The following is a 121,896-nucleotide window of genomic DNA, read 5'->3' as shown; positions in this document are numbered from 1 at the left end:
CGCTGTGAGTGTCACTGAGTGATTAGTGATAGCGCTGTGTCACTGAGTGATTAGTGATAGCGCTGTGAGTGTCACTGTGTGATTAGTGATAGCGCTGTGAGTGTCACTGTGTGATTAGTGACAGCGCTGTGAGTGTCACCGAGTGATTAGTGACAGCGCTGTGAGTGTCACTGTGTGATTAGTGATAGCGCTGTGTCACTGTGTGATTAGTGACAGCGCTGTGAGTGTCACTGAGTGATTAGCGCTAGCGCGGTTACTACACCCACCCCAGCAGGAGTGAGGAGGGCGGCCACTGGGATTCAGAGAACCTCTGCAACGAGCGGCGAACGTGGCACACAAACAAATCAACAGCACCCGCGTCGTCAAAAGCGGAGTCTTTATTTTAAAATATCAACGTGATTCCTCTGCCGACGTTGATCTTTGGGAATTTGGCTCATTGATCAGTCACCGCAGGGTGGTGGCTTGCAGGTTACCCAGCGATTGCACGTGGCCTGTGTCCGTTTGATCCGTTCCCCACTCAAACCGGCTGCTTTTTGGCTTTACATTGTTCAACATTTTTCATAAAACACTCATTCACCAAGTAAATCAATACTGATACATATACAGATACAGGGTTTAACCAAGTTATCCAAAAAGTTACATTTTTCAATCAAGACAGTGCATTACAAACACGTTATACTGTATACGAAAACGTAAAAAAGTATATACACCACTCTATTATCCTTCAACATAAAAAAATATATATTACCCTATCTTCATTACAGTTCAAGTTTCATTTACTTAGCCACCAGGTGAGAACTCAAGAGACCAGAATGAGTCTCACTTTCACTCTGGATTACTGCGTGTATAATCCCACAGGAGTAATTTGCGGTGTTATGTTTGAATTTGGAAAATTTGGAGGTGAATGCTGGCACACAACGGCCTCCTATTGCGGATGACGTCGGGGATCTTTAACGTCCACTTGTGAGTGAAGCGGACGGCGTGTAGCGTCATCATCACGGTCAATACACCCACAGCAGCATTCATCAGGGCAGCCCAGGGATTCGAACCGCGGTGATAGCGGGGCCGCGTCACCGCCCCAATTACCCCACCGCGCTGTAAGCAGCACAGAGCAGTATTCGTCGGTTAATTGGCACACGCACATACACACAAAGATCCCCCGTAAAGCCTTAACAGACTGTTGAGGCAAGTGCTGTGAGCGAGCACCTCTGAAGGCCGGCACTGTGGCGCACGAGGGGGTGGGTGGCCAGAACCATGCCTGGCCGCCTTTGTCTCCCCAGTGGCAATGTTTACACACCGCCCCAGGTACTCATTTTAGGCTGAGTCGACCTAGGGGAGGCCCAGGACTGGTTTAGATAGTCGTCACTGGTGTTGGCCATGAGCGGGAATCGAACTCGGGTCGCTGGGTTCGTAGCGCAGTGCGTTCACCACTACACTACCGCACACACACACACACACGTGTCGGTGTGCAGGCGGTGATGCACGGCTGCGTCGCTCGCTGCACGGTGAAGTGGTGGATTTGGAAAAACCCAGAGGGAAATTCTGGGCAACTGTGCCACAAAACGCACGTCCTCTCTTCACCCACTCACTATTCAACTCCAGACCAGAAGCTCGAGAATTCCAGCCAGAAACATGAGCAGGAGCAGCAGCAGCAGCACATGACAGGCAGCTGTAACGTGCAAGTGGTGATAAAATAAGGATACAAATTCACAGCCAATATTTTGCCCAAGGAGCACTGAGATTTGCCAATATAAGGAATTGCGTTTGTGCACCACCCCACGCACACAAGGCACCCCCCTGCCCACACGCATGCTTGCCCTCCCCACACGCACGCGTCCGCTCCGAGCCGCACTGGACCCGCCACGGCCTGCACCCAGCAGTGCTCTCCGCACAGGGCATGAGCCGTGGCGGCCATTTGGTGTTCGGAAACCATGACGAACGGTTCCTAAACGACAATTGTGGGAGCTGCAAGAGGTGCGGGCTGCCTTACCACAAGCGTGCCATGCACCGTGCGAACTGCACTCATGGTACGTGTATACGTGCCTTTACCTTAAATAAATTCAATGACTCAGAATGGCACCGTATTAAACAGGCACAATGGCAGTCGCGTGTTTTGTTCACGGGAGATGGGTTCAAGGTACTTCAGCAGCAGATTGCCAGGTCACCGCGAGCAATGGCCACAGTGACACGGCAGAGAAACGCCCCGAATGAGACGCGTCGCCCCGTCTCGGCGCTGCCCGCGGCCCTCGCAGGCCGGGGGGGCACCGCTCGTCCGGGATGCGACGCGCAGTGGTTCTGTGCCCTTTGGAGCTGAATTATAAACCAATGGCAGGTGATTCGTAACCGAGCAGCACTCGAGAGGATCCCTGCGCGAGCACAGGTCCTCACACGGTCGTGCTGGGCAGGGCCTCGTCCTCGCAGCTGTCGGCGATGGCCAGGTGGCGGATTGCGGCTCCGTGTCGCGACGGCCCCGACGCCGACTTCAGCGCCGACTGGTTGTGCTGGCGGGCCAGACGGCTACCTACTTGCCTGCTTCCCTGCCCGCCGAGACGCATGCTCTGTGTCTGCCACTGCCGAGCTTGTGCAAAGGCAGCAGGAGGCTGCCAAACGGCGGACTTGGGTCGCGAGCGGGAGACGGCTGCGGCGGACGTGCGGTCGTGGGGGGGCACGGAATCGGTGGCTCCTCCGTCGTACGCGTCCCTGGCCCCGGAGTTTCCAGTGGAAGGTGCGACGCCTGTCTCTGAAAACTCCTGCGAGGAGGAACAGCACGCAGGTCAGTTTGGGGCCGCGCGCGATCAAGCGACAGCTGTTTAGCAAATGACGTTTAAAACGCGTGGCGAGCGCGGGTCATCTCACGACCCCGTGAAAATGCAATGCCGCGGACGACGTCATCATTGCACTCTCATAGCCCTCCTCCACTCCGCAAGCACAATGGGGCCGGCGGCTATGGGGAAAGGGAGACATCCCGGGTCAAGGGTCGGTAATGTACAGTATGTATGTTGAACTTCTTTTCGCAACATACGCAGCCAACAATGCTAATCGGAGGTGTGGGTAAATACAAAGGGCGTTGAGTTGAGTGGAAAGTGTTTGCCGAGCCACCAGCATGAAGAGGAAAAGGTGAGAATGAAGGCACATCACCAGGCGAGTCTTCTGTTGAGGTGCACCATGGAAAAAAAACCTGTCAGGTGAAAATCTGCAACAAAAATGTCAGCGAACAAGAGAAAGGGCAACGGAAATATGAACACATTTAGACGGCTTCTCTACTTGAGGTACCAATGTCCCCATTCTCTTCACGTGGATGCAAGGAGCAAAAATGCCTTGGGGGAGAGAAGTGAGGGAGCTGTTATCGTCCTGTACCAGCAAACAGCTGCGCCAACTGCCACTTTGTACACTTGAGGGCTGGGTCAGAGTTAGGACAGTTATACAACACCCACCATGAAGACCTTCCACACATGTTGCTCGCCCTGCCAAGGTCCGCTCTGGAATTCACTCTGAGAGAATCATCGCCACTTCTCTGGGTAAATATATTTTAATTGCGATCGTTTACTTAACTCCCCCCTGTTCAAGGCCAGGTTCTGGACTTTCCACTTCTGCGTATGACTGTCTCTTCTCTAGAAATGTAGACTCTGCTTCTGGGCCTTTAGAGATGCAGTTGTATTTAACGCCATATTAATACAACAGCGTCATTGTGCTTGGAGTTCACCCAGGAAAACCTCTCCTGAGTCTTAAGACTCTTTCTTCTTCTGGAGGGTCCTGCCAAGTGTTTGCAGTCAGTGACGTTGCTGCTCTGTGTGATCCCAGTTGAATCACTTGCCGCTAATCTTTCAGAATAGGGATGTTTTGATCAATACCGGTTATATTGTGTAACCGATACGTGTGACGAATCCAGAGGAACCCCATTCAAAACGGGGGGAGAACATACACTTTCCACACAGAAATGCGCCAAGTCGGGAATTGAACCCAGGCAGTTCTTTCTGTGTGGCACAACAGCGTTACCATCCTGTCACCAAAATTAGGGCTCGCGGTTGAATTCGTATTTTAAGCGATCTCTTACAATGCCATCTGAACTCACAGCTTTTCCTCTGCACGCCAGGAACTCCGTGTCAGGGAGCTCAGAGAGTGACAGGCGCCACATCACAGAGCTCTCGAGCAGATTCCCAACACTTTGGTGGGGACACACTACTCAGAACCATGGACATGCCTCTGTATAATTGCGTAGTCATTCAAATGTCACTCTTGTTATTCGTTTAAAAATGTGATCACATTCTACATAAAAACATTCCATCACACTGTCATGTCATCATATCAATTATACTAGAATATTTACATCTTCCACTTAATTTCCAAATTGCTATCTCTGGCTGCAGTATGGTTCCGTAGAGTTTCACAGGGGCTGAACTGTGACTTTTCATTGGCAACATCACAACCTCAAACTGTTTTGCCAACTGATTGTAAATCCACATTTTCAACCAACACCACCATCACCACCGCACTCTCGAGCTTCTTCTCCACACGTAACAGAGCTAAGAGCTGCTGTGACACTGAGATTCTTCAACTGTGGAGGCGATTGTGCACAGGCAGCACCAGGAGCAGCACTGATACGTGAATGACATTGGATAACTGTGACATCACTCCTGTTGTGAAACAAGAGTGTATTACAAACAAGCGAGCCAAATTATACAAATCACCATCGCTGTAACAACAAATACAACCAATTATATCGCACTACGACCCACTTCGAAACATTTCACTTTATTAACATAAAAACGAGTTTAACCTCTACGCTTTGTTTTATGCGGTGATTGGTCACCAGACACCGTCCACTCACCGCTGCCCCACGAGCCGCTGGATTGGCAGCCGGGAGCTGCGTCCTGGCTGCGCACGCACAGGCACTCGGCTCGCTGCCGTGACAGGGCGTCAGCACGCCGAGCCACCCCACTGCAACAACCTTCACCACCTCCACCTCTATCTCTACCACCTCCTCCACCACCACCACCTCCACCACCTCCACGCTTTGCAATTCAACATCATTTTGTGGCGAAATGTTATACATTTCAGTGGTGCGCCACTGCTAAAAGCCTGTTCATGCCAGAAAGTGAATTAGCGTAGTCCGAAAACATCAACACAAATTGCATCCCACAAGGAAGAATATTCTTCTGCCAAAACCCAGGCCGCGACGGCCGTGCGCACGGTGCACCGCATGCAAGCGTTCCCGTACAGTCCACAGCAGGGGACTCCGTGTGTGTGCATGCAGGCGTCAGCAGACAGCAGCGGCGGCTCAACGGTGAACGCAACACGTCTGCAACTCGCTGCAGGTTCCTCGCCCCCACGTGGTAGAACCAACCATTCACAACTGCATTACTGGAACTCCTCTCTATGTAAATGGTACTAATTTGTATTCACTGTTCTGGATGTGTGCAATGTTGTTTCAGATACCTGTATTCCTGCAATTGTACCTCCCCAGCTCTCCCTTGAGAAACAGAGTGAGCTTGAAATGTTTTAAATAAATCGCACCTACCCACTTACTCCTGCAATTCAACTGTATAAACGTTAACTGCCAACTGATAACGAGAAGCTTTGGGAGTCCCTCTCACAAACCCAATGGATCCTGCCCGTGGAGGCACAGCTCCGTCAACATGACAGCAAAAACAATTACATTTTCCCTCGAGAACAGAAATGAAAGTTATTTTTTAGCTGAAGGCGTTCATCAGGAGAGACAAAGGCCAGGTGTGGGGATGTTTGGTAGCTCTTGAGCACAAAGGCACATGGTGTGGACCTGGTCAGCAGGAAGTGCCCCCAACATCTACTTTTTTTTATTTTAAACATTTTTACCAGGCACGGCCCACTGAGCTATTTAGCGACCTGGCTATCATTAACTAGTAGCTCAACCAAGTGGCTTATCATGTGGAAATTTATAGCAGCAAAATACTCTAAATGCATGTTGATTCTAAATGTGGAGGGAAAAACCGGAGGACCCGCAGAAAAATCCACGCGATCACAGGGAGAGAGACGCAGACTCCAAATATACAGGCGTCAGGGTTGGGATCGAACCCATAACTTCTTGTATTCCAGGCGAGGGAGTTAACATCTCGCCACTGTGGCACATCACACTGCACCTCTCTCTACACCGGAGGTCTTCTGCCAACACTCCAAGCACTTAACTGTGCCTTCTCGTGGAGTTCTTGGCTACTGGCGGTTGGCAATTCACTGTAAAAGAGTGACCAATGCTGGCAGCTAATCTCAAGATTTAGTTTTGATGAAACATAGTTTTCCAAATTCCAACTTTAGAAGCATTTCCTATTGAATCGAGGCCATTTGCCTTTTAGGCAGTGGAGAGAAAGGGATTCTTCACATGGCGTGCTCTATGCAGGCTGTATTCACAGTGCCATGCCTACCGAGTCCTTCAATGATGGTTGTGTTGTCCTCTAATTATGGTGCTGTAAATCCACAGTGGTAGCTAGGACGTATGGATATCAGCATCAACGGCCAATGATTCAACATCTTCAAAATGTTTCGATTTAAAGCTTTCGTGACTGCAGGGATTCATCTTCTTGGTTCTTTCGGTAAAGTCACGTAGAAGGGAAGTAATAAAATAATAAAAATAAAACATAATAAAACGTCGTGAGAATTGTTTTATTATGTTTTATTTTTATTATTTTATTACTTCCCTTCTACGTGACTTTACCGAAAGAACCAAGAAGATCTTCAAAATGGTCAACGATTTTATAAAGCCTTCGGCGCCGTGTATGTATACGGCAACACTAGCTAATCCACACCAACACACTCGCTCCTACATAATCCACTACAATGGCACCAACAGGTAATTTGCTCAAGCTATTTGCGAGTATTTGGTCAAAGCAGAGAGCGGCTGATGTCGCTGGTGGTTAGGGAGACCGCCGATGTCACTGCTGCGTAACTCGGCTTCCTCGGCGCACTGCGGTTGCCCAATCTGCCCGGCAGGAAGCACCTGGGCACGCATCATTGTGGGAACATGCGCTCAACACGGGGGGAGAGGGACCACGCCATGCGTCGGTGGCACCGGTGAATGGGGTTAAGAGCTGACGACACCGTTTCAAATTACGGAGTCATTCCACGCCTCCGGAAGGTGTAAAGTGATGAGATTAGAAGTCAGTTGGTTAGTCAAGCTGTTAGCTCAATGAGAGTTGACAAGAGGGGGGGGGGGGGTCGAAGAGGTACCTGGGTAAACAAGACTTAGACAGCCGTCTGGCCTCTCTCATCTGAAAGATACGTCAAAAATCGCAATAGAGAAAATCAACAAGAGGACACCGCGACGTATAGGAGACACGTTGGAAAGCACACGACATGTAAGGAGACGAACAAGACAACGTAAACAAGGTGACAGTGCAGACCGGCTTGCAACGTTTCTCCCACAACTCTTTGGTTATTTGAGTCTGGAGGAGTTACACCGAACCACGATTTAGAATAAGTCTTGGTGCGGTTTAGGCAATTAATCGTGCTACATAGCTGTAACAGACCGTAAGTAAATGTATTTAATTTGAAACTGAAGCAATTTCCTTCATGCATTTGTAATAATCCACCACGCCCCCTATTCTCACCACACGATACCCTTCCACCACCATGAGCTCGGTACTACAGCAACGCACTGCAATAGCTGGAATCCTTCACTGCAGAGTGAAGTCATCAGGGCACTTGTGCCAGGCTTGGTGCACAGCAAGGCTATATGAAGTGGTCAGGTAGCTTTGGTGGATGGTCAACAATGTCTAGTATTTGGGCCAAATACAACCCAGACTTGTATCAAATACCTTGTTGCATTGCGGCTGACCCCTGCTGCGTTCACTGGTTCTGCTCTCTCGAGCATTGCAAAATAGCCGCCGCTATAGCGTCCCGTCACTACCGCGTGGATTAGGGGACCCGAGCTCGCACCGTCGTGGGATTGTGGCTCCCATCACTGAATGAAAATGCTGTACCTTTCAAAAATCTTCAATCTCCGAATGAACCACTACACATTCCAACCTTGACAGGCCACACCACGGAGTGCAGACTGGCCAGCCAACACCACACACGTTCACACAAGTTGGCCCATGTCTCACGAGCAGCAACTGTAGCACGACTGATTTCACAAGGAGCCAGACTTGTGTGAAGGGACGGTGCCAGACAGCGTCCACAAAGACATACAGAGGGCACAGACTCCCTGGGAAGTTCACCAATAGGAATGTAAACCAAAGAAAACTCCCAACTTAAGAGTTTCAAAATTCTGGGCTAATAACAAATGTTTATTATTTATTGTTGTTATTATAAATATAACGCTTGTTTACCCAGGAAAGCCTGAGTCTCTGCATTATTTTTCAGGAGGATTCTACCACGTTTTTGCAGTCTCGGGTGATGATTGCAATGGATATTCCATTTTAGTACATGAACTGTAATGTTTAAAATGTGGACCATGATGCTGGCACACAATGGCCTACTCTTATGAATGACATCACGTGATCTGTAACGTCCACTGTGAAGACGGCGCATAGTATTTGCACGACTAATAGACAAAACACAGCAGCACCGATAACCAGAATCAGATAGATTTACATTTCACTGTCCAACGCCAATTCTCACGGTTACAGCACCAAAACAAGAGTCTTGATTGTGTCAACTCTTTAACGTAACGATGAGACGTGAGAATTAAGTCATAGATGCTGGTGAGGAAGTTAAGGTTAGTCACTGTATTTTAAAGTCTTATCCTAAACTACGCTGGGAAAAAAACCTACATTGTGGATTTGGAAAAAAATTAAGTGAATGCAAACACAGTAGTCCTTGCAAAAAAACAACCCAGACAAAAAGTCAGTCTCTCCACGCACAAATTACTGAGTTTGTACATCAGCCAATGAATGGACGACTTCTGCAGCAATGATTCCCAGGAACATCTGTTTCAACTCCTAAACCCTCTGGACACGTTTCCACTTTCAGCACAGTCTCAACAGCATTGTCGGGTCTGTAATCGACAGCTCTTTGGTTTGCGGACATTACAGACGAGAGCCACCCCCCTCCACGTGGGCCTGCTCAATGCAAAACATGAACAATGAGTGATACACCTCCTCGTGGTGGAGGAACCGTGATTGGCACTGCCACTGCGCATGCTGGCGGGGGGGCCAGGAAGCGAGGCGGTGAGAAGAGGGGCGAGCAGCAGCAGCAGCACGAGAGCGCGCAGGAGATGGGCCGCCACTACCACCGCTGGGGCCATTGAGGGACGCGGCGGTGGAAAGGGTAAAAAGAGGCTCGTAGCGACATCAAATGACAACTCCCTCAATGCACGTGCTACAAGCTGTACAAGCCAGCACGCAGCGCCGTGAAGATGTCTACGCTCACGAATGATGGAAGTGTGGACCGGTTATTTGTCTATCGCGCAAACTTCATAAAAGCCTCAGATTGTGAAACGCACACACTTCAGGTTCAGCTGCGCCGGGAGATGAGCAGCTGCGGTTTGTGCTTGAGTCAGCTTCCCTTCAACTCAAACCCCCTCGGAATCACAACAGATCCTCTCACGTGTCTTTCCTGTCTTGCCTGTTTGTAGAAGACTCCCACTTTTTGGTAATTTGGGGAAAAAGCTGCCATCGCTACTCATCGTAATAGTATAAAAGGAAATATGAACACGTATTTTCGAGTAAACTATTCTTTTTTGAGGAAGCCAGTAAAAAAGCAAATTGGGCGATCATGAACCAAAAAAAGCGTGGTTGAAGATGGTGACAGATTGAGTCGCAAAGTTTAAGATTCTAGCTTCTGGTATGAGCTGCCAGATGGGTTCCAACTCAAGCGGAGTAAATGGGGAATTGAGGTCCTGAGCCAATGGTGAAAATTCCACATTCTCATGGCAGGGGCCAGATTATCCAAAACACAATGACTATTCATACTCTTTGGTTCTTTCAGTAAAGTCACGTAGTTAGAAATGAAATAAAACAAATCACGACGTTTCGATTGCAACACAAGCAATCATCAGGTGGGAAAACCACAGCAAAAAAAAATTGCTGAAGTGGGAGAGAGAGCTGCCGTGGCAGGAGGTTATATAGGCAAGAGGGGCAAGAGGGGGGAGAGAGGGGGGGGGTAGGGGGGCGCCATGAGTGCTAGGGGGAGAGAGGACGTGGGGCTGGGGGGGGAAGTGGGCGGGGCTAAAAGTGGGAGGCCGAGAGAGCTGGGGATGCGGGGGGGGGGAATTAACTTGGAAAAAATTAACCCGTAAAAACAAAGTTTTTCACTATAAATCCTTTATATGCGTGTTCAATGGGCCACAACCCAGCCCACATTGGTCTTTGAAATGAGCGGCTAGAGTCCTCTCGTCCTCTGGCTTGAGATGGCTGTCACCTATGGGTCAGATGATTGCCTGCCACCATTAAGCAATTGGTAATTAAATATAATTTTTTTTTTCCTAAAAAGTGTAACATTTTTGAAAAAAAATTTCACGAAAAGAAATTGTCACGCACAACGAGTCTGTGTGCAAAATGTCAGCTCCATTGGATCACGGAAAGTGGGTTAAAAAACGACCGAAAGATTTGCACGGTCGTAAGCGCGCAAGCAAGCAAGCGAACTTAATAAAACGGATTTAAAAAATAGACAAGTACCCAGCAGATTTGATAGACACGACCATAAAGCAGTTAAGGTTAGACCTGGTTAATAACATCCTTCCAATGATTGCTCAATTTGTATCCATCTTCTCGGTTGAAGTCATGTCTATGTTTATATATCCGGATGGCTTCATGAACAAACCTTTGATAGTAGGCCGAAGGTTTGCAGAGTAACTTGGTCTCGGAACAATATCATGCGAGCCCACAGCGTTATAACAATGGTCAACTACGGCAGAGGAATTGGTTCTGCCATGTTTCAGATCTGCCTTGTGTTCGCGGACACTGTCCGAGACATGTCTCTCTCCCACTTCAGCTATTTTTTTCTTGCTGTGGTTTTCCCACCTGATAATGATTGCTTCTGTTGCAATAGAAACGTCGTGATTTGTTTTATTTTATTTCTAACTATGGGACTTTACCGAAAGAACCAAAGCGTATGGATTCTTGCAGTCACGAAAGCTTCAAATCAACAATGACTATTAACTTAACATAAAATAAAATAGAATTCACTTTATTGATGAGGGTTCGTGAGCTCAGTCAATCCCCAACCAGAAACTGAACTTGCACCCTTCCTGTGTTGAGTTTGTATTCTCTCCCTCTGTTCTGCGTGGGTTTCCTCCATGTTCTCCAGTTTCCTCCCATAGTGAAACACATCCAGTGTGACTGGTTTGGGCCAAACATCCCATTACTGAAGATTTACCTTAAAATATCTCAAATGGATCACACACAGCAGCAATATCGCCTGCGACTGTGAACACTTGGCAGGACACTCTTGGAAAAAAGTATTGAGACTCATCAAAACTTTCCTGAGTAAAAAAGTGCAAGAACCATAATAATAAGATTCATAATAAACGTTTTTGGGTTACATTGCATTATTTATAAATGTGTCGTAACCCTCCACCACCCGACACAGCCAATCAGTAAAAAATGTGTCACGTTGACAAAAGACAAATAGTTCACTACCGATGATGTTGGATGTAATTACCAGCAAAATGTCGTACTTAAAAATTATAAATGTTGTGGATTTACTCTTCAACACACCGGCGGACTAAAGTTTTTGGATGACCACAGTCGCACAATGGAGAGTTTAAAATGTTCCATTTGTGCATCAGGTATCTGCATCTGCCATGGTTTGAGCGGATGCAGTTTAGGGTGGACCATGATCTTCGTGGAAGATCAAACCCAGAGATCTTCTGCGTTGGGTCTGTGCTTATGGGGTTACTTCACAAAGTTGCGGCGAGGAGATACGTAGGTGGGAAAGTGAGCAATGTGGACACGGCAAACATCGGTGACGAATATCTGAACCTGTCCTGGGCTTCCCCTAGGTCGACTCAGCCTTAAACGAGTCCGAGTGTGGTGTGTAAACATCGCCGCCGGGGAGACAAAGGCGGTCGGGCGTGGTGCTGGCCACCCACCCCCTCATAAGCAATGCCGGCCTTTATAGGTTGCTACTCGCTAACAGCACTTGCCCCAACAGTCAGGAAAGGCTATATGTGGGATATTTATCTTTGTGATGTGGGCAAGGAAGCCCAGAGAGCCGCGATCACTGAGAGCTGAGCGTGCGTACCATGGCTGCAGCTCGTGCTGGGCCCCGCTGAGCCACGATGGCTCCTGAGATGGCCTTGATCCAGTTGTGCATCTCTTCCGGACTCTCTGTCTGATCACAACACAAACCAAGCACAGGCATCAAACCGTTGAGTCGTTTTTGTCCATGTATTCATACCAGGAGAAAGACTACATCCTATACTTGTACGCACAACATCGAGAAGACACATCAGTCAAGTTTTGATTTTTAAAATACTTTTAACGGGTTACGTAACAATTTTTTTACGCGAACCAATTTTGACATGACTGTGAAGAGGAAGTTGCCCCTCCACTTAGCACGGTTGGCTACGTACAGTGCAAAAGAAGTTCAACATACATACATATGGTTCAGAATCAAAATCTGAATATTTATACTGGAGGATGTCAAGTAGGGGCGGGTCAGAACTTTACAACATCTTACATGATCTAAAAGCTGTGTAAATCTCAGAATCCCTTGGTCACGGTGTCACAAGTGCACGGCTCTGTGGGACCGGCAAGTAACGTTTTAGAAGGGGGCATAAAACTACAATGCGGCCTCACCCACAAACAAATACGGCTCGCCACAATGGCTACGCCAACCTACTATCGAAAGTCAAAGACGCATTCTCGAATCGGACCGTCGCCGCACGTCACAGTAACCGTGGGGTGGCGAGGGGGCGACTCGCTGCCTTCCCCTGGCTCGTTCGCGGCCCTCGCCACAGCTCCGTGGCCGCGGCCTGAGCGGGCGGCAATGAAGGGAGACCCAGGGGCACCGCGGCCGTGGCAGTGACGACGACGACTCACTTGGATGTAGAAAATCCTGTTGCTTGTGACGATTTCAAACAAGTTGTCTCTCCTGAGTATTTCCCTGCACCCGGGAAAACACATCATTTGGTTAGTGGTATTACTGGTATTAGTGGTATTTATAGCATTAAAGGCCAGTTATATTTAGAAAAGTTACATTTGTGTATGTAAACCTGATTTATTGTGTTTTTGATGTTTAGGTTATGCCACTTTGCACTGCTCAGCTTCCCTGCGATACCCGTTCCTAAGCCAGGTCTCCTCCTGTACCTCAGCGAGGTCTCATCGCGTCACATTTACACGACTTCATTACTTCAGAGAGTTGGGGTCGCTGTGGCACTTTGACTTTCTTGGACATTAATTGAAAGTAAAACTTAAATTAATTCACCAGAGTACAGGCCGAGTAAACCGATGTTAGAGGGGAGTGCAATGATTACAGGGAGAACAGTGAAGCAAACTGAGGGGCGGGGGGCACATTACATTAGGGGGAGGCAAAGACAAAGATCCCCCATGTAGCCCACACAGGCTGTTAGGGCAAGTGCTATTAGCGAGCACCTATGAAGGCAAGCATGGCACACGAGGAGATGGGTAGCCAGCACCATGCCCACCTTTGTCTCCTTAGTGGTGATGTTTACACATTGAACCAGGTACTAATTTGAGGCCGAGTCGACTTAAGAGAGGCCCAGGACTAGTTCGGATAATTGTCACTGGTGTTATTTGGGAGTGGGAATCGAACTCATGTCGTCGGGTCCGTAGCAAAGTGCGTTAACCGTGACACTACTGCTGCCCCCCCACACACACACGTAAACACAGATACATTACATACACGCACAAGTTAACACAGACACACATCACATCTACACACAAGTAAACAGACACACACACAAACACACAAGTAAACACAGACACATATCACTACACACACAAGTAAACAGACACACAAATAAACACAGACACACACACATAAAAACAAACACACACACCTTACCCATGGCTGTTCTCTTTTGCCTTGATTATGTCCTTTATTAGAATGGTGCGCAGAGGGTCTCTCTCCTGTGATTAAGCAGAGGGGAACCCGTAGACTTGTTTCAACAGAACCTATGTCAAATATAACATTTGTTCTTGAAAAATGTTACTTTAACATTCGACCACCTCCAAACAAAGCTGCAACCTGTATCCTTCTGGTGAATTAGTGGCTAATTGAAGTCGTCATCATTAAAGAGCTGTCAGATTCTTGCTGATAAGGAGCTGCTGCTGTTAGCCAGATGGCTACGAATGTGAGCGAGAGCAGCGTGGTCTCGAGGCAATGTGTGGGCTGTGCCAGCAAGTCGGCCACTCTGCCACATCCACACGCTTGTGTCAAAATGCAAACTGGCAGCCAAGAACCAGCAGGAAGTTTTAGCTTGCGAGAGATGGCAGGGGATAGAAGGGCAGTGCGCACACACCCCGCGTGTGCAGCGCGCGTCGCTACGACGCGGCCACCGCCAAGCAGCCCGGCGGCACGGCACTCCGCACACTCACTGCCGCCGTGAAGCCCGCCGGGCGAGCATACGGAGCCACAAGGGGACTCGCGAGGCGCCCAAGCACTCGTCGGGATGGGAGCAAGGCGGTGACCTCGAAGTCCGCTCCTCGTCAGCCATCCTGGACTCTGGACTCTAGCCAATGGAGTGAGCGTCGTACACGGATACCAACGACCGCCAATACGGCGAGGCGTCCTCAGCCGCCGCAGATGGCACCGCCACGGTAGAGACAGCCCCGCGTCACCGCCGTGACGCGGCCAGCAGAGGGCACTGCCCAGCCTTTGAGAAAGTTAATTGCAATGAGATTCGCCCTCGAAAGGGCTTAATTCTCCTGTAAATTAATTACATCTTTCCTCACAATTAAACTCGGTTCACTTTGCAACTTTCATTTATGGAGCATATGAATACTTACAAATTCAGACTTGTAGTAACTAATGGTGCATTCATTCAGTACAAAGAAGCGCCTTTTCCAGGTTTTCATCTGTAAAATATAAAAAAACGACTTCAAAACTCGTAACACAAATGTATATTTCTAAATGCTGAAAAATAAGGTACAGACAATATAATGACTCAGTGGGGAGTGTATTTCAAAGCTCCATAGCAATGAGAGATAGGCTCAGGATAGGTATGTATGTTGAACTTCTTTGTCACCCTACGTAGCCAAAACGTGCTCAGGCTGTATTTGGAGGGAGTCTCCAGTACGACCGACTAGAGAATGGAGCTCCAGATATCGTCAGCTTCCTTGTGGCTTTCCACAGGGTTCTGAGTCGGTGCGTGCGCGCGTCAGCAGTGCCAGTGAGCGCGCAGACTGCGTTGCTTTGTGAAATGAGGCCTCGATGCCGCGGCTACACCGGAGGGTTTTCCCACTCTTCATGCAGAGGACTGAGCAGGGTTGGAGCATACAATAATAATGTTACTCTTTGGTTCTTTCGGTAAAGGCACGTAGAAAGAAAATAAATTAAATAATAGAATACGACATTTCAATTGCAACACAAGCAGTCATCATCAGGTAGAACTACATTTGAGAGAGAGACAAAACAAAGACACGGAGACACCAGACAGACACATAATCAGATTGAGACAACACAGAGACACACAGAGAGAGACACACAACATAGACACACAGAGACCCAATGCCTCTGTGTTGTGGCCTTAAATAGAGAGAGACGGAGGGGGTGGGGCAGAGAGAGAGGTGGGTCTGCTGGAGCAGAGAAATTAGCATGTCAATGAGAGAGTTGTGTGGAAATCCACCCCGCGGCGGCAGGGGGAGAGAAAGAGCGAATGGACCTATGAGAGCCTGGTAAATTTTTCTGACGATTGCTTGTGTTGCAATCGAAACGTCGTATTCTATTATTTAATTTATTTTCTATCTACGTGACTTTACCGAAAGAACCAGAGAGTAAATACTGCAGCCACGAAAGCTTCAAATCAAATAATAATGTTATTCACATAAATTGCATCTCAAAACGTTGAACATTGCAAGCCACAATAACATCAGAAACACAGCACAGAGACACAACAGACCTCGGATTGCCACCCGCACCTCCGATTAGCAAGGTTGGCTACGTAAGGTGCAAAATAAGTCCAACGTACATACAACACAAACGCAACCAAGACTACGGAGGTGAACACAACATTAGGTGTGGTGACACGAAACATCCTTTAGCTCCTGACACCAGCCAAAGTCCAGAGAATAGTAATGACAATAACAGTTTCATCTTGAACAATGTTGATAAGATAATGGGTAAAAAGAGTTGTACTACACACGTGAATTATGCGTTAATAATGTCCAATATTTGGTGGAACAGGGCAGCACTAGCAGCAGTGGTAGCAGCATCAACACGCTGAGCCTGCGGTACGCACCATGCCCCCCTGCTTGACGCAGTAGCCCGTCTTCAGTGCAAACGGCTGAGTTGTCGACTCGCGGTGGACGGCGCGAGGGGACTGGCTCTGGGTGCGGCGCAGGGATCCGGGTTTCTCCTGCTCCACACTGATGGAGTGTCCACCTGCATCCACCACCTTAACACCACGTCCACCACCTCAACACTGCGTCCACCACCTCAACACCGCGTCCACCACTAAAACACCACATCCACCACCTCAAAACTGCGTCCACCACCTCAACACCGCGTTCACCACCTCATTCACGTACACCACCTCAACACCGCGTCCACCAACTCAACACCACATCCACCACCTACACTCACACTTTCGCTCACTCTCTCACACTCTCGCTCACTCTCTCACATTCACTCTCACATTCACACTCTCGCTCACTCTCTCACACTCACACTCTCGCTCACTCTCTCACACTCACACTCTCGCTCACTCTCTCACACGAGCTCACTCACACTCCTCGCACCCACCGGCTGCGAGACGGGCAGCTGCAGCACGACACCGCCGATCACCTCGGTACGGTAGGGCCCGGCGTGAGCGGCACACAGCAGCGCCACCTCCATGGCCACGGAGCTGTTCCCGCACGCCGAGGACGGGGTGCACGGCCTGGGCACCTGGGGGAGACACGACGACGATGCCAGTATGAGAGGGCATCCTCCGCATACCACCACGACGACGACAACACCGCCGCCGGCTTCATTAGCAGGGCTTCGACAACCAGCGCCCTTCGTGCTCACTAGTGACAAAGCCTGCTGTTTGAACGTCATGATCAACAACGTGCATACTCGTCCCCGTAGAACACAGTTTGTATTCGTGATGATCTCCAGCAGGGCTCGCCAACCTGCGGCTCTTTCAGGAACTGCTTTGTGACATTGTTTATTAAGGAGGACCACCATCTCGTATTCACTGCATGCATTGCGGCTCTTGAAATTTAGATTTTTTTCCGAATTTGAAATAAATGGCTCTTCTTGTTATTTTGGCGTAGTAAAAAAAACATGTTTCAAAGATGCTATTCATGATTGGCAAGAGTGTAAAACTAGATGTTTCTTCAGTTATTGAGCCAACATAACATATACGCCAGTCCTGTGACGTCCAAAATGTTGAGCCACATTCACGTTTGCAAACCTCACCCAGGTATAGTTGATGTAAACAAGCCAAAGACACAACAGAGAAACATGTACGCACAGTGCAAAAGAAGTTCAACATACATACATACATTCATGACACTCAGAAACACCTTAGTCGTGTGTGGATATTATTATTGTTGTTTATGCTTGTCTACCTGGGAAAGTCTTGCAGTGTTCCACCAGGCTTCCGAAGTAGGGGATGATGTTGCTGTATAATCCCAATTGAATAAGCTGTTGGTAATTTTATAGCTTTAGAATGTTTGGCCAATGCTGGTTAGATTGTGTGTTTTTTAAGCTATGGGAGGAAATCGGAGAACCCAGAGGGAACTCACGCTGAACAGCGCAACATACTTCACACAACAACCACGAGACGCTACTAAGTGGTGGTAAAGTCACTTCACTGTGTGCCAGGCATGGTGTACCTTGAGGCCAGGTGAAGTGTCAAAGGCTCGCTGGCAGGTCACAGAAGAGACTCAGGTGTTATGGGTTGATGTCGGCCAGATCTACCACCTGTGCTCCCCAATGTGCCAACTTGCAGCATTTTAGCTGCCCGGTGCTCCACTCATTGCTGAGCGTCACTCCTCTACCCTCTGTTTTTGTTGGAGGGCGGCTGCATCCAACTGCCCAGTAGCATCCTTCACGAGCCTCCTCCACAGACGACGATCTTGACACCGCTGGTATCCAGTCATCAATAAGTCAACTCAGCTCCACATACTTCTGTACTACATCAACCCATCTCTTCTCCAGCCCATGCCGCACCCATTTTGCTCCATCTATCTGGCCAAACAGATGCTGCTTGGGCATGCAGTGGGTGAGCATGCAGGATACATGACCCGACCAAGATAGCCTCGCCTGCCAGAGGAGCTCACTGATGGGTCTGTGTTCAGATGTTTCAAACATCTGTGAGCTGCTCATAATCCAGTCTTGCCAGGAGGCAAGCCAGCCTGAATGTTTCAAACTGACAGATGTTCATTTAAAGGGCTCCACATTTCTCAAGCAGAAAGGGAGCACAGGGCATAACTGTGGCTGAGAAGACCTGGAACTTTGTATGGCGTAATAGGTCAGGTATCTTCCAAGCAAAATTGTGAAGTTGATCAAAAATATAATGCCGCCTGACTGATTTGGAGTGAGACCTCCTCTACCAAAACAAAGCTGGTCATAAGCACACTGCCCAGGTAGACATTTCTCCACTCTCTGCACAACTGCTCTATCACTCATGACGAGTGGATGTGGTGGAGTATTTGATGATGTAAAAATACCCATGCAGGTGCTTTGTTTTGGTGGGGCTAATGGTAAGAGCCCATATCTTTGTAGCATGCTCCAGGTTTAGCAGTAGCATCTCCAACTCCTCAGAATTAGCAGTAATTACCAGATCACCGGTATACATAACATGGAGGCCATCCCTTGACTGCACAAGAGCATCGATCAGCCTCCCATGGTATCTGTAAAAACATTGAAACTCCTCCAGAACAGCCATGGAAAGCATCTAGAATTTTTGGGTATGAAAAAAATATGTTAAATAGTGTAGGGGCCAGAGAACATCCTTGTTGCACCCGAAAAATGAACAGGAAATATCTCTGACTCTGGGCAATGTAACTTTACTCATGGCTTGCCCATCAACATGAACGTCCTTAATAATTGTGAACAGTGGGTCTGGGAATCTCAAAGCATGAAGTATAACCCAGAGCCCTGGTCTATTGATGGTATCATAGGCCTTGACCAGGAAGAAAAGGCAGAGATGTAGGTCCTGTTGATATTTCCTACACCTCTGCTACTAGCAAACAGACCAAGAATATGGCATCCATGCAGGACTGCCCCTGGCCTGAAACCACATTGGGGCTCCACAAGCCTCTCCTCAGCGTGCCTGGCAAGTTAATGTTGAATAATCCTTGCCAGGACATTTCCCAGCACACTTGAAGTGAGAAATGCCACAGTAATTGTTGCAATCTATTTGGACCACCAGGGTATCCTTCAGGTCCTGTGGAACCCGTCCTGTGGACCAGCTGGTTGTAATGAATTAACATAGGGCAGTCTGTACACATGTAGTCTTGGCAGCGTACAGGATGGCCCCACATGCTTCCACGAAATTTTTGCCATTTTTCCTTATGTACAGGAGGGAGAATGAACCCCCCATGGAGGTCCAATTGGGCCTTGCCCATGCCCCTGCAGGTTACGCTGAGTTGTATGTCGGCAGCATGCGACGCGGCTAAGGTAAATACCGCCAAAGCGCAGGCGGCCAATGAAAAAAACGCGGGGCGGCATGAGCATATGTTCCATAGGCCATCGGGGACAGGGTATGGTTGCACTGCCCGCAGGTGCCCCTGGGCACGTCCCCTAAACTGCATCGGCCATGGCAGGGTCCTGTGGAAGTGGTGGAGATTGAACGGCCAGTATGTGGGTATACAGGTGGGGCGTCGCCTTTGATTTGGACATCCGTCACGTCTGAAACCATGTTCCTCCCCAAATTGACAGCTCATCTCCAAGCACTGTACGGCCGGTGTCTCATGTGTCCGACGAGTCGGGGGAATCGGCCACAGAGAGCGTGCGTCAGAAGGATTGTGTTGTGCCGCCCAAAGATTCCGAGCCTCTGAAGGCCGCGGAGTCACGGGATCCCTCTGTGTGCGATGGACCGCCAGCTGCAGCCCGGTCCACGTCTGCTCAAGAAACAGGGAAGGAACCAACCCCTTGAAGGCTTTTATGCAAGTCTTCATCGCCCGGAGAGAAGACAAAGTTCGCCCCCAAGGATGGATCGGTGTCAAGGACACAGTCGAAATATGCCATGTTCCATAAATAGGAATCTTCCTGTGTGTGGGGGTGCGTTGGGGTCGGGTTTCGAGCAACGTGCGTCGGATTGTATTTTTTTTCTCTCTCTTTTCCTTTCCGTTATTATTGATGTGAGGATTTTTTTTCTTTTTTTGTTTCGTCCTTCTCGGTTGCGGAATTGTTCAGCCCTAAAATGTTGTTATAATTGTTGTCAAGATTGTATGGGGTTCCTCGTTTGTGGAATTGTTCTCAGCAAACCTGGAAATTTGTTCCTGGGGTTCGGGGATTGGATCACTGTTCTTTCCCTTAAAAATGGTGATGGACTGGACTCAAGAGTGCACGATAACAAGTTTTCAGACTCACTGTGTGGCACTGCAGGTTACTTTTTTATTGTATTAAATATATACACACTTACATTCACACACTCACTCTGTGCAGGATATGGGGAGAAAATATAACCGCCACACAGAAAGGGGCCAGAATTGGGGAGTCGAACAAGGCTCTTCTTGCTGTGAGCCGTGAACTTTACCACTGTGTTGCCATGCCGGACGCATGGAAGGCATCGGTGTTTATCCAATGGGTTCACCACAAAACACGGTCTCCATTATCAACCAACAGAACATAGCCTAACCTTATTGATCCTGACCATAACCCCACTCAATGCAACATAAGACTGCAAGAGGATCACTACCGCATTTCTCTAATGTGTTACAGTGAGCGCAGAGGAAATTACCCCATATGTAACCGTATGCCCAAAATAGCACACGGCATCTTTCCTCGAATGTTATTTATACCACCCATTGTTTCAGCACGCAAAAATCAAACACAGTTGGCTAGGATGCTTAAATCCTTCAGAAGCAAAGGAAAAACATTTTGAGAATGCATAATCTGAAAGAATGGTTGTACTGAACTATTTATTCTGACTGTGCAGACAGCATCCCCTATTGAGCTGTGTAGACTGGAGGCACAAGTACCGCGAGGGAACACCTTTCGAGGCCCACACGGTGCACAAAGTGGGTGCTGTGGTCAGGACCACCCCTGGCCACATTTGTCTCCACCAATGTTTGCACACCAAAGTATTCATTCAGGGCTGAGATAACATAGACACAGCCCGTGATAAATTCAGATAACAACATTTCTGGGAATGTAGCATAGTTTGCTCACAACTGCAACACCACTCCACACACAGACACAGAAATGTAAGTATTTATTATGATGCTTTGCTCATCCCGAAAAGCCTCGGTGAGTCTCATGACTCTTTCAGGAGGTTGTTGCCATGTTTTCACAATGGGGGTAATTTAAAAATGTGAGGTCGCTTCTGAAACAAAGCTACAGAGCTCAGTGGGCCTTACCTGGTAAAATAAAAAGTTTAGTTTCAGTTCAATCCCAATTGAGTTATGTTGCAGGTAATTTATCGAATTTGGAAAAGTTGGACCCTGATGTCGGCACACAACGGCCTACTCTCGTGAATGGCGTCAAGGACCTTTAACCTCCACTTGTGAGTGAAGCGGATCGAGCGTAGCGTCAACATTGTCTATACACTCACAGCAGCAGTATTGATCAGGGCAGACCAGGGATTCGAACCGTGAAACTCTGCAAGAAGCGGCGACCGCGGGGCCGCTGGGACATGCGATCGCCACCCCGGTCGCAGTCGCACTGCGGCCCTTTTCACACACAACCACGGGCAGCGCAGCAGGGCGCTCACAGGGAACACGCTCACAAGCAGACCGCCGCTGTCAGGGCTTCTGGCATGTACCGTGATCTTGCTGGCATTGTTGAGGGCCTCCACCCAGTCAATGAGGTCTTGTTGGTCGTTGGCTTGCAGGAAAAATCTCCTCATCCCTGAGTTGATAACTGCAATCACAAGGACCCAAAGGGGCAAGGTGCAATATGATGCACGGTAATAGAGTCTTACCAAACATCTATTACGTACATGACAAAATGACATCTATGACGTGCATTTCAAGGAGTATTCTGCCAGCACAAAAGTGTGAGGGGCAATGTATAGATTTCACTCGTCCAGGAAATCCTTAATGAGTCTCAATGCTCACTTACTGCACTTATCTCATGGCTACATTGTAAGGTCTGGGAGGTTCACATATCTCAGAATCACAATATTTATTTATACTGGAGGAATCCGATGAGGTATAACGCCTTTTTTCACAGATGTACAGTATACCTAAGTGATCCAGCAAACATTTGTCTCCAGAATAATGGTGTTGGGGCATGTGCCGTCTTGCACGGCTGAAGGGCTTTGCATCGGGAATATAGAGGCTGAGATTGAGTAGCTGAAGCAAGGCGAGTGTCAGGTGATAGAAAGAGGAAATATGAGAGCATTTGTGGCTCCAAAATAATCAAAGCAGCACGTGTAGCAACAGCGATCAGGGTTAAGAAACCAGGGGCCTGGGGTCTGTGCTGGCAGGGAAATAAAAAAATACCCCGCTCAGTTTATGCCAAGTTGGTCTCTACTCCACCAAAAATCAGAAGCCTGTTCCAATACCTCACACGTGTGGAGCGATGTAATCTTAAAAATCCATCCAATACAATGCATGTAACTAGTTTACTTATTATTATTATTACTACTCGGCTTGTTTACCCAGAAAAGCCGCACCGATTCTCAAGACTCTTTTTCTGGAGGGTCTTACCAAGTTCTCTCATGTCGCTATGTGTAACTTCAAATGAGTTCATATTCTTTGGGTCTTTCGGTAAAGTCACGTTGATAGGTTCAAAGAAAATAACAAAAAAAACTACGACGTTTCGATTGCAACACAAGTGTTCGTCATCAGGAAGAAAAAAGAGGGAGAAAACTGCTGAGGCAGACTGTTATAAAGGTTTAAAATGGGTGTAGCCCAAGGGTCATAAACGAAGTGGGCGGGGCTAGTGATGTTAACGTGAGAAATTAGCGTGTTAATGTAAGATCGGAGGGCGACCACGACGAGGGCACGGAGGTGGCTATGTTAATGTGAGAGATTAGCATGGAAACGGAAGATCGCAGAGCAGCAACGTCGAGCTCGGCGAGCGATAGAAGTTGTGTCTGTGTCTAGATATGTAGATTGCTTCATGAACGAATCTTTGAGAATAGGGTTTCCCCTTTTATCTAGCAACAAAACAGGTGTTAAAGTTGTTAAAACACCAAAAGGCGTCCTCTGGTCTAACACCGTTTGAGACGAAGAAAGCTGTCTCTGGTGTGGACTAATCAGTTTCAAAGACAATGCATATATTATCAGAGTATGTTTTTTGTTTGCATTTTGACCACAAGTATTGTGGTTATTGCAGACATGATTACTTGTAAAATATTTCAGTTTGGTGTTTTAACAACACCTGTTTTGTTGCCAGATAAAAGGGGAAAAACCTATTCTCATATTTTGGTACTGGCAAAGGAGGTCCCATGATGAACGAATCTTTGTTGATAGTCAGTGGGTTTGCAAAGTACCTTCATCATAGAGAAATCAATTTCGTGTGAGCCCACCACATTTAAAACAATGATCAGCCACGGCTGTGGTATTGGTCCTCCCGTGTTTCAGATCTGCCTTATGTTCACGGACACGGTCCAATACATGTCGCTTAGTTTCCCCAATGTAACTACTGCCGCAGACACAGCTTAGTTTGTAGACGCCGGGGTATTGCATGTCAGGGATCACATCCTTCACAGATGGGATCAGATCACGAATTTTATGTACTGTATTAAATCGAATCTGGATCTTGTGTTTGCTCATGATTTTGGAAATCTTTTTGGTGACCCCTGCTATGTATGGCAAGCTTTTGATTGGGTCCTCAGATGGTTATTTCCCAACGGTTGGGGTGATAGCTTTACGGATTGTGTAGTCTGAATATACATTCATCTAGCGAGCTTGGTGTACGTGTTTCAGTTCACTGGCTAGGTGATGGTCAGGTGATGATGACACAGACACAACTTCAATCGAGAAGATGGGTATAAACTGAGCAATCATTGGAAGGACATTATCAACCAGTTTAAGTCATAACTGGCTGTGATGTTCCCATCTTCCGATGTTAGTTGTTATTTTCGGCTCTCTGATTTTACATTAACAGGTTAAATTCCCCACACTAACACAGCCACCTCGCTCGCCGTTGCTGCTCTGCGATCTGCCATTTCCATGCTAATCTCTCACATTAACATAGCCACCTCCGTGCCCTCGTCGTGCTCACCCTCCGATCTTACATTAACATGCTAATTTCTTACGTTAACATCACTAGACCCGCCCACTTCGTTTATGACCCTTGGGCTACACCCATTTTAAACCTTTATAACAGTCTGCCTCAGCATTTTCTCCCCGTTTTTTCTTCCTAATGATGAACGCTTGTGTTGCAATCGAAACGTCGTAGTTTTTTATCTTGTTATTTTCTTTGAACCCATCTACGTGACTTTACTGAAAGACCCAAAGAATATGAATTCCTGCAGTCACGAAAGCTTTAAGTCAAGATTCAAATTAGTTATTTGTAGATGTTTCATTTTTGACCAATACCAATGACGGTCTATGCTTCCAGCTGTTGTAGGAAACAGGAGAACTCGAAACGGGAGAACTCGGGCAAAACCCGAGCACAGCAGGGGGAAAGAGAATGTAGAACCTGCACAGAGGGGCAAACGAGCCGGGAATCGAACCCAGGCCCTTCATCTTGCCGTGAGGCCCGATCATTCCCACCGCGACGCCTTTTACATACTTTTTCCAAAACGCCGTGCAAAACACACCAAGACATCACTCACCGAAGCAGAATTCTGCCTTGGGCCGCATCTTTGTTGCATCGCTGACCTGGGGAGAAAAAACCTTCCTGTGAGCATCAATCAAGGCCTGCGGATGCGGCTCAGCTAACCGGCGGCGCTCCGCTGGCGACAGGCAGCGCTACACTGGAGTGCCGTCTCCTGCTCTCGCCAGGACTCCAAAACGACCGTTGTCAAATACTTCATAAAACGAAGACACAGATTTGCAGCAAGCATGGTTTTGTCACATTCCGGGAGATGGGAAACCACAGACAATAATGAATTGCCCAAGCTCTGTGGCCCGATACCAGATTCACGAGTGTCTAGACACGTGGGAGGAAGCCGGAGTACCTGGAGAAAACCCACGTGTGTGAGGTTGGCAACATTCAATTCCCATGAACTGCTCATTGTGTTTAGTTTGTTGTCCTTCCCCCCCACCTCTGATGAGCGCGGTTGGCTACGTACGGTGCGAAAGAAGTTTAACATACATACGTACATGTCTGCAACTTCCCGTGGCCAAGCGCTCATTACAGCGCGCTTATACCCACGTACAGTGCGCAATCTCCTGGTTTAATTTTACGACCGATGAGCATTTTATCACGGTCACTTTTAAAGCCCCTCCTGAGTTCAGACAGTTACAACTCACAAGCAAGTACAAACACGTGACAAACATGGAGAGGTTAGTGTCCGGATGTGTTAACAAGTTGCTTAAATAAACATTGGCACTGTGCACAAAACCAAGAATAACCATTCTTTGTGACGATTGCTCATGATACCACTTAGACGGAGCAGCAACAAGCCTGCAGTTGCGCAGGTAGGCACATGGAGGGAGGGAGAGGGGGATGGGAGGGAGGGAGAGAGGGAGGGGGGAGGTGGGGATGCAGGGGGGATGGAGGGGAGGGGCTGTGCTGCCCCTTTGGGGATGTTCAGAGCCAGGCTGGGTCAATCTGCTGCCACGGAGCAGCAAGGGGCTTGTAGGTGCGCAGGAACGCACACGGTACCCTCCGTCTAATACCGCCACACAGCAAGAGGCAAGGAGGTGGGCGACCGATCCACACAGCACAGGGTGGGGGGAAGGGGACAGGGGAAGAGGAGGGAAGGATGAGGGGAGGAGCAGGGATGGAGGGGAGGGGGAGGGCCTCTGCTTCCCCTGTGGGTATGCTCAGAGCCAGGCTGGGTGGATCTGCTGTCATTGTGCACATCTCTGTTGATGGAACTACCTCAGCATTACAGACACCAGTAGCTGGTTTTTAAAAAAAACACCACATAAATACAGCAAATAGCATGTATTAATGTGCATACCTTTTTATTTGCATAGTGGCTTGCACTGTAGTCACTTCTAGATGCTTTAGACATTTAAATGTTCTATAATCAACTAATTACCCACATGTACAGTGCAAAAATAAAACGTACATGTCAGCTGAAGTCCTGCAATACAGATCACGATGCCGATGGAACTTCTCAATAGGAATCCCAAGGCTTGCGTCAAACAGTCTAAAAGTCTCGATACAAAACGTGTCCACAAACACCCGTAGACACGTTCACATGCGATGCCCATGGGCTGCACGCAGCCTGCGTTCACGCAGAGATGTAGATGTTCACATTCTCTTAGGTTTTTTCGGTAAAGTCACGTAGGTAAAATAATAATAATAAAATAAAATAATAATAAATGAAAATAACTACATTAAATCACGACGTTTCGGAAGCAACACAAGCCTCCGTCATCAGGTGTAACTGCTCCAGTAAAATTACTGTAGCGTGTGTTCACATACGCCACACAGCCGACGTCAAAGATCCCATTCAAAACGAATAGACCATGGGGTGTGCCGGCCTTTGGATACAAATTTGCCAAGTTTGACAAATGACCCGCAACATCACTCAATTGGGATTAAACTAAAACTAAACTATTTTGTATTTGACCAGGTAATGCCCACTGAGACATATATCTCTTTTTCAGAAGCGACCTAGCCACAAATGATAGCTCAATGAAGTTGCTTATCACGTGAAAATTTATAGCAGCCAAATGTTCGAAGTGCATGTTTCTAAATGTGGAGGGAAAAACCGGAGGACTCGGACAAAAAGCTACGCGTCCACGAGATCACACAAACTCCAAATACACAGCAGCAGGCGTCAGGATCAGGATCGAACCCATGATCTCCTGCATACCAGGCGAGGTAGTTAACATCTCGCCACCGTGGCGCCCAGCAATCGATTATCGCCCCCAACTGGCAGAAGAATATCCTTTTGTAGGCAAGGGGCGCTGAGTCACCTCGTGCCCCACAGGGGCAGCTGCACCATGTGAGTACCCGATCAAATGTGTTGACATGACATGCGATGTAAATTGTGTAAAGAGCAGCGTGATATCAAACTAATTCTCATGAACTCGCGTATTCCAATCCGAGTAATTTATATAGCGTCTAAATGTGACCCTATTTCAAGATGCCGCATGCACAAATATTTACAACAGAAACATGAAGTGCACGTATTAACATGTACCGAACGCTTGCATGTTGGCCGGAACGCACCTTGTTTACGTAGGTGAGGTTAAGAGATCCAACATTTGTCGCTCCTTCCGGCAGGTTCTAAAAGTGGTTCAAAAGGAACAATGATGACTCAGCCACTCAAGCGCACCGCAACAGAACACTGGGTAGCCCTCTGGATGACCCTCAGCCCAGTGCCACGCTGTGAACGCAACGCCAAGACACACCCATACATACAGTCCTAGTCCCTGGATGGAGCATTCACTTCAAAATTTAAATGGGTAAAACATCATAAAGATAGTGTTGTCTGATGGCATTGCAGCCTTGTACTTCAAAGACAATAAACATCTGGCTCGTGTGCACTGTTCTAAGTGGATAACGTCCTCAGGGCCCGTATATGGCCGTGCAGGGATCTTCGTTCGGAGTGACTGCGTGCGACGGCCGTAATCGTCCAAATGATGAAGACCACTCAATATGCTCCATGCCAAAACAAAGTGGGGGGGACTTCCTAACAAGGCAAGTCACAGGAAACCGAAACAGACAAATATTTCACAACATTGAACCCGATGATTCATGTCCAGCACGAGATACACATCGGCAAGAGAGAATGGAAATGTCCCTAAACTATCGAGTTCAAATTTAGGATTACATTATGAATGAGGAATTGTAATACTTGTTCAGTGGGTTCATGAGCATGGTAATAATCAATGACATAGGAATTTTGTACATAGCACATACATATCGTGCGTAATTTTGTATTAATCACTCACAGTAAAATCTTCACATTCAATTTAAGGCCCGTTAATGAATTCATCAAATAAGACACTTATGAAAAATGGGTGAATTTTGTGCCACTGCCGCCACAGCAAATGTAAGCCCTTGGAGCAGGCACCTGCACACTTTCCAAAAGTCGCTTGGGATTATTATGAAACTGCCGTCAACTTTTTGCGGTGAACAATGCCGTAAAGCCACCAATGTAGAAGCCGAGTTTGGTCTTGAAGGCTAAACCCAAACGGCGGGCCAGGGAAAAGTATTGGTGTGTGCAACCCGTGGCACATGAAGGCAATTTGTTGACACCCCTTAGCGTCCACCACTTAGCCTTTCTTGAATCCAAGGCACTCTGTATGACCTGGCACCTTGAGTTTGGTACAAATCTGCCTTGCTCCAATACATACCGTCACCTTAACGCTGGACGTTAAAGACCCTGCAATGTCATTCAAAGAGTAGGTAGGCCATTGCGTGCTGACACGGTCCACATTTGCCAAATAATTAAGAGAAAAATACTCGCATATTGCTTGCTTAACAATTGCACGGCAATTGTCGCCCACACTACTGTGATCCTCCTAACAAAGAGAATCTCCACTCTCCAGTAAAGCTGTACTGGGTAACCCAAAGTGCAATAACGGTCGACACTGCTACGTTTCAAAGGGCTCTTGCAAGGCGACGTAGCCCATCTGTTCCCTCATACCTGTGGATTGTCCATGTACCACACGAGGCTGTTGGCGGAGCCATTCAGGATGAAGTATCGCCGCTGGAAGCGCCCGCTGCCTTCGCACTCCTCAATGTCCAGGAAGCCACAGATGCGATTGAATCGATCCACATACGGCATTCTGCTCACACCTGCACATGCCCTGTCAGAACCGTGCGCATTAACTCGCACGTGCACAACACTCCAAACTCCACACCCGTGTGCGTGCACTGTGCGCCGTTTACTTTCGTGTGTTTATGCCATATAAGCGTTGCCACGGAGATAGGAAAAGTGCACTTCAGCGGTGTAAATAAACTTCAGACACTATCGCGAGTTCCAGCTGCCTCATTCATTTCACCATTTGAAACAAAAGGGTATGTTTCGCGCCCACATTACAACTCGTGCTTCCGCCAGTCTCACTCCCGTTGCGAAACACAAGAGCATAGCGCCAGCCAGATGTCGCGAATTTAATGATCGTCAATCTGTTCACGAACACGACCAGTGAATAAACTATGAAACGACCGCAGACTCTCTGTGGGTGGGTGAGTGCGAGCAACACGTGGCCTCGCTGCCAAGGTGCCGCCCGCCCATCCCACCAACCCTCTCCACGGCTGCTGGGTAACGCTTTGGCGCTCCACAACCTCGACAGGGTCCGAGCGGCAGCTAAAAGACCCCATCTGGTGACGCCTCGTGAGCCACTGCGGCCCTCGCAGGAGTGTGTTGCCTGAGCCACCCAACACTCACAAGTAGCCAGCTCCTCATCGCACAGCTGTCTCTTCCTGTCGCCATCACTCAGGCATCAAATGATGATTCGGGGACTGGGTGAGAACTTGCCTACATTCACTTTAATAGTCACAATCTTAGAGTTGTGGTCAATCAGTGCATGTCTTAAATTCCTGCTAAAAATCCTTATCCAACCGGTATTGTTGGAGATGGAATTGAGGCCGGAAAGTCCCTCATATGCAGCCTTCCTAGGGGGTTCTTAGCTAACCTCACGGCATCCACAGTCAGGACTGTGGTACATGTCTAGGCTTGACCTTGCTGTATGATGAACATTGCCTCCATAATTGAGGAGGCCTCAATCCCCCTACGCAGCTTCACCCATGAATGTGTCCAGGCCAGTCCACCATCATAAATGTATGGGCACTCTTCCCTGAGAGAAGAGACTTTTGAGCTCTGGCCAGACTTGAGAAGGAGCTTGATGAGTCTTTCCTGTGGCAATTCCTTCAAAGCTCTCGGAGGATGAGGATCAAATCATTTTGAATAACTGTCCCTCCTCTTTCTCTCTCTAAGGAGGAACACTCCTCCCATCATAGGAGTCGGTCGTATAAGCTCACTCTGATAGCTCTAGCCCCATTTTACTGAGCATCTTAGGCAGCGCTGGGGGAGAAAGCGTAGGCGCTGTATCATAAAGGCTTCCCACTGTCTAATATGTGCCCTCACCACCGAGGCCTTAAAGCGACACTGTCACTTGCAGCTTCCCAAGAGACTGACTCCACCCACACCTCTGATTAGCACGGTTGGCTATGTACGATGCGAAAGAAGTTTAACGTACATATATGCGATGAGATCTCAAGAGAAGGGAGGAGTTGGTTTGGACGTACAAGATTAGCCTGCCTGGAGCGCAGGCTAATCTTGTGGTGTGGCGAGATGGATGATATGACTGCCATGAGGGCGTGATCCACTCACGCACCGGCACTTGTGTCAAATGTCTACAATTTTTTTTATTAATAATGCAGAAGATTAAACTAAATAAATAATGTATGCTGCAGATCTGTTTGGTGCTACAGATGATCCTTTGCTCATAAGCGTCCAAATGGGAGGAGCGGTGGTGATCCGATGAAGAAAGTGCACGTCCTCATGGACAGCGTCGTTGTAGAGACACGGTGGTGGTGGTGCACTCGGCACACTCGCAGAGCACGAACAAGACGACACCTTACCCCGGACCTCAAACCTCGCCATTGCTTTAAATATGCCTCAACATGGCCTGCACATCTGTAACATTAACTGACTGATTATATTTGGACAATGTCCGAAGAAGGTATTCACAATATATGTGCGCAATTGGAAGTAATATGGCTAATAAACATAATAAATAACCGCAGTCCACCAGTCATGGGAAGCACACCAAGGTTACATTTTTCGAGTCTAGAGTAAAATAGCAATGAACCGACATTTTTTTACATTTCCTAAAATTATGAGAATCAGACAGAACAATATAAACTCTGTACATAGCCCTTTAACAGAGACTGTGTGCTATATTACGGAGATTTAGCTTCACACTTGCTCTGATAGATAGCTGCTGTTCAAATGTACGAACGTTTCCCCACGTGTAATAATTGGCAGAACACATAGATGATGAACACACAGATTATGAACACACAGATGATGTCGATGCTGTTACTCAAAGCAGCAATAAGTGGCGTTTGGTAAAACCAAACCAACCCACGCTCACCGTGATGCTTGTGCACACCGCTCACCTTCAATGGCGCAACGTGTTCACTTTTAAGCACCTATTAAGAAGCCATGTCCGCGGAGAGCGCGTGCGTGTGGCTTACGTGGGGCCGCTGTGGCTGCCGCCGATAGCCAAGCAGCAGCGGGTCCCCCCCCCCCACGTCTCTCTCCCCCCGTCCCGTGCGCGAGCTGTGACGTCACGGCTCACAACCTCACCACGGCCCCTCCCCCCACACGTGTGCTGCAGTGATAAGCAGGGCGGCGTTAGTGATTTTCGATAACGCAGTTGTACTGGTTTATTGCTCCACTTATGGTAACATTTTTTGTGACCAAGTTTCAGTATTCGCACAAGGGCTTTTACACTCCGATTATTTAATTCCGCATCCGAATTGTGAAAAAAGGTGTGCGTTGTGCTTCTTTGCTCAAAGAGCTCCGTACACATCGGTGTACAAGTGCCACTTAATGGAGTCGCATGCACTTGCTCTCACGTGCCCTACACGAAGCCACGGCTCTATCCATTGGCTCGGAGCCATGCGGCTGCTGAGCGAACAGAACCTGAGGGGGGTTGATGATCGCGCCCTCCTGGTGCCACTGGTCAACAGCGCACAGCGACCCGGCACGGAAGTTCGTACGAAGGATGCCCACGCACACACAGGGCAGCTCAGTCTCATCTCTAAACATGAGAGGCTTTGGAGTACAGAGATTGTGGGGAGGTGAGGTGAGGCGGAGGAGGAGCAGCCCCCCCCTTTCTCCTATGGCTCTATTCATATCTCTCTTCAAGTTTTCGATAATCACATTCTTGTAAATAGCAGACATCGAGGCAACAAGGGCAAAATCAACATGGGTCTGATAACGCAACATCAAGACAAACATCCTGGCATTTCAAAAAATAACCTTCAGTTTTACTCCAAGTCTAAGCAAGAGACGGTCACAGCGTACTACATACAGCATAAATGCACACGTAATGATCCGTTGCACCTGTGGTGGTTTGCGTAAAGAAACAGATTGCAATGACGGTTGCTTGGGTTTCATACTCCATCCGCCCAGACTTCTGCCACAAACTCCGTGGAACAGAAGGGATGGAGATAAAGCAGACCGACTCATATTCTGTTGCTTAGACACTGCAGACACGCATGGCAGCAACTTCCTCAATATTCCAATGATACAGACAGTTGCCACCCTCAAGCATGTCAACACTAGCCCCTGCTGTCAAAATACCGGGTTGTACATCTGCACACAAGTAGCAAAGGTACAAGAGTACGGATGCGTCGCAGCTGTACAGGTGGTTCCCCTTGAGCACTTCTGCCCTATAGGAGCCCAGGGCGCGTTTGTGTGGCTGTGGTGGCACGCGCCTTTACATTCTAACGGAAAACGCTGCCCTTCGAGGGTTGTCGGCTAAAAGGTCATATTTTTCCCAGTGAACATAATGCTATTTAACGTCCACTTGGAGTACAGCCAAACCGTAACGCATCGTTTTAAAAGCAGGCCCACGGTGCTTGCGATGCCCACAACAGCCAGTCACCGTGCGAGTGGGCGAATTCAAAGCCTCGCTCAGGCGTACACACTCAGTTGGGAAGGAATGAAATGTAAGTTCTGGTAGGTGGTCAACTCAACCATCAATCATCACGAGTTGAGACAATTAGTACCACTTTGTAGGAAGTCAATCGTGGTTGTCCTATAGACAAACGTATTCTGTCATAGGAATGTGGAACTTAAGCCAGTGTGTGCACAAGGAATGTAAATGGGAGATTAGCATCATTTCACAATCGCTTCAGCAAAAATAACCACAGCAACTCTAAACTTGAAATATATCTGCAATCAGGCGCTGCAAGCAGGTGCCAGAGCTTGGTGCTTGTTTCCCTTTTGCCGGGTGGGTGGAGGACCAAGTTCTCCAGGTGCAGGGGCCACATCTCCCACACACGACGACGAGGAGGAGGAGGGCCTCATCGTCCCCGTCGTTTTCTTGCGAAGCAGCTGTTCGGTATCAGAGCAACGCTGCAGCGCAGTGGCACTGCACTACTTACAGTGTTTGGCGCTGGATTGTGAGGAGAGCCTTTCAAATTATGGGGGGTGTTAGGCACACTGCAAATAATTGCATGCATCATTGTGAAGGTTTGATTGCGTCTACACGCAATACCTAACACTTGCTATGACTTTGGCTGGAGCCAATACAGTTGTTGGCAGTCTTACGGCAATGAGGCTAGACCAGAGGGTGACAAGCAAAATAACAAGAGCCGCAATGCATGTGAATAGGAGATGGTGGTCCTTAATAAATAATGTCACGAAGCAGTCCTTAAAGAGCTGCATGCTGCTCCGGAGCCACAGGTTGCTGACTCCTGGGTTAGACACTGGCGTCTGAAGATGCAGGCTATCCCTTTAAGACAAATGTAGAAACGGAGCTCCTCTCGTAGGATCACAAGCCCCGGTAGGTGGAGAGAAGGTGAGGGACTTTGTGTACTTAGGCAGTGCTCTCCATATTGTAGGGAGCTAAGACGAGATCAAGAGGCGCATTGCATCAGCAAGGCAGGTTTGTGCTGGGCTACAGAAACCACTGTGTAAGAGAAGGGAGATGAGTCCGAGTGTAAAGAGAAGGGAATGTAAGGCACGAGTGACATCCGTGTTCCCATATGGATCAGAGAGCTGAAACCCTAAGCAGTTCGAGATGAAAGTTATTGGATATTTCAGCTCAAGTGGTGTCTGAGACGGATGCTGGGAATGTTGTGGTAGGACAGGATAAGGAATGCAGAAGTCCGGAAGCGAACACAGCCAGCGAGTGTTGAAGATATGAGGCAATAAAAATAGTTACGCTGAGAGTGCAGGATGGGGGAGGGCCGATTTATGTCACGAAATACAAATAAAAGGCTCACATGGGATTGTAGGATTCCAAAGTTATATATTTAAGAGGTTTCAACAAGCAGCTTTGTATACTCAAGATAGTATTTGCCACCACAATGATGACCATGTATTTGCAACTATAAAGAAAACAGTCGTAAGTTGTCTTTTGGTTTCACTCTTGTTTGTGGTCATCAATACAGCTTGGTGTTTCCTCATCATCATCATCGCGCAGTGCATAGAATTACTAGTTTTTATTACTAGTTTTTATTACTACTACACATGTTTACCCAGGAAAACCCCAGTCTCAGACTCTTTATGATCCATGGAGTAATCCACAGAGCACTCCTGCCAAATTTTTGTAATCAGGAATGATGTTGCTTTGTAATCCCAATTGAGTCATTTACAGGTAAATTTAAGAATTTGTAAAATACCAGTTACATAGCTTATTTTTATATATATATGGGAGGAAACCCATCCCCAACAGGGGGAGAGCGTACAAACGCCACACAGAGAGGCGCCCAAGTCGAAAATCAAACCCAGGTCCTTCTTCGTGTGAGGCATGAATGCGCGTTACCGCTGCAACGCCACCCTACCGCCCTTGGCGAACGGAATCAGCCCAGCTTGGCCCATTTGAGCACAAGGGTGGCTGCAGTGGAAACAGAACTAACGAAGAGGCACGGTAAGAGGCGACTCAATCAGAGCGCGGATCCATGCACAAGGAAGCGGTGGAACAAAGCAGGCATGGGCCCTAACCCCATCATCAGTACAAAAGCAGTACTGTAAGAGGCATTCATAGTCTAATTTGAGTAACGTGATACTCAAGATCATTTAACATCTAGATGCAATGCGTTTCAATTGATATTAAATTACAAAGTTGTCCTAATTGTTTATATAATGTAGCAATAGACAGACCATGATGAAGAAGATAAAAGCAAAGAGAGTTGCACATTTGGAATTACACCGAGAAGGGAAACGGTGGTGCTACAGCAACGGAGCAACTCCGCCAGCGCTGCTGTCCCCCCCTCGCAACCCCCCACACGAACGCACACACACCCCCTCTAAACGCACACACACACGCACCCACGTAGGGTCTCGTGGGGGGGTCACCTGGCACCCTGGGTTTTTACCCGAGGGCCCCCTCGTGGGGACGTCCCACGGTTTCCCAGTGCCAGGAGATTGGCCGACCTCCCCCCCCAGGCCGAATTGCACTGCGGCCACGTGAATTAGCTTAAAATGGTATGGTCACGACGGGCTCACCGAGCAAGCCGGAGTGAGAACACAACCAGCACAGGGGAATAAGGCCTTGGAGGAGCAAAGCTCCCAGCGAGCGACGCGCGAGAGCATGTGGGAGGGAAACTCCTGAACGGCCTAGAAAGGCAAAGGGGGCAGCAGCGAGCGAGAGCACGAGGAGGAGGAGGGCGAGCACGCAGACGATGGGCGAAGGCGCGCCGGCGACGCCGTACCAGGTAGGGGGGCATTGGATGGAAATTTCTGGGCCGGGACGACGTTGAGTATTGAAAGATAGGCACCCGATTGGCTGGGAGGGCAACAGAACTTGACCAGGGATTTTTGAACGGGGAAGAGATAAGAGGAGGGAAGAGGAGAAACGTTAGGCAGTCCTCCTCGAGCCAGCCAGCGACCCCATCGGACTTCCAGCTGCTCGTAGCGTCCGAGGGACGCTGGCAGCTACAACTCAAACCAGGCCGAGACCTCTCGGACCCTCCGACTCCCATCGCGTCCGTGGGATACCGTGAGTACGTCCGAGGGGTGAAGAATAGCGCGAGGGTTCCCCGAGGGTTTGGATAGAGATTGGTGGGACACTGCTCGCTGGGTATTTTGCTCTGGGTCACGCGGGGTTTCGGGCAAGCCAGTAATAAACTTGAGCACAGAGCAACGATGCCGCGTGGTGTTGGTGTGTGTGGGTAGAGCGTAGGGGTGGTGTGAGTACGTGCGTACGTGTGACGATCGGCGTGTATTCAATCATAAACGATCGCTGACGTTCGTGTGCATGTTTGAACAGCTGATTAACGCGCAAATATTATCATCAATACGATCGTCATTGTGCCCGGTGCTTGCGCTTGCGTGCGTATTTACACAGCGCGCTTTACGCAGTGTGTCCGCAGAGCGACGATCGCATTAAGGGTGTTGGCGTGGTGCGTAATTCGAGCGTGCGAGTGAGGCTGCGTAGTAACTCATTGACTGCGCCCGCGTCCACGCAGCCACCGCGCAATTTTTAGCACAAGCCGTGGCCGTCGTCCTCACCCGCGTGCCTGCACGAGCGCGTGCGGGAAAGTAGCCACCTGGGCATTAATGATGTTCATACGGCGATTTTTAGCGCGAGGCGTGGTGAGCAGCGTGCAACTGCACGGGTACGCGCGTGCAAGTAGCCACCTCGGGATTAGTGGTGGTGTACGTGGGGAGTGTGTGGGATAACCCGAGGCGGAGGGGAGCCAGCCACTAGCCATGTCCCACAGAGAGGATGCTGGTGCAGGGGGGCCGATCACCTGATCGGCGGCAGCCCGGCAGGGAGGAGAGGAGGAAGGGGGAGAGGAGGGGAGCATCAGCCCCCACAAAACACACATTTCGGGTAACAAATCAGAGACATCGCATTAGTCTTCATCCAGCAGGAGATAGAGAATGGCTGATGATGAGTGAGATGAGACAGGACTCACTCTGGAGGATCTAGATCTCAGCTGCGTTTATGGTTTAAATTAATACGTTAATTTATCATTTCAAAATAAATGAGATTCTTCTTCTTCTTGTTCGTCCATCAAAGTTGATGATGACCAAGGCACGTTTGTCATTATGTTGGGTTTTGATGAGTGCGCAAATGGCTGAAGAGGCCAATCCGAGCCCGGAATTCCCTGTGGCACACTGGACAGGTCAGGGAGGATGCAGAGCTCTGAGGTGCAGCCACACGTCCTTCCTTGGTAGATTTGCGCTGCTGCCTCTTCAAGATGGCACAGGAGCGTCTCCTACTCTCACAGAGGACTGCACCGTCCTGTACTTTTCTTCTCCAGGCAGGTCGGTCCTGTGCTAGGGATTCCCAGCTTTTAAGGTCGAATCCAAAGCTCTTCAAGGAAGCTTTCAGGGTGTCCTTGTAGCGCTTTTTGGGGCCACCTTGTGCTCGCTTGCCATTCCTCAGCTCGCCAAAGAAGACTTGTTTTGGAAGTCTCGCGTAGGGCATTCTGGTCACGTGGCCAGTCCATCTAAGCTGTTCCTTCGCAAGCAAGGTGTAGATGCTGGGGATATTTGCCTTGCTGAGGACTTCCGTGTCAGGGATTCTGTCTTGCCACTTGATCCTCAGCAGTTTCCTCAGACAGCTCAAGTGGAAATGATTCAATTTCTTGGCATGGCGCTGGTAAACTGTCCAGGCTTCGCACCCATACAGAAGAGTTGGTAAGACAACAGCCCGGTAGACCTTCAGTTTTGTCTCCTGCTTGATGCCAGTCCTTTCCCATACCGAGTCACGTAGACGTCCAAAGGCTGCACTGGCCTTAACAATCCTGATGTTAACTTCATCATCTATGTGCACAGCGCGAGATAGTGTACTACCAAGGTAAGTAAACTTGTCAACGGCTGAAAGCTTTTGCCCATTCACAAAGATGGTTGGCTCAGTGTAGGGTTTCCCAGGAGCAGGTTGGTATAGGACTTCAGTCTTCTTTGTGCTGATTGTTAGGCCGAAGTTGTTGCAGGCTGAGGAGAGGTGGTCCATACTGTCCTGTAGATGTTTATTTGAGTCAGCAGCCAGAGCACAGTCATCAGCAAACAAAAGTTCTCGAACAGTGATTTCCTCCACTCGAGTTTTGGCTTGCATCCTCCGCAGATTGAATAGCCCACCGTCAAAACGGTAGATGAAGTTAATCCCAGTGTTGTGGTTCTGGAATGAGTCTTGCAGCATGGCAGAAAACACCATGCTGAAGAGCGTTGGCGCTAAAACGCAGCCTTGCTTCACCCCGTTTGTGATTGGGAACGGACCAGAGAGTTCTTGCTGGTCTCTGACGCTGGCCATCATGCCATCATGGAGTTTGCGCACAATGCCAATGAACTTGTCTGGACACCCAAACTTGGCCATGATTTTCCATAGGCCCTCCCGGCTGACTGTGTCGAATGCTTTTGTTAGATCAACGAAAGCCATATATAGATCAACATTTTGTTCTTGGCATTTCTCCTGTAACTGCCGGGCAGTAAATACCATGTCAGTGGTTCCGCGGTCTTTTCTGAAACCACACTGACTCTCAGGTAGCAGACCCTGGTCTAGGTGGACAATTAGGCGGTTCAGAAGGATTCTTGCCAAGATTTTGCCAGCGACTGATAGTATGGAGATGCCTCTATGGTTGTCGCAGTCCTGCCGATTGCCTTTCCTTTTATATAGATTGATTATAGTAGTGTCCTTGAACTCCTTGGGAACAGCTTCTAATTCCCACAGAGACTGGAAGAAGTCGGTCAGTTTCTCAACTAAGCGAGGCCCTCCAGCCTTGTAGATTTCTGCTGGAATGGCATCGGACCCTGGAGCTCTGCCTGACGAGAGGAGTGTTATGGCTTTGCTGGTTTCCTCAATGGATGGTAGAACAGCCAGGGACTGGTTTATTTCAACTTGAGGCAGTCTCGCAATTGCTTCCTCATTTATGCATGATGGCCGGTTGAGGACCGCGCTGTAGTGTTCGACCCATCTTGCAAGTATTTTGTGCTTCTCCGTGAGGAGTGTTGTTCCATTTGAATTCAGGAGAGATGAAGTTCCTGAGTGTTGCGGACCATAGAACTGCTTGAGTGCATAATAGAGGCACTTGGTGTTGTTACTGTCAGCGTAGGATTGGATCTCCTCGGCTTTTACGCACAGCCAGGCGTCTTGCATGACTCTGAGTCTCTGCTGGACAATCCTGCGAATGTTGAGGAAGGCAGTTTTCTTTAAACTTGAGCTGCTGTCATTCAGATATGCTTTATGCAGGCGGTGTTTTTCGTCAAGGAGTGCTCGGATTTCTGCATCGTTCTCATCAAACCAATCTTGATGTGTACGTAATGGAACACCAAGTGATTCAAGGGCTGTAGAATGCAGCACGGTCTTGAGAGCAGTCCAGTCTGCCTCAGCGTCTGTATGCTCGAAGCTTAGAGACTCCAGGTGATGATCTAGAGCCTCAACAAAGGCCAGTCTGGTGTGTTCCTGTTGTAGGCGAGTGATGTTAAGACGCTTGACGCGTCTATTTCCTTGTGGGCGTCTGGGAGGCTTAATCCGGATGTTCAGTTTGGAGATGATGAGACGATGGTCAGTCCAACATTCAGCACCGCACATTGCCTTGGTCACCCTGACATCGTGCCGGTCGCTCCTCCTCATGATGACGTAGTCAATCAAGTGCCAGTGGTGTGAACGAGGATGCATCCATGATGTTTTCTTGCGCTTTGGTAGTTGGAATATCGTGTTGGTGATGAGCAGGTCAAACTCAGAGCATGTTTTCAGCAGTAGAAGACCGTTGCTGTTACATTTTCCAATGCCATGTGCACCTATGACTCCATTCCATGATTGATGGTCACTTCCAACTCTGGCGTTGAAATCACCCAGTATCAGGAGTTTGTCCGAGCTGGCTGTGGCAGCAATAATGACTTCCAGGTCATTATAAAACTTGGATTTGACCTCGTCAGAGTTGGTCATGGTAGGGGCATAGGCACTGATGATGGTGGCCACCTTTTTACCCAATAGGTGGAGCTGTAAGGTCATTAAACGGTCGTTTATCCCCTTGGGTTGGCTTGCCAATTGGTTGACCAGGTGGTTTTTTACTGCAAAACCAACACCAGCATCACGTCTCTCCTCCTGGCCTCGTCCGCTCCAGAAGAATGTGTAACCTGCACCCACTTCAGTCACTTGCCCAGTATCGGCCAGTCGGGTCTCACTATGGGCAGCAACATCCACATTGTATCTGGCGAGCTCTCTCCCCACGAGGGCGGTGCGTCTCTCAGGTCTTTTTGATCCAGATGTGTCCATCAAAGTGCGCACATTCCAGGCGCCAACAGTGAGTGGTATCACTTTGGTCTTTTTCATTTTATTTGTTTTTGTTTTTCGACCGCAAGTATGGGATCCCGCCAGCTGCGGTAGGCTGGCCAGGATGTTTTGAAGCAGACAATGTTTAGGGTACCTTTTCTAACCCTTTCCTCACTACGGAGGTGAGCAGTGCGATCCTGAAAAGGGCTGCTCAGTCACTCAGGGTGCTGCCGGACTTCACTGCTGCTTCGGTCCAGTGAGCGAACGACCAATATCCTGAGCCGCCTGCGTGCAGGTTTGCAGCTACAGCTTCCAGCATATCCGTGCCTGCTGCTTCGTCGCTCACCCATCGCCACAGGACTTGGATAATGACGATGGTAAATAAAGTGCCATGACTTGCGCAGAGAACTTGGATTTAAGTGAGGGTGATTTGCGCAGCGTCAACCTCACTCTCTCGACCAGCCGCATCTGTACCCAGTGGCAAGACGTAGTCAAGACGACTGGAGATGGTCCTGGTTGCAGTGGAAGGTCCAAAGACCCGTTTTGGTGGAATTTCCTCCACCAGGGGTTCCACACACCCAGGCTCAGACAAGCTGAGTTTGCCAGGTTAGTTAACCGCCGCCCGGGGTTCGGCGTTGGCAGCTGCTGACTGTACCGACTCACCAGGGATGTTGAGCCTGGTGTGCGCCTACGGTAGCAGCTAGAGGGCCGGGCCAGATGGAACAAGCCTGAGGCACAACTAGCTGGTCAGACACTATCATTTCAAAATAAATGAGATTACATCCCAATTAATGAGATGACATCACTTTCTCGACCTAACTTATTAAATGTAAACAACAACACACTTGGAGCAGAGTTACACGTGCGGTCACCAGCTAAAACACAGTTCATTCCCTCACTGTCATTAAGTCCTTAATTATAACACTTTATAATACCAATTTTGTACATAAGATCATATTTATGATGAATGTGAGCCTCTGCCTCAGACGGAGAGACAAAGCTAATGTGTTTATTATTTCAACCCAAGTGTCAAAGTGCCTGTAAGCCATTGTGCATGACATCCACATCACCACACCCTATATGCGCACTGCATGCATGTGTTTAATAGCCTCATCCAAAGCTAGCGTTTTGTGGCAGTAAACAGAGCAACAGTATACTATATATTGTTTTTTTAAGTGTAATGATTTAACTTTCATCATCGCCCTAACCTGCCAAAAATGCATTTGGACATAGCACTACTGAAAGATGTTAAACCATATTCAAAATCTCGATATTTGACAACCGTCCCCAACAACCGGAAAAGCGTGTGGTCTGGAAAATAATGTAAATGTTGGCTGCGAGAGACAGCACCTTCAAGGCCCCTTCGTATCCCCCCCCCCAACTTCAACGAAAACGTGGAGAGGATCTGAGACCTCCAGGGACAGAAGAAGCCCAACAACACTCGTAGCTCTGGCCAAGATCTGTTGTAATACACACACATACACTTACCAAGTAAGGCCCACTGAGATATATAGCATCTTTTCAGAAGCGACTGACCACAACTAATATCTCAACGAAGTGGCTTATCATATGGATATTTATAGTAGCCAAATACTTTAAACCCATGTTTCTACACGTGGAGAGAAAAAGCAGAGTTCCCTTTAAAAGCTCCACGCGACCACGGGGAGAGAAACACGCAAACTCCAAATATACAGCAGCAGCAGCAGGCATCGTCAGGGTCGGGATCGAACCCACAACCTCTTGCAGATCTAGTGAGATAGTTAACATCTCCTAGCAACCGTGATGATGATGATGAGAGAGAGAGAGCCACGCAAACTCAAAATATACAGCAGCAGCAGGCGTCAGGGTCGGGATCGAACCCACGACCTCCTGCTTACCAGGCGAGGTAGTTAACATCTCCTAGCCACCGTGATGATGATGAGAGAGAGACACGCAAACTCCAAATATACAGAAGCAGGCATCGTCAGGGTCGGGATCGAACCCACGACCTCCTGCAGACGTGGCGAGGTCGTTAACATCTCCCGGCCACCGCGGTGAGACGACCTCGAGCCAGACGGTGGGGGGATGAGATCACGAAGCTCGCAGGTCACAAGTCGACTGTGCAACAGCAGCAGCAGCTGCAGGAGCGAGGCGATGGACGTGCAGACCCCCTTGACCGTGACCTCCCAGCGCGACCCGCTGACCACCCACCCTCAACACGAGGAGACTCCACGCGGGACTTCTGAATTCGTGCCCCACCTCGCCGCACCCCGTGGCGCCGCCACAGCCGCGCTGATGAGTCCCACGGTACGCGCAGGAGCTGCTGCTGCTCTTGTGTAAGAGCCACGCGGGGACGGGACTCTTGCGATGTGATGGAGTGAGCGGGGTGATGGAGTGTTACACTATTAGAGCTATTGGTATAAAAGTGCAATACTGGATCAGGCGAAACTGAGAGTGAGGACCGCCGCCCCCAACGCTCACCTCGCCAATAGCTGCTCGCCCCCCACTCACCGCCCCCCCTCACCTCCCTCGCCCCCCACTCACCTCGCCCCCCACTCACCTCGCCCCCCACTCACCCTCTGCTCACCGCCCCCCACTCACCTCGCCCCCCACTCACCCTCTGCTCACCGCCCCCCACTCACCTCGTGCCGCCGCCGCCGTTTCGCGCCCGGGCGCCTCGCGCCGCTCTCCGAGCGCCCCGCGCCACTCCACTTCCGGTTCAAACGCGCGCGCGGTAATAGTCGGGATGGTCATGCCAGACACAGAGGGATTTCCTCCTCACACGTAGTGTCTCTCACCGCGATGCTCATGCCAGACACAGAAGGATTTCCTCCTCTCACGTGGTGTCTCTCACCGCGATGCTCATGCCATACACAGAGGGATTTCCTCCTCTCACGTGGTGTCTCTCACCGCGATGCTCATGCCATACACAGAGGGATTTCCTCCTCTCACGTGGTGTCTCTCACCGCGATGCTCATGCCATACACAGAGGGATTTCCTCCTCTCACGTGGTGTCTCTCACCGCGATGCTCATGCCATACACAGAAGGATTTCCTCCTCTCACGTGGTGTCTCTCACCGCGATGCTCATGCCATACACAGAGGGATTTCCTCCTCACACGTAGTGTCTCTCACCGCGATGCTCATGCCAGACACAGAAGGATTTCCTCCTCTCACGTGGTGTCTCTCACCGCGATGCTCATGCCATACACAGAGGGATTTCCTCCTCTCACGTGGTGTCTCTCACCGCGATGCTCATGCCATACACAGAGGGATTTCCTCCTCTCACGTGGTGTCTCTCACCGCGATGCTCATGCCAGACACAGAGGGATTTCCTCCTCTCACGTGGTGTCTCTCACCGGGATGGTCATGCCAGACACAGAGGGATTTCCTCCTCTCACGTGGTGTCTCTCACCGCGATGCTCATGCCAGACACAGAGGGATTTCCTCCTCTCACGTGGTGTCTCTCACCGCGATGCTCATGCCAGACAGAGGGATTTCCTCTCACGTGGTGTCTCCCACCGGGATGCTCATGCCAGACACAGAGGGATTTTCTCCTCTCACGTGGTGTCTCCCACCGGGATGCTCATGCCAGACACAGAGGGATTTCCTCCTCTCACGTGGTGTCTCTCACCTGCCGATGTTAGCAGTTATTTCTGACTCTCTGAGTTGCATTGCCAGGTTGGAGGTCTTTGCATTGGCAGATTGGATGTCTTACTCGCACAGTCACCGATGCTCATTTCCCTCGATGTGGCGGAGCCTCTCGTTTTTTCACAATACAATGGCCACCTTCACACCCTCAGGGCACCCTCCGATCTCACAATACTTGACATGCTAATCTCTCTCAATCCAATGGCCACACCCTCAGGGCGCCCACTTACATGCAAATACCATCTCTAGCCCGGCCCACTTACTCTCGGGCTGCACCCATCTCAGGCCTATATAACACCCTGCTTCAGCTGATCTCTCGCTGTATGTTTTTTCACCTGAAGACGATTGCTCGTGTTGCGATCGAAAACGTCGTGATTTTTATTAACAGGACCCTGCGGGGTGGGCTGGTAGGAATAATACTTAGTACCGGTACAGGGATATTGACCGGGTATAGAGGAGTTAAAGAAAAAAATACTGTATTCTAGTGTAACGTTAATTAAAAGTGTTTGTTTTGACAAGAAACGCTGTGAGATTTAAAGACTCGTAGTCTTTCATTTCCAAACGATCACATCTGAGATTAATTGACCACCACCTTCTGCACTAGGCCTCGCGAAGCCTCCCGCACTAGGCCTCGCGAAGCCTGCCGCACTAGGCCTCGCGAAGCCTGCTGCACTAGGCCTCGCGAAGCCTTCTCTGCAGTAGACTTAGCGAAGCCTCTGCAGTAGGCCTCGCGAAGCCTTCCCTGCAGTAGGCCTCGCGAAGCCTTCCCTGCAGTAGGCCTCGCGATGCCTTTTCCGCAGTAGGCCTCGCAAAGCCTGCCGCACTAGGCCTCGCGAAGCCTGCCGCACTAGGCCTCGCGCCATGCTTTTCGTGCACAAATAAGGCGATTAAATGTATCTCGTCTCTGTGTTAATAAATGTATCTTGTCTCTGTGTTAAAAAAAACGTGATGCGTTTCAGTAAAGTAAATTTGAAGCGAAGTTTAAAGTTTCGCCGTGAGGCACCGGAAGCGACGGCCATCTTTTTTAGTTCACAGATCGCAGGGGGAGCGGGCGGCCATCTTGTCGGACAGACGGACGGACACATTAATCTATTGGTGGTCTGGTCCATTTCGTTCCTACCAGTATTATTTCTCTAACTACGTGACTTTGCCGAAAGACCCAACGAGTATGAATTCCTGCAGTCACGAAAGCTTTCAGATGTATTGCATGTTATTAGTACGTCCACCATCTCGTCTGCGTCTCTCATAAGAGGCAGACAGCTCTGCATAACCATCGCTCTCAAGGTGTTGGACTGCTGAGAAGACAATGCTGTTGTGCAATGGTCAGGGCGGGCACTCCCCATCTGTGCTGTGAGCCGGCAGATGGCACGCCATGCTCTCCGGCCTTGAAGAAGTTGATGAGGCATTCTGCAAATGGTAGATGATCTGATGATTAAAGGGGGAAAGAGAACCCCACTAAAGACATATGGATGATGTTAGACCTCAAGAGGAAAGCACCGAGAGAGAAGAGGGGTGATGACACCACCGGCTAGAGGGGCCGACATAATGTAGCACCACAATACCCTCATGAACTGCTTTGCCCCCTGATGCTCCATCGAGATCTCGAAGGTGCGAGGACCTGGGCCTCCTCTTCACTCCCAGGTTGAGGCTCCGCTCTATGGGAACCGGGCTGTGGCCTGCGTAGCCCCTCCACTCTGGAACGCTTTGCCAAAAGTCATCAGGGATTTGGCCTCAATTGAGATTTTTATGACTCCACTTAAACATTCCTATTTAAGAAGGCTTTCATATAATTTTATTGTCATGCTCTTGCCCTCCTTTTATTATTTTAGAAACTGTATTTGTTAGGTGTTTATGCTTATTCCATGTGGAGCGTTTGTCCCACACGATCCCTGGGACGAGAGTAATCAAGAAGGGTGGAGCAAACACTGCACGCTCTGATTGGTTAGGGCATGGGGAGCCAAGACGATTGGCCGGAATGTTCAAAAGGGGAAAGAGCTGGAGGGTTGGATGAGCATCAGTTGGGATGGTTAGGCGAGGTTCGGGTAAGATTGGTGAGGAGTGCGACGAGTGGCATAGCCAGGAAGACGTTAAAAGAGGGAGCGGAGTTTGGGGGGTTGCGGGAGAGAGCGAGAACGATGGTATGGACCCGTGTGTGGAATAAAGACTTTACCTTGCGAACAAAGGAAAGGACCAGTCTTCTTTCACATGGAAGAAGAGCACTTTATAAGTATAATTTATTATTCAATTATTTGAAACATTCAAATTATTGATTGCACCTTGTTCCCTTCTTCTTTTAATGTTCAGTATCTTTTTCATACCCCCACCCGCCCCCATTCGCTGTCTTTATTAGAGAATGGACCGTTTGTACCCGAACATTAACTGTGTGTACCCAAACAAGTTCCAGTTAGGGAATTAAGCCAAACCAGAGGGGCGCAATTTCCAAACCTGCCAACCGTACTGGCATATAGCGTGCCCTTCGTTGTGACTGTTCAAACGTGTTTAATAAAATATATATTGATTGATTGCAGAGCTGGAACAAATAAACGTCCATATTTAATTAATTCCAAGGGTTAAATCTGATCACAGTCTGGAGGGATTATTGCCTCATCTTTTGGCACCAATGGATGTTTGAGAACGACTCCAAAGAGGTCCCTCAACACGATGGGGATCTCTTCATCGGAAAGCTCACGGACGGCTTTGCTCTTCCTGCGGACTCGATGATCCCGTGCCGGAATGACGGTGGTGCTGGTGAGATGTCGGCCCATGTAGGTGACCCAACCTTGAGGCGTGTGAAGGGCGCACAGAGATTTACATACAAACACAGAGCACGGAGAGGTCTGGTGGTACTGGCACATGTCTGAGAAATCCAGAAATTCCCGTGGCTTTGCTTCGAACTTGTAAAGCACTCTCCAGCCCTGATGGTCCTCCACATCAGATGGCTGATTATCCACCTGTGGTCGACATAAAAATGGAGTAAAACTCATTATTATAAAACTGGACAAGTTATGTAAACCAATGAACTATTATAAATTAAAAATATCACGCAGTTTTTTGCATCTATAAAGTACTTAATTGTCATCTCCCAAAAAGAAAAACACTTTGAGTTGCCCAAAAACTTGCATTCAGAGATAGCTGTGTAAAATGAGGTACTCACTCTTGGTGATGGGGATATGGGTGGAACAAATGGCGTTCATATATGGTGAATTTTCTCCGCACCATATGTAGCCAACCATGCTAATCGGAGGTGAAGTTAAGAACCTTAAATCCAGAAAACGTGACGGAGTTTCAATATTACTGTTCAATAATTTATTTTGGTAATCAATTTCTGGCCAGTTGAAGTATGGAGGTGTTTGGGGTCATGGGGAGGTTCTGTGGCTCCAGAGTACGAGAGTCCGATTTAAAATGCAGTCAGCCCTATGCTGCTCTCCATTGCAAAATGAGTGGGAAGATTGATGTTGTTTTACAAAGGATATCTGGCAAAAAGGATTAAGTATTAAGTTGTAAAAACACAATTTTCCAAAATGAACGTAAAATGTTACTTAATGTGCAAACAGGTTTATCTCTATATTCTTTGGGTCTTTCGGTAAAGTCACATAGATAGAAGAAAGAATTATAACCAAAAAAAATGCAAAGTGAATAAAAATTAATAAAAATATCACTCGGTTTCGATCGCAACACAAGCAATCATCATCAGGATAAAAAAAGAGGGGAAAAGCTGCTGAGGCAGGCTGTTTTAAAGGTTTGAAATGGGTGTAGCCCAAGGGTATTAAACGAAGTGGGCGAGGCTAGTGATGTTAATGTGAGAAATTAGCATGTAAATGTAAGATAGGAGAGCTACCTCCACGACGAGGATGCGGAGGTGGCCATTGTATTGTGAGAGATTAGCATGTCAATGTAAGATCGCAGAACCGCCGCCACATCGAGGACACGAGCAACGGTGGCTGTGTTAGTGTGAACCTGTTCATGTAAAATCAGAGAGTCGAAAATAACTGCTAACATCGAAAGGTAGGATGGAAACATCACAGCCAGTTATGACTTAAACTGGTTAATACCATCCTTCCAATGATTACTCAGTTTGTACCCATCTTCTCGGTTGAAATTGCGTCTGTGTCTATATATCTGGATGGCTTCATGAACAAATCTTTGTTGATAGCCAGTGGGTTTGCAGAGTACCTTCATCTTGGAGAAATCAATTTCGTGTGAGCCCACCGCATTAAAACAATGATCAGCCACGGCTGAGGTATTGGTCCTACCCGTGTTTCAGATCTACCTTATGTTAATTAAGACCATGAACAAGATCATTAATAGCAGTGTATACTTGTGACACGTTATCCGCGTTTTTTTCCCTATTTTTGTAATCTACTTTGTATTCTGGGTTCGTTCATGACAATAAAACATATATCAACAGCAGTGGATACCACTCGTGATGTCTTCAACCAGTCGTAGATAAAGCATGGCTCATGATATCAACAACATGCAGTGGACAGAGCAGTACAGAGTACAGTACAGAGTACTCTATTGTGAATACTGTTACACAAGCGCGTAACGTTTTAACGTTGTATTTGACGAGACCAGCATGCACATAACTTCACACGCACGTGGCGATATGTTCATGCTCTCGTGTTCGAATTTGTCACAAAGCCTGTTCTCGTGAACGCCCGGACAGAGGGAACTTCCGTTCACGTCCGCCAGTGGTTCATTGCATCGACGTAATGCTGTCATTTCATTGCATTAAAAGCCATTTTTTTATCATTGAAAATGAAGAAAAACATTTCAAAAATCATTATAAAAATGGTTCAAGAATTGTAACATTAATAGTATCAGGCATACGGTGTGGGGGAGCTATGTACATACTGCTTGGGAAACAGCAGATGCGGTAGTGATTTTTCAGCAATGAAGGCACACACATGTTTCTATTAAAGGTATTAACACTTCATCTTGTATCACTGATATTGAAACATCTGTTTGGAGTCGATATTGATAAAGGTGGCAATTCAATGTGGTGCTGGCGCTGGTGTTTAGGGCTGCGCTGGCGTACGAGTCGGTCCATCCCGTCACCGCCGGCCTCCTCCACCGAGGCCTCCTCCAGGTTCCACCAGCTGGCAGGGCAGTCGCTGCGCAGCCGGAACGTCCCAGACTCCTGCTCGCTCTTCCGCCCACTCTCCATCTCCAGCGGCTCCCGCATGCCGTTCCCAAAGCCAACATCCACCACGAACCTCTCGAGCTGTCGCTCCCCCGACGGAAGCGCCGATGGACACTTCTCCTGTCCGTCCGTTGCACCCAGTGTCACGAGGATAATTAGGTGATCAAACGGTGGGCCATACCTGCGCACATTGCGCACATTGCACAATAGTGGATCAGTAGAGAAATTGCCAAAGGTATTCAGAATTACAACACGATTACAGTTACGTAGGAATTAATCCAAATTGTAGGCAATCACGAGAAGAATAAACAAAAACAATGCTTCACCAAACGAGGTTTAATGACATCAGCTTTGTCGCTGTTCTACAATTGAACCTTATCGCGGGACCCCGGGGTCCCGAATAAACGAAAGTCAGAATCGTAATTAATTGATTTATTTTTGGCGAACCCATCCCACCACGCACGTAAACGCCGCGACCCACCAGGCATGGATCATTCTGTTGTCGTGTCGTCCAAGCGCAGCGAGGATGAATGTGCAGAAGAGCTGAACAAGCGAATGCACTCCATGCTCGTGTATGGGCAGGATCATAAGTCTTATCCAAAGCTTCTCAAACTGCCTACAGGACTTAAGTTCTTTATTTGTCATAACGGTATACATAATATAGTGAAACTGCTCTCTTATCTTAATTATTATTTGTGACCTACCAATATCTGCAGCCAGGAGCAATCGATGACAATCCTATTACTTGCAGATATTTAACAGATGAGATGCGTTGCACCATTAATTCCTCCTGTTTGATAATACTTCTCTTGTCCGTATACATCTGTGCAGATATGTATTTTTTTGTCGTCAAGCCATAGTGCCCACATACCGCTCGTATCAATGCGGATAAGAGGAGCGGCGACCCACTACTCTGAAGAGTAACATTGGTATAAACGCTTGTTACAATATGAACAGCGCATTGAAAACACGTAATATTGTATGTACTGTTTACACAAATCCACACTGAGAAACACAATGATTGACAGAGGGGTGTAAATTTTGTTTGTTTTATAGTATTTAAATAGAGGTACTGCAGGTAAGTAGTTTTCAGTTTTAAAGGCTTAATTTAACAAGACAACACTTGCCACCGTCCTTCAAACCGATTGGTGAAAAGAGCAACGTTTTTGTTTACAGCCTCACTTCTTCTCCCCCTAGTGCTCACGCAGCCCCCCCCCCCTCTCTCTCCCCCCTTGCCTCCCCCTTTCTTACCTATATAACCTCTTGCCACGGCAGCTCTCTCGCCTACTTCAGCATTTTCTTGCTGTGGTTGTTCCACCTGATGAAGATTGCTTGTGTTGCGATAGAAACGTCGTGAATTATTTTATTGTATTTGTACCTACGTGACTTTACCGAAATAACGAAAGAGTATTGATTCCTGCAGTCACGAAAGCTTCAAATCAAGATTATAATATCATGTTTATGCGAGAGCCGGGGGCTTATGGGACCCCGGGGTCTGGCCATAAGGTTCAATTACCAATAAAGTGGTAACTGTTTTCAAGATCAATTACCGATTGCGCAAGTCATGAATTGGTAATCGATACCCGAGGAATCATCAAACTGCACGCCTTGAGCGACTGGTTGGTTGGCGGCAGCCCGAGTCACCGCGTGAGTCATTTGCGCTCGAGCCTCGGTTAACAGGTAGAGGTGCAGCCCTGCAGTGTCCTGCTCACGCCACCACTGGTTGGAAGGGTCTCCACTAGAGGGCGCTATAGAGGCTATGTGAACATTTGTACGGATTGACGGCACACTGGTGCGCGGTAAAAAAAAAAACTAAAGGCACATTTTCGCAATAATTATTTATTTTCCGCGATTTGGAACCCCGGTCAGAAAACCTTGCGAGGTACGTCAAAGTCACTTCTCGTCGAATGTCAGTTCAAATTTTGATTTGACAACGTTTTATGTCACGCTGCACCGGTGTACCGCCAATACGTTGATTTCATCATTTTGATACCCGAGGCATTTTAAATCTGTTGCTCAGAATTCATAAATATATGGTTACCTCACGAACTAGATTTTTTGTTACACAAATTTTACTCAAGACATCGTAGTAAGAAACGGGAGCATAAAATCATCAAAATAGGTTGATTAGAAATGGGGCCCTTGGGGAGAGAGATTACCGTGACAGGTGTGACAGATAGCATCTCAAAGTTAGTGGAGAGCGTTAATGCAGATCTAAAATACCCAGGAATTTAACTTGAAGAGGAAATTCCAGACGTTACACCTGACGAAGTAAACACTGCCCTTCAGAGTATAAACAAAAGGGAAAGGTCCTGAACGAGGTGGTATAACCGGAGACATCATCAACGAAATGGGACCGATTATTAGAAGAAAATTAGTGGGCAAATGTTTACTCACAGGTTACATAACTTAATCATGGAATTATGATGTAATCATTGCTCGATAGACACAAGAGTGATATTACTTAAATAATTACAGATCCATTATTATATCTACACACATTTTGATAGCTGGGAACAGAATAATGGGCAATGTCAACTAGCAATCTATTGTGGCTAGGAGGCAGGCCCCTGTTGTTCCCATCACATTCCCCGGCAGAGAGACAGAAAGAGAGCCTAGTGGCAGGGTCCTCACCGGTGTGTGACGGAGTTGCGTACGCGAGCTGAACACAGGGTCACCTGGAATCCCAGCTGCCGCAGCAGCCAAGAGAAGAGGCCGTTGTTCTCGTAGCAGAAGCCTCCTCGCCGCTCCTTCACAATCTGTCGGCAAGCAACGGCCTTGTCACGCGGCCCGTGTACTTCCACATCTTTTTTGATATTTACCAATATCAACGTTTTAACACCTGAAATGGAAAGCAACTTATAAAGAGGGATCCATGGAATACATATCAAGATATGACTGCAATGTGCCGCATATGAATTTTGCAGAACCACGTTTACACTGAATTTTACGTGTAAAATTTTACGTGTAAAATTCAGTGGCCGAGACAAATGAGAAACGCATTTGTCCCGGAATTTTTTTGTGAGGTATGGCGGAGTTTTCACCTTAGCCACTGTCCTCATGTTGGAAACCAGACAAGGCGGCAGGAAGGGAGCTCGGGGCTACGGGTCAGGTCACGATCTCCCCGCGATGCCGTTCGCGATGCGGTTAACGTCCAATGCACGCGACGTGCCGTCGTCACCTTGCGGTAGATCTTCTCCAGGTCCAGGGTTATGGGCTCCCCACAGTGGATGCTGAGGCTCTCGAACGGCACGGACAGCACGTGGGCACGGTGGAGGGCGCGGAGCGAGGCCGCGCTGGGGGCTGTGCTGCCCACGAAGCGGATCCGCTCCAGGTAAGCGCCAACATCCATGACCGCCCGGAGCAATGCGACCGCTCACGTATAGAACTGAAACGTTCGACAACACTGCTGTATCATCACCACCAGACCATGTGTTTAAATTGAGCAGCACATGGTTTACAAATCCCTAATATTCAGTGTAATGTGGACCTGGATAGGCCCGGACTGGCCTGAGAGCAGTCCGCAGGACAAATGCTTGGTGGGCCGGTCAATTCCGAGGGCTGATGTGTGGGGAAATTTAAAATGTGATATAAATTATTTTTTAAATTAAAATATTTATTATCACCAATGTGTCCGCACGCTTCATTGCTTATTTACACAATCCGTTGGCATTAAGTCCCCATATTTGGGAGCCCCAAAGATTCTTCCTCACCCGCCCCGCATTTGTATTTGGACCCAGCCCAAAGAGGCCAATGAGGATCGCACGGCAAAATCACGTTAGCACTGCACGTCACATCGTAAATCTAGCTACTTGTATACAGTTCGTCTCACAACCCATTAAAAAAAATGAAATGAAAAAAGAATTGCCCATATCCCGAATTTGGGCCGGTATGTTTACAAAATAATGCCCGTGCCGATGTTTAGTCCCAGTCTGCCACTGGACCTGCATATAGAGATTACAAGTTCCATTTAAAACGAACAGCAGAAACAAATTGTCAAAGCAAGTTTAAAAAAAAGAGCAAAAAATATGACAGCACACAGCGTGTGATGAGGAAGAGGGGGCGATTTTTGTGTTCAGCGTGGGGCGTTTGCGCCGAGTCAGGCAGCAGATTCATCATTTGCAGAATGTGGCGATGCCGCTTGGTCGCTTGGCTTGGTTAGTGGACACAGTCTTCAGTGACACGCGTCGCCGTCCATCCGACACCGCGGCTGCAGTATCTGGTCATCGCTTAAGCCCCACCGGTGCAGGTTCTGCTGCACAGAGGAGGCCTTGGCTGGTGAGCTGGGCCCAATCAGGCGCCTAAGATCAAACCCAGGCGGGCGGATCGTCGGCTCATCCACAAGGAATTGGTTCGTGGACGTGCCGATGATGAGAGCCGCTCGTGCCACGGGGTCTCCATTGACTCGTCCCGGCGTGGCGCGTGGAGCCACGGTGGTGCCGGCGGGTCCCGTGAGAGCAGGCGGGCAGCGGGTCCGGCTGAAGAGAGCGACGCACAGCGGTGGATTTGGGTGGGCGCGGCTCTTCTCCGGTGGGGTGCCAGTCCCAGCCTGCCGCCTGGTGTGTGGAGGTGCGACGTTTCTCGGAACTGGCAGCCAATGGAGGGGAGTCGGTCCAAGCGCTCCTGAATTGATGATGACGACGACGACAACAACGCGCATTGTCGAAGCGGGCCGCGCGACGCACGGACAGGCGCACGGTGTCCGCCACCGGTGGCGGGGAGTCGGAGACCGCGGGTGCTGCTGCCCGCACGTGGGCGATGGGAACAACCTCTGTACCACCGTAGGCCCGCGTTGTACCAGATTCACAGCAGCGGATCGAATCCGGAACGTTTGGCATCCAAGCAAAAGCTCGAAATGCGTCCCGAGGCTGGAGGAGGGCGAGAGCCTCCACGTCCCTCGTCACGCACAGGGGCACCGCCACCTCGGGTTCTTCCCCAGGCGAAAGTGTTCACCGCACACACTTTCCACCACCCACTACGTAACAAACAGGCTACATTGTATATGTATAGTCGTGCCAGGACAAGTCGTCACGAGATTATTGTTATTACAAATGTACTAACAATAATCATCAATAAGCAACCCCAAACACAGGACTCGGTATAACGGTTGGAGCCATATTCTGTCATCGCAGACACGAGTCGGCAACACGATTGCAGAACTGACCTTTACCTTTGTTTGACGGTGCCAGACAGTGAGCCCTGGAGGCACACGGGAATTCAGTAAGCCACAGACACACACGAGCTGTCAGCAAGCCATAGCGACAGCCCTTCTAAGGTCATCAAAATTGTCACAATTGACTTCGTATTGCAGTCAGCAAACGCATCGAGGGATTGCTGAACGCTCGCAGCAGAATGCTGGTCCAGCTCTCACCCTGGCCACTCGCTCCCTGTCACGCTGCTGCCGCTGCTGCCGCGGTCACCGTGAACTTCCTCCACCCAGGCTGAGGGCTCAATCCAGAATACGGTGTCGTCCCATCCATACCGAGTTTCACAACCACACTTCAAGTCACAAGAACACCCACCCACACTCTCAGTCACCCACCCACTCAGTCACTGAGATGACTGACAGATGCATCACCTATGCCCCATACTCTGCCAACTCGCTTCGTTTTATCCGCCCGGTGCTCCGCTCGTTGTTGTGAGCGTCGCTCCTCTGGCCTCCGCTGTTGCTGGAGGGTGACTGCCTCCAACTGTCCAGTAGCAGCGTCCTTCACGAGCCTCCCCATTAAAGAAAAATATCTCCCTTGTAACCTTAACAAACTGTAGGGGCAAGTGCTGTTAGCGAGCACCTATGAAGACTGGAACGGCACACGAGGGGGTGGGTGGCCAGCAGAGGTGTGGACTCGAGTCATGTGACTTGGACTCGAGTCAGACTCGAGTCATGAATTTGATGACTTGCGACTCGACTTGGACTTGCATAACAATGACTTTGTCCCACCTATGAGATGTGGACTCGAGTCATGTGACTTGGACTCGAGTCAGACTCGAGTCATGAATTTGATGACTTGCGACTCGACTTGGACTTGCATAACAATGACTTTGTCCCACCTTTGGTGGCCAGCACCACGCCCGGCCGCCTTTGTCTCCCCAGTGGCGATGTTTACACACCGCAACAGGTACTCACTTGAGACTCAGTCGACCCAGGGAAGATACAGGACCGGTTCAGATATTCGTCATTGGTGTTGATCTTGAGCAGCAATCGAACCCGAGTAGCCCGGTCGAAAGTGCAGCACGCCAACCGCTGCACCACCGCTCCCCCGTTCACTCACCCACCCACTGCTCACTCACACACTCACCCACCCACACACACCCTGCTCACTCACACACCCACCCACACACCCACACACAACACTCACCCACACACAACACTCACCCACACACAATACTCACCCACCCACTCACACACTCACCCACACACAACACACACCCACCCACACACAACATTCACCCACACACAACACTCACCCACACACAACACTCACCCACACACAACACTCACCCACACACAACACTCACCCACACACAACACTCACACACTCACCCACACACAACACTCACCCACCCACAACACTCACCCACACACAACACTCACCCACACACAACACACACCTACCCACTCACACACTCACCCACACACAACACTCACCCACACACAACACTCACCCACACACAACACACACCCACCCACTCACACACTCACCCACACACTCACCCACACACAACACACACCCACCCACTCACACACTCACCCACACACACACACTCACCCACACACAACACTCACCCACACACAACACACACCCACCCACACACAACACTCACCCACACACAACACTCACCCACCCACACACAACACTCACCCACACACAACACTCACCCACCCACTCACACACTCACCCACACACACACTCACCCACACACACACTCACCCACACACAACACACACCCACACACAACACTCACCCACACACAACACTCACCCACACACAACACACACCCACCCACTCACAACACTCACCCACACACAACACACACCCACCCACTCACAACACTCACCCACACACAACACTCACCCACACACAACACTCACCCACACACAACACTCACCCACACACAACACTCACACACTCACCCACACACAACACTCACCCACACACAACACACACCTACCCACTCACACACCTACCCACTCACACACTCACCCACACACACACTCACCCACACACAACACTCACCCACACACAACACTCACCCACACACAACACTCACCCACACACAACACACACCCACCCACTCACACACTCACCCACACACACACTCACCCACACACTCACCCACACACACACTCACCCACACACAACACTCACCCACACACAACACTCACCCACACACAACACTCACCCACACAAAACACACACCCACCCACACACACTCACCCACACACAACACTCACCCACACACAACACACACCCACCCACTCACACACTCACCCACACACACACTCACCCACACACTCACCCACACACAACACACACCCACCCACTCACACACTCACCCACACACACACTCACACACAACACTCACTCACACACAACACTCACCCACACACAACACACACCCATCCACACACAACACTCACCCACACACACACTCACCCACACACAACACTCACCCACACACAACACACACCCACACACAACACACACTCACCCACACACAACACACACTCACCCACACACAACACACACTCACCCACACACAACACACACTCACCCACACACAACACACACTCACCCACACACAACACACACTCACCCACACACTCACTCACTCACACACACACACTCACCCACACACAACACACACCCACCCACACACAACACTCACCCACACACAACACACACCCACCCACACACAACACTCACCCACACACAACACTCACCCACACACAACACACACTCACCCACACACACACTCACTCACACACACACACACTCACCCACACACAACACACACCCACCCACACACACACTCACCCACACACAACACACACCCACCCACACACAACACACACCCACCCACACCACACACCCACCCACCCACAACACACACCCACCCACACACACACTCACCCACACACAACACACACCCACCCACACACAACACACACCCACCCACACACAACACACACCCACCCACACACAACACTCACCCACACACAACACTCACCCACCCACAACACACACCCACCCACACACAACACTCACCCACACACAACACTCACCCACACACAACACTCACCCACACACAACACACACCTACCCACTCACACACTCACCCACACACAACACTCACCCACACACAATACTCACCCACCCACTCACACACTCACCCACACACAACACACACCCACCCACTCACACCCTCACCCACACACAACACTCACCCACACACAACACTCACCCACACACAACACTCACCCACACACAACACACACCTACCCACTCACACACTCACCCACACACAACACTCACCCACACACAACACTCACCCACACACAACACTCACCCACACACAACACACACTCACCCACACACCCACCCACTCACACACTCACCCACACACCCACCCACTCACACACTCACCCACACACACACTCACCCACACACTCACTCACTCACACACACACTCACACACACACACACACCCACCCACACACAACACACACACACCCACCCACACACAACACTCACCCACACACAACACACACCCACCCACACACAACACTCACCCACACACAACACTCACCCACACACAACACACACCCACACACAACACACACCCACCCACTCACACACTCACCCACACACAACACTCACCCACACACAACACACACCCACACACAACACACACCCACCCACTCACACACTCACCCACACACAACACTCACCCACACACAACACTCACCCACACACAACACTCACCCACACACAACACTCACCCACACACAACACACACCCACCCACTCACACACTCACCCACACACTCACTCACACACTGCTCGATCCGCTTCTTCCTTCCCACTGTCCCGGTATGGAACCTCCTCTTCCTCCTCCTCCCACCACCACCACCATCGTCTCTTCCCCAAAACGCTTACAAACGCCTTGGCTCAATTCCCGAAACCTGTCCCTATCTACTCCACGAGTGTACAACAACCTTGTGGGAGATGCGTGCACTGTTTGTTGCTGGCCGCTAGCGCGTGTGCTCGTGAGCCCGTGGCCGTGCTGAGGGTGGAGGCGACCTTCACCTGCGGCTGAACCTGCGGCGCCTGGGCCCCTCCCACCTCGCTGGGGGGGGCCCCTCCCACCTCGCTGGGGGGGGCCCCTCCCACCTCGCAGGGGGGGGCCCCTCCCACCTCGCTTGGGGCGGCCCCTCCCACCTCGCTTGGGGCGGCCCCTCCCACCTCGCTGGGGGGGGCCCCTCCCACCTCGCTGGGGGGGGGCCCTCGTGGGGGGGCCCTCCCACTTCGTTGGGGGTTGCCCCTCCTATGTAGCTGCAGTTACTGCAGCTACATACTATGTTTTCGTTGCGCGCACCGAGGGCATGACCCCAATAAATCCCCGACATCCCTCGGCATGCCTGGCCAAAAAAAATCAAGTTGGAGCAAGGCGAGGGTCTTTTGGGTCCCCAGGTGTAGGAGGCGCTCGTGAGCGGCCCACACCACCTTGCCCCGCAACCCAGAAGGGACCACCAGCCGGTGTCGATGGGATTTCCCGTCCCAATGCATCAGCAGACCTTGCACCATCTCCCATGCGTCGGCATCACCCCTCCCCTGCGCAGCACCCCCGACGCGACGACGCCACCCGAGGAGGGAGGTATCCTCCATCTGGAGGCGCCCCCATTCAGTGATGGGCAACCCCAACAGGGAATCTTTTCCCTGTTGTGCGATCGAATTTGTAATCAATGTTTCGTCGTCGTCGGCGGCCGCCAAGACCGGAACCGATATGTCCCCCAGAGGCCTGCAACGTCCAGACCCCAGGAGGCATGCACATTCGGAGGTGGTTGGCATGCGCGACAGAGCGTCCGCATTGGTGTGGCGAACGCCCTTACGGTAGGTGGTTTCAAAATCAAAGTCCTGGAGAATCTCCAACCATCGAGACAATTGTCCCGATGGTTGTTGAACTCGCAGGGCGTACTGTAGTGCCGCATGATCTGTGCGGACGGTGAAATGCCGACCGTACAGATATGGGCGATACTGTTGGATGAAATAGACAATTGCCAACAGTTCCCGACGGGTGACACAATATCTTTGCTCCGCAGGAGACAACACCCGACTACCGTACGCGACCACCCGTTCCACGCCGTCAACCACCTGGGAAAGCACACCCCCAATACCCGTGTTGCTCGCATCGGTGTCAAGCAAAAAGGGCTTAGAAAAATCGGGGTAAACCAAGGGAGGAGCTTTCACCAGAGCGTCCCGAAGGGAGCGGAAAGCAGCCTCCTCCTTCTGTCCCCACTGGAACCGAACCCCTTTTGACGTTAAAGCGTGTAGGGGTTTCGCAATCGTCGCAAAATCCGCGACAAACCGTCGGTAATAGGACGCGAAGCCAATGAAACTCCTGACCTCTCCCACCGAGGTGGGAGTCGGCCAGGAGCTGACGCACTGCGTTTTGGCGGGATCGGTAGCAATACCTGAGCGTCCCACGATGTGTCCCAAATAACGCACCGATTCGCGTAACAGATGACATTTTTGGGGTTTGAATTTCAAATTAGCAGCCCGCATCTTTTGGAAAACCGCCCGCAACCTCTGGAGATGTTCGTCAAATGTTTTACTAAAGACGATAACGTCATCCAAATAAATCAAGCACGAGTCCCATTGCAATCCAGCCAAAACTAATTCCATCAAATGCTGGAAAGTTGCCGGCGCTGAGTGGAGTCCCATCAGGGTTGCGATTTCGGCATGGAAAATGCGGAAGGAGGGTTCAATTTTTCCCGCATTTCTGCTAATGTCAACCGCAAACGGTGGAAAGACTACTCCTGTGACCGCGCGCTTTTAACAACACGTTAATGCGTTCTATTGGAAAGGATATATGCAAGGCCCAACATCACGCAGGGCTTTGAGCTACTGATTGCAATGAATATATGATTTCCGCATTTCCGCACAAGAACCACAATTGTATTTTATTATGTTTTATATTTATTATTTTATTATTTCTCTTCTACGTGACTATACCCAAAGAACCAAGAAGAGGTTACGGGGACTCCCCTTTAAGATTACTCGGCCGTATACCAACACGCAATGCACCATCCGGCTCGACTGGCGTGTGACCCTCAGCAATCGTACACCACCGGCGACTTACACGAGCAATACACATGGCTTGTTGTGATATGAAACATCTCATACTGAGATGAAGGAGTAATGTTGTATTCTAGCCTTCTTCCATCATTGATATATAATGAATGAAAACACCCCAAAGCGCAGCAAACTGCAAAACACCAGGTGTTGTTAAGTAATGAACTGGAGGAGGGCTAGGATGACAGAATTTGCAACCTTGCCTCAAGGAAAGATAAATCCAGGGTGAGTGGTCAAACGAAGTGGCCCAGCTCAAGGTTGTGTACACAGGGGAGGGAGCTGATTAACAACCCTGCGCGTCTGAACGTGAGGGGGCCTGTGTCCTGAAATTAATCACACTCCCAGAGCAGAAGGTTGGATGACCACAGTGAGACGAGAATAAGGGTGTTGTGCCTTTCTCAAGGCTGCAGGCTCAGCTGAACGGCGAGGCTGCGGGGGTCACCAAAAGTTCGTGTTCGCCTAGTTAAGTCAAAAAGCTCAATTATTCTGTATTGCTATTAAAGTCACGTTAAAGTCGGAATTTAACAACAGGGTAGGCTAAAGTTATTGATATTCACACCCACTCCAATTAAACCAGGCCACAAGTTACGCCTACTGAACCATCACCATCATTAAGTCAATATGAAATGTTATTTCCATACTTTAATATACAACTCGACCCAAAGCATATGACAATCAGAACCTTCCTAAGTCAAAATTGAATCGCACCCAGACAGGAGCGAATAGTCGATATAAGGTTGAAGAGGGAAGGAAATTAAGAGCACGGCGAACTGCAAACGTAAGCAAAAAAGCCGGGAACACACCAACCCAGCGACCCACCAAGCCCAGCAACAGCGAGTCGGGCTTCGACAGGCCATAAAAGTAGAAATAATAACTCCCGGGGTCAGGGGACATCAGAAGAAGCAAGCAGACAAAAACCAGAACTGACTCCAAGGTTCAACCGCCCTCACCTACAAGGAGTGACGGAAATTAATGAGGCCTTGAGTTAACGGCGTCAGCTGGACAGCAACAACAACGGCGAGCAGAGACAGAGTGAGGCAAAGACTGCGAGGCTATGAAATGCAACTTCATGTCAGTAAAGCCGACCAACAAGTTAAGTTAAAGACATCACAATACATAATATCGTACATAACATCAATGTTAACGCTATTCACCGTCAACTATATTCCGCTTATATAACCATGCAGACACCAAGGAATACGAATTCCTAGGATCAAGAAACTTACCCCTTAACCTAAGATATCGGAAATAAATTAATAATAATAAGCCTATGCATGAAAAGACAAAAGTAAAACTTATGAAAAGCCAGGATAGCGGGATAAATCACCACCAGGTCGAAATAAAATACATAATAAAAGAGCGATGTTAAACCCAGGGTCGGAGAGAAAGGGAGATCCCGGCCGTCTTTGTATCCCCGCAGTGCGGGATGGGAGTGTGTATGTGCTCGGGGAGGCACCTCCACTTGGGTCAAGCACCACGATGGGAAACGACACACCTGAGGTTACATACAGAATCATAACTGGGAAATGGTAAGGGACAAATGTTAATTTAAAACTTTTTAACCATGTCTGTGTGCGTCTGTGAGGGTCGGAGGGAGTGTGCCCCTCCCTCCAGGTCGTGCAACACGGACAGAGGCGCCTGTGAGACGATTTGTAACGTCTGTGTTTTGGTTCATGAAGAAGGCCAGACAAGAGATAATATTGCACCCAGACAGAGAGACGATTTCGAGGCAATTTGTAACCTCTGATTGTTTGCTCATGGGTTTTATGGAGGGAGTATGAAAACGGAATATACCGTGGGTGATGCACACAAGGACACGGACGTACGGACACACACATGGACACACCTACCTACGGACAGATCCTGACACAGCAAAAATCGAAAGAAACTCCGCCTTGTGGGCAGGACCCAAAGGGATTTTTCGGCATAAAAGAAAGGACCCTGAGCATTGGAAACCAGTTCGACCAGGAGTGTCAACTCATCAGCCGAGTTCGACCAGTGGGTCGGCTCAGGAGCTCGACCGAGCGGGTCGGCTCAGGAGCGAGCTGCGACCATCGGGTCGGCTCGACTCATCTTCAGCTCGACCGAGCGGGTCGACTCAGGAGCGAGCTGCGACCAACGGGTCGGCTCGACTCTTCAGCGTCTGGGACTCAGCCGAGTTCAGCCGGCTCTCGGGGCTCGACTCAAGCGGCTCCCCATCTCCTCTGCAGGCGGGCAAGACCCGCTTGACAGCTCAACTCGGCCTGCGTGGGCCAACCTCTGCCGAGTCGGAGGTCTCTGCAGCTGAAGGTCGCGGTTTGGCGACGAGGCGACGACCCAGCACTGCGTGCTGCGAGCGAGCTGTGGGCGCCACCTACCGACCGGGTTCCGAACTACGACAGCGTATCAACAGGCATCCAAACCAATTCAACACGGCGACAGGAGAGCGACTGATACGTATGACGCGCACCGCCCCCTCACCACACGACCACCAGGCGTCTGTTTGACATAAAGAACCGACTCCGAACATTGACTATTCAAGACCACTCTTACCACTCAAACACACTCGAACCCATAAGCCATCCGTGGCTGTGAAGAAAACACTCGAGACCGAGTGATGGCCATCCGTCGTTTATAAGAGTATTCGTAATTTTTATCTTTAATATTTAGTGGGCTGTACTCTTAATCGCATAAATTCCCAACAGATCCATCAATACGAATTGATTCTTGGCACCTCCTTCCGCCGAGCCACGCTCACGTGGGGAGTGGTGGCCCACCAGATCCTTATCAGGTGATCTGGTCCCCAATTAGTAAACTTGATAAGATAACGATCTTCGGAAAAGGAGAACCGTCGCAGGCCCTTACTCCGAGCCATTCTGTTGTCAGATAACCTGCCGATGTATCTGTTGAGATTGGTGCCTTTAAGAATAAGAACTGTTTTTGATTGTGTTTTTTATCGCCGTATAATCTTTCAAGTGTCTTTCAGTCATAATCGCCGCACGTACTCGCATCCTATCAATAAGGAGTACGGTACTGCGTGAATAATATTGAGTAATCATTCATTAAAGTTAAGGTTTTTCTTAGCATAATATTTGCATGTTGTAACGACTCTCTCTCTCACTAACAACCATCGCGTTATGCGGGATCCATGTGCCGTTGTCAAGTGAAATCAGACAATCATTGATGATACTGTATTGATGCCGTGTTGACGTTCCGGGATTGAGAGTTCGCATACTATATCATAGTTGAGGTTGAATTAGTAATAAATTGATTAATACAGAAGTGGTTGTGTGATTCTTTCCTGAAGTCTATGCATAAGATCTGCTTCTGCGTTGAGATCTGAACTTGGTGACCTTAATAAACACACTAACACATACTCAGTAAATGTTAAAGCGATAACGGGGTGAACCGGGGACCTAAAAATATAAGCGAGAATGAGACGAACCTAGACAACGATGCCGAGTTAATCTAAGTTAATCTTGCATACTTACACCACACCTGCATAACTGCATACGATTAATTGCCTTATTCCGATCGATAACCCACCCTCGTCACCGAGGCGGGGTCTGGTTATCATAACGACTTGCATTATCATAATTCCACCCACTCGCATAATTACTACGATTACCTCTCGAATTGGCATAATTAAATGTGCATAATTACCTCAATTAACATATTTCCGGATAATTACACATTTGGCCAAATTTCAATTGATTATTATTATTTTCACTGAATATTCATAACCCACACATACAACATAATAATTTCACCCACGCACGCATACAACATATCAAAATTTTCATACCCAACATATACAACATAATGGGGGCTCTTGTCCGGGATTTCTCGCAGACAGTTTATGCATGAATTCAGGAACGAATCACTGTTGTGTTAATCAAAGTGTTGTGAACTAACGTTGCCTTGTGATTGTAAACGGGCGTAAAACAAAACAAAACGCGCTCTGAAGGGAAATACCAGAGTAGCAGAGTATAACAAAGACAGCTGGGCTGAGATTATTTGCTCGAGTTGAACTGACGCATCCTGTGATACAATTGTTTATATGTGCGCTGAAGGGGAATTCTAGAGTAACTCACGCCGCACATGAGATGTTAGAATTAAGATACACTCTTAAGTCTATTAACCACACTATGTAATAGAGATGGCGCAGGATCCACAACGTTCTGAGGTTGACACACCAACGCATAACACTGATACAGAGTGGACCTCTGAGGAGGAGATGGAATCTATGGAAAAACAATATCGGGAATTTGTGTTAAAACGTACTGGACGGACTGCTAGCCAGCAGACGGAGCAGAGAGATATATGGGAGGGGTGCCATACAGAAGATGTAAAGGCCCATAGAAGGAAACTACATAAGGACGTGATGAAATGTGGCAAAGCCAAACGTGACGTAAAAATTGCAGAAATAGCGAGGGTAGACTCGTACCTCCTCGCACAGACAGACAGAGAAAGATTATGGAATGAGGAAAAATTTGAAAGGGAAAGACAAGAGAAACTGTCCTTAATGGAGCAGGTAAAGAGTCTGCACGCCCTCGTGAGAGAGAAAGAATCCGCACTAAATGCACCAGTGAAACACCCAGACGCTGATACACAGAACACATACGGGAGTAACAATTTACCACACTCCGAGCCACGTGGACGTAGCCCAGGGCCAGATCACACAATGAGTATGGCTACTGTGCAAAGCAATTTTGATGAAGTAACACCCTCGCAAATCGAGGAGAGAGAAGAGGGAATATTAATACAAACGGGAAAACATGAGGCCGACCACCCCAACGTTAGAGAGAGACAAATAATTAACCCTAAGTCATCAGGATACACTGTAATGATAGGGCGGAAAAGGGCGGAGCTGGTGCAAGACGGGAAACATGACCTAAACAGCACACCAGGCAGACGCACGCTACGCAAGTATGACCGACATGATGCAGATGACAGAGACAGCTCACCAGAGAAACGCACCTCGCACAAACACGACCAATACGACACGGGTAACAGGAGCTCACAGGAGAGACGCACATCACACAAGCATGAGCCATGGGATAAGCAGAAATCACCGAGCCAAGTTGACCCACGTTACAGGTGCAAAAGGCACTACAAAAGTTATGTTAAGCAAAGCCACCGTGATGGTGACGGCTCATCTGACACTGACTCCTCTGACGATGACCAACACGACACGGGTAACAGAGAGAGCTCACCAGAGGAACACACCTCACGCAAACATGACCGACATGATGCAGATGACAGACACAGCTCACCAGAGAGACGCACCTCACGTAAACATTATCAACGCGACATGGGTAACAGAGAGAGCTCACCAGAGAGACGCATGACCCGTAAAAATCACCCACGCAAAACCACCCGCACCACAGATGACAGAGACAGGAATTCCGATAACCATGAAGCACGAGACAAACATAAATACAACACCTCACCTAGCAGGCACCACACACGTAGTAGGCAGCATGAAGGTCAAGGACAAAAACACTCACCACATAGACACCGCTCAAACAAACCACGCACACCAACCCACAAGCACGAATCACAAGACCCACGTAAGGAAAACAAGAGACACAAGCAACGGGACAGATACGAATCCTCGGACAGAGGGAGATCACGACACAGACATGGGAAACATGACAACAGTGATAGTAGAGACAAGGGTAGCTCAAGGGAGCACTCCTCAGGAACCGACACCACTGATGACGAACAACACACTTTTAACAGTAAGACACTAAAACTAATGGACAAAGCACTCGTGAGAATTCCCTACTTCGATCCACATAACAAGAACAGGGACATACACACTTACATAGCTACAGTAGAACAGGAGGCTAAGATCCGGGGTCTGGGTAAATCAGCAGAAAAGGCATGTTTATTATCAAGGAGCCTACATGAACCCGCCAGACCATGGGTAGCCTCCCTGCCAAATAGGGTGAAGAGTGACTTTAAACAATTGAGCCGAGCAGTAGTTAAGAGATTTGGGGAATACTCCACACTATCCGAAGGATTGAATGCGGCAAAGTTGATGACCCAGCGTGTAGACGAAGACCCACGAGATTATCTCCTACGCCTTAAGAAAGCATATTACGCAGGGGACGGGGACAATGCCCAGGGAGATAAGACAGTTTTAAAAGTGATGTTCTTTCAATCATTGAGACCTGAAATAGTGAGAATAGTAGGAATGATGTTGGACCCCGAGACTGCCTCCCTACGCCAGATTGAAAGCAAGGCCCACACGGCCTGGGTGAACGGACGGAAAACCACTAGCATAGCCAAAACCCACATCGTCACCAGAGATAAAGAATGCCTCGATCTGGAGGGAAGCGAATCTCCAAGGAATAATATTAGCGCCACACGGGGTGGACATGAATTCCCCCAGGAGAGGGCGCCTAACCCAATGGAATCAACACCCGTCCACAACACGCTGAATAACGTTCCACGTGGGGGGAGGAACGAGACCAGAGGAATCTGGCACTCACAGCCGCCACCACCATGGAATGCAGGAGAAGGCGGAGGCTGGAATTATGGAGGAGGAAAAGCGAGTGACGGGCCATACCTACCCCGCGGAGGCCGACGCCCACCAAACCAGTCACCATATCGTCCCCCACTGCCGCCTCCACTAACAATAGAGCATAGACCACCGTTAGCTAACAGGAATCGATATGCTCACCACATTAGGATGGAAAAAGAGCTCCTAGGGAGTATGAAGACTCCCATGCAAATAGCGAAGGGAAGAATACCAACTATACCCACACAAGAGGAGGACACACCCAGCGCAAAGGTAGCCCAAGTGAACGTAGGGAAGACAAGAAGCCCCGAAGCAATCACCGAAGTGGTACCAGAGGAAAAAGGGTACCATCTGGGGGAATTGATTCCCGTAGGACCAGTCGGACGAGTCCACGTGGAAGTAATACTGCAAGACACCCTGACCAGCCAGGGCCTTTGTGATACTGGAGCAGAAATATCCATGATATCCAGAGAATTATTTGACGAACTCCAGACTGCCCTCCAGAGGAAGAATGAAACACTACAGATGATGCCAAGTAAACTTACCTACTCAGGATGTGAAGGGACCCACATGCGACCATTGGGCAAAATTATGACGAAGTTGACGTTCAACAAAATCAACATGAACCATCCCCTATATGTCGTACGGAACCCCGGAAAAGAGCTGATCATTGGGATAGAACTACTGAATCGCCTGAAACCCATTATGAACCTTGAATCCCGACAAATTTGGGCACAGTCAATGCCGGAGCAACAAAGGGACTCAGAAGATGAAGACGTTATGAGAGACTCCACGGGAATCCAAGTGATAACACAAGAGCTCAACGACCTATCAACGACAATCAGGAACGAAGACGAGCTCCCAGCAGGAATTCGAATCACTCAGCTAATGACTAACAGACTGAGAGAAGAACGAAAGGAAGCCGACTTAGAGTCAGTATCACCAAATGACCGTCCCCTCGTGGAGTATATACCGCCCCCTGGAGGCCAAACCGACGAACTGCAAACCGATGAAGGAGAACACAAGGGCAAGAGCGTGTTACCCTCGGATGAAGCCAAGGCAACTCAACCGATAGTAACGCAAAAGGAACTTTCAACCGAGCCGCCCGAAACCACGAAGGCCTTGGACCCAGACCCAGGACAAGGAGTCTCCATAATAGAAGAACAAATCGAACAACAAATTGAAGCAGCAGACGCCCTCGAGAACGACACTCAACGAAATGAGCTTCGTCAACTGCTCCACAAATACCACTTCCTGTTCTCAGAAGACCCCTATGATTGCGGCAAAACCGACCTACACGTGGTATCTATTCCCACACTGGAAGGAGCGCCAGCGGTATATGTGAAACAATACAAGATTCCACTGGCTGCCTACGAATCAATCCAAGAAACCTTGGAGAACCTACTCAAGAAGAATATAATTCGAGAATGCAACTCAACCTACAACTCACCGATTTGGCCTGTATTGAAACCCACCGGCAAGTGGCGACTCACCATCGACTATAGGCAACTCAACAAAACGGTTCCCCTATCTCGATGGCCAATGGCAGAGATCGACCAGAATCTCAACCAAATAAAAGGCGCAAAAATTCTCACCACCATGGATCTATCAAATGGCTTCTGGACCATGCCCGTGAAAGAAGCGGATCAATACAAGTTGGCATTTACATTCAATGGAATACAGTATACTTGGAACCGATGTCCATTTGGATACTCAAATTCACCTGCGGACTTTAACATATTCCTACACAAGGCAATGGACGACGCAAAAGAGCGAGGTACCATCGTCTATGTCGACGATATACTGGTCAAGGACTCCTCCTGGGAAGAACACCTCGAGAGCCTCCAGCATACCCTCGAGCAGTTAAAGGAAGCAGGCGCAAAGATTTCAATACAAAAAGGACAGTGGGCACGCAAGAGGGTGGACTACCTCGGGCTCCAGGTCGGCACGGAGGGACTGTTACCCCAAACCAAAAGACTTGGAGCCCTCCTCGCACTCAAATCGCCCACCACAGTCACGACCCTTCGGAGCTTCTTAGGGATTTGCAACTACCTTCGACAGTTCGTGGACGACTACGCAGGAATCGTTCGACCCTTAGTCAAACTACTGCAAAAAGACGAACCATGGGAGTGGGGACAGGAACAGGAAGCCGCAGAAAAAGAATTAAAACGACAGATCACAGAGGCATCCTGCCTAGCATACCCAGAGAAAGGGAAAGAATACTACCTGGAGACCGCATACTCAGATCATAGTATCAGCTCGGTACTGTACCAGAGACAGGAAGCAGAGAAACGAGTTATTGCCTATGCCAGCAAAGCCCTCCGGGGAGTGGAGATGAAGTTCTCCGAGTGTGAGAAGGCGATATTTGGAAACATCTGGGCCATACAACATTTTCGGAACTTGTTGAACGGAGAGAAGATCATCCTGGAAACGAATCATGAATCCCTGGCATACCTCAACAGTAAGAAGATTCGAGAGGGCCGCGTAACCAGCAGCCGAATAGCCAGCTGGGCACTGACACTCCAAGGCCTACCAATCACAGTGAAATACGCAAAAAACAAGAAAAGTCCAATGGCCCAAGGTCTTGCCGATTTACATTATTGTACCTTTGACAGCGTAGAAGCAGAGGACGGAAAGATACCTCCGGAGGAAAACAGGTACCTGCCCTTCAGGAAGGAGACATGTGCCGACCTACCAGTGGTATACATCGATGGATGCTCCCAGATGAGGGAGAACAAGCTTCACGCTGGGTCAGGAGTCATTTGGGAAACTGGCCCACTCACAGGGATTCAAGAGGGATTTCAGCTGGGACCAAAGTCAAACCAGTATGCAGAGTTGGTCGGGGTACACATCGCTGTCCAAATGGCATCCGATAACCAAATACGGACCATGGTGGTGTGCACTGATTCCAACTACGTACAGCACAGCTTCCTGCACCACCTACCCATATGGAAAAAAAACGAGATGATGAACCATAGGAATAAACCAATTCACCATCGAGAACTATTCGAGGCCATAGATAAGATGGTTCAGAACAAGGATATGAAGATATTTTGGAAGAAAGTCAAAGGGCACTCCAAGATACCTGGTCAAGAGAAAACTGGGAACGACCAAGCAGATGCCATAGCAAAGGTGGGAAGCCTGGAAGGCACCCCGTGGAAGCTAGAAGACCAAACCGACAGAGACGGACAACCAGAGTCGACGAACCAAGACATCGCCGTGATAAGACTGGTCACAAGAAGTGGGAAGAACCCGGCAGAAGCTGGAACCAGAGCCCAATTGAACAGTGCCCAGCCTTCCGAAGACCTGATCAGAATGCAACAAGAGGACGAAACACTAAAGACACTCGCCGATCATATCCAAGATCCAGCAGGAAAACCAATCACTACTGACAACTTGAATGACAACAAAGAGCTCGAGATCATGCATAGCCAAATCAAAAGGTTCTCAATGCGGAAAGGGCTACTGGTATACACAAACGAAAAAGACGGTCGACCTAGATGGGTAGTCCCCTCTCAATATCGGGAAATAATGTTACAACACGCCCACAATGAACCGTGCAGCGGCCACCGATGCGAGGTGAATACGGGACAGATGCTGCGACAGGTGGCCTACTGGCCAAAAATGGGGGAAGACATACACAAACATGTGTCCAACTGTCTCGTGTGTTGTAAGTACCAGCCAACGACCTCACAGCATAGGGCACCCCTACAGAGGAGGGGAACAGATTATCCTTGGTCCAACCTACAAATCGACTGGATAGGACCTGTCAACCGATCAACCAAAGGGAACAAGTACATGCTAACTGTGACCTGTGCATTCTCTAAATGGACAGAGTGTTTACCAGCACCCAACAACACCGCGGAAACGACCGCTATCCTACTGATCAACCAAATATTCAGTAGATGGGGTCTACCGTCAACGATCGATTCAGACAAAGGAAGCCACTTCACAGCCGAGGTTATCACAGAAGTGTGGAAGATGTTGGGAGTAAAAAGACAATTACATGTCGCATACCATCCACAATCCTCAGGACAGGTGGAAAGAGCCAACAGGACCATCGTGAGCCTCCTAAAGAAATATGTGTCTACCACGGGCCGCGACTGGGATACGAAACTACCCCTAGTCTTGATGGCCATGCGAGCCACACCCAACCGAGCTACAGGCAGGACACCCTTCGAGATCATGACAGGGAGGCTAATGACCCTCCCAGTACACCTGTTATATGTCCCAGCAGAGGACGAGACCCCAACGGCAATGACGCCAACTGAATACCTGACGGGACTCAATAGTCACCTACAGAGCACATTCGCTATGGTCAGGGACCAGTTGCAAGTAGAGGCTCAGGGGAGCAAAGCATACTATGACCAAAAAGCCAGCCACGCAGAATACCAACTAGGAGACCAGGTGTGGTACCTCAATTACGAGAAAAGAAAACAGAAGTGCAGGAAATTCCTACCTTCCTGGACAGGACCACACGAGGTTGTTGACAAAATGTCCCCAGTAGTATATCAGCTAAAAATCACAAAGACAGGAAGAGAGCAGCAATACAAGTGGGTGCACATCAACCAAATCAAACCGTACCCTGTGCTGGTGAAGCAAGATGAGGAATAAAGGTGGAAAAGGGGGGGGGGGAACTAAACTAATGGGCATATCACACTACGATAATGTGTAACATGTTTCCAGGGAATGGCAGCCCTCCTGCTCACGCTCCTGCTAACGTACCTTGCCAAGCTAGAAGGGAGCCAAGGCCTGATGATGCCACCCAAGAATAACCGTAGAAACTATCTTTTTAACGATATCTCCTATACCACGTAGTCAATAGAATAATTTCTCCCTCCCTTATCGTTTTACCTTCCTTTAGAATTTTTTTTTCCTCTCTTGTCACATATAATCATGTTAAGTTGTGACACGTACGCGCGCGTTGTAAGGAAATAGCAGCAAAACTTGAGGACAATCGATGGTTCATGATGGAAGAAGGGTATACAGTTTTTAAAAATAACCCGTGGCCATTTGACCACTGGCCATTTTTAAAAGGGCGGAATGTTGTATTCTAGCCTTCTTCCATCATTGATATATAATGAATGAAAACACCCCAAAGCGCAGCAAACTGCAAAACACCAGGTGTTGTTAAGTAATGAACTGGAGGAGGGCTAGGATGACAGAATTTGCAACCTTGCCTCAAGGAAAGATAAATCCAGGGTGAGTGGTCAAACGAAGTGGCCCAGCTCAAGGTTGTGTACACAGGGGAGGGAGCTGATTAACAACCCTGCGCGTCTGAACGTGAGGGGGCCTGTGTCCTGAAATTAATCACACTCCCAGAGCAGAAGGTTGGATGACCACAGTGAGACGAGAATAAGGGTGTTGTGCCTTTCTCAAGGCTGCAGGCTCAGCTGAACGGCGAGGCTGCGGGGGTCACCAAAAGTTAGTGTTCGCCTAGTTAAGTCAAAAAGCTCAATTATTCTGTATTGCTATTAAAGTCACGTTAAAGTCGGAATTTAACAACAGGGTAGGCTAAAGTTATTGATATTCACACCCACTCCAATTAAACCAGGCCACAAGTTACGCCTACTGAACCATCACCATCATTAAGTCAATATGAAATGTTATTTCCATACTTTAATATACAACTCGACCCAAAGCATATGACAATCAGAACCTTCCTAAGTCAAAATTGAATCGCACCCAGACAGGAGCGAATAGTCGATATAAGGTTGAAGAGGGAAGGAAATTAAGAGCACGGCGAACTGCAAACGTAAGCAAAAAAGCCGGGAACACACCAACCCAGCGACCCACCAAGCCCAGCAACAGCGAGTCGGGCTTCGACAGGCCATAAAAGTAGAAATAATAACTCCCGGGGTCAGGGGACATCAGAAGAAGCAAGCAGACAAAAACCAGAACTGACTCCAAGGTTCAACCGCCCTCACCTACAAGGAGTGACGGAAATTAATGAGGCCTTGAGTTAACGGCGTCAGCTGGACAGCAACAACAACGGCGAGCAGAGACAGAGTGAGGCAAAGACTGCGAGGCTATGAAATGCAACTTCATGTCAGTAAAGCCGACCAACAAGTTAAGTTAAAGACATCACAATACATAATATCGTACATAACATCAATGTTAACGCTATTCACCGTCAACTATATTCCGCTTATATAACCATGCAGACACCAAGGAATACGAATTCCTAGGATCAAGAAACTTACCCCTTAACCTAACATATCGGAAATAAATTAATAATAATAAGCCTATGCATGAAAAGACAAAAGTAAAACTTATGAAAAGCCAGGATAGCGGGATAAATCACCACCAGGTCGAAATAAAATACATAATAAAAGAGCGATGTTAAACCCAGGGTCAGAGAGAAAGGGAGATCCCGGCCGTCTTTGTATCCCCGCAGCGCGGGATGGCAGTGTGTATGTGCTCGGGGAGGCACCTCCACTTGGGTCAAGCACCACGATGGGAAACGACACACCTGAGGTTACATACAGAATCATAACTGGGAAATGGTAAGGGACAAATGTTAATTTAAAACTTTTTAACCATGTCTGTGTGCGTCTGTGAGGGTCGGAGGGAGTGTGCCCCTCCCTCCAGGTCGTGCAACACGGACAGAGGCGCCTGTGAGACGATTTGTAACGTCTGTGTTTTGGTTCATGAAGAAGGCCAGACAAGAGATAATATTGCACCCAGACAGAGAGACGATTTCGAGGCAATTTGTAACCTCTGATTGTTTGCTCATGGGTTTTATGGAGGGAGTATGACAACGGAATATACCGTGGGTGATGCACACAAGGACACGGACGTACGGACACACACATGGACACACCTACCTACGGACAGATCCTGACACAGCAAAAATCGAAAGAAACTCCGCCTTGTGGGCAGGACCCAAAGGGATTTTTCGGCATAAAAGAAAGGACCCTGAGCATTGGAAACCAGTTCGACCAGGAGTGTCAACTCATCAGCCGAGTTCGACCAGTGGGTCGGCTCAGGAGCTCGACCGAGCGGGTCGGCTCAGGAGCGAGCTGCGACCATCGGGTCGGCTCGACTCATCTTCAGCTCGACCGAGCGGGTCGACTCAGGAGCGAGCTGCGACCAACGGGTCGGCTCGACTCTTCAGCGTCTGGGACTCAGCCGAGTTCAGCCGGCTCTCGGGGCTCGACTCAAGCGGCTCCCCATCTCCTCTGCAGGCGGGCAAGACCCGCTTGACAGCTCAACTCGGCCTGCGTGGGCCAACCTCTGCCGAGTCGGAGGTCTCTGCAGCTGAAGGTCGCGGTTTGGCGACGAGGCGACGACCCAGCACTGCGCGCTGCGAGCGAGCTGTGGGCGCCACCTACCGACCGGGTTCCGAACTACGACAGCGTATCAACAGGCATCCAAACCAATTCAACACGGCGACAGGAGAGCGACTGATACGTATGACGCGCACCGCCCCCTCACCACACGACCACCAGGCGTCTGTTTGACATAAAGAACCGACTCCGAACATTGACTATTCAAGACCACTCTTACCACTCAAACACACTCGAACCCATAAGCCATCCGTGGCTGTGAAGAAAACACTCGAGACCGAGTGATGGCCATCCGTCGTTTATAAGAGTATTCGTAATTTTTATCTTTAATATTTAGTGGGCTGTACTCTTAATCGCATAAATTCCCAACAGATCCATCAATACGAATTGATTCTTGGCACCTCCTTCCGCCGAGCCACGCTCACGTGGGGAGTGGTGGCCCACCAGATCCTTATCAGGTGATCTGGTCCCCAATTAGTAAACTTGATAAGATAACGATCTTCGGAAAAGGAGAACCGTCGCAGGCCCTTACTCCGAGCCATTCTGTTGTCAGATAACCTGCCGATGTATCTGTTGAGATTGATGCCTTTAAGAATAAGAACTGTTTTTGATTGTGTTTTTTATCGCCGTATAATCTTTCAAGTGTCTTTCAGTCATAATCGCCGCACGTACTCGCATCCTATCAATAAGGAGTACGGTACTGCGTGAATAATATTGAGTAATCATTCATTAAAGTTAAGGTTTTTCTTAGCATAATATTTGCATGTTGTAACGACTCTCTCTCTCACTAACAACCATCGCGTTATGCGGGATCCATGTGCCGTTGTCAAGTGAAATCAGACAATCATTGATGATACTGTATTGATGCCGTGTTGACGTTCCGGGATTGAGAGTTCGCATACTATATCATAGTTGAGGTTGAATTAGTAATAAATTGATTAATACAGAAGTGGTTGTGTGATTCTTTCCTGAAGTCTATGCATAAGATCTGCTTCTGCGTTCAGATCTGAACTTGGTGACCTTAATAAACACACTAACACATACTCAGTAAATGTTAAAGCGATAACGGGGTGAACCGGGGACCTAAAAATATAAGCGTGAATGAGACGAACCTAGACAACGATGCCGAGTTAATCTAAGTTAATCTTGCATACTTACACCACACCTGCATAACTGCATACGATTAATTGCCTTATTCCGATCGATAACCCACCCTCGTCACCGAGGCGGGGTCTGGTTATCATAACGACTTGCATTATCATAATTCCACCCACTCGCATAATTACTACGATTACCTCTCGAATTGGCATAATTAAATGTGCATAATTACCTCAATTAACATATTTCCGGATAATTACACATTTGGCCAAATTTCAATTGATTATTATTATTTTCACTGAATATTCATAACCCACACATACAACATAATAATTTCACCCACGCACGCATACAACATATCAAAATTTTCATACCCAACATATACAACAGTAACTCATAGCAAAGATCCCCCCCCCCCTCTCCCGTGTCGCCTTCACAGACTGTTGCGACAAGTGCTGCTAGCCAGTAGGAGCTATGAAGTGGGGTGGCCAGCACCACCCTCGGCCCCCTTTGTCTCCCAAGCGGCGATGCATAACAAAAACACCACACCAGGAAACTAATTTGAGTCCGAGTCCACCCAGAGGGTTCGTAGCGCAGCGTGCTAACCGCGGCACCACCGCTCCCCCGCCGGCTCACCACGTGAACCATCAACAGCGCAGGTGAAGGAAGGAAGTTGGAGGATTAACTCACAACAACAACAACAGCAGCAACAACAGCAGCAGCAACAACAGCAGCAACAACAACAACAGCAGCAGCAAGATGCCACACAGCCCCGCCGCGGAGGGAGGGCCGCGTTGTGAGACGCAGCCGAGGCTCATGAACACGGTGCCGCTTTCACGACCAACATCGCCGACCGACCTTCATTGATGTCGGAGCGGAGGGGCTGCGACCCTCGTCCACTCTCTGTCTGTGTCTCCGCTCGACTTCCCCCTTCACATCGCCAACATCGGAGCGCTCGGAATTTCAGACGACGCCGGGCGGAGCGGGGGGAGGGAGGAGGGGGAGAGGAGCGGGGGGAGGGAGGAGCGGGGGGAGGGAGGAGCGGGGGGAGGGAGGAGCGGGGGGAGGGAGGAGCGGGGGGAGGGAGGAGCGGGGGGAGGGAGGAGGGGGGGGAGGAACGTGGGTGGGGGGGGATTGAGGGGGATGGGAGGAGGGGGCTGGGAGGAGGGGGAAAGGGAGGAGGGGGTGGGAGGGGGTAGGAGGGGGGTGGGAGGAGGGGGCGGAGGAGGGGGAGGGGGGGGAGGCGGGAATCGAAGTCACGATTTGCGGAAGTCTTCCCAGGAATCACCGCAAATTGCGGAAATTTGTGCGGAAGAGGGTCACAGAAACTACCGCGAAATGCGGTCGAAAACAGCATGTTTGCGGAAATTGGTGCGCAAATCGCAACCCTGAGTCCCATCGGCAACTGGTTGAATTGGAACAGGCCGTGCGGTGTACGGAAAGCAGTTTTAGGCTTTGAATCATCGTCCAGAGTAAGCTGCCAGAATCCCGAAAGTAAATCCAATGTGGAGAAGAATCGCGCTCCCGCCAAGGCGTCAAGCGATTCGTCCATCCGTGGGAGCGGGTATGCGTCGGCAAAACCGCAACGAGCCGTCCTGTTTCTTAACAGTGTCGGGCCAGATAGCCTCCCCTAGCCCGTTAGAGGAGGACTAGGAGGCAGGCTAGGAAGTAGCTAGCGCGTGTATCCCCAGCTAGCCGGGTGAGGGGGCCGACACCCCCTCTAGTGTTGTATGCCACAACTGTGCTGTGTGAATAAACCCGTGTGCCTCCAACTCCGGCGTCCAAGAGTCGTGAACTCTATTACACATATTTGCATTTCCCATAAATATGCTAAATTTCTCTTGATATGCAAATTATTTTGTCAAGGTGCTCTCGCCCCCTCCATCCCAGCTTAAATAGACGCTCCAAGCCCGGGGTGTGTCATTCAGACTCTGTCTTCTCGACAGACCTGTTCTCCACCTGAGGACGGCTGCTTGCGTTGTGGCCGAAACGTCGTGATAATTATTTCATTATGTTTTATTTTTATTATTTTATTATTTCCATTCTACGTGATTTTACCGAAAGAACCAAGAAGACTACTATACACTACACTATACACTACTACACTATACACTACACACTACTACACTACAATAATATACACTACTACACTATACACTACTACACTATACACTACTACACTACACTAATATACACTACTACACTATACACTACACTACCACACTATACACTACTATACACTACTACACTATACACTACTACACTATACACTACACACTACTACACTACACTAATATACACTACTACACTATACACTACTACACTAATATACACTACTACACTATACACTACACTACCACACTATACACTACTATACACTACTATACACTACACTACTATACACTACACTACTATACACTACACTATACACTACACTATACACTTCTATACACTACTATACACTACTAACACTATACACTACTAACACTATACACTACTACACTATACACTACTATACACTACACTATACACTACTAACACTATACACTACTACACACTACACACTATTACACTACTATACACTACACTATACACTACACTAATATACACTACTACACTATACACTACTACTACACTACACTAATATATACTACTACACTACACACTACTACACTACTATATACTACACTATACACAACAACACTACACACGAGGGTCAATCTACTGCTCGATGAAGACCTCCCCAAGCCACAGCCACCTCATTATTCTAATTGCATCGCTCCATCTGCCTGGACTTCCCCTCTCGGACGGATTCCCTCTCCTCCCGAAGCAAACCTCCGTCCGTGCGAGCTACGAGGGGTCAGCAAACCAAACTCACAAGGGATATTGTTTGTTTTAGACTTGGATAGCAAGCTCAACATGTCAAGAGCCGCAATGCCCAATCCACGACGCCTTGCGCTGGAAGTGGCAGCACGTGCATCGTGATCATCAGGACTGTGAGGTTGCAATGGTTAAAAGGCTCTCGCTGAGAGAGCTGCAGCTGAGCGACGTTGAAGTGATCTTTATTTGAAGTGGAATTGCAGCAAAGCACGACAGCGGCACAGAGCAGCAGCAGCCGTCTTCCACACCGCGGCAGTGCGTCGCTCCGTCCAGGCGCAACAAAGCCCCTTCTATGCCCCCCCCACCGTCTCCCGGCGTTCCCACCGCTTGCACCCCAAATTCCACGCGTGCTGCAGCTCCCCCCCCCCGGGCCCCTTAGTACGCGCCGTAATATTTTTACAATTTTTATGATAAATTGTCTTTGTTTACAATATGCACTGTAAGTTATGAAGTGTTTATCGTATGAAATGGTAATTTACGAAGGTTGGTAACGCATCCTCATAGGACTTATATTATTATAAGTGAAACTAAACTTTTACCAGGTAAGGCCCACTCAGCTATATAGCTCTTTTCAGAAGCGATCTGGCCACAAATTATAGCTCAATTAAGTGGCTTATTGTGGAAATTTCTACCAGCAAATTATTCTAAATGCATCTTTAAAACCGGAGGATCCAGAGAAAAATCCATGTGACCACTTCAAATACAGAGCAGGCGTCAGGGTGGGGATCGAAGGCGAGATAGTTAACATCGCGCTAGTTAACATGGCACCCCGACAACCAGCCCCACCACCCCGTATGTAGACCATGCTGGTCTCGCCATGCTCCATAGAACGTGTGCTTAATGAGGCCTTGGTGGGTGCTCATCTAGTGTCTTTGTGTTTGCGTGTTTGTGTGCGCGCGTGCGTGCATGCATGCATGATGCACAGTAACACCAGGTGCACGTTGGCCTTCCCGTGTTACAATTCTAAAACATTAAAACTGATCGCACTCTTCAGGTACAATGGCACGATCTTTTGGCACCAATGGATTTTTGAGAACGACTCCAAAGACGTCCCTCAACACGATGGGGATCTCTTCATTGGAAAGCTCACGGACGGCTTTGCTCTTCCTGCGGACTCGATGGTTCCGCGCCGGCTTGACGGTGGTGCTGGTGAGACGTTGGCCCATGTAGGTGACCCGACCTTGAGGCGTGTGAAGGGTGCACAGAGATTTAGACGCGGGCATGGAGCTCGGTGACGTCTGGTTGTACTGGCACATGTCTGAGAATTCCAGAAATCTACGTGCGATTGTTGTGAACTTGTAAAGCACTGTCCAACATTCGTCTTCTCCCGCACGAGGTGGCTGCAGTTCTACCTGCAATTAACAAACACAACGAGGATTATTTTTAAACAAGAGAAATCATGTGTAATGAGAATATATCCGGCTCACTGACGTATCACACCTTGTCATGGTGATTGGCTCTGCCGGTCCTGGTTTACAGCCAATGGGGGGAAGCCTGGGGGCATGGCCCTGACGTGATGGAAGGGTGACAGCTATGGAGATTGGTTCTGCTGGCTTTGGCCTCAGCCAATGGGGAGATGAGTCAGGGGCGTGGTCCCGGCAGCTGACGAGGAGCCTGGAAGATTCGATGCAGGCTAACGAGGATTGGCTGAAGCGTACCACGTGACCCGGGGATTAAATAGGGGTAGAGAGGAACGACACGTGGTCAGAACGGGAACCAACGGAGGAAGGAGCCACGCGAGAGCGGGGCTCCGAGTTGCCACGTGGCAGTGCGTCTCTCTCGGTCTATCTGTCCCTTCACGTTGTCTATCAGCAGCGTGAAGTAGATGTAACCCAAAGTGAATAAAAGACGGATTCCAGAAGTCGTCTCAAAGAGTCTTATTACACATGTAAGCATCTACACTCTGAACATTGATCGACTGCGCCATCTTGATATTCTGCCTTTGTCGTGCGTGTCAGCTGCATGTTGCACTCTGCGGCTGGATCCACGCCGAGTCGGCGATTGCACAGCCGGTCGCTCACCCGGAGATGGATTTCTGCCTCATGGCATTGGTGCCGTCACCGAGTTAAGAGCCGAGTTCCGATCGCATGCACAGGTTTGCGAGCTCTGCTTGGTTACGATCCCGAACGCACCGTTTCATTATCGTTGTAAAGAGGTGGTCGGTACAAAAATACAACTCGGCTGTCAAATTAAAATGGGGAGAGGTGGCCAATCATGCATTTGGAAGAGTTATTGCGAAAGAGAAATGTGATATATCAATGACAAAACAGTAAAAAAACCATTACACATGAGACGACTAAAATGGCCAGCTGTTGAAAAAAAAATGTTTTTGACTGCCAGCACCACAATTACCAGAAAATACGACACACACTTACAAATCCAGGAACCGTTTTGTACAATAACTCGCTGAGATGTATGTACTTTGAACTTCGTTCAAACCGTACGTAGCTAACCGTGCTAATCGGAGGTGTGGGATATGGAAAAAGCAGTTTGCAGGTGATTAAGTTACACAACGTTGAGAGCGATACATCACCACCCCCATGCTAACTCCTGAATGGGACACGCCGCTACAAGGAACAATAGCCAGCGTATGACGCTGGCGACGGAATGGCAACCGAAGGAGGGGGAGCGCGATGAGATCAGTTCGTGTGCTGGAGTACGGTGGCTGTGGCAGCACAGCACCTTGAGGGATCGCGATGGTTAGTGGAGTCATTGTATAGACTTGCTGGGAATGTTGCAGGCGCGTGTCGCTGTGTTAGTGTGCAGCGAGCGTACATCTTTCAATTGGATCCCATCACCGCCGGCCTCCTCCACCGAGGCCTCCTCCACCGAGGCCTCCTCCAGGCTCCACCAGCCGGCAGGGCAGTCGCTGCGCAGCCGGTACGTCCCAGACTCCTGCTCGCTCTCCCGCCCACTCTCCATCTCCAGCGGCTCCCGCATGCCGTTCCCAAAGCCAACATCCACCACGAACCTCTCGAGCTGTCGCTCCCCTGAAGGAAGCGCCGATGGACACTTCTGGCCGTCCGTTGCACCCAGTTTCACGAGGATCATGAGATGTTGAAAAGGAGGCCCGTACCTGCACGTGAGGCCACATTCAGGATCTGGACACCGCCGTGGCCACGGCCGCGAATGCTTCCACCGCTACTGCCCCTTCACCTTGATGTTAACATTACACAATCATTAATAACATCAACTTAATTGGATTTTATTTCATTTTGCTCTGATTAACCATCGTACACTAATTTCGTTATAACTGCTTTTTGTTTTAAAACTAAAGCTAAACTATTTATTTTACCAGGTAAAGCCCATTGAGCTATGTAGCTCTTATTCAGAAGCGACCTGGCCACTAACGAAGTGGCTTATCACGTGGAAATTTATAGTCGAAGTAAAATACACTAAACACATGTTTCTAATGTGGAGAGAAAAACTGGAGGACCCGAAGAAAAATCCACGCAATCACGGCGAGACAGTTAGAGATGCAGACTCCAAATATACAGCAGGCGTCAGGGTTGGGATCGAACCCACGACCTCCTGTATACCAGGCGAGGGTTTGTTGTACTTCCCCCACACCTAGGATTAGTACGGTTGGCTACGTATGGTACATTAAACAGTTTAGCGCAATAGGTGAGGCATTTCATTCAAACAAAAGGAAATGACTGTGTCTGTTGGCACAAAGGACATCACGCTTGGACTGCTCTGAGATTCTCCGAGTTGTAAGAGAGGTGTGGTCCCAGAGCAAAGCTACAGAATAACAACAACAAAGTGTAGCCTTTGTCAATCCACTGCTGGATGAAGATCTCCACGCCGAGCATACTTCCCCACGCTGGTCAGTGCAGGATTTTTGAAAGTGAGGCACCCAGGATCAGTTGAGTATCACTCGCCACTGATGTTAGCCGTGGCCAGGAGTTGAACTCGGGTGGCTGGGTTCGTAGTGCGCTAACCCCTGCGCCACTGCTCCATCTGCACGTCACGTTGATGTTTAGAACGGGAGGCGTGCAGGGCAAAAATGAACAATGTGGGGCCCAAACCGCCGATTGATTTAATAACGTCACGAGGCTTGCCACCTCAAATTATAACCCAAGCAGTGAGGTAACATGTGTAGTGGTGATACGCGCTGGGTGTATATGTCGTGTGCCAGCGCGTATGTACGGGTGTGTGTGTGGTGACGCGCGCTGACGGGGAGGAGCAGGCGTCAGTGCGCGGGTGGGGGTAGTGCTGCTGATTGGCTGTGTGCCGGTGACGCGCCCAGAGGGAGTGATCGGGTAGCAGCGCGGTGTGATTGGTCGGGGAGTGGAAACACGCGCTGAGCGGAACCGGATCGTAGGGATAGCGCGTGGGGATTGGGTAACTGAGGAGCGGTGCCGACGTTGAGGTCCGCATCCGCTCCGTCTCCCGGGAAGAAGGGGTATATAAGGTGATGCACAGAGGAGCAGGGGCAGAAGTGGAACCATCTAAGAATGAAGACGAAGGTGCAGAGATAGAGCCCGGAGAGGAGAGTAATGGAGAGTAATGGAGAGTAATGGAGAGTAGAGGAGAGTAAGGTATAAGTGTGTAGCCAGCGAGAGAGAACGGTCTACACGAGCTGAGTAATGTATAGTGTGTAGCCAGCGAGAGAGAACGGTCTACACGAGCTGAGTAATGTATAGTGTGTAGCCAGCGAGAGAGAACGGTCTACACGAGCTGAGTAATGTATAGTGTGTAGCCAGCGAGAGAGAACGGTCTACACGAGCTGAGTAATGTATAATGTGTAGCCAGCGAGAGAGAACGGTCTACACGAGCCGAGTATGCATACGGTGTAGCCAGAGAGAGAGGAAGGTCTACACGAGCCGAGTATGCATACGGTGTAGCCAGAGAGAGAGATGCAAAGTCTACACGAGGCGAGTGGAGAGTGTAGCAGAGGCGCAGAGTCTACACGAGGCGAGAGAGGAGTGTAGCCGAGGCGCGGAGTCTACACGAGGCACAGAGAGCCGGCAGCACAGAATCCAGAGTCAAGAGAAGCGCATTGTGAAGAAGAGAGGCCACGTGTTGTATTGTTACAAGTCAAGATTTAATAAAAGAAGTGTGTTCCCGTCAAGGAGTTTCCTGCCGTCATTTTCCAATACTTCATCTGGCGTCAGAAGTGAAACGGGCTTCCAAGTATGGAGACGAGGAAGACCCGTAGGACCCACGGGATTGACCGCGAGGAAGACCTGGACGACTCGGGGCCGCTGGTGGCGGGGGGTGAGGAAGAGGACTTGCCCACGCTGCAGGGTCCGTCGACGGCGCCGGCCGAGCGACCGGGGACAGACGCCGGGCTTCGTGAGGCGCACTCCCGACTGGCGGAGCTGCTGCTCGCCGCCGCGTCCATCTTGGCGGAGATCAGCTCGTCGGGAGGAGCGGGGACGGTGGGGGACATTTTACAAGGTCGCCCCGCAGATTCCCGCCAAAACGAATGGGGGATTCCCGCCATTGCGCCTGGGCCTACTTTTGGCGGGAACGGCGAGCGCCACGTGGTGGTGGGTTCCCAAGCGCGCGCATCGACGTCATCAGCGCGCGAGGGGGTCCGCCATCTTACGTCTGCTGCTGGAGCCGCCATCTTAGACACCGACGGACAGGCGGAGAGGAACCACGAGGCGGATGACTTCATTTTTCAGCAGCGCCTGCCCACGTTGTCAGCCTTCAAGGCGGAAGGCGGAGACTGGGGCCAATTTCAGCGAAGGTTTTTGGCGCATCAAGAGATGTCAGCGTGGTCCGATGCTACGGCGCTGCGGGCATTGCCCGCCATGCTGGACGACGATGCGCTCGCGGCCTTCAGGGCTGCACGGAAGTCGGACCGCTCCACGCTGAAGGATGCGCTGGGTTTGTTGGCCAGGGTCTACGGGCCTCCCTCTACGTGCCGCCATCAGTTCTACGCAAGACGGAAAGCGGCCACGGAGACCGCGCTGGCCTATCGCACGGCGTTGCTGGCTCTTGCTGATGCTGCGTTCCCTCGGATGGACGAGGAGGGCCAAGACGCGATGGTTTTGGAGCAGCTGCTCAAGTTGGCGCAGGACCTGGGGGTCCCTATCAACACAGCTGACGAGATTGATATTTCTTCTTTGAGAGTCGCCACGAGTATTCAAGCGCACGAGGCCCTACAACGGAAGCAAGGCGTTGGTTGCAACGCTGCTGTCGTCGCAGCCCCGGGTTTGGTGGTCGCCGAACCCCAAGTCGTCAGCCCACGAGAGGAGGCGTTCGCCACGGGACGACCAGGGGACTGGAGGCCGGGGGCCCGGTCGCCTCTGCGATCGGGCCGAAAGTCGGAGCAACCAAGATCTACTCCGACCCTCGTCACGTGCTATAACTGCGGCCTCCGGGGCCACGTGGCGTCCGGGTGCCGCGCTCCGCGGCAGCGCGCCATGGGAGCTCGGCTGGACGACGACCGAGAGCCCAAGTCATCTCTACAATCCCCGGCAAGTCGCGGCACCTCACACGCTCGGCCTGTTTATTCGGCACACATGGGACGCCGCGTTGCGGCGGAGGAGGGCCGGTTAAGGTTCGGGGATTCGGTTCGGCGAGGGGGGTTCGGCCGGGACCAGGGAGACATTGAATGGGCGGAATTGGGGCATAGAATTGTGGCTGCTTCGGCGGGTTCGTCCGTTGTTACGGGATCTATTGATGGGGTTGAGATTAGGGTGTTAGTGGACACGGGGGCATCGGCAACTATTATATCGGACCTCATTTATAATATTCTTCCGGTCCAATGTCGTCCGCTGCTTCCAGTGGATGTGCCATTTTACGCCGCTAATGGGGGATCGTTGGGCATTATCGGTCAGGTTAGGGCGTCCATTTGCATTGGAGATATCAAATTGTCGGGACCCGTTTTCGTTTCGTCTTCTTTGGCAGTTCCGTGTCTTTTGGGCACTGACTTTTTGGCTAAAATGCCCATTAAAATTCTTATCGATCAACGATGCATTGAACTGCCATCGGGTCGCCGGATTTCATTTTTGACGGGCCCTACTGACATTCGGACGGCGTGCGCTACGATACAAGCGGTGGCGACGCAGACAGTGCAAGTGCCCCCGGGTTCACAGATGTTGATTCCCCTCCGGTTGCGGAAACCATGGGTGAGGGAGGCTTCGGGACAGAGTATGCTTTTGGGTCCTTCTAACAAGGCTGTCGGGGGTCTTGATTTATCGGTGGCTCACACTTTGGTGCGGGCTGACAGGGATCCGTTTGTGATGGTTTTGAACGCGGGGTCGCGACCAGCTGTCATTCCGCAGGGCACCGTGCTGGCTCACGCGGCGCAGGTCCCTGGGGATGATGGGTTGGTTGCGCAGGTGGGCTCGAGCCCCGAGCGGAACGTTGAGCCAAGGGCAGTTGGGTGCGCTGCGCGAGTTGCTCATTGAGTTCTCTGATGTATTCAGTAAACATAAGTATGACATTGGGTGCACGGATTTGTTGCACCATCACATTGAAACGGGCGATGCGGCGCCGGTCAGGCTAAATCCCTTCCGACTGAGTCCCGTGGAGAAGGAACATGTTCAGTCGGCTGTTAACGATATGCTAGAAGCCGATATTATTTCGCCCTCCTCTAGCCCGTGGGGAGCGCCTATTGTGCTGGTTAAGAAGCAGGACGGGTCCCTGCGATTCTGCGTTGATTTCCGTCGCCTGAATAAGATCTCTGTGGCTGACGCGTATCCGCTCCCCAGGATGGATGAGTCCCTCGATGCATTGTCTGGTGCGCGATATTTTTCGACTTTTGATTTGTTATCGGGGTTTTGGCAGTTGCCGCTCGACGAAGAGTCGAAACCTAAGACAGCATTTCGGACTCCAGGGGGGCTGTTCCAGTTTAACCGGTTACCCATGGGACTTCACTCCTCTCCAGCGACGTTTCAGCGACTTATGGAGCTGGTTTTGTCGGGCTTGCAGTGGGATACATGCTTGATTTATATGGACGATGTCATTGTTTTCAGTAAAACGTTTGAGGAACACCTCCGGCGATTGAGAGGGGTGTTCTTGCGAATGCGATCGGCTAAGTTGAAATTTAAACCGGCCAAATGTCACCTCCTTCGTAGGTCCGTTAGATACTTGGGTCACATTGTCGATTCTTCGGGGATCTCCACCGATCCCGCGAAGACGGATTGTGTCGGTTCGTGGCCGACACCTACGTCCGTTTCCGACGTGCGTAGTTTCATCGGGTTTGCTTCTTATTATCGGCGGTTCGTTGAGCACTTCGCCACTATTGCAAAACCCTTGCACGCTCTAACGGCGAAGGGAGTGAAGTTCAAATGGGGACCGGAGGAAGGCCGCGTTTCGCTCCCTCCGGGACGCCTTGGTGGGTGCCCCACCCTTGTGTTATCCCGATTTTGCCAGTCCCTTTTTGCTGGACACGGATGCTAGCAACACGGGCATTGGGGGGGTGCTATCCCAAGTCGTTGGGGGTGTCGAAAGAGTTGTCGCCTACGGTAGTAGGGTGTTGTCTCCGGCGGAGCAGCGCTACTGTGTCACCCGTCGCGAGCTGCTTGCCATTGTTTTTTTTGTGCAGCAGTTTAGGCCATATCTTTATGGTCGTCACTTTACAGTCCGAACGGACCACGCGGCGCTACAGTATTCATTGAGGGTCGCCCAGCCCTCGGGCCAGTTGTCGCGTTGGTTGGAAGTCCTCCAGGACTATCAGTTTACGACTACGTACCGTAAGGGGTTGCGACACACGAATGCCGATTGCTTGTCGCGGTTGTTGCCTTGTGATGAATGCGCGTGTTTGTCGGGATCGGCGCGCTGTAAACCGACGCTTGCGGGGGAGATGGGGGCACTGGCTGCGACAGCGGGCGCACCGATCGGGGATGATTCCACTGCCTCTCAGGGTCGGGACTCGCTGCTCTCGCTGTCGCTCGGCGAATGGGGCCGCCTCCAGATGGCGGACAGCTCGCTGCTAGCATTGCGCCGCAAGGTTGGGGGTCCCGAGGGGGACCAGGAGCGTACCGGCTCCTATGTACTTGAGCGGGGCGTGTTATTGAAATGGGACAGTTTGTCCCGGCGGAACGCACTCGTGGTGCCTTCCGCTGTGAGGGGGAGGGTTGTCTGGGCGGCACACGAACGCCTCTTGCACTTGGGAGTTAACAAGACGCTTGCCCTGCTTCAGCGTGACTATTACTGGCCGGGAATGGGAAGTGATGTGGTGCATATTCTGAAGGGGTGCGTTGAGTGCGCCAGGCGTAAACCATCGGCCGTGGCAGCTAATCCACCGCTGCAATCTATTCAGGTCTCGCGTACCAACGAGCTCGTTGCACTCGATATTTTGGGGCCCTTCCCAGTCACGCCGAGAGGGAATAAATATTTGTTAGTGGGGGTCGAATACTTTACCCGATGGCCTATGGCGTGGCCTCTTGCTAACCAGTCGGCAGCGGCTGTGACGGATGCCTTCGTCCAGGGCTATGTCCTGGACAAGGGGGCTCCCGAACGCCTGCTGACCGACCAAGGTAAAAATTTTTCGAGTAAATTGTTGCAAGAGGTGTGCGATCTGTTGGGTACCAAGAAGGTGCGTACCTCCCTGTACCACCCGCAGACTGACGGGATGGTGGAGAGACTCCACAAAACCTTGACTTCCATGCTGTGCCAGCAGGTGTGCGAGGCACATGTAGATTGGGACCTGCAGGTCCCGGGAGTCCTTGCCGCGTATAGAATGGCCCCCCATGCAGCTACGGGGTTTTCCCCATTCTATTTGATGTACGGTCGGGAAGCTGACCCGCCAATAGAAACGCAACTTGGCCTGTCCGCTCCACGAACTAATTCTAATTTGGCAGAACATATTAAGTTTAATATTCACAAGCTGACAGAGGCGAGGGAGGCCGCGCGGCTTAATTCGCGGGCTCGCCAAATTGCTAATGAACGGTTGCGGGCACGGAAGGTGTCCATGCACGAATGGAAACCAGGTGACAGGGCCTGGCTGCATTGCCCTCAGGCACCCTTGGCTACGTCGCCTAAATTGTTGAGACCGTGGAGGGGACCCGTGGAGGTCGTGCGCGTTGCACGGCCCCAGTGCGTTCAGATAAAGTGGGGAAAGCGCCGGTGGTACGTTCACCCCTCCCGACTGAAACCGTTCTCGCCTCCATATGGCCTCCCCTTGTGTCGTGATGGCCGGGCGTGTGACGTGACCGGCGACCCAGAGGGGGAAATGTCTCTGCCTGATCCACACGTATTTTCGCCTGATCTGCTCCCAGGTGTCTCGGAACTGACAGCTGCCGATCACCGGCGGCCGGATCTCCGCGGCGGGGCCGGCCCTTTCAGGCCCGTTCCGCGCCGTCTGGAGCAGCCGGAACCGCCGGACGGTCGTCAGTGTCCCGCCCCATACGATGGACCAGCCAGACGGACTCGCGCCAGGTCGTGCTACTTTGCATGACCTGCCTCGTGAGGAGTCGGGGCAGTTGGAGCGCCTCGTCACTGCGTGTAGTCGCAGGGACGTGGGGCGCGTTCGTTTCGAATTTGCTCGTATCGTGTTATTGTTGACTTTTCGGGTTCATTGTCAATCTGTACATAGTTATTCTTGTTGTTGTTGTTGTGTTATGTTACGGGGCACACTCGGGGGGTTACGGGGTTTTTTTTTGTTGGTTGTCGTTTTATCGTCGCGGTTGGTTGTTGTTAGCAGCCGGGCCGGCTGCGAGCTATGTGGGAGGGGGTGATGTAGTGGTGATACGCGCTGGGTGTATATGTCGTGTGCCAGCGCGTATGTACGGGTGTGTGTGTGGTGACGCGCGCTGACGGGGAGGAGCAGGCGTCAGTGCGCGGGTGGGGGTAGTGCTGCTGATTGGCTGTGTGCCGGTGACGCGCCCAGAGGGAGTGATCGGGTAGCAGCGCGGTGTGATTGGTCGGGGAGTGGAAACACGCGCTGAGCGGAACCGGATCGTAGGGATAGCGCGTGGGGATTGGGTAACTGAGGAGCGGTGCCGACGTTGAGGTCCGCATCCGCTCCGTCTCCCGGGAAGAAGGGGTATATAAGGTGATGCACAGAGGAGCAGGGGCAGAAGTGGAACCATCTAAGAATGAAGACGAAGGTGCAGAGATAGAGCCCGGAGAGGAGAGTAATGGAGAGTAATGGAGAGTAATGGAGAGTAGAGGAGAGTAAGGTATAAGTGTGTAGCCAGCGAGAGAGAACGGTCTACACGAGCTGAGTAATGTATAGTGTGTAGCCAGCGAGAGAGAACGGTCTACACGAGCTGAGTAATGTATAGTGTGTAGCCAGCGAGAGAGAACGGTCTACACGAGCTGAGTAATGTATAGTGTGTAGCCAGCGAGAGAGAACGGTCTACACGAGCTGAGTAATGTATAATGTGTAGCCAGCGAGAGAGAACGGTCTACACGAGCCGAGTATGCATACGGTGTAGCCAGAGAGAGAGGAAGGTCTACACGAGCCGAGTATGCATACGGTGTAGCCAGAGAGAGAGATGCAAAGTCTACACGAGGCGAGTGGAGAGTGTAGCAGAGGCGCAGAGTCTACACGAGGCGAGAGAGGAGTGTAGCCGAGGCGCGGAGTCTACACGAGGCACAGAGAGCCGGCAGCACAGAATCCAGAGTCAAGAGAAGCGCATTGTGAAGAAGAGAGGCCACGTGTTGTATTGTTACAAGTCAAGATTTAATAAAAGAAGTGTGTTCCCGTCAAGGAGTTTCCTGCCGTCATTTTCCAATACTTCACATGTACTAAAGTTGAACACTCCTGGGATTTTGCCACCAATGTTGTGGTTCATAATTGATTTTTGGGTTGGATCACCGCAGAAGAAAAATGTGTGTCGTAAACCCTCCTCCACCCGGCATGGCGATAAATGAAGTTGTCACCTGCACAACGTGCCATCAAATTGCTGCCTCAGCAGCAGCACCACCACCAGTGTTGGAGAGCGATCTCATGTTTAGATTCAGCTACAGACGACTTGCTGGTAGTCACAACCAGTATCACACAACCAGTATCACACAACCACCATCACACAACCAGCACCACACAACCACCATCACACAACCACCATCACACAACCAGTATCACACAACCACCATCACACAACCAGTATCACACAACCAGTATCACACAACCAGTATCACACCAGTATTATACAACCAGCATCACATCATCAGAATGATACATCCAGTATTACACAACCAGTATCACACAACCAATATGAGGCAAACTGTAGTTGTAGTCAGCGTGCGATGTAGACTTGCTCCCAATCTGATGAAAAACACTGAACAATCGTAACTTCCAGTGAAGCAGCCTCCCCGATCGTACGAGCAGTCGGTAGTGCTTGTACGTCCATTGCTGGCCCTATGCCCAATTGTGGAAATTACGCATTCCCTTGGCAGAGGGTCAGTGTTTGCAGAATCAATCATGTTGTGTATGGCATAGAGAGAGAGAGACCCACGTCAAGGTACGCGTCAAGGTAGGCGTTACCTGTGAGTGAAGGGGCTCAGCACACGAGCTGAACACAGGGTCACCTGGAATCCCAGCTGCCGCAGCAGCCAAGAGAAGAGGCCGTTGTTCTCGTAGCAGAAGCCTCCTCGCCGCTCCTTCACAATCTGTCGGGCAAGCAACGGCCTTGTCACGCGGCCCGTGAGCCAGTAGTCAGTTGCAACAACAACAAAAAATCCGCCTAAGGTTTATAACGCCTTAGATGACAAATAAGATAAATGTGATATTTGTCAATATTTACCAATGTTTCGATTTAAAGCTTTCGTGACTGCATGGATTCATCTTCTTGGTTCTTTCGGTAAAGTCACGTAGAAGGGAAGTAATAAAATAATAAAAATAAAACATAATAAAATAATTATCACGACGTTTCGGCCACAACGCAAGCAGCCATCCTCAGGTGAAGAATGAAACACCACCAAGCTTGGAGCGTATATTTAAGCTGGGTTGGAGGGGGGAAGAAGAGCACCTTGACTAAATAATTTGCATATCAAGAGGAATTTAGCATATTTATGGCAAATGCGTAGGAGGTGGGCGGGGGGTTTGAAAGTCATATTATGCCCGTGCATTATGCAGGATTAGCAGCATCAAAGGGAGGGGATGGGGGTAGCATTAACAAAGGGGAGGAATGTTAATAGTATGTAGCTGCAGTTACTAAACAACCACGTAAAAAAACTAAAGTATAAACTACATAGTATCATCAGTATACTAAATATACTCTCCAATAAGCTGAGCTACTAACAGTAAGTAATACATTACAATTCTATGTCGCAAAAAATATAATATGCTTCCAGCTAAACTTTTTTCTCTTACATCACACGGGTCTACCCCGTACTATATACTACCATAGACAAACCCAACATTAAATTATATACTGTATTACTATACACCACTCTATACCTTCGTCTATAATATTACCCTAAGTATTATTCTACCCACCCTATTGTATACCACACTGCTGCATATTCACTATACAATTACGATACTGTATATTACCTTATACATTGTATTAAACACCACAATTTTATACTATTTATACAATCTGCTATACACTATACCATTGACCGTCGCGTGAAAGATACTAAGAGGAAGCAACGAAATATGTCAATGGAAGAGTGGTGGTGGGAGACTTGCAGCGGAGCAAAGAATCCATTCCCTGTGGAGAATACAAGATATATAGTCAATGCCAGTGAGTGGACTGCGGTCTGAAAGTCACCGTAAACGTGAACACAATCAGTTAAGATCCGAAATGGTTTATTACGTCCTTCCAATGATTGCTGAGCCAGAATCCATCTTCTCGGTTGAAATTGTCTCTGTGTTTGTATATGTATATGTGGATCGCCTCATGAACGAATCTCTCATGGTAGCCAGATGGCTTGCAGAGAACCTCTGTCTTGGAGAAGTCAATGTCATGTGAGCCCACTGAATTGTAACAGTGATCTGCTACGGCTGAGGTGTTTGTCCTACCGTGTTTCAGGTCTGCTTTATGTTCACGGATGTGGTCCGAGACATGTCGTTTGGTTTCTCCAATGTAACTGCTACCACAGAGGCAACTTAGTTTGTAGACGCCAGGGTACTGTATGTCTGGAACCACATCTTTTACAGACAGGACCAGATCACGGATTTTATGTACTGTGTTGAATCGGACCTGGATCTTGTGTTTAATCAGGATTTTGGAGATCTTTTTTGTGACCCCAGCAATGTAGGGTAAGGTGATGGTTTTGAAAGGCTCCTCAACAGGATCCTTCTTGATGGTTGGAGTGATGGCTTTGCGGATTGTGTAGTCGGAGTAACCATTAGCCTTAAGAGCTTGGCGTACGTGTTTGAGTTCACTGGCAATGTGTTCCTATCAACTCCCCCACCTACAAACTTCTTCTTCATATGCAAATTCTTTAGTCAAGGCACTCTTCTTCCCCCCTCCAACCCAGCTTAAATATACGCTCCAAGCTTGGTGGTGTTTCATTCTTCACCTGAGGACGGCTGCTTGCGTTGTGGCCGACACGTCGTGAGAATGATTTTATGTTAAATGTTTATTATTTTATTACTTCCCTTCTACGTGACTTTACCGAAAGAACCAAGAAGATTTACCAATGTGTCCAGTGTAGATTGTATACAGAGAGAAACTAGTTGTGCGGATTAAATGCATGCAAGTGTCGGTGTAGATAAAAAGTAGATTTCGAGTTGCCCCACTACTGTGAGATTCATGAATAGGTTTTGATTTACTGTATATTCTTTAACTCAAAAAAGTCCGTAAAGTGGGCAGAAGTAGTCACGGTCAGGAACATTCTTGGAAAAGATGAGGTCGCCAAGGGATTGTCTTACAGTCTAAGGGAACACTGAAATATTCGTGGGGTTTTATATATGGCACGACAATATTATGGGCAAGGAACTGTCGTGCTCGAGTAATATCATAGCAACAATGTCCATGTTATCTGAATAACCATCGAGTCCTGACAAATACTTTTCCGAAATCATTAAGAGTCCTCAAATTAAATTAGCACAATATTGCAAACACATTTCTTTAAATTGAAAACGAATTTTTTTTAAACCGCTTTTTGTGTTTAGTTTGTTGTCCTTCCCCCACACCTCCGATTAGCGCGGTCGGCTGCATATATGTGTAGTGGTGATACGCGCTGGGGTAAGGATCGTGTGCCAGCGCGTAGTGATTGGCTGTGTGTGTTGGTGACGCGCGCTGACGGTGAAGGATCATGGGTCTGCGCGGGGTCATGGGTTATGAGGCGGTGATTGGCTGGGTATCGGTGACGCGCGCTAAAAGCGAGGGGATCGTGTGGCAGCGCGTGGGGATTGGTCAACTAAGGGGGTGCTCATGTCGTGGTCTGCATACGCTCCGTCTCCCGGGAGCGGAGGCTATATAAGGCGGTGCGCACAGGCGCACGGGGAGTTGGTGACCAGTGAAGACAGAAGACGGAGGAGGAAGAGATAGGGCCCTGAGGCACCTAGTCCCGCTGTCCTTGTGGGGACCGGGGCCCTGTGTGGCTCAGAGGCGGGACCTTGGGACCCGGGGCCGAACGTCCGTGTGAGGGCCGGCCCGCGGGACCCAGAGGTCGTGACCCACGCCCAAGCTGGGGTGGGTCTGTAGGCTCCACGGACGCTACGGGACTGGAGTACCCGTGAGCGTGTACCGTGAGCGTGTAGCGTGAGCCGTAGTAACCACACGTGTCAAGTGTAATGTGCAGCGTGAGTTGTAGTGACCACACGTGTCAAGTGGAGTGTGTAGTGTGAGAAATAGTGACCACACGTGTTATTGTGGAAAGACAAGTTTTAATAAAGTGTGCTACCCGTCAAGTGGTTTCCCGCCATCATTCCGAATACTTCAACTGGCGTCAGAAGTGAAACAGTCTTCCAGGCATGATACAAGGAAGACTCGTCGGACTCACGGGATTGACCGCGAGGATAACCTCGACGACTCGGGCCAGCTGGCATCAGGGGGAGAGGACGAGGAGATGCCGACGCCGCAGGACCCACCGGGGGCGCCCGACGAGCGGCTGGGGGCTGATGCCGGACTCCGCGAGGCGCGCTCCCGTCTGGCAGAGCTGCTACTCGCCGCGGCATCCATCCTGGCGGAGATCACCACGTCGGGAGGAGCGGGGACATCGGCGGACATTCAACAGGCTCGCCTTGCAGATTCCCACCAAAATGACTTGGCAGTTCCCGCCATTTCAACCACGAGGACATCTTTTGGCAGGAACGGCGAGCAACACGTGGCGGGAGTTCTCCAAGCGCGCCCGCTTACGTCATCAGCGCGTGCTACGGACCGCCATCAGCCACCTGCCATAGGGGCCACCATCTTGCAGACCGACGGTGCGGCGGAGAGGAACCACGTGGCAGAGGACGACTTCATCTTCCAGCAGCGCCTTCCCACGTTGACAGCCTTCAAGGCGGAAGGCGGGGACTGGGGCGCATTCCAACGCAGGTTTCTGGCGCATCAAGAAATGTCGGCCTGGTCCGACGCTACGGCGCTGCGGGCACTGCCTGCCATGTTGGACGACGACGTGCTCGCGGCCTTCAGGTCCGCACAGAGGTCGGACCACTCCATGCTTAAGGCTGCGTTGGGCCTCATGGCCAAGGTCTATGGACCTCCTTCGGCTTGTCGCCATCAGTTTTACGAGCAACGGAAGGCGGACACGGAGACCGCGCTCGCCTACCGCACGGCGTTGTTGGCTCTCGCCGACGCCGCGTTCCCTCGTATGGACGAGGAGGGCCAGGATGCGATGGTCTTGGAGCAACTGCTCAAGTTGGCGCAGGACCTGGGGGTCCCCATCAACACGGCCGACGAAGTCGACATATCTTCATTGCGGGTCGCAACAAGTATACAGGCGTACGAGGTCCTCAAGCGTAAACAGGGGGTCGTCTGCACTGCTGCCGTGGCCTCAGCTCCGGGCCCGGTGGTCACCGGGCCCCAAGTCGTCTGCCCACGGGAGGAGGCGTTCTCCGCTGGACGACCGGGGGACTGGAGGTCGGGGGGTCGTTCGCCTCTGTGATCGGCCCGCAAGCTGGAGCAACCGAGACCTCCGACGTCCCTCATCATGTGTTACAACTGCGGCCTCCGGGGCCACGTGGCATCCGGTTGCCGCGCTCCACGTCAGCGCGCCATGGGACCTCGGCTGGACGACGACCAAGGCCCCAAGTCATCCCTACTACCCCCGGCAAGTCGCGGCACTTCACATGCTCGGCCTACATGCACAACACACATGGGCCGTCGCTTTGCGGCAGAGGAGGGCCGATTAGGGGTCGGGGATTCGGTTCGGAGAGGGGGGTTCGTGCGGGACCGAGGGGACATTAAATGGTCTGAGTTGGGTCACAGAATAGTGGCTGCGTCGGCGGGTTCATCGGTCGTTACGGGATTCATAGACGGGGTCGAGGTCAGGGTGTTAGTGGACACGGGGGCGTCGGCGACTATTATTTCAGACCTCATTTACAACATTCTCCCCGTCCAATGTCGACCTCTGCTTCCGGTGGACGTGCCATTTTACGCGGCAAATGGGGGCTCGTTGGGCATTGTCGGGCAGATTCGGGCGTCCATTTGCATAGGGGATATTAAATTGTCGGAACCTGTTTTCGTCTCCTCTTCCTCAGCGGTTCCTTGTCTGTTGGGCACAGATTTTTTGTCTAAAATGCCCATTAAAATTCTCATCGATCAACGTTGCATTGAGCTACCATCGGGTCGCCGTATTTCTTTTTTGTCGAATCCTACGGAAATTCGGACGGCGTGCGCTATGATACAAGCGCTGGCGACACAGACCGTGCACGTGCCCCCGGGTTCGCAGATGTTGATTCCCCTCCGGTTGAGGAAGCCATTGGATGGGGAGACCTCGGAACAGGGCGTGCTTTTGGGTCCATCAAATAGGGCTGTCGGAGGTCTGGATTTGTCGGTGGCTCACACTTTGGTTCGGGCTGACAAGGACCCGTTCGTTATGGTTCTAAACGCTGGTTCGCGGCCGGCCGTTATTCAGCAGGGCACTGTGCTTGCTCATGCGGCACGGGTCCCTGCGGAAGAGCGCCTTGTTGCGCATGTTGATCCGGTCCCGGCGCAGAAAATTCGATCGGGGGAGGACCTTGAATGGGTCGATTCGCTGTGTGCGGACTCAAAGGATTTGTCAAGGGTACAGTTGGGTGCGCTGCGTGCTTTGCTGATAGAATTCTCTGATGTGTTCAGTAAGCACAAATATGACATTGGGTGCACGGACCTGTTGCGCCACCATATTGAAACAGGCGATGCGGCACCGGTCAGGCAGAATCCCTTCCGGCTGAGTCCTGCTGAGAAGGAACACGTTCAGTCGGCCGTCAACGATATGCTGGCGGCCGACATCATTTCGCCTTCTTCCAGTCCTTGGGGAGCACCTATCGTGCTGGTTAAAAAGCAAGACGGGTCCTTGCGATTTTGTGTAGATTTCCGTCGCCTGAATAAAATCTCCGTGGCTGACGCGTATCCGCTCCCCAGAATGGACGAGTCCCTCGATGCATTGTCTGGTGCGCGTTATTTTTCTACTCTTTATTTATTATCGGGATTCTGGCAGCTGCCACTCGACGACGAGTCTAAACCTAAGACAGCATTTTGGACTCCAGGGGGCCTGTTCCAGTTTAACCGGTTACCCATGGGACTTCACTCTGCTCCCGCAATGTTTCAGCACCTTATGGAGTTGGTTTTGTCGGGTCTGCAATGGGAAACTTGCTTGATTTACCTAGACGATGTCATTGTTTTCAGTAAAACGTTTGAGGAACACCTCCAGCGGTTGAGAGGGGTGTTCTTGCGGATGCGATCGGCTAAATTAAAGTTTAAACCAGCCAAATGCCACCTTCTTCGGAAGTCCGTGAGATACTTGGGCCACATTGTCGATTCTTCGGGGATCTCTACCGATCCCGCGAAGACGAACTGTGTCAGTTCATGGCCAACGCCCACGTCGGTTTCTGACGTACGCAGTTTCATTGGTTTTGCTTCCTACTACCGCCGATTCGTTGAGCATTTCGCCACCATTGCAACACCCTTGCACGCTCTAACGGCAAAAGGAGTCAAGTTCCGATGGGGACCGGAGGAGGAGGCCGCGTTCTGCTCCCTCCGGGACGCCTTGGTGGGTGCCCCGCCCTTACGTTATCCTGACTTTACAAGTCCCTTCTTGCTAGATACGGATGCTAGCAACACGGGCATTGGGGGGGGTGCTCTCACAGGTCGTTGGGGGAGTCGAACGGGTGGTCGCCTATGGTAGCAGGGTTTTGTCGCCGGTGGAACAGCGCTACTGCGTCACCCGTCGCGAGTTGCTGGCTATTGTTTTTTTTGTACAGCAATTTAGACGTACCTCTATGGCCGTCATTTTACGGTCCGGACGGACCACGCGGCGCTTCAGTATTCATTGAGGGTCGCCCAACCCTCGGGCCAATTGTCACGATGGGTGGAAGTCCTCCAGGACTATCAGTTTACGACCACTTACTGTAAGGGATTGCGCCACACTAACGCGGATGCCCAGTCGCGATTGTCGCCTTGTCCCAAATGTGCGTGCTTAATGGGGTCGGCGCGCTGTAAACCGCCAGGTGCTGTAAGCGTGGGTGCGTTGGCCGCGACCGCGAATGCGCCGATTGGTGACGTTCCCGCTACCCCTGAGGGAGGGGACTCGCTGCTCTCACTGTCTCTGATTGAGTGGGGCCGTCTCCAAATGGCTGACAGCTCCCTGCTAGCGTTGCGTCGCAGGATGGGGGGTCCCGAGGAGGGCCGGAAGCGAACTGGCTCCTGGCTGCTCAAGCAGGGCCTGCTAATGAGATGGGACAATTTGTCCCGGCGGCACGCACTCGTGGTGCCTTCCGCTATGCGGGGAAAAGTTGTCCTGGCCGCACACGAACGCCTCTTGCATTTGGGGGTAAACAAAACGCTTGCTCTGCTTCAGCGTGACTATTATTGGCCGGGGATGGGGAGCGATGTGGTAAATATACTAAAGGGGTGTGTAGACTGCGCCAGATGGAAACCACCGCCCGTGGCGTCAAATCCACCGCTGCAATCTATTCAGGTCTCGCGCACTAACGAGCTCGTTGCGCTCGATATTTTGGGGCCTTTTCCAGTCACGCCTAGGGGTAACAAGTACCTGTTGGTTGGTGTGGAATACTTTACCCGGTGGCCTATGGCGTGGCCACTCGCCAACCAGTCGGCGGCGGCTGTGACGGACGCCTTTGTCCAGGGCTACGTTCTGGACAAGGGGGCTCCCGAACGCTTGCTGACCGACCAGGGAAAGAACTTTTCGAGTAAATTGCTGCAGGAGGTGTGCGACCTTTTGGGTACTAAGAAGATGCGTACCTCCCCGTACCACCCACAGACGGACGGGATGGTGGAGCGACTCCACAGGACTTTGACTTCTATGCTGTGCCAGCAGGTGTGCGAGGCACATGTTGACTGGGACCTGCAGGTTCCGGGGGTCCTCGCCGCGTATAGAATGGCCCCACATGCAGCAACGGGATTTTCCCCATTTTATCTGATGTATGGTCGGGAGGCCGACCCGCCCATGGAAACTCAGCTGGGACTTTCCGCGCCACGAACGAATTCAAAATTGGCCGAACATATTAAATTTAACATTGCTAAGCTGACCGAGGCACGGGAGGCCGCACGGCTTAATTCGAGGTCTCGGCAAATCACCAACGAGCGCTTGCGTGCACGAAAAGTGTCCGTGCACGATTGGAAACCGGGCGATAGGGCCTGGCTGCACTGCCCTCAGGCACCTTTGGCTACGTCGCCTAAATTGTTGAGGCCATGGCGGGGACCCATGGAGGTCGTGCGGGTTGCACGCCCCCAGTGTGTTCAGATAAAATGGGAAAAGCGCCGTTGGTACGTCCACCCCTCCCGGCTGAAACCGTTCTCGCCTCCGTATGGCCTCCCTTTGTGTCGTGAGGACCGAGCATGTGACGTGACCGACGACCCGAGGAGGGAAATGTCTCCGCCTGATCCTCACATGCCTCCGCCTGATCCGCTCCCAGGTGGCTCGGAACTGACAGCTGCCGACCACCGGCGGCCGGATCCCCGCGACACGGCCGGTCCTTCCAGGCCCGATCCGTGCCTTCCAGGGCTGCCGGAGCCACCAGACGGTCGTCAGCGTCCCGTCCCGTACGATGGACCGGCCAGGCGGACTCGCGCTAAGTCGCGCAACTTTTCCTGACCAACTGAATGAGGGGCCGATGCGGCCGGAGCGTCTCGTCACTGCGTTCCCCATCCGCTCGACCGCTCTATCACCCCGGTTGAGGAGCGAGCGGAGGGGGGGATCGATAGATACAGAGACACTGGACACGTTTTTTTCTTGGAATTACTTTTATTGTGTTGTTCGTCGGTTTGTACATAGCTTGTTGTCTGGTGTTGTATGTTGTTGTTGACTTTTTATTGTGTTGTTCGTCGGTTTGTACATAGGTTGTTGTCTGGTGTTGTGTCGTTGTGTTGTTGTTGTTGTGTTACGGGGCACACTGGGGGGTGGGGATTTTGTTGTTGTTACTATTGTTGTTGTTGTTGTGTTGTTTAGCAGCCGGGCAGGAGGGGGTGATGTAGTGGATCATGGGTCAGCGCGGGGTCATGGGTTATGAGGCGGTGATTGGCTGGGTATCGGTGACGCGCGCTGGCAGCGAGGGGATCGTGTGGCAGCGCGTGGGGATTGGTCAACTAAGGGGGTGCTCACGTCGCGGTCCGCATACGCTCCGTCTCCCGGGAGCGGAGGCTATATAAGGCAGTGCGCACAGGCGCACGGGGAGTTGGTGACCAGTGAAGACAGAAGACGGAGGAGGAAGAGATAGGGCCCTGAGGCACCCAGTCCCGCTGTCCTTGTGGGGACCGGGGCCCTGTGTGGCTCAGAGGCGGGACCTTGGGACCCGGGGCCAAACGTCCGTGTGAGGGCCGGCCCGCGGGACCCAGAGGTCGTGACCCACGCCCAAGCTGGGGTGGGTCTGTAGGCTCCACGGACGCTACGGGGCTGGAATGCCCGTGAGCGTGTACCGTGAGCATGTAGCGTGAGCCGTAGTAACCACACGTGTCAAGTGGAGTGTGTAGTGTGAGAAATAGTGACCACACGTGTTATTGTGGAAAGACAAGTTTTAATAAAGTGTGCTACCCGTCAAGTGGTTTCCCGCCGTCATTCCGGATACTTCATATGGTGCGAAATAAGTTCAACACATACGTATATTCCTGAAAACACACTCTGAGAGCCATACAGATGCTGCAGTGTAAATCCATCGGATTGCTAACTTTTGCGTGAAACCCACATCACCGGAAACTCTCGCGCTGTGCCGATCGCAGTGCGCGCGACGTGCCGTCATCACCTTGCGGTAGATCTTCTCTAGGTCCAGGGTTATGGGCTCCCCACAGTGGATGCTGAGGGTCTCGAACGGCACGGACAGCACGTGGGCACGGTGGAGGGCGCGGAGCGATGCCGCGCTGGGGGCTGTGCTGCCCACGAAGCAGATCCGCTCCAGGTAAGCGCCCACATCCATGATCGGTCCGCTGTAAGGCGGCTGCTCGTCTGCCGGCGTACAAGAAATGAATGCGTGTGCAAAGAAATCATCGTTGCCCGCGACCTTTGGAGAAGGTACTTCTGATTCACGCAGCAGCCTCTCCGCTCATCATGTGGCTCGCAGCTTCCCGAGGCTGTGTGGGAGGATGTGCATCTTGGGGAATTCAACCCCTGTGGAATGCCAGTGTTCTCAAAATCTCCCGAAGATCAGAGACATTCGGAGGCTATTTACCACGCAACTGCTGCTATCAAAATGTCATCTCAACATCTGAGCAGGTCCAATGTGAGGCCGAGGTCACTGTCACGACTCCACGTGGCCTACATCGACATCAAGGTCTCCCTCGACTCCATCGACCACAACGCCACGTGGACAATTATAGTAGCCAAATACTCGAAACGCTTGATGTTGATTCTAAATGTAGAGGGAAAAACCGGTGGACCCGGAGAAAAATCCACGTGACCACGGGAAGAACATGCAAACTTCAAATATATAGCAGCAGGCGTCAGGGTTGGGTTCAAATCCTCGAAATCCTGCATACCAGGCGAGGGAGTTGAGATCTTGCCACCGCGGCGCCCTGGACCGCGTCTGGAGAGACAAGCGAAAAAACCTGCCAGTGCTGCCACAGGGGAGCGAGTCGTGGACGCCGCAGTCTCGGGGTCTGGGCGTACGACTTTGTCACGAAGTCATCTCACGGCACAAGTACTCACAAAGACATCCGCGACACCATGGCAGGTAGACTCCACTCTGTCTTCGGGTAATGTGTACGGAGACCGGCGAGCGACGCGCTCGCCAAGCCGCCCTGGGCTGGCTGCTGGGAGCGCCCTCGCCCAACCCGGGAGCAGGAGCGGCTGGAGGAGCAGGAGCACGGAGCCGTCCAGACAACTCTGGCGGTCGGTGCCGACGAACTAGACTATTTGTTTTACCAAGTAAGGTCCCCTGAGCTATACATCGTTTGTTCAGAAGGGACCTGGCCACAAATGAAAGCTCGTGTGGACATCTATAGCAGCAGTGCTCACTGGGTGACGCTGCGGCCCCGTGCTTGTACAGATACATCACCATCATCATCATCATGGTGATGACGATGGTGGTGATGCACACGGCGGCGACTTGGCACAGACGCGTGAATTTTTACACGCTTTCTATTAACTCACTCTGTCTGTTGTTGTCGTATCCTCAAATAATGTAACTCAATTTTAACCCACTTCCCAATGTGGTATCGACTTGCAAACTTTGTATAAATATGTCATACTGATGACAATACTAGATTCTATCATTTAAAAGAAAAAATAATTATTTGAAGCAATCTTTTTTATACCTTATGTTTCGGCTTGGGTCTATTACTCGTACGGTACATTTCATTAAAGGGTGTTTAAAAGAAGTATTTTTAAATATTACTTTTATCATCCTTACTCAGCCTGTGTCCGCATGCAACCCCTTCGACGCGTGTGAAAGTTACAATTTAGCGGAGTTAATCATTAATAATGGGGGCACCATGGTGGCGAGATGTTAACTATCTCGCCTGGTGGGTTCGATCTCGACCCTGACGTCTGTTGTATATTTGTAGTTTGGATGTTCTCCCCGTGGTCGTGTGGAATTCCCTCTGGGTTCTGCTGGGTTTGAGAGTAATTGGCTGCCGCTATAAATGTGCACGTAGTAAGTCACACGTGAGAGGTCTTTTGGCCAGGTCGCTTCTGAAAAAGAGCTACATCGCTCAGTGTGCCTTACCTGGTAAAACTAAATAAGTAATATTTAGAAATACTTAAAAAAACACGCTTTAATGAAATGTACGGTACGAGTAATGGCTGAACTCCACGACTCTAGGAAGTGGCCCCGAAGCTTGCCACAACGTAAGGTGCCGGGTGATTTACAGCCGTCAGTTGAGCGTGGGCAATTAGACCCAAGCCGAAACATAACATATTAAAAAGATGGTTTAAAAATATTTTTTATTTTAATGATAGAATATAGAATTGTCACCAGTATGACATACGTATACCAAGTTTGCAGTCGATACGACATTGGGAAGTGGATTAAAATTGAGTTACAAGATTTGAGGATACAACAACAGACAGAGTGAGTTAAATAAAAGCGTGTAGTAGTAATATTAACACGTTGAGTGTAGATTAACAGCATGAGCGAGGCAGTGGGGAATGCTGACATCACGATCTACGTGTTGGCGAGCGTCGCGAGAGGAAACGAAGGGAAACGCAGCGAGAGCTCTACCTGCTGCTTCCTTGGCGACTGCCGCAGCGCTGATCCCACAGCGGCTCCCAGCTCCGACTTGAGACGACTCCCAGCTGAGACTTGAGACGGCCCCCAGGGGGGTTCGTCAACTGGGACAGGGTACGAGGAGGAGCATCGACAGCATCGCGTGCATTGTCACCGCCTCCCCCACCACCGCGATGTGCCACGGGGTAGTAGCGGTGCCGGTGGGTGGCGCGGCAGGCGGAGAGCGTCGCCTCGGACACCGCGACGCACGCGGCCCCTTGAGCCACAGGCCACATTATGCATCATGGTGTCATTGAAGTTTCGTCGTTAAAGAATGTCTACGCATCCAGCATACGCTAAAGGCTGCCCTCATGACAAGACACGGCATGTTTTTTGTCTGTGTGTGCCACTGCTGCTCGTTGTGTGCCAGGGAGCAGCATCGTTGTGTTTCACCAGCCGATTGTTCCCTACTCAGCACGGGCGGAACCAGTTGGGCTGGATTCACGTCAGCTGCTTCGTGTCCTTTGGAGATAATTATAGGTGCATGCTCATTTCATTCATGAAGACTTTTTCACATTACATTTAATCGGCATCTCCCCATACTATGAAAACAAACACATGCTGTAGAGAGCGTCGTGGGTGCTGTTTCAAACGCTGTTCCATCACAGCTGGACACAGGGATGCTGGGTACATTTTTACGACTGAAACATCAAAATACCCAACGTTTAAGAAACCCACATTTTTCTGATATCAGAAGAAGGCTGCCACTGGGGGCAAATGCGTTTTAGGGTCAAATTGCATTTGATAAGATGCATTAATGTACACAGTACATTTGAACAATAAGAATACTCTACTCTTTGGTTCTTTAGGTAAAGTCACGTAGGTATAAAATAAAATAAATCACGTTTCGGGCGCAACACAAGCGTCCGTCATCAGGTGGGAAAGTTTCAACGCTGTGGGCTCACGAAATAGATTTTTCCAAAACGGAGGTACTTTGCAAACCTACCGGCTACCTTCAGAGATTTGTTCATGACGAGTATGGATTCCTGTAGTCACGAAAGCTTCAAATCAATAAGAATACTACAGCATTTATATAAAAGGGAAATTTGTGAATGTGTGTGTGTCTGTTCGAAATGTTGAGCATACTTCCCGACATGCAACAAACTTGAAATTGGGCATGTGGGTAGCTTCCAGACTGTACACAATGCAAAAAGTATAAAAATCGACTTTTGTATTTTTTTGGGAGGGGGGGGGGGGGCGCAATAATGCATATATTTTGCACGTCACCCGCATGCGGTAGCGTCACGCAGTGTGCCTGCTGACGTCACGCATCCCCCACCCTCCGCGTAGGCCGTCTATTAATCTGTAGTGGTGGTATTGACGTGCGCCGACTGTGACAGTGATGGATCACGGGGCGGCGCGGGGTGCGGGGTTGGGCACGCGTTGTGGGCGTGGTGTGGACGCGCGCGCCGGGAGTGACAGATGACGGGGCGGCGCGGCGTGAGTGGTGAGGCACGATGAGATGTGGGAAAAGAGGATCGTAGCCAGCGCCCGGCGATTGGTCGAATAAGTGGGTGCTCGCAGCGACGTCCGCAGGTGGGGTATAAAGGGGGACGCGCGAGAGCACTCGGGGAGAGTTACCCAGTTGAAGACCCGAAGACGGAGCTGAAGACCTAGTGCCACGAGACCCCTAGTCCCGCCGTCCTTGTGGGGACCGGGGCCCTGTGTGGCTCGGAGGCGAGGCTGTGGGACCCGGGGTCCGACGCCCCCGTGGGTCGGGCTGGGGACCCACAGTCGAGACGGATACCCCGGGCAGGGAGTGTCCCGAGTAGCTCAGGGGCGTTAGTCGCCGAGTAGCTAAGTGGATGTTGGTCATCCGAGTAGCTCAGTGGCGTTAGTCGCCGAGTAGCTAAGTGGGTGTTTGTCACCCGAGATACTAAGTGGATGTTGGTCATCCGAGTAGCTCAGTGGGCGTTAGTCGCCAAGTAGCTAAGTGGGTGTTTGTCACCCGAGATACTAAGTGGGTGTTTGTCACCCGAGATACTAAGTGGGTGTTTGTCACCCGAGATACAAAGTAGGTGTTAGTCACCTGTGAACGAGTTTGATAAAATAAAGAGTGTGTTACCCGTGAAGTCGTCTCCCGCCGAGTTACTACATTACAACTGGCGTCAGAAGTAAACCTGTCTTCAAGAAGTATGGACACAAGGAAGACTACCCGTACCCACGAGCGAGGTCGGGATGACGACGGCGTACCGGGGACACCGACCTCGGGAGTAGAGGACGAGGAGTTGCCGCCGATGCAGCACTTCGCGGTGATGGCCGACGCTCCGCTTGCCTCCGACACCAGCCTCCAGGACGCGCACTCCCGGTAGGGCGGAGTTGCTACTCGCCGCCGCCGCTGTCTTGGCCGACATCTCCGTTCCGGCGAGCGGAAAAACGGCTGCGGGGGTCGTGGAGGAAGCGACGTTGGAGGATTCCCGCCAAAAGGCGCTTCGCGCCAAAAGTCTGGAAGTTGCCGCCGTTTTTGGGGGGCCGCCACCGATTGGCGGGAAAGACGGACGCCACGTGGCCGGACACCTCCGCGCAGCGCAGCCCACGTCATCAGCGCGCGCCGGAGCCCTCCATTTTGCGCCTGACAACCGAGCCGACATTTTACACAACTCCAGCGGAGCGCGGGAAAATCTCTCCGACGTCGACGACGATCGGGTCCTCCAGCAAAGATTGCCCGCGCTGTCGGCGTTCAAGGCGGATGGGGGCGACTGGGGAGCCTTCCAACGAAGGTTCCTCGCTCATCAGGAGATGTCGGGGTGGTCCGACACCACTGCCCTGCGTGCGTTGCCAGCGATGCTTGACGACGACGCGCTTGCAGCCTTCACATCTGCTGCAAGGTCGTCCCGCTCTACGCTCCAGGCCGCACTACACCTGATGGCGAAGGTGTTCGGGCCGCCCTCCACGTGTCGCCACCAGTTCTACGATCGGCGGAAGGTGGCTGGGGAAACGACGCTAGCCTACCGCACGGCACTACTCGCCTTGGCGGACGCAGCTTTTCCCCGCATGGATAAAGAGGGGAAGGACGCCATGGTGACGGAGCAGCTGCTGGTGTTGGCCCACGAGTTGGGGGTCCCCATCAATGTGGCGGACGAGATGGATATCTGCTCCCTGGCGATCGCCACGAGCATTCACGCGTACGAGGTCCTCAAACGCAGGCCGGGGGTCGTCTGCAATTTGGCGGGGAACGCGGTACTGGCAGCCACGATCGCCGAACCTCAGCCAGCTGCGGTGCAGGTGCAGGCCTTCGCTGCATCGCGTCCGGGGGAGTGGAGAACGGGAGGTCGTTCGCCCACACGTTCGCCCCGCAAGCTGGAGCAACCGAAACCTACGACGTCCGTCGTCTGCTACAACTGCGGCCTTCGGGGTCACGTCGCAGCCGGGTGCCGGGCCCCGCGTCAGCGCGCCACAGGACCACGTCGGGACGACGACCAGGGCCACAAGTCATCCCAACAAAACCCGGCAAGTCGCGGCACCTCACACGTTCGGTCCACAAACACGGCACATTCGGGTCGCCGCTTGGCGGTGGGGGGTTCGCGGCTGGGTGCCGGGGGTTCATTTCGGCGAGGGGGGTCCGTACGCGGCCCGCAAGCAGTCGAGTGGTCCGAATTGGCCCACAGGATCGTGGTTGCGTCGGCTGGGTCGTCCGTGGTAACGGGCTTCATTGACGGGGTTGAGGTCCGGGTGCTTGTTGACACGGGTGCGTCGGCCACCATCATCTCGGACCTTATTTATAACATTCTTCCCGTCCAAAGTAGACCCCTTCTGCCAGTAGACGTGCCATTTAATGCGGCGAATGGGGGATCCCTGGGGATCATCGGCCAGATTCGGGCGACTATTTGCATTGGTGACATCAAATTGGCGGGCCCTATTTTTGTATCATCATCGCTGGCCGTTCCCTGTTTGCTAGGTACGGACTTTTTGTCCAAAATGCCCATCAAAATTCTCATAGATCAGGCCTGCATTGAGCTTCCGTCAGGTCGGCGGCTTGCGTTCTTGACGAGCCCTGCCAAAATACGCACGGTTTGTGCGACGGTGCAGGCGCTGGCAACTCAGACTGTAAGGGTGCCCCCGGGATCGAAAATGTTGGTACCCCGTCGGTTGAGGAAGCCACTCGAGGTGGGCGCGGTGGCACAGGGGGGGCCGTTGGGGCCGTCTAACAGGGCCAGAAGGGGCCTCGACTTAGCGGTTGCTCAAACCATGGTGAGAGGGGACAGTGAGCCGTTCGTAAGGGTCCTGAATACGGGGTCGCGGCCGGCCGAAATTGTGCAGGGAACGGTGCTGGCTCACGCCGCGCCGCTACCCGTTGAGGAACGGCTCGTGTCTCAAGCGGATTTCACTGTCGAGTCGCATCCTCCAAGTGATGAGGGGACAGAGTGGTTGGACTCGTTGTGTGCCGGTTCTGCTAACTTGTCCAAAGTGCAATTGGGAGTCGACGCTCCCACGGGGAGGGATTCGCTGTTGTCATTGCCCCTCATTGAGTGGGGCCGTCTCCAAATGTCCGACAGCTCCCTACTTACGCTACGTCGAAAAGTTGGCGCTCCCGAGGTAGGGGATGCGCGGGTCGGTTCCTGGGTGTGCAGACAGGGCCTTTTGATGAAGTGGGACAACATGTCCCGGGGTCTCGTGCTCGTTGTGCCTGTTGCTATGCGGGGTAAGGTCGTTCTGGCAGCTCATGAACGGCTCATGCATCTGGGTTTTCAAAAAACGCTCGCCCTAATCCAGCGAGACTATTATTGGCCGGGGATGGGTAACGACGTGGCGAACATTCTTAAGGGATGCGTAGGGTGCGCCGAAAGAAAACCGCCACCATTGGCAGCTAATCCACTGCTGCAATCCATTCAAGTTTCGCGCACAAACGAATTGGTTGCGTTGGACATCTTGGGGCCCTTTCCTGCTACACCGAGGGGAAATAGGTTCCTGCTGGTTGGCGTAGAATACTTCACCCGATGGCCCATGGCATGGCCACTCGCCAACCAGTCGGCTGCAGCGGTGGCGGACGCCTTCGTCCAGGGTTATGTTTTGGACAAGGGCGCCCCCGAACGCTTGCTGACGGATCAAGGGAAGAATTTTTCGAGCGTTTTGTTGCGCGAGGTGTGCGACCTGTTGGGTACAAAGAAAGTGCGTACTTCCCCCTACCACCCGCAGACTGACGGGATGGTTGAGCATCTGAACAGGACGATTACGTCTATGTTGTGCCAACAGGTCTGCGACGATCAGGTTGATTGGGACTTACAGGTGCCGGGGGTACTCGCGGCCTATCGAATGGCCCCTCATGCGGCGACGGGGTTTTCCCCATTTTTTCTTATGTATGGGCGGGAGGCCGATCCGGCCATGGACGTCCAACTGGGGATGTCCCAGCCACGTGCAAAATCTAAATTGGCAGACCACATCAAATTTAATATCGCCAAATTGACTGAAGCGCGGGAGGCGGCAAGGTTGAATTCGCGGTCGCGGCAAATTGCAAACGAGAAATTGCATGAGCGGAGGGTGCATACGCATGATTGGAAACCAGGCGATAAGGCCTGGCTGCATTGTCCACATGCACCGTTGGCTACGTCCCCCAAGTTGTTGAGACCTTGGAGGGGACCGGTGGAAATTGTGCGGGTTGCACGACCCCAGAGTATACAGATTAAATGGGGGAAACGCCGTTGGTACGTGCACCCCTCCCGACTGAAGCCCTATGCGGCACCGTGTGACCCCGTTCTGTGCCGTGACGACCGGGCGTGTGATGTGACCGTCGACTCGGGGAGGGAGGTGTCGCAGGCTGATCCTCACGTGTCTCCACCTGACCCACCCCCAGGTGCCTCGGGCTTGACGGCTGCTGACCGTCGAGAGCCTGAACCCCGGGGCACGCACGGGTCCTCGATGCCTGGCCGATGTCTTCCTGAACCGCCGGCACCACCGGACGTTCAACCGCGTCTGGTGCCGTACGACGGACCGGCAAGGCGGACTCGGGCTAGGTCTCAACAATTTTCATGAAGACGTTTTTTTTCTCTACACCGAGCTCGCCCGGTGTTCCCCTCTGCCGGGGTAATGTCCCGTTGTAGGGACGCTCGGAAGAAGAAGGGGACACTGCACGAGTCGAAAGAAAAAAAAAAAATTTCCATTTATTTTCCTTTTTGCATACACATTGCTATTGTCACTCGCCGGTTTGTATATATTGTTCTATTGTCGCGGTGGCATTGGTTGAGGGTTGCGGATGGTAGTGTTCGCGTCGTGTTGTGTTGTTAGGTTAGTTGTTGTTCTTGTTGTTGTGTTGTGTTACGGGGCACACAGGGGGGTTTGTATATTTTTATAGCAGCCGGGGCGGCTGCGAGCTATGTGGTAGGGGGTGATGTAGTGGTGGTATTGACGTGCGCCGACTGTGACAGTGATGGATCACGGGGCGGCGCGGGGTGCGGGGTTGGGCACGCGTTGTGGGCGTGGTGTGGACGCGCGCGCCGGGAGTGACAGATGACGGGGCGGCGCGGCGTGAGTGGTGAGGCACGATGAGATGTGGGAAAAGAGGATCGTAGCCAGCGCCCGGCGATTGGTCGAATAAGTGGGTGCTCGCAGCGACGTCCGCAGGTGGGGTATAAAGGGGGACGCGCGAGAGCACTCGGGGAGAGTTACCCAGTTGAAGACCCGAAGACGGAGCTGAAGACCTAGTGCCACGAGACCCCTAGTCCCGCCGTCCTTGTGGGGACCGGGGCCCTGTGTGGCTCGGAGGCGAGGCTGTGGGACCCGGGGTCCGACGCCCCCGTGGGTCGGGCTGGGGACCCACAGTCGAGACGGATACCCCGGGCAGGGAGTGTCCCGAGTAGCTCAGGGGCGTTAGTCGCCGAGTAGCTAAGTGGATGTTGGTCATCCGAGTAGCTCAGTGGCGTTAGTCGCCGAGTAGCTAAGTGGGTGTTTGTCACCCGAGATACTAAGTGGGTGTTTGTCACCCGAGATACTAAGTGGGTGTTTGTCACCCGAGATACAAAGTAGGTGTTAGTCACCTGTGAACGAGTTTGATAAAATAAAGAGTGTGTTACCCGTGAAGTCGTCTCCCGCCGAGTTACTACATTACAAATCCAAGACAAGAATCTAAGTCTCGGGCGAAGCCGGGTAGTAAAGCTAGTAACTTTATAGACCATTCACCGCAGGAACACAACACCAACCAGTGAGAACACCACGCCAACACAACACCAACCAGTGAGAACACAGGAACACAACACCAACCAGTTAGAACACCATGCCAACACAACACCAATCAGTGAGAACACCATGCCAACACAACACCAATCAGTGAGAACACCACGCCAACACAACACCAACCAGTGAGAACACCACGCCAACGCAACACCAACCAGTGAGAACACAGGAACACAACACCAACCAGTTAGAACACCATGCCAACACAACACCAATCAGTGAGAACACCACAGGAACACAACACCAATCAGTGAGAACACCACAGGAACACAACACCAACCAGTGAGAACACCACAGGAACACAACACCAATCAGTGAGAACACCATGCCAACACAACACCAATCAGTGAGAACACCACAGGAACACAACACCAATCAGTGAGAACACCACAGGAACACAACACCAACCAGTGAGAACACCACAGGAACACAACACCAATCAGTGAGAACACCATGCCAACACAACACCAATCAGTGAGAACACCACAGGAACACAACACCAATCAGTGAGAACACCACAGGAACACAACACCAATCAGTGAGAACACCATGCCAACACAACACCAATCAGTGAGAACACCACAGGAACACAACACCAATCAGTGAGAACACCATGCCAACACAACACCAATCAGTGAGAACACCACAGGAACACAACACCAACCATTGAGAACACCACAGGAACACAACACCAACCAGTTAGAACACCATGCCAACACAACACCAATCAGTGAGAACACCACAGGAACACAACACCAATCAGTGAGAACACCACAGGAACACAACACCAATCAGTGAGAACATCACAGGAACACAACACCAACCAGTGAGAACACAGGAACACAACACCAACCAGTGAGAACACCATGCCAACACAACACCAACCAGTGAGAACACCATGCCAACACAACACCAATCAGTGAGAACACCATGCCAACACAACACCAACCAGTGAGAACACCATGCCAACACAACACCAACCAGTGAGAACACCATGCCAACACAACACCAATCAGTGAGAACACCATGCCAACACAACACCAATCAGTGAGAACACCACAGGAACACAACACCAATCAGTGAGAACACCACAGGAACACAACACCAATCAGTGAGAACACCACAGGAACACAACACCAACCAGTGAGAACACAGGAACACAACACCAACCAGTTAGAACACCATGCCAACACAACACCAATCAGTGAGAACACAGGAACACAACACCAACCAGCGAGAACACCATGCCAACACAACACCAACCAGTGAGAACACCATGCCAACACAACACCAATCAGTGAGAACACCATGCCAACACAACACCAACCAGTGAGAACACCATGCCAACACAACACCAACCAGTGAGAACACCACAGGAACACAACACCAACCTCTTCTTGGGAGACAGCGTCTGAATGACGCTGTCTCCCCGACAGACCTGGTCTTTGTTGTATATGTTGGTTATCAAAATTTGTTATGTTGTATGCGTGCGTAGGTGAAATTATTATGTTGTATATGTGGGTTATGAATATTCAGTGAAAATAATAATAATCAAATGAAATTTGGCCAAATGTGTAATTATCCGGAAATATGTTAATTTATGTAATTATGCACATTTAATTATGCCAATTCGAGAGGTAATCGTAGTAATTATGCGGGTGGGTGTAATTATGATAATGCAAGTCGTTATGATAACCAGACCCCGCCTCGGTGACGAGGGTGGGTTATCGATCGGAATAAGGCAATTAATCGTATGCAGTTATGCAGGTGTGGTGTAAGTATGCAAGATTAACTTAGATTAACTCGGCATCGTTGTCTAGGTTCGTCTCATTCTCGCTTTAACATTCCCAGAGTGGGTATTCGTGGTTATATTTTAGGTCCCCGGTTCACCCCGTTATCGCTTTAACATTTACTGAGTATGTATTAGTGTGTTTATTAAGGTCACCAAGTTCAGATCTCAACGCAGAAGCAGATCTTATGCATAGATTTCAGGAAAGAATCACACAACCACTTCTGTATTAATCAATTTATTACTAATTCAACCTCAACTATGATATAGTATGCGAACTCTCAATCCCGGAACGTCAACACGGCATCAATACAGTATCATCAACGATTGTCTGATTTCACTTTGACAACGGCACATGGATCCCGCATAACGCGATGGTTGTTAGGGAGAGAGAGAGTCGTTAAAATATGCAAATACTATTCTAAGAAAAACCTTAACGTTAATGAATGATTATACTCAATATTGTTCACGCAGTACCGTACTCCTTATTGATCATACGCAACCCTTATCACGTTGTTAGCACCTTGGGTCACGGGACAGTTGAATATTCGGTAGAGGATGCGAGTACGTGCGGCGATTATGACTGAAAGATACTTGAAAGATTATACGGCGAAAAAAAACACAATCAAAAACAGTTATTATTCTTAAAGGCACCAATCTCAACAGATACATCGGCAGGTTATCTGACAACAGAATGGCTCGGAGTGAGGGCCTGCGACGGTGCTCCTTTTCCGAAGATCGTTATCTTATACCAAGTTTACTAATTGGGGACCAGATCACCTGATAAGGATCTGGTGGGCCACCTCTCCCCACGTGAGCGTGGCTCGGCGGAAGGAGGTGCCAAGAATCAATTCGTATTGATGGATCTGTTGGGAATTTATGCGATTAAGAGTACAGCCCACTAAATATTAAAGATAAAAATTACGAATACTCTTATAAACGACGGATGGCCATCACTCGGTCTCGTTGTGATGCCTTCACAGCCACGGATGGCTTATGGGTTCGAGTGTGTTTGAGTGGTAAGAGTTGTCTTAAATAGTCAGTGTTCGGAGTCGGTTCTTTATGTCAAACAGACGCCTGGTGGTCGTGTGGTGAGGGGGCGGTGCGCGTCATACGTATCAGTCGCTCCCCTGTCACCGTGGTGAACTGGTTCGGATGCTCGTTGATACGCTGTCGCAGTTCGGAACCCGGTCGGTAGGTGGCGCCCACAGCTCGCTCGCAGCGTGCAGTGTTGGGTCGTCGACCAGGGTGAGCACGGTGCCTCGTCGCCAAACCGCGACCGTCACCACTCCGGTGGCAGCAGAGACCTCCGACTCGGCAGAGGTTGACCCACGCAGGCCGAGTTGAGCTGTCAAGCGGGTCTTGCCCGCCTGCAGAGGAGATGGGGAGCCGCTTGAGTCGAGCCCCGAGAGCCGGCTCCGGTGAGCCGATCGAACTCGGCTGAGTCCCAGACGAGCTGAAGATGAGTCGAGCCGACCCGCTGGTCGCAGCTCGCTCCTGAGTCGACCCTCCCGGTCGAGCTAAAGATGAGTCGAGCCGACCCGCTGGTCGCAGCTCGCTCCTGAGTCGACCCTCCCGGTCAAGCTGAAGATGAGTCGAGCCGACCCGCTGGTCGCAGCTCGCTCCTGAGTCGACCCTCCCGGTCGAGCTGAAGATGAGTTGAGCCGACCCGCTGGTCGCAGCTCGCTCCTGAGTCGACCCTCCCGGTCGAGCTGGTTTCCAATGCTCAGGGTCCTTTCTTTTATGCCGAAAAATCCCTTTTGGATCCTGCCCACAAGGCGGGGTTTCTTTCGATTTTTGCTGTGTCAGGATCTGTCCGTAGGTAGGTGTGTCCATGTGTGTGTCCGTACGTCCGTATGTCCTTGTGTGCATCACCCACGGTATATTCCGTTGTCATACTCCCTCCATAAAATCCACGAGCAAACAATCAGATGTTACAAATTGCCTCGAAGTCGTCTCTCTGTCTGGGTGCGATATTATCTCTTGTCTGGCCTTCTTCATGAACCAAAACACAGACGTTACAAATCGTCTCATAGGCGTCTTTGTCCGTGTTGCACGACCTGGAGGGAGGGGCAACACTCCCTCCGACCCTCACCGACGCACAAAGAAATGGTTAAAAAGTTTTAACATTTGTCCCTTACCATTTCACAGTTATGATTCTGTATGTAACCTAAGGTCTGTCGTTTCCCATCGTGGTGCTTGACTCAAGTGGAGGTGTTTCCCCGAGCGTATACACACTCCTATCCCGCGCTGCGGGGATACAAAGACGGCCGGGATCTCCCTTTCTCTCCGACCCTGGGTTTAACATCGCTCTTTTATTATGTATTTTATATTCGACCTGGTGGTGATTCATCCCGTTATCCTGGCTTTTCCATAAGTTTTACTTTTGTCTTTTCATGCATATGCTTATTATTATTAATTTATTTCCGATATCTTAGGTTAAGGGGTAAGTTTCTTGATCCTAGGAATTCGTATTCCTTGGTGTCTGCATGGTTATATAAGCGGAATATAGTTTACGGTGAATAGCGTTAACATTGATGTTATGTACGATATTATGTATTGTGATGTCTTTAACTTAACTTGTTTGTCAGGGCTTTACTGACATGAAGTTGCATTTCATAGCCCCGCAGTCTTTGCCCCACCCTATCTCTGCTCGCCATTGTTGTTGCTGTCCAGCTGACGCCTTTAACTCAAGGCCTCATTAATTTCCGTCACTCCTTGTAGGTGAGGGCGGTTGAACCTTGGAGTCAGTTCTGGTTTTTGTCTGCCTGCTTCTTCTTGTGTCCCCTGACCCCGGGAGTTATTATTTCTACTTTTATGGCCTGTCGAAGCCCGACTCGCTGTGGCTGGGCTGGTGGGTCGCTGGGTTGGTGTCATTCCCGGCTTTTTGCTTACGTTTGCAGTTCGCCGTGCTCTTAATTTCCTTCCCTCTTCAACCTTATATCGACTATTCGCTCCTGTCTGGGTGCGATTCAATTTTGACTTAGGAAGGTTCTGATTGTCATATGCTTCGGGTCGAGTTGTATAAAAAATATTAAAGTATGGAAATAACATTTCATATTGACTTAATGATGGTGATGGTTCAGTAGGCGTAACTTGTGGCCTGGTTTAATTGGAGTGGGTGTGAATATCAATAACTTTAGCCTATCCTGTTGTTAAATTCCGACTTTAACGTTACTTTAATAGCAATACAGAATAATTGAGCTTTTTGTCTTAACTAGGCGAACGCGAACTTCTGGTGACCCCCGCAGCCTTGTTGTTCAGCTGAGTCTGCATCCTTGAGATATACAACACTCTTATTCGTCTCACTGTGGCCATCCAACCTTCTGCTCTGGGAGTGTTATTCTTAATTTCAGGTCAAAGGCCCCCTCACGTTCAGACGTGCAGGGTTGTTTAAATCAGCTCCCTCCCCTGTGCACACAGCCTTGAGCTGACCCACTTCGTTTGACCACTCACCCTGGATTTATCTTTGCTCCCTCAGCTGCAGGAGGACAAGGCGTATTTCTACCTCCTCCCTGTGTGCACGTGTTCCAACTAGCTCGGAATCCCTAAACACACAATCAGTGATGATTCCTGGCTTTCTGTGGTTGTGATTTAGACAAAGGCGCCTCTGTTCCCTTCCATTGCCTTTGAGTTGACACTGCCCTATTATTCGCCCATGTGCTGAGGTCATAGAATTTGTTTTGACTTCAGTAATATTAACATTCAGTATTGGATTAGCAAATGGGCAATGGTTCATTGATGTAGCTCGCAGCCTGGTCTCCAATTTGAGCGAGCGCGAGGATCGATAATTTAGCCTACTCTGTTGTTGAATTTCGAATTTTGACGTTACTTTAAAACCATGCAGGATGGTTGGGCTTTTTGCCTTAACTATGTCTGGCTGACTCTCCCACTGTCTCTGCCGCCTGCACGGGTGACATGTGCCCGTTCATCAGGCCTTATCTTTCCTTGAAGCAAGGTTGCAAATTCTGCCATCCTAGCCCTCCTCCAGTTCATTACTTAACAACACCTGGTGTTTTGCAGTTTGCTGCGCTTTGGTGTGTTTTCATTCATTAAAAAAACAAGTAAAAAGATAATATATAAAAATATCATCAAACATTATTAATATCAATGTTGGAAGAAGGGTTAGTATACAACATTCCGCCCTTTTAAAAATGACCAGTGGTCAAATGGCCACGGGTTATTTTTAAAAAAAATATGTATACCCTTCTTCCATCATGAACCATCGATTGTCCTCAAGTTTTGCTGCTATTTCCTTGAAAACATGTTACATATTATTGTAGTGTGATATGCCCATTAGTTTAGTTCCCCCCCCCTTTTTTCCACCTTTATTCCTCATCTTGCTCCACCAGCACAGGGTACGGTTTGATTTGGTTGATGTGCACCCACTTGTATTGCTGCTCTCTTCCTGTCTTTGTGATTTTTAGCTGATATACGACTGGGGACATTTTGTCAACAACCTCGTGTGGTCCTGTCCAGGAAGGCAGGAATTTCCTGCACTTCTGTTTCCTTTTCTCGTAATTGAGGTACCACACCTGGTCTCTTAGCTGGTATTCTGCGTGGCTGGCTTTTTGGTCATAGTATGCTTTGCTCCCCTGAGCCTCTACTTGCAACTGGTCCCTGACCATAGCGAATGTGCTCTGTAGGTGACTATTGAGTCCCGTCAGGTATTCAGTTGGCGTCATTGCCGTCGGGGTCTCGTCCTCCGCTGGGACATATAACAGGTGTACTGGGAGGGTCATTAGCCTCCCTGTCATGATCTCGAAGGGTGTCCTGCCTGTAGCTCGGTTGGGTGTGGCTCGCATGGCCATCAAGACTAGGGGTAGTTTCGTATCCCAGTCGCGGCCCGTGGTAGACACATATTTCTTTAGGAGGCTCACGATGGTCCTGTTGGCTCTTTCCACCTGTCCTGAGGATTGTGGATGGTATGCGACATGTAATTGTCTTTTTACTCCCAACATCTTCCACACTTCTGTGATGACCTCGGCTGTGAAGTGGCTTCCTTTGTCTGAATCGATCGTTGACGGTAGGCCCCATCTACTGAATATTTGGTTGATCAGTAGGATAGCGGTCGTTTCCGCGGTGTTGTTGGGTGCTGGTAAACACTCTGTCCATTTAGAGAATGCACAGGTCACAGTTAGCATGTACTTGTTCCCTTTGGTTGATCGGTTGACAGGTCCTATCCAGTCGATTTGTAGGTTGGACCAAGGATAATCTGTTCCCCTCCTCTGTAGGGGTGCCCTATGCTGTGAGGTCGTTGGCTGGTACTTACAACACACGAGACAGTTGGACACATGTTTGTGTATGTCTTCCCCCATTTTTGGCCAGTAGGCCACCTGTCGCAGCATCTGTCCCGTATTCACCTCGCATCGGTGGCCGCTGCACGGTTCATTGTGGGCGTGTTGTAACATTATTTCCCGATATTGAGAGGGGACTACCCATCTAGGTCGACCGTCTTTTTCGTTTGTGTATACCAGTAGCCCTTTCCGCATTGAGAACCTTTTGATTTGGCTATGCATGATCTCGAGCTCTTTGTTGTCATTCAAGTTGTCAGTAGTGATTGGTTTTCCTGCTGGATCTTGGATATGATCGGCGAGTGTCTTTAGTGTTTCGTCCTCTTGTTGCATTCTGATCAGGTCTTCGGAAGGCTGGGCACTGTTCAATTGGGCTCTGGTTCCAGCTTCTGCCGGGTTCTTCCCACTTCTTGTGACCAGTCTTATCACGGCGATGTCTTGGTTCGTCGACTCTTGTTGTCTGTCTCTGTCGGTTTGGTCTTCTAGCTTCCACGGGGTGCCTTCCAGGCTTCCCACTTTTGCTATGGCATCTGCTTGGTCGTTCCCAGTTTTCTCTTGACCAGGTATCTTGGAGTGCCCTTTGACTTTCTTCCAAAATATCTTCATATCCTTGTTCTGAACCATCTTATCTATGGCCTCGAATAGTTCTCGATGGTGAATTGGTTTATTCCTATGGTTCTTCATCTCGTTTTTTTTCCATATGGGTAGGTGGTGCAGGAAGCTGTGCTGTACGTAGTTGGAATCAGTGCACACCACCATGGTCCGTATTTGGTTATCGGATGCCATTTGGACAGCGATGTGTACCCCGACCAACTCTGCATACTGGTTTGACTTTGGTCCCAGCTGAAATCCCTCTTGAATCCCTGTGAGTGGGCCAGTTTCCCAAATGACTCCTGACCCAGCGTGAAGCTTGTTCTCCCTCATCTGGGAGCATCCATCGATGTATACCACTGGTAGGTCGGCACACGTCTCCTTCCTGAAGGGCAGGTACCTGTTGTCCTCCGGAGGTATCTTTTCGTCCTCTGCTTCTACGCTGTCAAAGGTACAATCATGTAAATCGGCAAGACCTTGGGCCATTGGACTTTTCTTGTTTTTTGCGTATTTCACTGTGATTGGTAGGCCTTGGAGTGTCAGTGCCCAGCTGGCTATTCGGCTGCTGGTTACGCGGCCCTCTCGAATCTTCTTACTGTTGAGGTATGCCAATGATTCATGATTCGTTTCCAGGATGATCTTCTCTCCGTTCAACAAGTTCCAAAAATGTTGTATGGCCCAGATGTTTCCAAATATCGCCTTCTCACACTCGGAGAACTTCATCTCCACTCCCCGGAGGGCTTTGCTGGCATAGGCAATAACTCGTTTCTCTGCTTCCTGTCTCTGGTACAGTACCGAGCTGATACTATGATCTGAGTATGCGGTCTCCAGGTAGTATTCTTTCCCTTTCTCTGGGTATGCTAGGCAGGATGCCTCTGTGATCTGTCGTTTTAATTCTTTTTCTGCGGCTTCCTGTTCCTGTCCCCACTCCCATGGTTCGTCTTTTTGCAGTAGTTTGACTAAGGGTCGAACGATTCCTGCGTAGTCGTCCACGAACTGTCGAAGGTAGTTGCAAATCCCTAAGAAGCTCCGAAGGGTCGTGACTGTGGTGGGCGATTTGAGTGCGAGGAGGGCTCCAAGTCTTTTGGTTTGGGGTAACATTCCCTCAGTGCCGACCTGGAGCCCGAGGTAGTCCACCCTTTTGCGTGCCCACTGTCCTTTTTGTATTGAAATCTTTGCGCCTGCTTCCTTTAACTGCTCGAGGGTATGCTGGAGGCTCTCGAGGTGTTCTTCCCATGAGGAGTCCTTGACCAGTATATCGTCGACATAGACGATGGTACCTCGCTCTTTTGCGTCGTCCATTGCCTTGTGTAGGAATATGTTAAAGTCCGCAGGTGAATTTGAGTATCCAAATGGACATCGGTTCCAAGTATACTGTATTCCATTGAATGTGAATGCCAACTTGTATTGATCCGCTTCTTTCACGGGCATGGTCCAGAAGCCATTTGATAGATCCATGGTGGTGAGAATTTTTGCGCCTTTTATTTGGTTGAGATTCTGGTCGATCTCTGCCATTGGCCATCGAGATAGGGGAACCGTTTTGTTGAGTTGCCTATAGTCGATGGTGAGTCGCCACTTGCCTGTGGGTTTCAATACAGGCCAAATCGGTGAGTTGTAGGTTGAGTTGCATTCTCGAATTATATTCTTCTTGAGTAGGTTCTCCAAGGTTTCTTGGATTGATTCGTAGGCAGCCAGTGGAATCTTGTATTGTTTCACATATACCGCTGGCGCTCCTTCCAGTGTGGGAATAGATACCACGTGTAGGTCGGTTTTGCCGCAATCATAGGGGTCTTCTGAGAACAGGAAGTGGTATTTGTGGAGCAGTTGACGAGGCTCATTTCGTTGAGTGTCGTTCTCGAGGGCGTCTGCTGCTTCAATTTGTTGTTCGATTTGTTCTTCTATTGTGGAGACTCCTTGTCCTGGGTCTGGGTCCAAGGCCTTCGTGGTTTCGGGCGGCTCGGTTGAAAGTTCCTTTTGCGTTACTATCGGTTGAGTTGCCTTGGCTTCATCCGAGGGTTATACGCTCTTGCCCTTGTGTTCTCCTTCATCGGTTTGCAGTTCGTCGGTTTGGCCTCCAGGGGGCGGTATATACTCCATGAGGGGACGGTCATTTGGTGATACTGACTCTAAGTCGGCTTCCTTTCGGTCTTCTCTCAGTCTGTTAGTCATTAGCTGAGTGATTCGAATTCCTGCTGGGAGCTCGTCTTCGTTCCTGATTGTCGTTGATAGGTCGTTGAGCTCTTGTGTTATCACTTGGATTCCCGTGGAGTCTCTCATAACGTCTTCATCTTCTGAGTCCCTTTGTTGCTCCGGCATTGACTGTGCCCAAATTTGTCGGGATTCAAGGTTCATAATGGGTTTCAGGCGATTCAGTAGCTCTATCCCAATGATCAGCTCTTTTCCGGGGTTCCGTACGACATATAGGGGATGGTTCATGTTGATTTTGTTGAACGTCAACTTCGTCATAACTTTGCCCAATGGTCGCATGTGGGTCCCTTCACATCCTGAGTAGGTAAGTTTACTTGGCATCATCTGTAGTGTTTCATTCTTCCTCTGGAGGGCAGTCTGGAGTTCGTCAAATAATTCTCTGGATATCATGGATATTTCTGCTCCAGTATCACAAAGGCCCTGGCTGGTCAGGGTGTCTTGCAGTATTACTTCCACGTGGACTCGTCCGACTGGTCCTACGGGAATCAATTCCCCCAGATGGTACCCTTTTCCCTCTGGTACCACTTCGGTGATTGCTTCGGGGCTTCTTGTCTTCCCTACGTTCACTTGGGCTACCTTTGCGCTGGGTGTGTACTCCTCCTGTGTGGGTATAGTTGGTATTCTTCCCTTCGCTATTTGCATGGGAGTCTTCATACTCCCTAGGAGCTCTTTTTCCATCCTAATGTGGTGAGCATATCGATTCCTGTTAGCTAACGGTGGTCTATGCTCTATTGCTAGTGGAGGCGGCAGTGGGGGACGATATGGTGACTGGTTTAGTGGGCGTCGGCCTCCGCGGGGTAGGTATGGCCCGTCACTCGCTTTTCTTCCTCCATAATTCCAGCCTCCGCCCTCTTCTGCATTCCATGGTGGTGGCGGCTGTGGGTGCCAGGTTCCTCTGGCCTCGTTCCTCCCCCCACGTGGAACGTTATTCAGCGTGTTGTGGACGGGTGTTGATTCTATTGGGTTAGGCGCCCTCTCCTGGGGGAATTCATGTCCACCCCGTGTGGCGCTAATATTATTCCTTGGAGATTCGCTTCCCTCCAGATCGAGGCATTCTTTATCTCTGGTGACGATGTGGGTTTTGGCTATGCTAGTGGTTTTCCGTCCGTTCACCCAGGCCGTGTGGGCCTTGCTTTCAATCTGGCGTAGGGAGGCAGTCTCGGGGTCCAACATCATTCCTACTATTCTCACTATTTCAGGTCTCAATGATTGGAAGAACATCACTTTTAAGACTGTCTTATCTCCCTGGGCATTGTCCACGTCCCCTGCGTAATATGCTTTCTTAAGGCGTAGGAGATAATCTCGTGGGTCTTCGTCTACACGCTGGGTCATCAACTTTGCCGCGTTCAATCCTTCGGATAGTGTGGAGTATTCCCCAAATCTCTTAACTACTGCTCGGCTCAATTGTTTAAAGTCACTCTTCACCCTATTTGGCAGGGAGGCTACCCATGGTCTGGCGGGTTCATGTAGGCTCCTTGATAATAAACATGCCTTTTCTGCTGATTTACCCAGACCCCGGATCTTAGCCTCCTGTTCTACTGTAGCTATGTGAGTGTGTATATCCCTGTTCTTGTTATGTGGATCGAAATAGGGAATTCTCACGAGTGCTTTGTCCATTAGTTTTAGTGTCTTACTGTTAAAAGTGTGTTGTTCGTCATCAGTGGTGTCGGTTCCTGAGGAGTGCTCACTTGAGCTACCCTTGTCTCCACTATCACTGTTGTCATGTTTACCGTGTCTGTGTCGTGATCTCCCTCTGTCCGAGGATTCGTATCTGTCCCGTTGCTTGTGTCTCTTGTTTTCCTTACGTGGGTCTTGTGATTCGTGCTTGTGGGTTGGTGTGCGTGATCTCCTTGAGCGGTGTCTATGTGGTGAGTGTTTTTGTCCTTGACCTTCATGCTGCCTACTACGTGTGTGGTGCCTGCTAGGTGAGGTGTTGTATTTATGTTTGTCTCGTGCTTCATGGTTATCGGGATTCCTGTCTCTGTCATCTGTGGTGCGGGTGGTTTTGCGTGGGTGATTTTTACGGGTCATGCGTCCCTCTGGTGAGCTCTCTCTGTTACCCATGTCGTGTTGATAATGTTTACGTGAGGTGCGTCTCT

The 121,896-nt window shown here is 50.3% G+C and overlaps 3 protein-coding genes across 13 annotated transcripts; all 3 read right to left on the bottom strand.

Annotated features, from left to right (window-relative positions):
• Nucleotides 1-362: 362 nt before the first annotated feature.
• Nucleotides 363-42,907, bottom strand: PLEKHA1 (pleckstrin homology domain containing A1). Of its 4 annotated transcripts, XM_078593357.1 has the most exons (13): nucleotides 31,402-31,497; nucleotides 28,922-29,084; nucleotides 27,499-27,555; nucleotides 24,980-25,025; nucleotides 22,013-22,110; nucleotides 16,837-16,980; nucleotides 16,334-16,489; nucleotides 14,883-14,951; nucleotides 13,939-14,003; nucleotides 12,954-13,017; nucleotides 12,154-12,243; nucleotides 7,198-7,238; nucleotides 2,393-2,750 (listed from the first exon to the last, which is right to left on the bottom strand). In XM_078593357.1, exons 2-13 carry the CDS (start codon nucleotides 29,060-29,062, stop codon nucleotides 2,522-2,524), a joined length of 1,200 nt encoding a protein of 399 aa, XP_078449483.1. In that variant the 5' UTR covers nucleotides 29,063-29,084; nucleotides 31,402-31,497; the 3' UTR covers nucleotides 2,393-2,521. The 4 variants fall into 4 exon arrangements, with proteins under 4 accessions (XP_078449481.1, XP_078449482.1, XP_078449480.1 ...); XM_078593355.1 differs by lacking the exons at nucleotides 7,198-7,238; nucleotides 31,402-31,497 and adding an exon at nucleotides 42,806-42,907 and having other exon boundaries at nucleotides 363-2,750; XM_078593356.1 differs by lacking the exon at nucleotides 7,198-7,238 and having other exon boundaries at nucleotides 363-2,750; nucleotides 31,480-31,518.
• A 3,123-nt stretch (nucleotides 42,908-46,030) lies between these two features.
• On the bottom strand, nucleotides 46,031-76,181 carry LOC144717739 (arylamine N-acetyltransferase 2-like). 8 transcript variants are annotated; one of them, XM_078593348.1, is made up of 6 exons: nucleotides 76,063-76,079; nucleotides 55,081-55,247; nucleotides 52,138-52,344; nucleotides 51,591-51,715; nucleotides 48,852-49,137; nucleotides 46,031-46,764 (listed from the first exon to the last, which is right to left on the bottom strand). In XM_078593348.1, the coding sequence occupies exons 3-6, from the start codon at nucleotides 52,306-52,308 to the stop codon at nucleotides 46,384-46,386; spliced, it is 963 nt and encodes a 320-aa protein (XP_078449474.1). In that variant the 5' UTR covers nucleotides 52,309-52,344; nucleotides 55,081-55,247; nucleotides 76,063-76,079; the 3' UTR covers nucleotides 46,031-46,383. The 8 variants fall into 8 exon arrangements, with proteins under 8 accessions (XP_078449474.1, XP_078449473.1, XP_078449472.1 ...); XM_078593347.1 differs by lacking the exon at nucleotides 76,063-76,079 and adding an exon at nucleotides 58,007-58,257; XM_078593346.1 differs by lacking the exon at nucleotides 76,063-76,079 and adding an exon at nucleotides 58,011-58,257.
• Nucleotides 76,182-79,055: 2,874 nt separating this feature from the next.
• Nucleotides 79,056-100,462, bottom strand: LOC144717740 (arylamine N-acetyltransferase, pineal gland isozyme NAT-3-like). The gene is made up of 4 exons (XM_078593352.1): nucleotides 100,292-100,462; nucleotides 90,479-90,603; nucleotides 80,860-81,160; nucleotides 79,056-79,436 (listed from the first exon to the last, which is right to left on the bottom strand). Exons 1-4 carry the CDS (start codon nucleotides 100,460-100,462, stop codon nucleotides 79,056-79,058), a joined length of 978 nt encoding a protein of 325 aa, XP_078449478.1.
• Nucleotides 100,463-121,896: the final 21,434 nt, after the last annotated feature.

The sequence above is a fragment of the Lampetra planeri genome, chromosome 4, assembly GCF_965212315.1.
Source record: "Lampetra planeri chromosome 4, kcLamPlan1.2.h2, whole genome shotgun sequence".
Lineage (NCBI taxonomy): Eukaryota > Metazoa > Chordata > Hyperoartia > Petromyzontiformes > Petromyzontidae > Lampetra > Lampetra planeri.
This window is presented reverse-complemented; position numbering and strand designations above follow the sequence as displayed.

What these genes read in the sequence shown, in the direction of transcription:
- PLEKHA1 (XM_078593355.1), bottom strand. Translation starts at nt 29,062, where the DNA reads ATGCCGTATGTGGATCGATTCAATCGCATCTGTGGCTTCCTGGACATT. An exon ending in GCAAAAGAGAACAGCCATGG is followed by an intron (nt 13,018 to 13,938) that starts GTAAGGTGTGTG and finishes TCCCGGGTGCAG; the next exon opens with GGAAATACTCAGGAGAGACA. An exon ending in ACAGGATTTTCTACATCCAA is followed by an intron (nt 12,244 to 12,953) that starts GTGAGTCGTCGT and finishes TGTTGTGATCAG; the next exon opens with ACAGAGAGTCCGGAAGAGAT.
- LOC144717739 (XM_078593349.1), bottom strand. Translation starts at nt 52,308, where the DNA reads ATGGATGTTGGCGCTTACCTGGAGCGGATCCGCTTCGTGGGCAGCACA. An exon ending in TGGAGAAGATCTACCGCAAG is followed by an intron (nt 51,716 to 52,137) that starts GTGACGACGGCA and finishes GCTTGCCGACAG; the next exon opens with ATTGTGAAGGAGCGGCGAGG. An exon ending in GTGACGGGATGGACCGACTC is followed by an intron (nt 46,765 to 48,851) that starts GTACGCCAGCGC and finishes TGTCGACCACAG; the next exon opens with GTGGATAATCAGCCATCTGA.
- LOC144717740 (XM_078593352.1), bottom strand. Translation starts at nt 100,462, where the DNA reads ATGGATGTGGGCGCTTACCTGGAGCGGATCTGCTTCGTGGGCAGCACA. An exon ending in CTGAGCCCCTTCACTCACAG is followed by an intron (nt 81,161 to 90,478) that starts GTAACGCCTACC and finishes CCTCACGTGCAG; the next exon opens with GTACGGGCCTCCTTTTCAAC. An exon ending in ATGGGATCCAATTGAAAGAT is followed by an intron (nt 79,437 to 80,859) that starts GTACGCTCGCTG and finishes TGTTAATTGCAG; the next exon opens with GTAGAACTGCAGCCACCTCG.